Source organism: Bicyclus anynana, chromosome 6 (assembly GCF_947172395.1).
Source record: "Bicyclus anynana chromosome 6, ilBicAnyn1.1, whole genome shotgun sequence".
Classification (NCBI taxonomy): domain Eukaryota; kingdom Metazoa; phylum Arthropoda; class Insecta; order Lepidoptera; family Nymphalidae; genus Bicyclus; species Bicyclus anynana.
The window spans coordinates 8565294-8685326 of record NC_069088.1 but is presented as its reverse complement, the minus strand read 5'-3'; the positions used below and the strand labels follow the sequence as shown (position 1 = coordinate 8685326).

The 120033-nt window shown below is 35.4% G+C and overlaps 6 protein-coding genes across 13 annotated transcripts in view; 1 reads left to right on the top strand and 5 right to left on the bottom strand.

Annotated features, from left to right (window-relative positions):
* Positions 1-23308: 23308 nt before the first annotated feature.
* LOC112056668 (nascent polypeptide-associated complex subunit alpha, muscle-specific form) lies at positions 23309-45114 on the bottom strand. 7 transcript variants are annotated; one of them, XM_024097123.2, is made up of 9 exons: positions 44909-45114; positions 35999-36188; positions 33591-33719; positions 30169-30348; positions 29151-29410; positions 26519-28457; positions 25761-25967; positions 24790-24914; positions 23309-24407 (listed from the first exon to the last, which is right to left on the bottom strand). In XM_024097123.2, exons 2-9 carry the CDS (start codon positions 36102-36104, stop codon positions 23655-23657), a joined length of 3699 nt encoding a protein of 1232 aa, XP_023952891.2. In that variant the 5' UTR covers positions 36105-36188; positions 44909-45114; the 3' UTR covers positions 23309-23654. The 7 variants fall into 7 exon arrangements, with proteins under 7 accessions (XP_023952891.2, XP_023952892.2, XP_023952894.2 ...); XM_024097124.2 differs by lacking the exon at positions 30169-30348 and having other exon boundaries at positions 44909-45112; XM_024097126.2 differs by lacking the exon at positions 35999-36188 and having other exon boundaries at positions 44909-45112.
* A 1843-nt stretch (positions 45115-46957) lies between these two features.
* LOC112056669 (uncharacterized) lies at positions 46958-56115 on the bottom strand. Its single transcript, XM_052882192.1, has 11 exons — positions 54327-56115; positions 53597-53701; positions 52411-52666; positions 51430-51557; positions 50734-50928; positions 50065-50351; positions 49931-50000; positions 49077-49276; positions 48934-49003; positions 47620-47787; positions 46958-47190 (listed from the first exon to the last, which is right to left on the bottom strand). Exons 1-11 carry the CDS (start codon positions 54501-54503, stop codon positions 47023-47025), a joined length of 1824 nt encoding a protein of 607 aa, XP_052738152.1. The 5' UTR covers positions 54504-56115; the 3' UTR covers positions 46958-47022.
* A 5467-nt stretch (positions 56116-61582) lies between these two features.
* LOC112056606 (uncharacterized) lies at positions 61583-67946 on the bottom strand. Its single transcript, XM_024097058.2, has 10 exons — positions 67923-67946; positions 66877-67065; positions 66016-66120; positions 65051-65306; positions 64462-64589; positions 63852-64046; positions 63323-63717; positions 63163-63241; positions 62522-62689; positions 61583-61927 (listed from the first exon to the last, which is right to left on the bottom strand). Exons 1-10 carry the CDS (start codon positions 67944-67946, stop codon positions 61760-61762), a joined length of 1707 nt encoding a protein of 568 aa, XP_023952826.2. The 3' UTR covers positions 61583-61759.
* Positions 67947-68811: 865 nt separating this feature from the next.
* On the top strand, positions 68812-71431 carry LOC112056605 (proteasome maturation protein). The gene is made up of 4 exons (XM_024097057.2): positions 68812-69009; positions 69575-69733; positions 70372-70473; positions 71172-71431. Exons 1-4 carry the CDS (start codon positions 69007-69009, stop codon positions 71331-71333), a joined length of 426 nt encoding a protein of 141 aa, XP_023952825.2. The 5' UTR covers positions 68812-69006; the 3' UTR covers positions 71334-71431.
* Positions 71432-72021: 590 nt separating this feature from the next.
* On the bottom strand, positions 72022-74550 carry LOC112056604 (2-oxo-4-hydroxy-4-carboxy-5-ureidoimidazoline decarboxylase). Its single transcript, XM_024097055.2, has 3 exons — positions 74309-74550; positions 72931-73084; positions 72022-72282 (listed from the first exon to the last, which is right to left on the bottom strand). Exons 1-3 carry the CDS (start codon positions 74490-74492, stop codon positions 72102-72104), a joined length of 519 nt encoding a protein of 172 aa, XP_023952823.2. The 5' UTR covers positions 74493-74550; the 3' UTR covers positions 72022-72101.
* Positions 74551-111585: 37035 nt separating this feature from the next.
* Positions 111586-120033, bottom strand: part of LOC112055412 (homeobox protein CDX-1) — a 29966-nt gene continuing 21518 nt past the window's right edge. The window contains exons 2-3 of one of the 2 annotated variants that reach the window (XM_052882110.1): positions 115659-115808; positions 111586-114062 (exon numbers count right to left, since the gene is read on the bottom strand). In XM_052882110.1, coding sequence (XP_052738070.1) covers positions 113817-114062; positions 115659-115808 — 396 coding nt within the window. In that variant the 3' untranslated portion in view covers positions 111586-113816. The remainder of the gene's footprint in view (positions 114063-115658; positions 115809-120033) is intronic. The other variant, XM_024095504.2, reaches the window with a different exon arrangement.

The window sequence follows — 120033 nt, the reverse complement described above, 5'->3', positions numbered from 1 at the left end:
CGCCATATGGAATATTTGTATAGGTATGCCTGATGATGTCATTCCTACATACAATTTAACCTAGCCATTATAGAATTACGAATGAGGTTATATCGCTTGTCATTGGTTCATTCCTAAAGAGGAAATAAATAATTTAAAAATAAACTCGGAAGCTTTAGACTGCAAAGGAGATTGGAATTATTAGAATATGGGATTTTTTTTGTTATGCGCAGTTAATATAAAGACGAAGGTTTTGTACCCTTTCAAGGTCTCGCCAAGGTTACTAACTCGCGGTATACATTAGCAAGGCCGGTAATAATTACAGACGAAATATAACAATACATAATCCTGTAAAAAACATTGTAAATTTTACAAGCAAACTCGACCGGATTTATACTACAAATTGAAAAAAAAATAAAATAAGATAGTACAGAGCCGTGATAGTCTAGTGGATATGATCTCTGCCTCTGATTCCGGAGGGTGTGGCTTTCAATCCGGTCCGGGGCATGCACCTCCAACTTTTTAGTTGTATGCATTTTAAGAAATTTAATATCACGTGTCTCAAACGGTGAAGGATAAACATCGTGAGGAAACCTGCATACCAGAGAATTTTCTTAATTCTCTGCGTGTGTGAAATCTGCCAATCCACATTGGGCCAGCGTGGTGGACTATTAACCTAACCCCTCTCATTCTGAGAGGAGACTTGAGCTTAGAAGTGAGCCGAATATGGTAATTAAGTAGAGAAACCCAGCAGTGGGTCATGTAAATATGATGATGACAAACATCTAACTCATTATAATTTATTCCATAAATAAACAAGATAGTTTATAGCTGCTGAAGTCTTGCTCGCATAAATATTAAAGGCCAGTGAAGACATAAATTACTTGCTTACAAATGTGCTTATTTTGTTAGGTTTTTTTTTAAATCTTTACAAGCAAACTCTTGACTACAATCTCACCTGATGGTAAGTGATGATGCAATCTATGATAGAAGCGGGCTAACTTTTTATGAGGAGGATGAAAATCGACACTTTGGCATGATTCAGTCTTACATATATGTACGAGGATGAGTATACTGTTTTGAATTATAAATAAATATTGGACTTTAATACTATTTCCCCAAAGGATTACCATACCTTAACCACTCGTGCCCATAGGCATAAAATGCAGCTAATACCTACACTTTTCTTGTCAGTTGTTCTTTTTAATTCTCTAAGTCCGTATAAAAATTTTGGTAATTTATTTTATGTTTTTTGTAAATGATTTTCAATTTCAATACCTAAACTTAAATACTCGTAGATTGTGCTAAACCGTAATATTTAATTCTGCTTTTTGATATGGTCTGAATTTAATTATTTTCGTCTTGTAAAAATGTATTGCTAAATTGATCATTCATCCATTAACTCATCATATAATAAATATTTATGTCATTTAAATAAATGTCATTTGGGAAAGATAATGATAAATTAATAAAGTTAGATACCGTTATGGTGGTAATGATAGTAATTTTTAAACGTGACTCTCACAATTTCGTAGACTAAGTAATTGAAATAAAGACTCCCAATACGAGTACAAATAAAGATAAATAAGATATTGTAAGCGTTTACAAATAAAGCAACACAGAATATGTTCAAAATATTTACTTGTAAGAGATCGTATGATATTGCGAAAATAACTGCTAGATAATATAAATATATAGATATGTAATCTACTATATAAAAATAAGTCGGGTTTTCCTTCCTGACGCTATAATTCCAGAACGCACGAACCGATTTCCACGGTTTTGTATTCGTTGGAAAGGTCTCGGGCTCCATGAGGTTTACAGCAAAGAAAATTCAGAAAAAATTTCAACAGAAAAGCGGGAAAATGTAGGGGTAGGGGTAGTTGAAAGTTTACATCGAGTTTCACGCGGACGAAGTCGCGGGCGTTCGCTAGTATAATATAGATATGTTAGTAAGAGGTCCGTGATATCCCAGTGGGTAACCTCTGCCTCCGATTCCGGAGGGTGTGGGTTCGAATCCGGTCTGGGGCATGCACCTACAACTTTTCAGTTGTGTGCATTTTAAGAAATTAAATATCACGTGTTTCAAAACAGTGAAGGATAAACATCGTGAGAAAACCTGCATACCAGAAAATTTTCTTATTCCTCTGAATGTGTGAAGTCTGCCAATCCGCATTGGGCCAGCGTGGGGTACTATTGCCCTAACCCCTCTCATTATGAGAGAGACTCGAACTCAGCAGTGAGCCGAATATGGTTTGATGATCTCATCATCATCATCATTATGAGATATGTAAAAGTATAAGTTAATGTACTTACTTGAGTATATTATTTTTTTCTTATTGGCTGAAAAAAGAGGGGTAATATCGTGTACTATTAGGTACTGGATACACGTTAGTAAGTATATGTCATTGTTTGTCTGTGTTATAGTAGTTTCCAAACATATAGACCGATTTGGACGCGGTTATTTAATCTAAAAATATATTGTTTTCAAAAATCTTCATTCTAACCAAATTGACTGCATCCCTCGAGGATTTATAGAAAAAATACAAGTTATTGTAATTTACCATGAATAATATTATCCTTTTCTTTCTCTTGATAACCTTTCTGGTGCTAATAGAATTTTTTTAGTTTATTTAGTTCTTGGTTCATTTCCCAGCTCAATATAAAAAATATTATCCTTGTTTTAAACAATTATAACGAATTTTAAATACATACCACAGCTAATAGTTTGTAGACTCTGACTACGCATACACAATTCCTAAAAATAGATACTAAATTATATCGAACGAGACAATCTCGAGAGGCGCTATAATTATATTGTTGTATATTTTATAGCCAAGTGTCTTGGCCTTGGATTTCATTGAATACAAAAATAACGTTAACTGCTGTACGATTCTAAGGGCTACTAAAAATACCCGTAAAGGAAACACTTAAGAATGCCCAGGATGAACAGATATAAAATTGAATGGAATAGACAGATAGGCCTATTAGTTTACGATATTAAGGGTCACATTTTCTAGTTGTTGGATTCGAACCCACGACTTTAAATGCAGAACCCTGTGTACCTTTTGGTCATCAAAATATATTTGCTTTAATGATTTAATTCAGAATAACTAAAGCTGACATGTTACGTTTTCTCACCATAGCATCTTTTGTATTTATAGTGGTTTTTACAAAAACCTACCAGGGGCGATGGTTCATAATAACCAGATTCCTACCGGGTTACCTTTTGAAATCCACTTACACATATGAATTCATGCACGCAGCCAAAAACACATTCAGACTAAAAAACTACATGAACGGATTACCTACGAGATAATTTCAGTCTTCGCTACTGAAAGCTAGACAAATTTACTCGTATCTTGAAAGTGGAACTTATCTTAATAATTTAAATTTAACTGTTCTAAATTAATTCATTGTTTTCTTTTTCTGTTGTCCCTGCGACTCGCTTGATGCCGTATCCACCTGGTGAGGGGTCGACCAACATTGCGAGTTCTAGTGCGTTGTTGCCATTCCAGCACCTTTGGACCGTCCATCCCATCGGCATTTGAACTATGTGCCCCACCCAACGCCACTGCAGCTTTGCGACTCGTTGAGCTACGTTGGTCACTTGGGTCACTATGGATCTCCTAATTTCTGATTCGATCACTCGGAGATACTCCGAACATAGCTCGCCCGTCTCGGAAGCAAAGGTCATGGGAACGGGCACTGTTCGAAAACTATTGTCTTTAGGCACTAAAAAATTTTGGACATTTCTGCTGCCCAGCCTAGAATTAGATTTGGCGGTTCACCCCTTTCTCGAAATTTGGACCTACGTAACTGGACCATATGTCCTAGGAATATGTATTCGTCTTCAATTTCGAGTTTACAGCTTATTATATCTTATTCCAAGATCTTTTTATTTTGCGTCATTGGCTTGGCTATACTTTTAGAGTGAAAATGAAAGCTTGAAAAGATTTTTTGTCTTTTTTTTTTTATTCTGTACAAGTTAGCCCTTGACTACAATCTCACGTGATGGTAAGTGATGATGCAGTCTAAGATGGAAGCGGGCTAACTTGTTAGGAGGAGGATGAAAATCCACACTCCTTTCGGTTTCTACACGACATCCTACCGGAACGCTAAATCGCTTGGCGGTACGTCTTTGTCGGTAGGGTGGTAACTAGCCACGGCCGAAGCCTCCCACCAGCCAGACCTGGACAAATTAAGAAAACCTCAATCAGCCCAGCCGGGGATCGAACCCAGGACCTCCGTCTTGTAAGTTCACTGCGCATACCACTGCACCACGGCGGCCGTCTTTGTAGGTAAGTAAATGCAGATAGAAGGGTAAAATATAATAAACTTGTATTTACGCCGCTCTGCTCATTACATTAACGAGCGAGAAAGCATTTTGCTGCGTAATTAAATTGCAAGAATAATAAATTTATGTTCCCCGAGCATAACTACTACCTTTACAAGTACATACATACTAGTAGATACACTTTATGGACGCGGTGTGTATACCGAGTGTAAATTAGGGCAATTGATTCAGTGAATTACGTTACAGTTTTACGAAGTTTCTAATAAATGTCGCTGTGTGGTGACTTGACCTAATAATATTGAAAACAATACTATTTTGGAGACCTGCGTGAATTTCCTGTTCCATTCGGTTTAATTTATTTTGCTGGCAAATTATTTTTTGGAACCTCTGTCTTTTTGGTCCAGAGGTTAGCCTCATATCATCATCACATCAGCCGATGGACGTCCACAGCAGCAGGACATAGTCCTTTTTAGTAGGGGAGCCGAAGAGGGGATTTTTGCAGTCACTTGAGCGCGGCAGATAAACATAAGGGACTATAACTTGCACGGTGTTGAGTACCTCCACCGAGTATGAGCCCATAATATTGGTGGGTACATTTAGGGCAACCAAAAAAAAAACTAACTTCGGAAATACTCAACCAGCACGTCAGATTAAGATAAGGTAGGTGAGTTGATAGCTAAAAGGTGTGCATTTCAAAGACCTGACGATTTGAGCGTAACGTAATGGAATGGGAGGGTTCCAAAGCTCCAAAATAAAACCCTTATATTTCTGTTATCGAACCACGAGCGCGGTTAATTTTTTACTTATTATGAGTGAAATAATCTCCTGAATAATCGCTCATGTTTTCTGACGATTTCATTAAGCCAAAGTAATAAAATTTGTTTTTAAAGTCTGTAGTTTTTTTTTCCACCGCTAAAATCGAAAAAAGTATATATCCATTTATTAATCCAATCATTTAATCTACCAAATGCAATCGGTCCCCATGACGCTTTAGTAACTGCAAATTTAGCATCTCGGGCTCCCTTACTATTTGTAGGGCTTAAATACATGACGTTCCTGAGCCGCGTGCATCCAGCGAATCCTTGCGACTCGCTTCATGTCGTCAGACCTCCAGGAGAGTACACTGCGCTTTCTAGTGCGGGGTCGCCATTCCAGCACCTTGGGACCCCAACGTCCATCGTCTCTTAGCTTAGCCTATACGGCTGAAAAATTATATAAGGTCCTCGATTCGTCCTGGATTAGGCTGGAACAACTTGCTAAACAAATAATTTGTAAAGCAAACAATCATTGACAATAATTTGTTGTTTTTAATTAAAATATTTGATAATTATTTCTATTAAAGATGTAGGACTATTTATGTGAAGATTTAAATTTATTTTCCTAATGAAATTTTGTTCTTCCCAATGCTAAATATATCTGATATTGTGAAGCTTCTTATCGTTAAATAGAATAATCAGTAACAAACACAATAATATGTAAAGTAGTAGACATCACATCTAATACAATCTCTACATACGACTGTTACTGTTTGATTTGCGATATGACACTGACACGTGGTGATAATAGGTTTGGGCTTACAGAGATACCGTTGTTTGTTATATTATTTGTGCGTGTCGTCCCACGCGCAGTTTAAGGTTCCGTAGTTTAAGTTAGTACTTTCATTCCATAAGTAATGCACAAAAAATCCGATAACAATACCCTACACCATGGGAGAGACGATACAAAATTCATCTTCCCTGAAAGAACCCCAAAGTTTTTTTTTTATTTTTTTTTATCACTTTGTACACGTAATTAATATACACACTCATACCAAATTTCAGCTTTGTAGTTTTAACAGACGCTGAGTTATCTTACTGACAACTTTATCTTTTTAATTAACAACGGAATTAGTATGCAATTTTCGATTTCCAATAAAATTTTTTAAGTTGTCGACTATTACTCTATAAATAGCAATTGCTACTTAGCTGTTTTTCTTGTAATCTCATTATATATCCTATTCTGATGAATTTTAGCCGTTGAATTTTTTACCGTTTATCCGGTAGAGGGTTGACTTGACTCTAACAAAAATTAACTTTTAAAAGCTTAATACTTTACAAATGTCTTCCTAACTCGAAAAGTTCGCAGAAGACCCCTCATATCTTTTAAAAACCTATCCAACGATATCCCACACTATGAAATAAACGAGTAAAAAGAATAATTCCCAGTTTACAAGATACCCTTACCCTACTTTTCATCCCAGAAAAATCCATAGATCCCGCGGGATTTGTGAAAAACTGTGTTCCACGCGGACGAAGTCGCGGGCGTCCGCTAACTTACAGTATAAATATCGTTGGGTAAACCAGAGAAACCCTTAGTTTACGCGGTATTTGTGACGAAATCGCGGGCGACCGCTAGCTTACAGTATAAATGTCGTTGGGTAAACCAGAGAAACCCTTAGTTTACGCGGGATTTGTGACGAAGTCGCGGGCGTCCGGTAGCTTACAGTATAAATATCGTTTGATAAACCAGAAAATCCCTTAGTTTACGCGGTATTTGTAAAGAGCCAAATTTCACACCGACAAAGTTAACAACGCTACTTAATAAATGTCGAAAATATATGCACATTAATTAACATCTGTTGATAGTTGTCTCTTAAACAGCTTATCCGTTTGACGTCAAACGTACTCTATAAAGTTTTAGCATTGCAAAACGTAATCTCTATCAGCGTGACGGTGATAGGATACTCGAGACTGATACACAATCATTTATTTTACACTACACCTGCCGTGAAGTGGCCGTAAAATCAAAACAACGTAATTATATTCCTAGTAAAATCATATTTTGATTGCCGCACCACGTCATCGGGGCTCCGCGTATCTATTTACAACATAACTCTTGCTGTGTGTGACGCAAAACATACATGTTCCTGCTCAATACTGAACTTATGGAATATTATGTATTGATATACAAGGTTTTCCGGAAATCTTCAGGTAGAAGGCTAACTTTTGTATTATTTTTTTTTTTTTCAAAATTGTAGATTTAATAATACTTTTGGAGTAGGCGGGGTGGAGTGGTCTTTTTAGGGTTCCGTAGTCCACAAGGAACTCTTATGGTTTCGTCATGTCCGTCCGTTCGCGGTTTAGTTTCGCGCAGAGACTATTACTACTAAAAGGCTGTAAATTGACATGAATAAGTACATTGAAAATGTGAACAAAGTCGTAATATAAAATCTTGATTTTTTTTGCGTTACCTTCCCAACATATAAAGTGGGGATAATTTTTTTTACTCGTTTATCTCATAGTGTGTATTCTCAAGTACAGAAGATTCACTCTGCAACGTCATTTAAATAACAAGCTACGACACAATACGGCGCAATTCAGTTCGAACAAAATTATTAGCGAGCAGTTTTATTTACCTACAACTGTTATTTATTATTACATCTATTCAAACAACGTTAGGGCAGAGTAAAGATACTGTGGTTAGGGTTTAAGTTTCGTTAAGCAGCGTAAAAGGTAAGAGACAAACAGACATCAAATGAAATTGATTACCATTAATTGAAATGAAATTTGAAATTAAAAGAAATATCGGTAGGTATAGACGAAATATCGGTAGATGTAGATATTTTAAATTAATATATTTGAATGGAATAGTTGACTCATATTGAAATTAATATAAAAAACAATATTCATTTCGTATAGTACTTGAAGTAAGGGTCCTAAATAAAAAAATGCACTGCAATATTTTTTTGCCATCGTTTTGGTTAACAATATTTGATTCAACGAACGTGGCGCGTGAGCAAAGCGAAGCAAGTGTGATGTGAGCGGCGCGCGACATTTGCCTGAATGGGGATGATGACTAGGTTTAAATATATTGATTTTTATGATACATTCGGGTGAATAAGGTCAATGTTAACTAATTTATACATAAAAAGCAAAGATTGTCTGGATATTTGCAAAATAAATAAGATTATAAAATTTCGAAATCTATTAATTTTTTTTTATCGTAATTAGATGAAAATTCATGCAGTTTTAGCTTCCTTACATTAAATGTGACATTTTTCAATTAATGAACTATAAACATAAACGCACAAATAACATAGATATTAGTAATTTTGTTTGAACGCCCATACAAACTTAACGATCAGCGAGCCAACGACGTCACTAAATCGTGTATGGAGCGTTTTTCAGGGATCCGCGGCAGCGCCGCAAATTCGACCCTTTAAATCCCTGTAGCTCCGAAAGTAATGATCGCAGATACCCTGTTACTTTTACAAAATTGCTTTGCTGTTAGTATACTCTTAATTTATATACAATTTAAAAAACTGTCATCATCCCTATTCGCGCAATCGATGCGACCATGTACTCGTACTTACACGTTTTTGCTATAACACGGAGTGCGCCAGGCCAGCTAATAGTATAAAATCTTTGCCGATACAGCGATGTAACAACACCCAGGTCTTGAACCCACGACCTCTTGAACCACCTAGGCGAACCACTGGACCAACGAGGTAAACTTGTTGTGTGTTAGAAAGAATATTACTTTTACGAGTACCTAGTCCATAGGTATGATTCTTACAAGACCAATACCTACCTTTAACGGTAATTTGTCAATGCCAGCCATAAACGTAACAATGTTTACTACCGATGCCGCAACAGATATTATCTACTGCTCATTACTTTGACCAAAATGCTTTTACTAATGACACTAAGCCCCTTTGTCAACTTTACAACATATAGTTGAAGTTGGTCGAGGTCTTGAGGTAAGTATTCATTAGTATACCTCAGAAGCTTTCTGATATTCAGTTGCTTTATAGCTCAGAAGTCGAAGACTTCCGTAACTCATTGGGATTTTCGATTTTCTGATTTTTTCACGTTTACTTACTACTAGTAAAACGTTTGATTATTATCAAAAAATATAAAGTATCTAATTATATTGCTTATCACAATTAAAAACTGGCAACAATTGTGGTAACAATGCTGAGAATTAGAGATATTTCAAAGATTCTGTTAAACTTTAATACAGCCATTAAACAGATCTGGGTACTTAAGTTTTTACCATGGTTATATTGTATCCTGTGCTTTTTATTGTGTATCTCTGTAATTATATCTTCGTGTTCCAATTTAAGAGGAAGATACAAGAGTATATTCTAAGTTATACCTATATCCGGAACTAGCCGACATTCACAAGTTTATATTTGGTTTAAATTTCGTAGTTTAATTAAAAGAATGAAATAAATAGATTCGAAAAATTAAGTTAAATAAATGTAGATTAGAAACAATAAGCGACTGCAGGGTTGCTAGCCTCCCTAATAATTACCTAAGTGTACAAAGAGTAGCTACAAGATGTAATATATTCAGGTCGAATTCTTAACAGGTACCTATGAAACATTTACCTAACAAAATTATTGTTTTGTAATAAAATTAAGTGGCGTATTGTTAAGTAATACTTTGAATAAAAATAAAGAGAAATACGTTCAAATCAGGATAAAAAAATTATAAAAATAATACGTTTGTAGCAGCAGAAAATTATTCTAAATACAAAGTATTCTTTTCTTTAGCACTCGCTGTGGCGTTAGCAATTTCTTCAATCAAAGATTGAAAATTGATGCTAAAAATCTCGCAATGTATTAGTGGTATTTATAATATTTAAAATGAAAAAGCGTCGCAAAGTACAAAAAACTATTCTAATCTAAATTTATTTATACTAACTGTATGAACAATCTAATAAATTATTAATTTTTATCTAGTACCTATACCTAAGTAATATTTCTAGCAACGACACCCCTAGTTATGCACTTCCATAAATAACACGACTCACTACTGTCTGGACTCTGGCCAGTGGTTATGTTTGTCTCCTAATGGGGATGATGACTAAGTTTGAAAATATTGATTTTTATACATTCGGGTAAATAAGGTAATAAAATTAGTCAACGCTGAGTTAACAAATATATAAAAACGCAAAGATTGTCTGGATGTTTGCAAAATAAATAAGATTTAAAAATTTCTAATCTATTAAAAATCTTATAGCGTAACTAGATGAAAATTTAGCTTCCTTACATTAAAGGTGACTTTTTCAAAATATGAACTTTAAGCATAAATTCAGAAATAGTAAAGATATTTGTAATTTTGTATGAACATATAAATCTAACGATCAACGAATCAACGACGTCATTAATTCGTACCATTTTGTATGGGGCGTTTTTCAGGGATCCGTGGCAGTGCCGCAAGTCTGACCCTTTAAATCCCTGTAGCTCTGTAGGTAATGATCTCAGGTATCCTGTTAGGTACGTTTAGAAAATTGCTTTACTATTAGCATACTCCTAATTTATATACAATTTTAAAAAAATCATCACTGGCATCACTGTCATCAACCCTATTGTACTCATAAGTTGTTATCAATTAGTAACACAGACGAAGTGAGTCACTGGCTTGCTTAGTCTTATAACCGTCGGTTCCAAAAACGTTGCAGTTTGTTTACTCGTAGATATTGACGAAATAGGTACAATAAATGAAGTGAGTGACCTACACGAACGCGTTTCAGCCACAATATTAGAGGCTGCATCATTATTTAGCATCGGGCGTAATTGCATGTTGCTTACATTAAAAACAAAACACGTAAAGTGCGAGTTGAACTAGTGCACGAAGGGTCCCGTGCCATTATCTATAAAAAACGGCAAAAAATTGTTGTGTGGGAGTGGGAGCCACTAACATATTTATCTTATTCTGTTTTTGAACCGACGGAAAAACGGAGGAAGGTTCTCACGCGCATTATTTTTTTATGTGTATCTTTTCGGTTTTTTCGTACATAATGTTACGAAGAAATTAAATATCACGCAAAAGGAAAAATATTGCGAGGAAACCTATAGGTATACCTGAGAATTGAATGGGTTTTTAATAATGATGATGATGGGAAACCGGAGATTGTATCACCCGGTATGAATTACTTTTTCTTTGGAACGGCTTATCTTCAACAAAATCCATCCTTCGCCACTTATGTCGATAGAAAATTAAGCACTTGTCGATAAATTAATAATGGGAGGCGATGATTCGCCGCATTTTATAATATACATTTACCATTGAGTGATTCTCTATGAAGTATGCCCATCAGTCGTGTGTATTTTTGTCTTAAAATTGGCGGACCTCACAAGATCACATTCAGATAGCTATAGCACATGTATCTACCTCTTGTCATGAATAGGTTACAAGGAGTTACCAACCTTTTCAAGATCAATTAGCTAAATAGTATAAATAAAATATCGTTGTAAGCACTACCTATTATATCGAAAATAATTATATTTAAATATTGGATAGAAGCAGGCGTTACTTTATATTTAGCTTATAAGTTTTATTAATTGATAGCTTAAATACGTCAGATTGTTAATATAATTTAGCATGATTTCTAAAGTGTGTGAAGTCTGCCAATTCACATTAGAACAGCGAGGTGGACCATTGGCCTAACCCCTCTCGTTCTGAGATGAGACTCATGCTCAGCGGTGAAACGAATGTGGGTTAATAATGATGATTTCTTCTGATGATTACCAAAACATAAACAATTTAGTTCTAAGTCTTTAGCAACTTATCAACAATATAGTCAGACAGGACGCTATGCGTTCGATTACCGCCCCGGGCTTATTTCGTGCCTACCCTTTACATATTCGTAGTATGCTTAGCTAAATGGAAAGGGGAATATTGGTAACGTTTACCTAAATGGCACGACTAGTATTCTCATTTTAAATCAATAACTTCAATTATTAATCAATTTGACGTCACAAAATACGTGTCGACCGTTGTTATACCTATGTTCGAAAAGAATCAGGGCCGAGATACATTGGAGACTAATTACGCAAAATGGTCAAACGGAGTATTGCTACACCCAGGGTATTAAAATTCCACAACCTTGACTTGTCGCGTGCCGGTGTTTAAATGTCACAAGTTCTCTGTTTACACTAATGAACTTCAGTCGATACAAAAAGTAGTAGTTTTAAATAGTCATTTTTTTTTAAGTAAGGAATAAATGTACATAGGTTTTGCACAATGGATCGAAATCATAATCAGTTTTGATAATCAACAAAGTATGATCATTGATTATTATGGATTTCAGTTTTTCACAAATCCCGCGGAAACCATGGATTTCTCCGGGATGAAAAGTAGCCTATGTGTTAATCCAGAGTAAAATCTATTTCCATTCCAAATTTCAGGCAAATCACTTCAGTAGCCTCAGCGTAAAAGAGGAATAAACCTACTTACACACAAACTTTCACCTTTATAATATTAGTGTGATATAGACTTCTGACTTCTGTATTATTTGGCTATATTCTTTATTTAAATTCTAAAATGATAATAAAAATTTAAAAAAGACCTCATCCTCCTGAGATTCCAGCCGATTCACTAAAACAAACTTATATAACTTTCAAACCGATGATAAAGTGAATAAAATTAAAGATACTTAATTTATTAACGTATTTAGGAGTATCATGTAATACAATTGGTATTTTTATCAATACACATATAATTACTTTGTAATTTGTAACAGTATTTTCTTGTACATGAATAATCATTTCGTAAAAAGGTTCCACGAATCTGTTCATTTCAAATTCTCGCCTCTGTTTTCAAAATTCATATTATAATATATTTATGTCAAATACGCGATATTGTAATGAATAAATCAGGTAAATATGTTGGTAGATGTACGCTACATAGTACATTAGCCGTTAATTCTACGAATTAGGAGTCTAGACAATTCGCATACTCGCTGTGGCAAACGAGCCTTGACCGTTCGCATGTCACAGTTTAAAATTTACTATAGGTATCTAAAAGTTCTCGTTTTATTATCTAGGTTCCTGCCCTGCCATGTCTATCAAATTTTATTATAAGGTAGATATCATTGAAGAGATGAAATTGTGTAACGATCCCTATCATTATGTTGATAATACCGGGAAGTTCACCATATCACACCATACACATACTAAATCCTAACAAACACGTCAAAATTTGGACCTAACTTACTTCATTCGTTGTCGGTCTAGGCCTCCTCAACAACGTTTCTCCATTAGTTTCTTTTCTTCACGTATATTTCCCACACAGCTAATTCTTCCTTTTTTTGCATATCTTATTTCACACAATGTATCTTTTTAAAAAAATCTTATTTCTAAATCTAAATCTTGTTAAACTGTGGTTTCCATTTTGTCAACATTTTAGATTCTCTCTGCGTGCCGTTTGACCAGCAATTCAATTTTCAAGATTTGCTTGTACCTAATTAGTAATTACAGAGTTAAATAAAAGCTTGTGAAATGACTTCAATGGACGTGGCATAAAACAGCAATTACCTAGTATGGATGTAGACAGAAAGCCTGCGGTAGTCAGACATACTTTACTTTAGGAAGGTTGAAAATGGGTCAAGCCACGCTCCTACCATAGGTACCTACTTACGGTAGCCTATTATTATAGAGTTTGAACCGTGGCAGACAAAAGTCGTCGTCGTGAAGACAAAACTCTTCGAACAGTGTGTATTGCCAGTGATGCGCTATGGTTCTGAGACTTAGTCTCTATCTATGGGTCTGATAGCATCTATAAAGCCGATAGATGTTGAGGTCCCACGGTGCTGGAATGGTGACCCTGCATTAGAAAACGAAATGTTGGTCGACCAGGTGAACTGATGACATCAAGCGAGTAACAGGGATTCGCTGGATGCAGGCGGCTCAGACCCTGTAGCAAAGTAGCATGTCGATTCTCTTTCCACGATCGCTTCAAAAACTCGAAAAATGTATGGGAATGACAGATCTTGATCACGTGACCTGTCGATAACAAATGTCATACTTGGCTACAGGGGCAGGTTCGTGATGTTTGGAAATCCCTACAAAAGGCCTATGTCCTGCAGTGGATGTTCATCGGCTGATATGATGATGAAGATGACTGAACCGTAGTGGATTTGAAAGGTAGCAGGTTTCAAGGCTCTAGAACCTCAATTGTCCAAGTATAAAATATATTTTTTTGATATTTTCTACACCCACAGTTGACGGTCCGGACCCTTGAAACGTGCTAACTTCAAAAGGCACCACGGTCCAAATTCAACAATAATTGATGACCTTTGGTAGGAGGGTAGACTGACAAACGTTCAGCTTTCTCAAAATGAGGTATTTCTGGCTGTCGCAGACCTATAATACATTAATTCATTTGCACTCACGACACGAGGCCAGCCAGCTATACAATGTATTCCTGCGGGGAAAGTAAATTTCATTCCTCTTACAATTTAATTAATTCGCCGTACATGTAACTTTTTGTCACAGTAAATAGAAGTTGAACGATTGCCTGAAAACTGGAACTATGCCGTCTGATTAAGTGTTATTTTGTAATCTTTTATAATTGCTATTTTGACAAACCTGTTTTTTCATATCTTCCAATAATCTGCGATATTTAACATAAATGGAGAGAAAAATTACGCCTTATCAACTGCTGTTATAATTTTTCTGTGGGGAAGATCCTGCAAAGCTTTTAATTCTGGAAATGAACCAGCATTGATAAGCTAGAGAGCCGTGATAGCGCATTGTATATGACCTCACCATTGATTCGGAGGGAGTAAGTTCGAATCTTTTCACTTGTGTGTACTTAAAAAATAAAAAAATAAATATCACGTGTCTCAAACAGTGAACGAACTTCGTGTGGAAACGGCATACCTGAAAATTTTCTTATAAATTCTCTACGTGTGTGATGTCATTCCGCATTGGGCCAGTGGTGTACTATTAGCCTAACCCCTCTCATTCAAGAGGAGACTGGTGCTCAACATTGAGTCGAATATGGGTTGTTACTTGTTAATGATGAGGTAAATTCATAATTTAGATTTATTATAAAAATTAAGCCTTTGAAAATCTAAACATAAGGAAATGTAAAATGAATATAAACATGAATAGGTGGAATCTATATCTATACTAGTCTACTAATATATAAAGCTGAAGAGTTTGTTTGTTTTTTTGATTGAACGCGCTAATCTCAGGAACTACTAGTCTGATTTGAAAAATTCTTTCAGTGTTAGATAGCCCATTTATCGAGGAAAGCTATAGGGTATATATTATCCCCATACTTTTACGAGAACGAGAACCACGCGGGTGAAACCGCGGGGCGTCAGCTAGTAGTAGATAATAACCCATTAAAGCAACGACTAGATCAATACAGTTAACGTTACGATTATAGTAATTTAATGGCCTCGCTCTGACTTTCAGCAGGCGGTTTATGGCTGACATAAACTAAACGCAACATACACTCAGATACATAAATATTTACTGTTCTCTCAATTTGTACTGGCGTTTATAACCGAGATAATGGAGAAAAACAGCGTGATAACTACTCGCAGACATTACAGTAGGGTGTACTTTTAATTTTTATTATTTGTTCCTATTTTCAAGACTGTGAAAGAAATAAGAAGAAGAAGTGTTATCGCCGCGTTGCAACGACTTGCGGTACGAACGGCTTCAGTGTGCTCGTGGCGTTCGAGCCGTCCAGATCCCTTGTTGTGTAATTCTTTATGGGTTACTTGGGATAGGCAGGGAGTGTGACTTAAGTGGAGTGTTTGTTAACAGTCAAAGGATCCTTGAACCCTACACTCATCGTTCACAAGTTCGTGACTTCACTCAAGGTCATTCCCTGTCATTCTAGGGTCTTATTTTGGTTACAGTTTGATTTGTTAGTCCTGACAAATGTTGTGACAAATGTTGTGAACCTTTGTTCGACATTAGTTTTCTTATTTTTGTAATCACTTTTGAGTCTGCTAAAAGAAGGTAAAATCCAAAGAGAAATAAGTTATAAATATAATAAGTATGTATTAATTAACGATTTATACAATTTCTGTAGGTCTAGGATAAATACATACCTCATTAGAAGAAGTCAAGAACTTTTGTCAGCCCATAGGCAATGCTCATACAATTGCATGCTCACATTTTATTGTGACATTATATATTAGACATTACGAGTAGCTTTGCGGCAACGTTTACAAATATACCGTCAAATATCTAACTATGAGCCATGATAGCCCAGTGGATATGACCTATGCCTCCGATTCCGGAGTGCGTAGGCTCGAATACGGTGCGGGACATGCACCTCCAACTTTTCAGTTATGTGCCTTTTAAGAAATTAAGTATCACATGTCTCAAACGTTGAAGAAAAAAGATCGTGAGGAAACCTACCTTTCCTAATTATCTGCGTGTATGAAATCCGCCAATCCGCATTGGGCCAGCGTAGTGGACTATTGGCCTAACCCTTCGTATACTGAGAGGAGAAAAATACAGTAAGCCGAATATGAGTTGCTACAAAAAAGTATTTTTTATACTTGGAGAATTGACCTGATCTGCACCACAGTTTAAACTCCATTTATTGTTCTATCTGTTTCTTCGGGCTAATCTTTGGAATGGCTGGACCTATTTTGGTAGGACTTTCACTGGAAGATAGAGGAGGTTACTGAGCAACACCAAAGCAACTTTTCATCCCAAAAATTGAAAAACTGAATTTCACGCATACGAATTAGCGGGCGCTGGTATTAAAATGAATCTTTATATAAATAATGATAGATAAAATAATAACGTAACCATATCATAGCCTTTTAACCCTTTGATTGTACAACCAAGTTAATATCCAATAATTTCTGCGTAACGTCGACAGCATACTTACTTAGGACGAATGTCCATTTTGTTTATGGGGTGACACGCGGAGTAGGGGGTACGTATTACGTCACTCGGCCAACCAGGGTGACGCCGTCTTTACACTTTGACCTTTTCGGTATTTAATGAAAATGGTGGTGATGGAGAACTGATCACATGAAGTAATGGTTCAATACCAAGTCAATAACTTTGTAGTTTTATAATAGTCAGATCAATTTACTTCAATTTTACGGCGATATAGTACCTTTGGAAATTAGCTCGTCCAAATATATTATACCGCCATGTGTATTTCAGCCACCAAAGACTATGTTATTACAACAAATATTATTCAAGCCAGGAGCCTCACCCCTTCTCACAAAAGTTCAAAGCCTTGCTCATCGCAGGAAGGTTGGTATTTTACAAAATATATTTCGGAAAGTGTGCACAGTTGTTTGAGCTTGTCGGAAACGGGTGACATCAGAAGCGGATTTAAAGAGCATAACACGATTATTGAATGGGAACCTATTAGGTTTAACAATTCTCACTAAGAATAATATAACCAACCAACCCTTGAGTGGTAAAGAATAACCCTGAGCGACCAAACTTGTGACCAATAGACGTAGGGCTAAAGACGTCTATTAAAACTAGTTTACACTCCCATTCTCCACTCAAATCATTCTACCCGCCTATCCCAAAATATCCCATGAAGGATTATCCAACAAAAGGTATGGACGGATCGAACGCCACTACAAGAATGAACTAGTCGCCCATATAACCAGCACTCGGCCTCCTACTACTGCTCATCTAACTCACGGAACACTTCATACTATCTCGGCTCGTGACGACACAAACCGTCCGATCTAATGACTCACTTGCGCCGACAAGCTCGTACGACCGTTACCTTTTACCATCGCACTGCAAGACACCGGGTAGGTTTCCATCCCTATGTCATTGACATCCCTCGAACTCGTACGAAGCTATTTGCTTCTTCGTTTCTTATACACATGGCTAGGGAATGGAACTCTCTCCCGAAGTCAGTGTTTACTAATTCTTACAATCTGGGCATCTTTAAGATGATAGTGAATAGGCATCTTCGGGGCAAGTGCGTTCCATTTTAGGCCACACTTACCATCAGGTAAGATCGGGGTCAAGCGAGAGCTTATTCCATTTAAAAAGGTACTATGTTTCTGATTTTTATCTAAATTCAATCGACTTTTAAAAATATCTTTTCTTTTTCTAAACGCTACTTGCACGTAAACTACTACAAATTCAGTACCTATTTTTTATTTTGATTTTGAGATATGTTCGTGGAAAAACCTCATGTAAAATACATTGTACCAGCTGTTTTACTTTTTATTTGCTCATAAACTTCATGCTGCCGTTATAGTGCCGTAGTGTGTGATAGATACTAAAGTAATTAATTCTCCTAAGTTCTGACGTCGTCGTGTTTTAGGTATTAATTAATCACAATCTTTCTATCGAAGCTTTGTGACGTCAGAACTGAGGGATGTTTTTACTAAATGTTGTTCTTATATTTTGTTATATGTCCACTCCACTCCACTTGTATTCATTGTCCAAGTCCCTACTTGGACAATGAATACAAGTTTTGTATATAACATTATATTGTATAAAAGGGTTTGTATATAAAATTTTTAGAAAACCAGCGCTGCGCTGATGGATCCATCACCAACGTAGCACATGCTGAGTGGTGACCATTTTGGTTACCCATACACACACCCAAGTTGCAGCCAAGGCTTGTATAGTAATGCGCGGAAATTAAAGAAAGTAGTACATTTGAGAACTTTTATTTGAAAATTCAATTACAGAATGTACAATTCTTAAAATTTAATGTGGATTTTCCGGGAATTATGTTGGTTTCAGATAATTCTAACGAGGTTGACGTTTGTCTTCGACGTGATTCTGAATTTCAAAGTGGAAGTTGATGGTCCGGATAAAGTGCTTTCGTCAATATTACGTGTAATACTATTTTTAAACCAATGGCGAAGTTGACTAACAACTAATAACAATAGATTTTTACGCGCCAAGTATTTTTATTTCACTAAACAGCTTTCTTTCAGCCAATTCGAAAATTAAATTAAACATTTCATAAGTTACCTCTTTGGTCGCCATGTTGCGGAGTAGAAGATCGTTCCATTTTTAAATTACACGACAAATATGATTGTACATAGTAATTTATTTAGCCTCTAAACCCGACAGATATGGATTTCCATACAACTATTCCCAGCCGCCGCTCGACCAGTACAGCTAGTTCGATTTATCTCAAAGAAGGTTGTCAAAATAATGCTCAAATTTCCAAGCATGATTGAGAAAATATCTCTCAATAATATTTTCAAGCTCAGCAATACATCATCATCATCATATCAGCCGATGGACGTCCACTGCAGGACATAGGCCTTTTGTAGGGACTTCCAAACATCACGATACTGAGCCACCTGCATCCAGCGAATCCCTGCGACTCGCTTGATGTCGTCAGTCCACCTGGTGGGGGGTCGGCCAACACTGCGCTTACTAGTGCGGGGTCGCCATTCCAGCACTTTGGGACCCCAACGTCCATCGACTCTTCGAACTATATGCCCCGCCCGTTGCCACTTCAGCTTCGCAACTCGTTAATACATACAAATAATATCAACGCTTCTCATATCCGTAAGGTAGGCAGAGATTACGTCTTTATACACCTGTTACGATCCTTGCAGCAATGTACTCAGCAATATACATATTTTTTTTTTATTCTTCACAAGTTAGCCCTTGACTACAATGTCACCTGATGAAGCGGGCTAACTTGCTAGGAGGAGAATGAAAATCCACACTCCTTTCGGTTTCTACACGACATCATACCGGAACGCTAGATCGCTTGGCAGTACGTCTTTATCGGTAGGGTGGTAACTAGCCACGGCCGAAGCCTCCCACCAGCTGAACATTATTATTTACATACGGGTATAACATTATTATTATTTTCCTACATTTTTGATAACCGTTAAAAAACAATGTTAATTGTTACAAAACAAAGTGGTTCGAACGAGTTGTAAAGTTTCAAGTAATCAAGGAGCCGGATGTTTTTGTTTGATAAATTGAGTACAGTTTTGTTCAACGGAAGCGCGGCGGCGTGGTCGGTGGATAAGTGGGCAGTGAACCAACTACATTGTCAGTCGGTCTGTTCTCCCGCCCACGCTGTTGCAGGCCATTGTTATTTGTAACAAGAAGAATATCAGTCCCCTGATAAGCGAAGTTGATACTACTAGTATGTTTACGCCGTTCAAACACTATTTAAAAAAAAATACAACCGATTTCAAAACCTAAAAACGTACCCATTAAACTAACGAGTGAAAAATAACATCATAATGATATGTTCTACGTGCTGATCAGTTCGAAGACTGCGCTAATCTAATGATGTATTAATCTTTAGGTTGTTTTCTTTTTTCCATTTTTAGTGTAAAATAATAGAATCAAACCCAGGATCTCGTAATCAACAAGATAATAGGATAGGAACCGTTTTTCCTATTGTCTATTATAACTCGAACTACGATTCTGAAAATACTAGCGGACCCGGTCAAGCTTCGCTTTGACTTATGTGCACTTCTTCCCTACTCCTACCCTAACCCTACCCTACCCCTACCCTACCCTTTTTAGTCACAAATAGTCTGCATACCAATTTTAAGCTTTCTACCTTGAAAATTGCGGAATGCTCCATGCAAACTTCCACCGATCACTCCTTCCCCCATTTTAGGGAGTGGGGAGTTAGAAAGTGGTCTATGTCACACTCCATCCTTTCAACTATCTCCATTTTAAAAATCACGTCAATTCGTCGCTCCGTTTTGCCGTTAAAAACGGACAAACACACAGACAGACACACACACTTTCACATTTATAATATTACTAAGTATGGATACCATAATTTTACAATGTTCAACGCAAATTTTCAACGTATCTACGTTGTTACGACAAATACCAGGATGCTGATAAATGAACAATGAAGTTTTTTTATAATAAAACCCTATTCAATGTCAGTGATAAGCCCTGTGTAGTTAGTCACTGAACAAAAAACAGGGTTGTTTTTGAGACGGATTCGTCAAACTGCCTTTAAACTTGGAATGAGTAGGTACCTACGTGTTGAAATAAGCGAATTCGGTTCGATTTAAGCATATCTATTTTACTAATGACAGTAGAACCCGCTTAAAACGACCACGCTTAAAACGATTTCTCATACTACGTCATTTTACGCCAGTCCCTACATCTTGAGACATGTTTTTCTAATTTTTCCTAACGCTTAGTACGATTCGTCATCCCATTTAATACGCCTACATGTCACACGCATGTAATTCCAAATGCGACAAATAAATTACAACCGATAGATCCAGACATCATAAAGGTCCTTAAACAAGGTTGCAGGACAAGACCAATACATGATATCTTGTCGCGTTTTTAGTTGGGTCCCTGCGTAATCGTATTAAACGGGTTCTACTATATTATGCTTTTAACAGTGGTTCGAACTTACTAACGTGAAAAAAATAATCCAAAAAAAAAATTGTTTTCTAAAATGCGTACCACTATGGATGCTTTAAAAAAAAATACTAATTCACGCCTTTAAAATTGTGAACAGCAATGTGTCCCTTTGCCGAGAGAATACACTGTTCTGAAAGCATTTTAAATTAAAAAAAAAATATTCAGTAAGTCACTTTTGTTCATTATAAATCGGTATGATTTATGTTCTTTCTAGATTTTTTATTTTTTATTTCTAACAATGCACATAACACTATTCAAAATTTATAAAAAAATCCAGTACTTCCGCTGCGGGACTTGATAGTCCAAGCAACCAATGGTCAGGGTCTGCAGAGATAACCTCCGCACAATACGCGCCGTCTCAAGGTTACCCATCATCTGCTGGCCTATTCTGTAACGATATGTTTATAACTCCTCTATCTCTCTCTGTTTAACACGGTACTATAAAATGAGAAAGATAGCGGTGAGTTCGAAACTCACACTTGCGAGTTATACAAAACATCGTTAGAGAATAGCCGTACTATACTCGATCCTAGATAACCAGTCAAGCGAAAGCTTCCGAAGGTGTAGGTCGAAGCTTTCCTACTTCCCTTTCTATACTAATTTCCGTGAATTCCAATTAGAATGATCATGTGCCTTTATGCTACACACTCCTCAATTAATTAAGTGGTTCTTCAATTATCGCCTCGCTCATTACTTACCCGTGTACTATACACGCTATGGTGTGCATTTGCACCATGATCAATTACCTTGTACTATTATGTATTCTATGCTATCACTATATTACCTAAAGAGATATCCGTGATAGCCCAGTGGATATGACCTCTGCCTCCGATTCCGGAGGGCGTAGGACCGTAGGTTCAAACCCGGTCCGGGTCATGCACCTCCAACTTTTTAGTTAAGTGCATTTTATGAAATTAAATATCAATAGTGTCTCCAACGGTGCAAGAAAAACGTCCTGAGGAAACCTGTATACCTGGGAATTTCTTAATTCTCTACGTATGTGAAGTCCAATCCGCATTGGGTCAGCGTGGTGGACTATTGGCCTAACCCCTCTCATTCTGAGTGGAGACTGGTGCTCAGCATTGAGCCGAATATGGGTTGATAATGATGCTGTTACTGTATTATTATTTATGAATGGTCAATAACAATTACTATGTATACTAAACTATTGTAATTATGTATACAGTACAATAATTTAATGTCTCAACTAATATTATTAACGCGATCGATATGAGTTTGTTTATTTATTTGTTATGCATTTTCACCTAAATCACTAAACCGAAATTAAAAATTATTTCGCCGATGGGAAGTTATATATGTACATACAATATCCCTGTATTCTCACATGAACGGGATTTCCACCCTTTCCTATACCGATTTCACTTTCTTGATCACACGATCACAGTCCTCATTCAAAACTTTGTAATATTTAAATATTAATTTATCATTATTTGCTTAATGATTAAGAGATAAATTAAAGGAATTTTCCGTTTTATGACCCTTTACTAATTCATAAATTTGTATCAAATCCGTACCTAACCTACTTTGTACCAACAAAATTTTTACAAGTTCCATAAAAAACCTGTCATTTAGGTGTGAGACTGTATTATTAGTAATCAATCATTCATGGATTTTTCGGAGAATAACTTGACCAGTGAAGGTGAGTGTTTGATGTAAGTCATCAAGGGATCCCTTTAAACCTGGAGTCACAAACCTCCGGTTATTCTCTGCTATTCAAGGGTTATTCGTTACATTCATAGTGATAAATGTGAGACCTATAATATATAGAACGGCTATTCATTTAACGATAGTGTTTCGCCACTATTGATGTCAGCCCATCTCTGACATATTGATGACTTAAAATTCCACTAACTGCCACGGCATTGACCAAAATAAAACAATCCATGTCAAAAATAGAGAGTTTAATGTATCATTAAATTAATTATTTATTGTACATTAATACAGTTAATAACAATTAAATTTAGAGCGTAAAAAATTAAATATTTAAAATAATAAATAGAATCATTAAAAATGTACAATTACAATTATTCTTATTTGAATATTCATTAAAAATACAAACTGAAGAGTTGGTGATAGGCACCCATGTTACAAATCAAGCATATTTAATTGAGTTATTGAAAAAATCATTCAAATTTTATGAATTTAATAGTCTTTATCAAGTTCAGTAAAATTAATCAGGCTAGTTAAACTTATTGAATTGGTTAATTCATATAATGTAAAATGCAGTTCGAATTATTGTACGCAAATATCACGTGAGTTTATAGCAGTGTTAGTGCGAGTTACTGTTGTGGAGACATTTGCAGTTTTAGCAGCAGTTCCAACTTTTTTAATTGTTGTTGTCGTAGTTGTTTTAGCAATTCCACCGTTCGGTAAATGCTGAACATCGGTCCCGACACGGACTTCTTCAGTTGTTTTTTGTTTGGTGTCGTGTGCCTTAGCATTGTTTACTCTTCTATCAATATTTTGAACATATCCATCCTTCCGAATAACTTCACCACTTCGTTGTTCAGTATAAGACGCACCTCTCTCCCCGCTACCAGAGACTCTAATAACCCCATTATCGACCGGAACTACTTCATTGTGTTCATACCTTTCGACAAATGCATTACCCTCAGGTTTTTCAATCGTATAGGAACCGCGACGTTCTGAATTTTCCGGCACCCATACTATTTCTTGAGCCAGCGTCTCTTGTATAGGTTCTGGTGTAACCGTATTGCTCCTTACTTCATTCTGCGATCTTATTTGAGTTATACGCATATTTTGGATGTCAACATTTGAGTCGACCGACTCGGCTCGTCGTGAATCACCTACATTTATGTCTGTATCATGGTTTGTAGCGACAATTTCATTTCGCCGAGTATAATCGTCGACTTTCTCTGGTATTTCTCGATCAACAGGACGAAGAGGCGAAATAGGTTTGAGTTGACCCAATAATGGAGAATGTTTAATTCCAAATGTTATCTGTGGAGTTCTATTAATCTGCACCTAGAAAGAAAACAGAAAATAAAAATTAGTAACATTTTTATATTAATAAAAAATTTAATCGCATATAATGTACCAAAACCTAGTAAAAATACGTAACCTAATAGGACTGTCAAGTATACGGTAAATTATAACAGTAATTAATAAACGATAAGTTTATCATTAAATTTTGCCTTAAACCAACAATTTATTTTTATTAATGGTTTCATAAGCCAGCTATTGTTATATAAACTAATATTATAAAGAGGATATATTTGAAAGTTTGCATTGCATAAGTTATGAAACTACTGAACCGATTTGAAAATTCTTTCACTGTTGAGAAGCTACACTGCAAGTGCTATATTTTATCCCCGTCTCAAATAAACATGGGGCATACAGTATTTACCTTTTCCGGTGAATAGGTGCCAGGCGCGGGTACCTTTACTCGATCGTCCAGTGGTACCTTGTGTCGTCCCGACATAGTGTACACGGGGGCGTCCAAGACGGAAGGGACACGATAGCTGTTTGGTGCTGTAAGTATTAACAATAACCGACATTTTATAACAGACTAGACACACTATAATTTTAGTAAGGAGTAAGGTTTTACCAAAATGTTGCAAGCTTAGCTTATTATCTCAGAGATAGCTATCTATCTCTGAACCAAACGCTTCTCCTCTATCTATATAGAGGAGAAGCGTTTGATTGGATTAAGGTGGCTTGACACATTTCCTGCTATTATCGTCATATTTAAAATTTTTCCGGCAATTATTGTGATATTTCAAGCAACTTTTACAAATCCTTGACAATATATATGCCTGTTATCGCCACGTTGGCCGCTTTTAAGTCTACATGTTTTTAATAAATAGTGTAGAAAATAGTAGTCTGTGACGGATATGACGTCGCTCGATCTCGTGTTGGTTTTAGTGTGCTCGTGGCCGTCCACTTGTTGTGTAATTCTTTATGGATTACTTGGGATAGGCGGGGAGAGTGACTTGAGTGGAAAAGGGGAGTGTTAGATATCTGTCAAAGGCGCTTTTAACCCTACACACAACGTTCACAAGTGCGTGACTTGACTCAAGGTCATTCTCTGCCATTCTAGGGTCTTATGTTGGTTACAGTTTGATTTGTTAACTAAGTTGTCCTGACAAATGTTGGGAATCATAACCTTTGTTCGACATTAGTTTTCTTATTTTTGTAATCACTTAAATGCTCTGCTTAAATGCCTAAACTTTACTCACCTTGAAATTATTGGGGAATATCGAATGAAATTCTATCACGAATAGATAGACAAACGCAGCACATGATAGGACAGCAAGATATAATATTTATAGATCTTTCATGATCAAATAAATGAGAAATAAGAATAGTTTATCTTACCTGGAGTATCTGCGTACTTGTCAGTATGAATTTTAACTCCAAAAGTATATTGAGGGGAGTATGTTAAAACAAATTTATATCCCTTCTCCGGACTATAAGCACCAGGGGCTGGAACTTTCAGACGTTCATCGATTGGTTCTTTATGTCTTCCCGAAATTGTGTACAGTGGTGTTTTGTGTAGATTTGGTATATTGTAGGTATTTGGACCTAAAAATAATTACGAATCATTGATTAATTCAAATATACAACGCCCGTTGAGCTTCCGCTTTCCCTACCTACAACATGAGTATCTTCAAGCCACGAGTAAATAGGCACCTTCAAGGCAAGCGCGTTCCACCATAGTAGGCTGAATTATCAAATACTAAAGCTAGACATGATTACAGCCAAGCGTTGGCCTATACAACGTAAAAAAAATATTTACCTATAATTTATAACTATTATTTTTTAGTGTCGGTAAAAGTGAGACATAAGTGTTAAGTATTCCTGTAATTACACTGGCAACCGTATTAATGTAGCTGTTGTGTTGATATGATAATTCACAAAATCAATCACTGCCTGAAGTGGTAATAGACTTGGCAACTGAGTTAAAATATTTAGAAAATAAATACGATTAGGTACTTTAAAATTATGGTAATACTCAGACAACTGATTTTTAATTGATATTAACTTAAATCAACCACGAAGGTTTAAGTCAGTTACTCAGTAAGTAAATGATTCCTTACTTTAGGTACTTTGTACATAATAGAAATATATATTACCAGGGGTAACCACAGCATTTGTTGTTTCCGGCTTAATTCTAAAAGTATATTGTGGTGCGCTTTTTAACAGCACTTTGTCTGCTTTATCTGGGTTGTAATTGTTCGGTGCTGGTACATTGTCGGGCTTAAATGGATTTGTTTTTATCCTAAAAGAATATCGAGGAGCACTATCTAATAGTACGTTATCAGCTTTTTCAGGATTATACAAGTTAGGTGCTGGGTTTGTGTTTATTTTAGCATCCTTTCCTTTGGCTGATAAAGTATAGGCAGGCCTTTTTTCAAAAATGGCTTCATTTGCTTTTTCTGGGTTGTAAACATTAGGGCCTGGTGTGTCAGGGAGTTTTCCATTTTCTATTTTAGGCCTAAAAGTATATGCTGGTGAATTTTCATGTAAAACTTTATCTGCCTTTTCAGGGGTATAGGCATTAGGTGCAGGGTTGTTATAAGGCTTTTCTATGTGTCCCTTTAAACCAAAACTATATTTGGGTACTCCATTCAAAACATATTTGCTTGGATCATATGAATTTGGTGCCGGCGCATCATTTAATTTGTCGGGTTTGCCTTTACCTGCGAGTGTAAATTTTGGGGAACCCTTTAAAATTTGAGGATCATATGCAGATGGTCCGGGCGTCTCTTGTAATTTTGGTGAATATCCTTTCCCTGACATTGTATATTTAGGACCATAACTAGGCAAATTTGGATCGTATGCGTTTGGTCCAGGGATATCCGAAATTTTTCCATCTTGACCTTTACCAGACAAAGTGAATTTCGGTGAATTAGATGGTAAATGTGGATCGTAACTGTTCGGACCTGGCGTATCCAGAGGTTTCTCATTCCGGCCTTTACCAGTTAATGAAAATTTTAGAGTGTTATCAGGTAGATGAGGATCATATGCATTAGGAGCAGGTAAATCAAATGGTTTTGGTGTTTGCCCCTTGCCCGAAATAGAAAATTTCGGAGTGCCATTTAATAAGCGTGGATCATAACAATTTGGAGCTGGTGTCTCATTTGGTTTATCAACACCTACTTTTGGTCGGAATGTATAAGCTGGTGAAGATTCATGAAGGAGTTTGTCTGACTTGTCGAGAGAATAAACATTTGGTGCAGGTGTATCATTTGGTTTTTCAACACCAACTTTAGGTCTAAATGTAAAAGCTGGTGAAGATTCATGAAGGAGTTTGTCTGCTTTGTCGAGAGAATAAACATTTGGGGCAGGTGTATCATTTGGTTTTTCAACACCAACTTTAGGTCTAAATGTATAAGCTGGTGAAGAATCATGAAGAAGTTTATCAGCTTTGTCAAGAGAATAAACATTTGGCGCAGGTGTATCGTTGGGTATTTCAAAACCAACTTTAGGTCTAAAAGTGTAAGCTGGAGATGAATCGTGAAGAAGCTTGTCAGCCTTATCGAGAGTATAGGCATTAGGCGCAGGTAAATTTTCAATTTTCGGTGTTGGGCCTTTCCCAGCAATTGTAATTTTGGGAGCGCTATCTAACATATGCATTGATTTTTCAGGAGCATAAACATTAGGAGCTGGTGTTGTATCAACTTTTTCTGTCTTCTCTTTTGATCTCAATGTATAGGCAGGAGAGCTTTCATGAAGCAATTTATCAGCTTTTTCTGGATTGTATGAGTTGGGCCCTGGTGTTACTTCAAGTTTTTCAGCCAAACCTTTACCAGCAAGTGTATATTTTGGCCCATTTTTAAGAGCATGTATTGATTTTTCTGGAGTATATACATTAGGTGCTGGTGCATCGTGTACCTTCACAATTTCTGTTTTAGTTCGAAATGAAAAAGCTGGTGATTTTTCTCTTAGTAATTTGTCTGCTTTCTGTGGGTTATAAGCATTAGGAGCAGGAACTTGCTCAATTTTTTGTGTTTTCTTAAATTTGCTTGAAAGACTGAATTTTGGTGATTTTTCACGAAGCACTGCGTCGGCCTGAAACGTGCAATGAAAACGATTATAATAAAATATATTTACAATATGTACTCATCGCTATTTTTTTTTTAATAATCTGAAACTACCCAAATCACACATCATGATATTTTTTAAACAAAATTAAACAAAGTTATTACTTAATCTAAAAAAACGAGATTCAACCCTAACCAACAAAAGTTATTACTGAAATTAATGAACTTAATATATGGATGATTTAGAAAATAAATGTTAAAGATTAGTAGGTACAGACAGATGAGGTTAAACTGCAGTGATTCCTTCCGGCGCAGGGTAGTTAACAGCCTCTCCCATAAAACGTGAATGTCGGATGCCGAAGGTATGCGCTGGGGCCCATGGTAGATTCACGCAAACCTGTATAATACCCACCCACCCTTTATGTTAGTGAGGTTATATAAAAAATATGGTTTATGTAATATTAATTCGTAAACGTATACATTCACAAGTTCCCTCGATATTTAAGTTGTTATCATAAGGCATTAAAGAAGTTAAAATGAAGAAAGTAAATGTAAAAATGTCTTTACAGTGTATAAGTTAAGTTATAAGGAGAAAGATTAGTAGTTAAATGATGCATTGCTTTATTAATGATATAGCCCAAATGGCCAAAAATAAAACATTTTCATTAAAACTGTTCAAATGGGCATGCAATTTTCTTGAAAAATATCTAAAGCATCTTACTTTTTCCGGACAATAGACACCCGGTCCGGGCACAGTTGCTGTTGGAGGCTTTAATTCTCTCCTCGGAGCCATCGTGTACGCCGGAGGTCGTTTGATGATCGCAGAAGCAGCTTTATCCGTGGTGTAGGTCCCTGGGCCAGGCATTGGCGTCTTTATTTCCACCGCTTTGCCTCGACCAGTGATGCTGAAGGCTGGGGCCGCTCGCTTGTTGCCCTCACGTGCTTCTCCGAGAACCGGTGGCATGGAGTAAACGTTCGGCGCTGAAATTATGAAAGTAAAAATATTTTTACAATTTGTGGCTAGGTTGAAAACAAAAGTAAGAAAATGTGCAGCGTGAGATTGAATGTATCATCAACATCATCAGCTATATTGATGGCCTACTCTATAGGGAGGTTCAAAGAAGAGAGATTTGGAGCATATACCCACCAGGCTGCTCCAATGTGGCTTTTGGACTTGGGGTTAAAGCAAGGCTAGTAATTTTCGGTTCCGTATCAATAATCAGAAAGTTGTAGGCTTAACGTGCTCTTGGAGGTACGGGAATGTAACACCAATCACTTCGCTACTATGGGCTACTACTGAAAACTTAAAAAAATACAATACCTGATATTTACATAGCCCGACCACATCAAACTAAGACCATGATGTTTTGAAATCTTAATGTCCAGCAGTAAACGTCCATCGACTGATAATGATGATGACACAAAAAAGTGAATTTAAATAACAAGCAAATAAAGGAAAAATAAAAATTCGTCAAGTGTGTTAAAGCTAAAGCCGACTATCATGGACAGTTACAAAAAGAAACATTTAAATGAAAATACCAAAACGGCGATGAAAGGAGACTTATGAGACTAAGCTTACGACGACTAGAGTACAAAAACCATGAAAAAGAAAAAACATACAAAAATAATAAACGATGATTTCTAAGTACAAAACAAGAAATGGAGAGCTACAGCCAAAAAGAAAGACATAACATGACAAACTGATGAATAAAATAATATGCTCTTATTCAGTAATCGACCTGGCGTTTTGCTGCCGGCTTGAGGAATGCTAACACGAAGGCCCATAGAGAAAGCCGGGGCGTGGTCTAAAACAGCTCGAACAGATTTTCCGGGTTCGTAGTCACATGGTGCAGGAGTGGGAATGAGCTTAGGGGGCGGCCATCGACCATGTAATGACGCCGCTGGACCGATCGCTCGACCTGCCATCTTTATTATGTCAGTAAATAATATATTCAATAAGTAATACAACTAGACCAGTAATCATTTAATTTTATGAGCAAGGCTTCAAGGCACCAGCACTACAAGGCCATGGGCTTGATGTCCGCCCATTGGATTGTATAAATGAGTTTAGAAATATAGTGTCGTCATTAAAGTATGAAGCGTTTTTGAGCGATCCACGGTAACACCTCTCCTCTCCTAAAGTGTCTCCTTACCTCCGAAAATAATAACCACAGATACACACTTACTTCTACAAAGTAGCTCTACTATTAGCATAATTTTAATAAGAATAGGTTAAATAATAAAAAATGTCATATACCCTATTATTTGTATATTGCACAAAATTGCCCAAGGTCGCACACAATTATTTTTATTTTATTTACGGACTATTTTAACTTCGTACGTGTTGCTAAATTATTTGTAGCCAATTACTGATTCGTAAGTTTCATATGTAATTTATATGCATAATTTAAGTCAAGATACCACGCTTTTCTATACCTACTTCTATGTTGTTGTGTATTATTTTCTGTCTTCTTTAGGTATTGTCATACAAGGGTTAAGATCCGTAGCAAGGACGAAAGCAATAAACATGCAGTCTGGCACGTTTGTTCACGTGCTATGACTACCGATATTATAACCAAGTTTATACGACGGTTTAATAATGGCGGCTTTAATTAATAACATAGTTTAGAATCACTTAGAGGACTTTAAATTTGTAATAGTTTCCGCTTCAAAAGCGCATTTGTATAATTTACCATTATATGAATTAAAAACGCAAATTTTAATTAAAGGCAACGCATACTATAAATCAAAATCACCAATAAAGCTATTTCGCTAATACACTTCTTCACAACATTCGAAAGTTCATCTTATGTAAACAATAAGTTATTATTCATTATTAAGAAAAATATAAATTCACAACAATTTACAACTAAGATTAAATTAGCAATCATTCATGTAAAGGATAGTAGTATTTGAATATAATTCTAAATTAATATATTTTGATATTTCAGTTTGAAACAAACTTTCCTATCTAAGACACATTATTTAAAAAGTTATATTTTTATTCTAAGCTGCAGCTTTTATCTCAAATTAAAACTTCATTTAAATAACCTGATAAAGTAAACTGTTATTATAATATTTTAAAAGGTTTCTCTACGTAAGAATTCACTGTTATATAACTATTAATATACATTGTTTTTAATAATGATAGTATGTATTATGTATCGTAATTCGTAATATAACATTACCTTTACTACAAAATGTTAATAACTTCAGCTTAAATTGTCACTAAGCACACAAAAACAACTTAATAAATCTATTATACAATAGAAGTTTAAAAGCAATAATGCATAACGCGAAGTTAAACGCAGTGGATAAACGACTGGATTGCATTCGACTGAACCAGATCAAAAACAATCCATTCATGGTCCCCAGGCACCTACTCGTTGACTCACAGTCTCGATCACCTTCGGTATTGCGGACTTATTTGGCTACATCGAACAAATGCGAGAGACACATCCAATGTCAGCCTACATAAATTCACGGAAAAGGAAAACAGTTTGTTTATTAAGAAATTGTATAGGTCAGCCGTTAATTCATAAATGCTTATTAATGAAACCGAAACCGGTCCTCATTTTATGTACAGTAATTGTTGTGCACATTGGAGTACAATTACTCAGTACAATTACATTATCTGTACTATTAATATGATTTCAATGTTGGACAGTGATGTATCCAAGAGAAATGACAGTACGTGAGTATTAAGTATCCACACAGAAACTATTGCTTTTATGTTATTGAACATAGATAATTACATCCTTGACTGCTACAATAACCTTATTGTAACAAAATTATTTCTCGTACTATTTATATTAATTGAGAATTTAACCTACAAGCAAAATTCTGGAAAATAGGTCAAACAGTAATTTGAATAATTGACGCCAATAAAAGAAGCTGCCATAACTACAGTTTAAATACTTCAAAACACTCCCCTAGTAAATGAACGTACCATGTGCTATAAAAACGACATTGTTTATGTAAATAAGCTGCAACCGTGGAGTCGTGACCCAGTTTAAAACTGCCTAATGGTGTCATACTAAACTAATACAAATGTTTTTGTTTCCATGCCTAAACAGTTTATTCGGTAGATGTTAGTATTATGCAGGCAATGTTCCAAAGTAACTTTAAATTATGTCAGTTACTTGAAGTTTACATTTAAAGAGAATTTATGAACTTTTAGAGTCAGTATCAGACATGTTTACTAATTTCAATAATAAGAACCGATTATGATCGTAACATATAAAGTCTTAAATGCTTGCCTTTATACAACATACAACAACATCTACACACGCAGTAATGCATATAAATTACATTTGAAACTACGATAATGAAATCAGTAGCCAACTGTTCCTTTCATTGTTTGTCACTGACATGATGCCATCATTGTGGGCGGTCATAGGTACCAAAGACCTGCTTCTTGTGATCGCAAACATAGCAGATTGTATTTAAGTGACGAACGAATCCGTATGTATCGATTACTCAATATGTTCCCAGGTGTTCCTTTAGTTGCAATTTAGCAAATTGATGCAACGTGGGTGGGGACCCACGGTACGACAAATTGGCTATTAGACCAAATGAAGATTGATTGACTATCAAAATGGGCAATTTCTGTATCGTAATCGCTTTTTATTTAGATTGTGTGCATCCAATTGTTTTTAGTTAATCTTCATGTGGCTTAGCCACCTACCTGGATGTAACTATAAATAGAATCAAATAAAGTAAGATACATCGGCATGTGTTTTTATGAATAATGGCGAAGTTAAATACACAAGGAGAGTTTCTCGAATACAAGTAACAATTTAAATTTCTAAGGTAGCAATCATAAGATTTATGGCTAGAAAGTAACAGTCACCCGCATCTGAGAAATTCTCCTTCTATATCTTAACATTTACGAACATCGTAGATATAAATCAGTAATTTAATTCCACTGATTTATACCAACAAATTTTCATCAAATCACCTTTATAAATAATAATTATAACTATTCGAGATGAGATAAATATACAATAATAAGAATAATATAATGTATTATTGATTAGGTTAGGTAAAAATAATATTAATAATCTACTTGGGCTTATTTATCACTGACTGACAAATGATACTTTGGTAACTACATATTCGAGTACGTGTTTAAAGACACTGGATAAATATCTGTCTCTACCTTTAGCTGTCATGCCTTCAGTGTTATACGTAGCCGGACCTGGGCCAGCCTTATCCTTTCCAGAATCCAATTTATGTCCAAACGTAAACGCCGGGGCACGGGGCTTTCTAGACTCTGGCGGAGGTTTGCCTAGTCACAAAGATAGGAAATAGCCTTAATAAAGTAGAATATTATTATAATGTGGCTTCTAGGGCAGTACTTGTTTGGAAATCAAGAATGGCTGATCGAGTATCTTAAGTGTATTTATAAACACTTCCGCCTGTCGATCTGCTTGCTCATTGATCTGTGCTAGTACCTTTTATATTTGGGAACATACTTATCACTTTTTATTAACAATTACTTAATACTGAAAATCATATTTTTATTACAGTTGACCTTGAAACAGTAAGACTTAGTTTTAGAAGTGCTCTTTGCTTTATGTCACTTTAAGAAATATGAAAAAAATAATCTACTTTGGAAAACCTGTATTTTAATCCTCTTAATCTATCTATTTATCTATAATACTAGTATCTGTTTTTAGGTAATGTTATTTTAAATTTAAAAATAATATAAGTCGGTCAATCATAAACAAATTAGTTTTGTAAATAAACAGTGCCTTGTATTCTATGGCAATGTTCAAAAGCAAATTAGTATTAAGTGGACATTAGGAGGTGTTATGTATAATTTTATATAATCTTATTATTGTCTCTATAATTCGCCGCAAAACCACTTACCTTGATCACGGTCAATGATTTGACGCCCACAATTAGGCACCATATAATATACAATATATTATAATTAGCCGTTTTTATAACACAAATCACATAACAAACGAGTCTAAAATACTAAGCAAAGTAATCGGTCTCGAAGAAAAGGGACATCAATACAATTCTGATTTGGAACTGTCGCAGATGAGGGATATCAATACAGTATTGATTTACAAGTCAAATAAAAAGAAACTTGTTCTTGTTATTGACGCGCATCAACTAAATGATGTCACGTAGGGTATGAAGTATGAACACGGGCAAGGACGTTGTTTGCAAGCGATAATCTCGCGCAACCTCCGAATGATGTCAGCGTACTCTCGAACAATACCGCCGAAACTGATAGACATATGCACAAAAGAAACCATCCACCGTGACCAATGTGCATGATGTAAACTGTAAATAAACGTGTCACACCTATCTGCATTTAACTATTTAATACATTCCCAACATGGGAAGTTCTCACGAGTTTCAAAAAACAATTGAGAATAGGTGAACCATATAAAAAATTATATGTATTATTTATTATTACAGGTATAACCCAATAAGCAAGAATCTGCTGTATTTACTATAAACATATTTAATCTATTATTGATTTTTTTTATTAAAATGACGAGTAAAACTTTCAATTCAAACTGAATATAAAAAAAAAAATATTTCATCTGTACAAAAAAAATAACTTTACCTTTATATTATTTTGATATGTATATAGGGGAACAAGAAAGTACAAGAAATCTAATATTGTTCGCGTGTATAATGACGGGACTCTTCATAAATAAGAGTGTATTTCCTGAATCTTGTGTTAGACCGACTGATTATTATGATTCTAATAAAACTACTTATAAAAACACATTGTAACAGCCAAACCATAGAAATAACAACATAATTGTTTTAAAAGAAATACGGCATTACTAACGTTTATGCATTAGTTGCAACCCAAATATCTAAAATCACGAAAGCATAACATATTTTCATGCAAATAGTATGGAGATTTAAAACACTATTACATCATAGGAAAAGTAGTCGTGGGCATACAATTTGGCGAAGCGAATAAAAGCGATGACGGCATTCGAGTTACTTTACCGAGGGTCATTGTCTGTATTTCTTAGGATTAATAATTGCCAGCTGTTACAAAAACACCACTTTTTCAGTATCTTCTATTTAAACGAGTAGATATGTATAATTTTATTTTTATTGTGAGGGTTAAATCTCATCATATAACATTTTAATATATTTTAAATTACGATCTAATAAAGATAAACAATCAGAATACTAATTGCAGCTGAATAATTATACCTATTGTACAAAATACAATATCAAAGCTAGAGACATAATGTAAATCAATCTCAATTCATTTACATGCCGGCATCGTTTTCAGCTTCGATTTTTATATCTGATACAACAACAAAATGAAAAAAATGTAACGCATCTAACGCTATTAATAAATCAAAATAAAAATGTTGTCTAGTAACTAACTGCTAACGCTCTTAGTATATCTTGAAACTCTATTAACTATTTCTCAAAGTACAAATTACTTGTTACCGATATTAACTTTTATCTTTTAGTCAAGAACAAAATTTAAAAAAATTCTAGGAACGTACCAAACGCTTTTAGTAGAACTACAAGCACTATTAACTATTTATCGTAGTACAAATTACTTATTACCTATTAAGGAGGGAAGTGAAACCACAGCAGGACCTGGGCTAGCAGCTTCTGCGGCTATCGGTCCTCGTCTCTTGGTGGGCGTCCAAGGATTCTGACGAACGCCCATCAGGCCTTCACAAATATCAAAACCCTTCGTCGATATAGATGGAGTATGGAATTGGATCAAGTTACTCCTATGATGTGATAAAATCTAAAAAGTACAGTATTAATAATACTATGATTTTATTCATCTTAAGAAAGCTCCGTCACTCAATGAATACTATGTCTCAGGTGTTCTAATAGGCAGATTAACTTAAGTTGATGATGTTATGTTTACAATAAACAAGGGAATTTCAGTGATCGATTGGAAGCTAATCCAGTGCACAGCCATTCCACGAACTGAAGATATTAATCTGATAAAGAGTCTGAATCTGATAATTCAAATCTTAGGAGGATGGAGCTTTAGAAACCTGTTCAAATAATAATTAACCTACAAGTATGGCTAACAGCAGGCGTCCAGGTATTGATGATGGTGATGAATAATGAGGACACCTAATTACCTACAGTAATAAGAACTAAAAAAAATATACCGATTTTGCTGTGCTGGTTGTGGATTTCATAGACTTCGTTGGTTTCTGCATGATTATGATTTGCTTTCTTTCATAGATATTATACAAAATATACGATAATAGATCTATCTAACCAATTAATGAATTAGTTTTAAAGTAAAATCCAACTGAGTTGAAGTAAAAATACTATAGAAAACCAAAAATTCACCAAACCGAAAAAATAGTAAATTGATATGTTTAAAAACTTAAAATGCTAAAATTGATTGATTAGTGACAAATAACAAATCTTATGTCAAAGCCGGCTATTGACATGCGTTTTTTAAAGCTCATTTAAGGTTTAATATGTGAATTTACTGCTTCGCGAAGCAGATGAGAGCGAGGCATGAGTGAGGCATTAACAAATATTAAATAATTAAATAAATAAAACACTAATTACAATGAAGCTAAAAGATCCTCTAATTTTAATAACGATATTAACATAACTAACTTGTATCATTACTATCAATTAGTAAAAACAGTATCTTAACCAGTGACAGAGCATATAATAACACAAGCAAATATTGTTTTTACTTAAAACATTTGCAAAGATTTGCAATAAATTTTAATGTTACCACTGTGCTAGATGAAGATGGCCAGTCTACGATGTAATTGTGGCATGGTTGCAAGAAAGTAGTTTCACAGTCATTCAAGACATATATCATAACTAGCCGCCGCCTCGCGGTTTCACCTGCGTAGTTCCCGTTGCCGTGAGAATACAGGGATACCTATGATACTCAAAAAATATAACGTGGCTTTCTAGTGGTAAAATAATTTATTCTAGATCTATGAAATTTCAATATCGATACCACAAACTTTATAGAATATTTGTGTAACCTATACAGGTTTATAGATAAATTAAACAAGCCATTTTGAAAATGTTCAAGTCTATAAATTCCACACAATTTTATTAATTGTTTTATACGATGAATACCCTTAACTTGTGATAAAGTAGACAATTTCTGAGAAAAATACTCTAAGCGTAAATTAATAATACAATAAAATATTATGCAGCACAGTATAATTATTTGCATATATATACATGATCGCTTTAACATTTAATTACAAAATGAATTAAAATCTGAAGGTGCTTTTTATAAAAAAAAATAACACTTTCAATGAGTTTCCTTCATTCCTCAATAGTTTTTGCTTAGCAAATAAACCCATAAATACGTCTTAGGAAAATAGGCAAATCTTTATATAGTATCGCAGAATGTTCATGAAGACTTATATAGCTTTTAGAATGTTCTTCTCTAATAGCTGTTCCAAATACGGACGTAGAATCCGCAATACGTAGGTACCTAGGCAAAGAACTAAAACAGGCTCCTCTGATCCTCACATTTAGGTAGCTAACTATTATCATAACGTCATTTCTATTTTCGTCATGTAGCGACTACATTATTTGCAATGAGACATTGTTACCAGTATTACCTACCGTTCAAGAGACTTGTGTTATATCCATGGTTAAAATTTGTTAAGCACCTTTGTAAACACTGTGTCAGCAAATAAATAATTTATCTAAACTAAAGGCGGAATTATATTTGTCTGACGTGTCGTGTCGTGACGCATCAGAACAGAATCGGTATCACACATTTTGTATGGCAACGTTTACACTTATGTGTTGCGACATGTCGTGATGGCTTCTGATGTTTCGCATACAAACGTATGACAACGATTCTGTTCTGATGCGTCACGACACGACACGTCAGACAAATATAATCCGCCTACCGCCTTCTATAACAATATTGATGTTTTTCTTTATTTACTTTTTTTTAAAGACGTGGGGTCTGGGATACTAAGATTAATACCAACTTATTCCTTAATATTTGGTAACATAGCTACGTTTAGGTTTTTAATACAATTGTCTTGTATAATCCTAATAATTACCTTGAAAAAATTGATCTTCATCTGATATCCAGTTAGTATTGACATTTATTTAGATAAACATTTATTTTTATATACAAGCGAGTTAAAACTCTGTTTGTCCCCGATAACTTTCTAGCGATTGGCTGCTAGCGTAGCTGTCAACTAGCCAATGGGGTAAGTCAAAATGAAGCTTGAAGCCTCTAGAGTTATAATTAATTAAATTAGTTATTATAATATATTCCCCGTCATCTCAACGATCTGCACTACGTTTAAGAAATTCAAAATTATTCGAATTCCGTATTTGCTATGCATACGATCAAACAGTTGAGATAACACCGCAATGAATATTTATTTGAATATTTTATGTACCTAGTCAATTTCATTTACGTAAAATGAATATGGGCACATGGAGAATCTCTTCTAGAGAGAATGAATGAAAGGAGACTAACAAAAGAGATTTATTAGACGAGTGTGAATAGAAATGTTGAAAATGAAGGCTCAAATGGCCGAATCCAGGACATTCTCAATAAAGGCAAGGTCAAGAGTACCCTAAACCGAGGAACTTGTATGAAAGGACTGATTAGAATGGAAGAAGCAAGGAGGAGCAAGAATCGTAGAAAGTGGAAGGACGACATCTGTGCCTTCCCCTACGGGAATGAGGTATTACGTAGGTATGTAAAATGCATGTCGAGCTTTTATTATTGAATCCATTACCTAGTGCCTAGTTAAACACATACCTACTTAATCAAATGACTAAGATTTGAAAATCAAAACCAACACCTTTGAAACCTTTTACGGATTTCATTAATCCAGCAAATAACCTACGCGTTATTGGAAATAGAAAGTTGTTATATCCTTATGAAGTAATCAGTTCATAAGACACGAAACAATTATACCCGTTTAAAACAAACTTTTTAAATTAAGTAGAGCTTAAGGGCTTAACCTATGATCGTATCAATTCGAGTCCTTTTAGCTATCTCTGCTTAGAAGAAATTAATTATTTTTTTCTCAGCAATATGATGACTTTTTTATTTACTTGGTCCGATATACACAGAATATCTCCAAACTATATTTATAGACTTTTTGTACACCATTTTTTAAGATTATCTGCTGAACTTAATTGCGCTATTTTTTTATGATCTATTATTTTTGGTTCAGTATCAACTGCGTCTCCATTTCTTGTAGCAATCATAAAAAATAATGTGTTGGAAATTGCACGTGCAAATAAATCAATCAATACTATCCTTAAATGACAAACAGCAAACCGGTTTCGTCTACCCACACTGTATAATAGGATCGCCTTCATGTATCGCCCACAATTCATATGACGGAAAAGAATTTATTGATTCCATTCCTGGTTTAAATCTATGGTTTAAACACACGGCCATAGCCTGTTGCAAAAAAATATCTTAGGATCATCATTATTCATCATCAATATCAACCCATATTCGGCTTTTGATATTTAATTTCTTAAAATGCACACAACTGAAAAGTTAGAGGTGCACGCCCTGGACTGCATTCGAACCCACAGCCTCTGGAATCGGAGGCAGAGGTCATATCAACTAGACTATCATTATTTCTGATTCCACATTCCACATTATCTTAGGATAACAATAGATAATAATTATTCAATTATATTCCATAAAAGAATCCTATAATTAGAACCCGTTAGTGGAAAGAATATATCGAAAATATCTAGTTTGCTTTGGTACATAAAGGTAGACTTCAAATAACTGTGCTCTGATTTAGCGTTATGATGATACTAACGGACGCCCGCGACTCTGTTCGCACTAAATTCTGTTTTTTTGAAATCCCGCGCTAACTATGAATTTTCTGGGATTAAATTTATTGTACCTATGTTCTGTTCCAAGGTTCAGTTTATCTGTTTACCAAGTTTCATCTAAATCGGTTCAGTGGTTTAGTTGTGAAAAGGAAACAGACAGACAGACTTACTTTCGCATTTATAATAATAGTATGGATTGTGATTTTGAAAAAATCTTAGTATCACCGCACACGGGCCACACGCGACAGCCACAAACGGCGCTACAAGAAGCAAGAAGTAGCCACAAAAGTAGCTGAAGCGCGCGACAGCCACTTGTGGCCGGTGGTCGACACTTGTAGTCAATAGCTGCTACTTTTTTAACCCATACATGCAGTATCATAATCGCGCGAGTGGCGTGTGGCGGCGTTTAGTGGCCGGTGCGGGCCACAAGAAGCGAGCAGCGATGATTGTAGCGTGTCGCGGCCACCGGCGTCAACCGTGTGCGGCGAGTCTATATTAAATGTATGAAAACTACAGCAAATATGCCGGTAGCGGCGTTTTGTGGTTGTGGCCGGTGGCCCATGTGTGGGAGCCTTTAGGTCTGGTATTCAAAGGTTCTCGATCTATTATTATATTGACTGTGTGCTTAAAATCAATTGGCTAGACCGATATTGATGAATTGGCAATGAGTTGTGAAGCAATATTGGGCTAATTTATAAGACAATGTTTGTAGATTGTGCATAGACGTTTAAAACCAAAAATTTCTTCACAATATAAATTAAAAAAATTAGTAACTAATGTGTCACTGTACTTTATTTGCAACTTAACGTCTTAATTTGCCATTAGGTAATACAAAAAGAATATAGTTTGCAATAATATTTGTATTAACAGAAAAAATGTCCTACTGTTTTCGCCATAAAGGAAAGCGAATTCAGTACCAGTTCGTACGAGCCACTGTCATCGTGAAAAATGAATAAAATCGTATTTGGGGCATTGGTTTCTCCATTCCCTCATGTTCGTGAAAACTTGCCGACGCTACCACACTATTACCTACATACGAGTACATGTCCTATCATGTAACCTACATAATACTCTGCAGTACCTAGTATTCTTCTCTTTTTTTTCTATGATAGGAAAGAAGAAAAGAAGTTTTTTGTCGCTCTAATAAGAGTGATTTAAAAGAAAATTTGTAAATAACTCCAAAGAAACCACGGATATATCGTAAACCTAAGAAGAAAGTGTATGGGAAACGCAAATTTGACAAGTATCGAGTACAAATACAAGCGGATCAGTTATTACCTAATCGTAACTAGAATATAACTGCTTAATTGATTCGTAATCCAAGGCTAGAGTCCTCTATGGGTAACTAAAAAAGATCTTTGGGTTTTTCTTCAAGAAAATATTAGTAACGTCAATCTTTTTTTTTTATTCTTTACAAGTTAGCCTTAACAATCTCACCTGATGGTAAGTGATGATGCAGTCTAAGATGGAAGCGGACTAACTTGCGCCCGATCTCTCACTAATGATAATAAAGATAGTTCACTTGTACTACAGTATACTTACTTGTACCTACATACCTACATATTACCTACATAGATCTATGAATAGAAAGAGAATAGCCTTATTGCAAAATGAGATCGTCCGCTACCAAAATTCATTAATACCAATAATACGATCAGATTAGATATCCCATAAAACATTTGGCTAATGAACCGTTGAATGACGGCATCAAAATTTCCCATCCAATTAAAAAATGAAAATTTGTTTTTCCCAAACATGCACGAAAATATTCAAATTACATTCGACAAAACCAGCTAAGCGCGAATCGAACTTGCACACGAAAGGACACGTACCTTTTTTAACACTGTAACTGTACTTTTTATTAATGCCAAAGACTTCCAAAAAACTGAGACGATTTCATTCAGCTCACTGTAAACTGATTGAAGTCATCGGTCCAGCTAGGGGATCACCATTCCGTATTAAAATTTGGTCGATTATTTTGGAAGAAAGAGAAAAATTTTTAAATTTTTATAGCTCAACTCAAGGCGGGCCCGGTCCTCATCTATCTATACTTATAATAAATCTGTAGAGAGGTCAATTCTGTACATGAAATATATTTCCAAAATAACTATCAGTGGGTGACTAGTGATCGATACTGATGCCAAAAATACAATCAGTAAAATTTTTGTCTGTCTGTTTGTATGTTCGAAACAAAAACTACTCGACGGATTTTAACGAAACTTGGTACAATTAGTTTTCATACTCCGGGGCAGGTTATAGTATACTTTTCATCACGATCAACAGGAGCACAGCAGTGAAGGGAAATGTTGGGAAAACGGGAGAAGTTACTCTATTTTTACAGCGATACTACTGTAAGGGCTGGATTAAAGCGTCTAAGGGCGGACGAAGTCGCGAGTGTCCGCTAGGGGATAATGATCTAAAGCCGGAAGCCTAAACTTAATCATTGGATCAACGAGCCCTTACTATACGGAACTCTGAAAAATAACACGCGAAATATTTTTACAGACTTCGAATAACCAAAAATCAAATTTGCATAAAAAAGAAACGTTTCAGCGCATCCTTATATAAATCGTGTTTTTTTTTTTGTAAGTTTTATTGCTCCTTTCAAATTGATGATGTAAGCATTTAAGATATCTAACCACTTATTATATTACACTTTTAATGCTGTTAATGAATTGACCTCGCTAACAATGATTTGATCTTCCTCATAACATTTTAGTAGACCGTGTTTGAATAAGTGTTCAAGAACATTGTATCTAGCGATAAATCTAAATATTAGGTAATTCAGAGACTCACCACAACAATTATGTCTAAACAACTAAATGACCATTTGTTTGAAATTCCGGTGTTGACGTTATGACCTCGCAAAGTCAATTTCATTGAACAATATTGGTATTAAACTCTTAAAAGCAAACGTTTTTTTCTCAATTTACCTAAACTATACAACTATATAAATGTTATAAAGAGGAAAGATTTGTTTGTTTGCATTGAATAGGCTCAGAAACGACTGGACCCGTTTGAAAAATCATATTACCATTAAAAGTCTTCATTATCCATGATGGACATAGGCTTTACGCACAACGGCCAACCCTAGTGGCCAAGTGCGGAAAAGGCCCAGGAAAAAGAAGAGGAAGAGGTAGGCTATATACTATCCCCACAGGTGCGGGAATTGCGCAGGTAAAACCGCGTGGTGTCTGCTAGTAAATTATATCTATATCCACATAATCTCCAACGTACGATTACAAAACAACGTCTGTTGAAAAAATAGCCATCCATCGAAAATCCTACTTATGAAAACGTATTGAGCAAAATATCATTGTGGCAGAACTCAAAACGCTTGTAGGTATACGATGCTATTCTGCTATTTAACCGTGCTCGTCAGCTTTAGCAGAGTTGTAAACACATGTTAATGGGCAAATTACCTAGCCCCGTGCTAATTTGCAAATGTATGCAAAATAAGAATGCCACAGCCTCCGTGTGCTGTTATAGCCGTGATGTTATACGGGAACACGAGCATAAATCATAGTTGCGCACTCAAGTGGATTGTTATTCGCTCGTAATCTAACCCTGACTTTGCGGTGCAATTGGTTGCAGTGATACATAATAGGAACAGACCACAGTGCTGTAACACACTCATAATAGAAGTATTATAGTTGAACTATCTAGTCGACAAATTAGCGATCGACTGCGACCTCACCTTATGTTAACAGACGATGCAATCTAGGATACTTATACGCGCCAACTATAGGGCAAAGATTTTAAACTACTAGATATGTTACTAACGCGTCGAAACTGAGGCGGACAAAATTGGCTAATTGTCTAAAGTTAATTAAGTTGCACAGTAAACAATGAAAGTTACTTAAGAAAATAATACTTTAATATTGTCTATACAATGTCGAGTTGTATGTTCAGGAACACTGAGGAAAACTGAAAGCACTATATATACATAAATATATAATGTAAATAAACATAAAATTGTGCATGCGTGCGCTGTGTAGAATGGCTAAATTCAGATCACTTTGTATATCAAAGAAAGCTGTTTTTATTTTCCTTATGGCAATTTTATGAAAAAAAATATAAGTATAGCTTATTTTGTAAAAACAGCTTAGTTACTTTTGATAAAGTAGTCGATATATCTAGTCTATACTTCTAATAAATCTGTAGAGAGGTCAATTTTGTACATGAAATATATTTCCAAAATAACTATCAGGGGGTGATTAGTGATGGATACCGATGCCAAAAATGCATGAAGGTAGTAGTAGGGTTTCACGCGGACGAAGTTGCGAGCGTCCGCTAGTATAAAATAAATACCATAATAAAAATAGGAAACACGAACTTAAGTACTTATTAGTGCTAACTCTAAATACGACAGTAGATATTTTTTCCTAAACTAGTAAATAATAAACAAACAAACTAATAAAACGTAAAAACAATACGAATCCTGCTAATAATGTAATCGATTGGAAACTACCTGCAAAGGCAGCAGAAGAATTTCTTCAGATAAGTTTAAAAGTTCTACGAAACTACGCTAAAAGAAAACAAGATTAAGCAATTAGTATCAACAAATTAAACATATAATAGTTTTATAGTATTAATATCTACAAATTTTAAAAGTTATTCTACCTATTAAAACGTTATAATTAGTTAAAAGATGAGTAATGTGACAATAAAACTTACCAATTAGCAAATGTGAAAAACGACCAAAGCCGTATAATCTGGGCACTGTTAAAATATAACTATATAGTAAGTTATGTTAGAGGATCTATATATTAAGATATTCGATCAGCAAAGGCTGTCGTCGGTATACGTATCGCGCTCGGTTCGTCGCGGTGCACTGCGGTCGAATGCTGTATCGTTCGCAGGTACGCAGTCCGCACTTTGCCTGAGCGGACCGGTGACGACTGTCGCGTGGGCGCCTCCCGCCAAAACCGGTCACCTTGGTTACGCGATGATATGTCGTCATCGCGTGTTTCTGATTTTCAATCATCTTCCTATGTTTTGCAAACTTTCTTTGTTTTGTTATTCAAACGTATGCTTTGGAATGGAAGGTCATTTATCCTTTAGTAGCGTTTTTTTTTTATTATTTACAACTTAACGGGCTAACTTGTTAGGAGGAGGATGAAAATCCACACGCCTTTCGATTTCTACATGACATCGTACCGGAACGCTAAATCGTTTGGCGGTACGTCTTTGTCGGTAGGGTGGTAACTAGCCACGGCCGAAGCCTCCCACCAGCCAGACCTGGACCAATAATAATTAAGAAAACCTGTAATAATAGAGGAGGGCAATTTGGAAAGAGGTACAATTTTATTACACCCATATGTCGGACCGTTTCTACGCCGCGCGCGAAGCCTACCACCAGACCAAACCAGAACTAAATGTAGAAAATATAGTATCCCCAATTGACCCAAACTGGAATCGAACCCAAGATATTTGCTGAAACTAGAGCATTTCTAACTACACAGAACGGTCTTCAATGATTACAATTTGAATTAATATATTAAATTAAAACACAAGAATTTCATAAATTCCAAAAATAGGTGGAATTATTTCTTATATTTGCACAGTTTGCAGGCTATTTATTGAGTTTGAAGAAAAGTTCTGGCCTATTATTTCCGAATAGGTACACGTAATTTTTTGTACAAATTCGTAAACAAAATTAAGTGTATTCATATTATTATGTATCTCGGATACACTAATTAGGCGATTTGAATCAAATGTGTATATTGCCAATGGTTTACTTGGATACTTTTCAAGAGAAAGTAAAGTATGTATGAATAAAAAAAAATGGCCGAGTGATGTTCGGTCTGCTAAGGGATAATTGAGACGATTTGTCCCATCTATCCCATAACTGAATGTCTCTTCACAATCAGTTGTATCACCATAGAAAAGTAATGTAAAGGCGACCATCTATTTCATATTATATCATGTCTTTGAATAGGTGGTTTTTCTCTTATAAATAAAAACAACATAGGCAGGTGTTAACCACAATTTCAATAAATAATGTATTGTAGGAAGGCCAACAAGTTATAAATATAACACCAAGCAATATCCAAGAGTAAATAATTAAATAAAGATTTATGAAATTAAAATTTTTCATTTAACCTTGATTGCATTATTTGCGAGCTGGCGACTTGGCCTCGTCTACGCCTCCGCCCAGTTCTTATGCGACTATAGGAAGACAATAATCCACTTAAGCCTCGTATGAATCACAATGCCTTAAATGGAAGCTGGTTAAAATGTAGATTCAATCACAGAGCAACGATAAACGATGCTGTTACTCGGTGGTTCCTACATCCTACAATAACATCTGCTATCATTTAACTACCAAATTATGCAGGAAAAAGCATTTTATTCAGAAATGGAGGCGAATGTTAATTTAGTGCGATACTTAGGAAAGTTCTTTAAACTTAAAAGGACAATAAAATATCATAAAAAATATAATTTTTTTATACTACAATTAATTATTATAGAGCGAGAGTATAAAAGTCTGGTTACCAGACTTATGTCATTTTACAAGTATAAAAGCTTTACACTTTTTTTTACAATATATAGGCCCTCCAGACTAGACGTGAGCCAATTTAAGAATAAAATTGTTATTTGGCCTATGGAACTAGGATCTCTCTGTTAAAAACCAAAGCTTTACCATATTTGGTCAGAGAGGTAGACAAAATCTTCATGTTTACAGAAATAAAACTTCTTTGGTAATTCATTAAATAACGGAGGTATATTATAGATATAATTATTAAGAATTAACATTAGTATGAAGGTTAAAGTGTAATAATTATTAACTAAATGTCCAACATCTCCTCCATTCTAATGGAATATGGCACATCGTGGGCGGATGTCCAATTAACACCGTTGGTGCGGGACATCACGTCTTCTACCAAGTTGTCTCTAAACTCCTCCCATCGTCTTGCCGATACAAACTGTTTAAATAATTGCTTTTTTTTTGGAATCTAGGACAAAGTGATAAAATTCAACTTATTATTTTGTTTTTTTTTCATTTTGAATGGGTCGATAAAATTAATTTTTAAGTAGCGCGATTTCTTTCACGTGAAATCTTTTTTTAATCCTGGGAGAACCATGGATTTTTCCATTGCAGGACATAGGCCTTTTGTAGGGACTTCCAAACATCACGATACTGAGCCACCTGCATCCAGCGAATCCCTGCGTCTCGCTTGATGTCGTCAGTCCACCTGGTGGGGGGTCGACCAACGCTGCACTTACTAGTGCGGGGTCGCCATTCTAGCACTTTGGGACCCCAACGTACATGGGCTCTTCGAACTTCATCCTCACCGCTTCAATAGATTAGACAGACCGACTTACTTTCGTATTTATAATGTTTAATTCTTTCATGGAAATTTAGTTATGAATAAAATACTTACCTTCTTTTCCAAATAATGTTGTATTCTTGTCCAAATGTTGGCAGTGTTACGTTGAAGGAGCCATATTTTTGGAAGAAGCATACAGCTAACAGGAGTTAGAGCGACGATGCGACGGTCACGCAGGTTTTCTCCAAAACCAAAAGTTGATCCAGGGTTAAACTGACAAACCTAACAAAAATAATAAGAAAACAATGTTTAACAAATAAGGAATATTTGTATTTAATAATTAAAATTAATTAACATATATCAAGTCAAAGTGGACCTTCATCATCATCATCCTTGCGTAAATCCCAAGAAACAAAATAAAAAACATAAATGATCATGACACCATTATATTGAAATAGTGGTAAGTCCCTATCTATGATATACCCATGTATACAAACAATTTAAAATAAAACCAGCCAAGTTCGTGTAGGATTCCGTAGATTAAGTTGGCACTTTAGTGAATTATGTAATGCATAAAAACACCGATAACGATACCCCACACAATGGAATAGACGATAAAAAATTCATCCTCACTTTGCATGTAGCTTGCTTTTTTTTTAATTTTCTTTTTACCGCTCCATAGACGTAATTAATACACATACCCAAAAAATTTCGGCTTTCTAGTTTTAACAGACTCTCCTCAGAGTCTGTAAGCAGTATGATACCTATATCATACTGACAACTTTATCTTTTTAATTAACAACTGAATTAGTATGCAATTTTCGAGTTCCAATTATGTTTTTAAGTAGGTCGACTATTAGTTACTCTTTAAATAACAATTGCTAAACCTGTTATAGTTTTCCTTGTAATTTCATTATCGTCATATACCTATCCTACTCTCGTGATTTTTTTTACGTATCCATAAGCAGCAGTTTAGCCGGCTGACACTTGACTCAACTCATAAATTTTCTCTCAAAAGCTTAATATTTTACAAACGGATCCATAGAAAAATATTAGAAGAGAACCCCTTGGACTATGGACAACTCAATGGACACATAACGGTCTGCTGTAAGGCCGACCAATCAGGGGCAAGTTCGGACAGTTGACGTTTTAAGATTGCAATTTAACGGTGCCACTTCCGATAGATTATAATATTATACTTAACGAAAAATAACACGTTAAATTGTAATCAGTATTTTCAGTTCACAATACGACGGCAAATTATAATATCACGAGTGAGATTATAAACTAACGTATTTTACAATCTAACGGTGACATACATACTCCTTAATTAGTTTTATAGTAGTAATAGCCTCTGCGTTAAACCATGTACATACGGACGGACGCACAGAACGACGGTCTACTAACTAAATGACAATTATTTCAAACCTGCATAAAATACGTTTTGAGGTTTTCTTTTGGCTTTACATCCCCACCCACTTCAGGAATATTACTTATTCTGAAAAACAATATCAAATATTAGAAAACAAAATGAAAGGTCTCATTGAAATATCTCCTTTAAAATAACTAACCTAATAGAAGCTCTAAATTGTTTAGAGGTTTCTTCTGATTTAAGTTGCGCAATACTTTGCAAATCAGCACTTTCCTTACGAGGTTTTTCAGTTTCACTCGCATTCTCACTTCTCTGTACATCTTTCAAAGAATTATCTGGTTTAGTTAAACTTGGGGATTGTACTTTACGAGTACTTCCAACTGTCACGGCAGAATCATACTGACAACTTTATCTTTTTAATTAACAACTGAATTAGTATGCAATTTTCGAGTTCCAATTATGTTTTTAAGTAGGTCGACTATTAGTTACTCTTTAAATAACAATTGCTAAACCTGTTATAGTTTTCCTTGTAATTTCATTATCGTCATATACCTATCCTACTCTCGTGATTTTTTTTACGTATCCATAAGCAGCAGTTTAGCCGGCTGACACTTGACTCAACTCATAAATTTTCTCTCAAAAGCTTAATATTTTACAAACGGATCCATAGAAAAATATTAGAAGAGAACCCCTTGGACTATGGACAACTCAATGGACACATAACGGTCTGCTGTAAGGCCGACCAATCAGGGGCAAGTTCGGACAGTTGACGTTTTAAGATTGCAATTTAACGGTGCCACTTCCGATAGATTATAATATTATACTTAACGAAAAATAACACGTTAAATTGTAATCAGTATTTTCAGTTCACAATACGACGGCAAATTATAATATCACGAGTGAGATTATAAACTAACGTATTTTACAATCTAACGGTGACATACATACTCCTTAATTAGTTTTATAGTAGTAATAGCCTCTGCGTTAAACCATGTACATACGGACGGACGCACAGAACGACGGTCTACTAACTAAATGACAATTATTTCAAACCTGCATAAAATACGTTTTGAGGTTTTCTTTTGGCTTTACATCCCCACCCACTTCAGGAATATTACTTATTCTGAAAAACAATATCAAATATTAGAAAACAAAATGAAAGGTCTCATTGAAATATCTCCTTTAAAATAACTAACCTAATAGAAGCTCTAAATTGTTTAGAGGTTTCTTCTGATTTAAGTTGCGCAATACTTTGCAAATCAGCACTTTCCTTACGAGGTTTTTCAGTTTCACTCGCATTCTCACTTCTCTGTACATCTTTCAAAGAATTATCTGGTTTAGTTAAACTTGGGGATTGTACTTTACGAGTACTTCCAACTGTCACGGCAGAATCGCGTTCGTCTTTACTTATTTTTGTATAAGCTCTAAAGTATTTAGTATCCAAATCTTGTTCACTTTCCTCTTCATTTGCTACCTAAAAAATAAATTAGTATTGGAAATACACGTCAGGTCTGACAAAGCTCAGTAAGTCGCTAAGCTGAAGTGGCAATGGGGCAGGGCACATAGTTCGAAGAGTCGATGGACGTTGGGGTCCCAAAGTGTTGGAATGTCGATCCCGCACCAGAAAGCGCAATGTTGGTAGACCCCCTACCAGGTTGATCGAAGACATCAAGCGGATCGCTGGATGCTTAAGGCTCGAAACCGTGGTGTTTGAAAGCCTATGCAAGTGACTTATGTCTAGCAGTGCATCAGCTGTTAATGATGATAATGATAAAAACTCCACATGCAAACTAGTCAGTAAGTAATAGTATAGTAGTAAACGAGACAATGAATTCAAATAAAACAGTGTTACTTACATAAGGATCGTACAGACTGTAGTGTGTTTTTCTTAAGCGCTTAGTTGCTATTACTTGAATCGACTCTATCATTTGACATCGCCCTGAGAGAATAAAATATACAAAATTCTGAACTCCAACTCCGTCACCGAGCACCGTTTCGTTTATCGCGTAAGTTTTCATCTTTGCTACTATGCAACCTTCACGCAGTGCTACCTATAAAATATTGACAGCATACAATATCATGCATATTCTATACAATCATCATTTTCAACCCATATTCGGCTCACTGCTGAGCTCGAGTTTCCTCTCAGAATGAGAGAGATTAGGCCAATAGTCCACCACGCGGACTCAATGCGGATTGGCAGACTTCACACATACAAAGAATTTAAAAAAATCTCTGGTATGCAGGTTTCCTCACGATGTTTTTCCTTCACCGTTTGAGACACGTGATATTTAATTTCTTAAAATGCACACAACTGAAAAGTTGGAGGTGCATGCCCAAGACCGGATTCGAACCCATACCCTCTGGAATCGGAGGCAGAGGTATCCACTGGGCTATCACGGCTCCTGTTTCTATACAATATATTATTTAATCTTTACTTGTGTAATTGTTTTTTTTAAATAACAAAACATAAAAATTGGCAGGCTAAAAACGGATTCTGAGACAGGGCTGTATTAAGGAGGAGGAGGGCGTCCGCAAGATTAAAATAATACCTCGTCAAGCGCGTCGAAGTATGTGAAGGCTGACATCGCAAAACGAACTTCGTCCCACTGTTTCTGAATGGATGCTTGAAGTACATTCTTGAAGTCCTCCTTCATAAGTACCAAAAGTTCACAGTGACCTGTAGGACAGTATTCAATATGGACAATATCGTAAACGAGGAAGGCCTGTATATTTCAAACGTAAACAGTATACTAAATGTTTTACGATCAACGAACGGTTACTATGATACGACATTATGTTTGGTCGAATTGAAGTGATTATTCTTGTTAACTTAATTTGTTACAGTAATACAAAATATTCTTCCATTCAGTTCCGTTCTGTTCTGTTCTATTCTATTCTAAATTTTCCATACAAACTTTCAACCTAGGGATAAAAGTAGTCTGCTCCGAGGTCCCATTTATCATAATACCAAAATTCATTTTGATCGGTTCAGCCGTTTTACCTTGAAAAGGTAACAGACAGACAGACTTACCTTCGCATTTATAATATTAGTATCTAGGCACTAAAGTTAGTCACGCTTAATGTTACAAAGCTTTATCTTATCGACTTATGTATAGGATGTCTGACTGTCTTTATCTACAGGATGACCAATACTAAATACTATATTAGTATAAAATACTAAGTACATATCAATTGTATTTTTAATTTAGTACTAGCTGACGCCGCGAGGTTTCACCCTCGTGGTTCCCGTTCTATCTAACACTGAAAAATTTTTTCAAACAGAAAAACATATAAACTCTTCAGCTTTATAATATTAGTATATAATATTATAAAGCTGAAGTATAGCTGCTTTATAATAGTAGGTATGCGATCCCTGAGAAAGTTTTCTTGACTGACTATCAGTTTTATTGAATTCTACTTACTATGCCTACATTATAGCTAAGCAGTGCTTATCTTACAAAATTGTTGAATAGGTACATGAGCTATAACATATTATATCTGTGGGGTATAAATTAAATACAACGTCTAACCAGTTGTAGTTACAGTAGCGGTCCTCGGTATGTTATGCAACAAGGAAACTTCTCCGAACATATCGCCAGAATGTATGACCCCAATCTCCACAGAAACAAACTGTTGGATGAGTTCATCAAACACAAGCTGGCTGACCACGACGTCACCGCTTATGACGAAATACAGGGCATGGGCCTCATGGTGTTGACGAACGATAACACGTCCTGGACCGTAGTACTTGTAATACGTTACCGCTGCTAATTTCCTCTTAACGTGCTGTTAGAAATTAAGTAAAAATATTTAATACAGCTACTTTGAACCGTTGAGGAGTTCCCTTATTTGGATTTCAGCTCCACCATCAAAGCCACTCCAGACCTTGATTACATTGTAGTGCTTTAAAACGGTATATCAATTTAAAAAAATATATATGAAAAAATTAACAAACGCACTAAGTCATCACTTGGATTTTTAAAAGTTCCACTTAATTTTTCCAGGCGAAAGGTCATTACAAAACCTCAAAAAACCGCTTGACGTTGAAAAAATAAATTTAGCAGGAAATTTATAGTTAGTAGAACTGTCGCAAAGAACGAATTTTGCGATAGAGCCGGATTGAGAAGGTCTAAAGGCGGACCAAATCGCGAGCGTGAGCTAGTATTTAACCAAGGCGTAATTGCCTCAAGGGACAAAAGCCAATGTCCCCTCTCCTATAAGGAGGGAGGCCTGGCACTGTAGTAATCCGTTAAAATAGACTGATAATGATAAATCAAGGTTTTGGAATAGTATAAGTAGTCTATACAAACAGTGTTTTGGAATTGCGACCCCGCAGCAGAAATCGCAGCGACGATCGACTCTCCGCTTGGAGGACTGGCCAACAAGCCAGATCAGCTTTCGTCTAATATAACGCAGAGAGTAGCTGGATTCTATAGAAACCCCTGCATACTATAAAGTTACAGCGCTGTGATATCGTTCGTTTCCATGGCAACTTCATTGTTTGTGATATTTTGATTTTGGCATCTTAAACACCAATTTCAAATTCCAAGAAGAAGAGTTATGTGCGAAAAGTTAGTCGATAAGACAAGAACAAGACAAGACACGACAAGACGGTTGTGTTTTGGAGTCCTTACAAAAGGTACATTTCCTCTGGATGATGCAGTAACAACAGTGGAAAGGAACTCGCGAAGTAAATAAGATGTAGATGATACTTACATTTGGATATCGTTTGAAACATTTGAGTCCTCCAATAATTCGGTATATGTAAGATTTTTCTTTATCTGTACGCTCTTCAGCATTCTTATTCAAAAGGGCTTTATCCTGAAATTATTTTAACAAAAAACCTTAACTCTCAGAAATGGATTATTTTAAGTACATTTTTAATAAAACTTATCAAATCCTGCAAACTATCTATTTCGTTATATATTTATCATTTGGTGGAAGTCAACACGAGCCTCGGTTCAGCTGGCCTATTCACTATTTTGGTCTTTATATATCAACCTAATAAAATAAACATCAAATCAGTTGACAAAATGTAATTTACCTACTGTGTGATATCCACAAGTAACCAAGGGATGACATTTTTAGATACAATCTCAATTTCGTATATGTCAACTACTACTACGTCAAAAATAGTGAATAATCCTGTAGACGTCTGTGGGTGAGAATCATTTGATACACACCTACGTCTCTCGAATTTATTTTCGTCATTTTATTAAAAAGAACAATATGTTGTATTATTTTGTTAAAAATAAACCAACAAAATTTCAATCTATTACATTTTTTTTAAATATTTTTTCTCAACGGATTAAGCAACTGGGCTCAAATTCGACATTTTCTGAGTTTCAACCTAGCCCTGTGACTCTACGCTTAGTTGAAGCGTTAAGGGGAATATCGGTGACGTTTAAAAAAGACCTTAAAGTTTTCTAAAAAAAACATAACTTACTTTTATAGTGAGCAACTGTTTTTTCTTAGCCTTCCCCCTCACTGCTTGTTCCACCCGCCGCTTCACGTCGTCGAAGCCTTCATAATGGTCTACCCCCTCAATTAGCCAATACGCATTAGCCATTACCATACGACCTAAAGCCCGAAACAAACATTTCGCTCGGAATTTGATCTTCATAAGTAGCTCAGGATCCTGTTATCACGCTTTAAATTAATATACAGGTATAATTATATACATAGCATTTGTGTGTGTGTGCGACTAGTCTAACATGATATCATGATAACTTGGAAATAATAACAGTTATGCTTATGCTTATCTTCTATACTTATAATAAATCTGTAGAGAGGTCAATTCTGTACATGAAATATATTTCCAAAATAACTATCAGGGGGTGATTAGTGATCGATACTGATGCCAAAAATGCAATCAGTAAAATTTTTGTCTGTCTGTCTGTCTTTCTGTCTGTATGTCTGTCTGTCTGTCTGTCTGTATGTTCTTTATAGAAACAAAAACTACTCGACGGATTTTAACGAAACTTGGTACAATTATTCTTCATACTCCTGGGCAGGTTATAGTATACTTTACATCACGCTACGATTAATAGGAGCAGAGCAGTGAAGGGAAATGTTGGGAAAACGTTCTACCGTTTTCCCAACATTTATAGTTACTCCATTTTTTAAGCTTCCGTCGCGTGCTAGAATAGCCGTATGGTAGGAGTAGGGCAGGGTAGGGTAGGGTAGGGGTTTGGTAGAGGTAGGGTAGGAGTAAAATTAGGGGTAAGGTAGGGGTAGTTTTGAGTCCCTACTTATCCCCTGTATGGTAGGGTAGCTGTAGAGTGGGAGTAAGGTAGGGTAGTAGTAGGTAGGGTTTCACGCACACGAAGTCACGGGCGTCCGCTAGTCTATACTAATATTACAAAGAGGACAGATTCGATTGTTTGTTTGCATTGAATAGGCTCTGAAACTACTGAACCGATTTGAAAAATATTTTACTGTTGGGAAGCTATACTATCCCCACTAACGGAAACTGTGCGGCGTCTACCAGTTTTCTGTAAATTGGTAAAGAACCGGAGTGATCGCCAATAAATTATCTAAACTTATCAATACATATAAAAAAAAATTAAGTGTATGTCTGTGATTTCAAAGTAAGTGTTTAATATCAAGTGCTGCATTTATAAATAGTTATTTACACGATACCAAAACACAATCAAGCTTTTTAATATTTTTTTTGTCTTTCTGTCTGTATGCCTTTAGCGTTTTGATTGTAATGGAATTTTCACTGGAAGACAGAGGAGGTTATTGATCAACATAAGTACTATGATTCCCGCGGGATTTCTGAAAAACTGAATTTCAGGAGGACGAAGTTTCATGCGTCCGCTAGTACCTAATAATAGTGTTTTGTATTACATTTTGTATTTTATTTAACATTGGTAAAACTTAAAAAAGTACAAATAAGTAAATGAGAGATAAATAATCATGAAGAGGTACCTAAAGTTTATGAGTTAGTATGGTTTTGGTGGGGGGATCTGGATCTATTAAACTGATCTGCAAATTCTTTACCAATAGAAAACCATGTTATTAATGAGTGTCATTTTAGACTAGGCGAACAACGCGTGTTGCTATCAATCGGGAGATAGGTAACTATATTTTGGATTTGTGAAACCTGCTTACCATTTCCTTTTTGGCTGTAGGTGGTTTTACCATTTTTACTGTTGTTAATAATAACTGGGTCAGATGAAACTAAATAATAATATATTCAAAATGTATGTACTTAATATCAACAATTAAACAAAAACTGCACACATTATCAAACAATACTCGTAAACAAAATCTGTATCTTTAAATAAAAATATAACAGTATTTTTATTTTCAAAAAATAAATTAGTATGAAATTGTCAAACAAATTGTTATAATTGCTTTCCTTTCAATCTTATCTATGGTTTGTGAAAATACACTCCAAAAAGATCCTTCATAATATGAATACAATAATAAATAACTAGCAAAAGTATTTATCATCAATTAACTAAGTATGCTTTTGTATGTAACTTTATCTGACGTGCTGGCTATTTGGAAGTTCGTTTTTCGCTAGCCCTATATATATATTAAGGGGCTCAAAATGGTGGAGTTATTCAACATAATGCAAGGTCCCTTATGTTTATCTGCTGCACTCGAGTAAGTCCAAAAATCCCTCTTCTGCAAACACACTGATTAGCAACTTTGATCAGTTAGCAATAAATTAATAGTGAATAAAAAATCTCGTTAGTTGAGAATCACTAGCTAGTTGGCAAAGGATACCTAGTCTCCATACAAACTCGGGCCCAAATTATACAATTGATACAGAGCTGAAACTTGGCTATAAATTATAAGTAGAACTTATTAGGTAAATTTTCAAAGAAAGGAGATCATTCACGCTCCATACATTTTTGGGCTCTTTTTGAAAGTGCCGGCCAACAAAAAAAAATGACACGACTCGTTAGAATTAGCTATTTGGAGCAATAGTTAATATGGCATAAAAGTTGTCAGGTGGCTTTGAACCAAGTTATACAGGTTCGACGATTCGTTATTTCCATACATTTTGTCAATTTTCAAAAGTGCCCGCTAAGAGAAAAAACTGATACGTATCGTTAGAACTGCCCATTTGGAATAATAGTTAGTATGGCACAAATGTTGTAAGATTGCTCTGAATCAAGTTATACAGGTTCAATGACTTGTCACTTCTATACATATTTTTTGAGTTTTGTAAGTGACCACCTACAATATAAATAATACGTATCGTTGTAACTAGCATTTGCAGCAATAGTTACTATGGCATAAACATTTTAGTATAGCTCTGTGTCCAGTTATGCAGTTTCGATGATTCGTCAAATCCATATGTTTTATTGATTTTCAAAGTGCCGTTTTACAAAAATATGCACTTATCACTGCACTTATCGTCAAAACTGCCCATTTGGAGTAATATTTAGTATGTCACGAATGCTGTAGGTTTGGTCTGAACCAAGTTATAAAGGTTCGATATCTCGTCACTTATATGCATTTTATTGATTTTGTAAATGCCCACCGACAACATTAATGATACGTATCGTTTTAACTGGTCATTTGTGACAATAGTTAGTATAACACGAATGTTGTAGGGTTGCTCTAAACCAAGTTATACAGGTTAAATGGCATGTCATCTCCATACGTATTATTAATTTTAAAAGGTGCCTGCCTATAAAATTCTTACAGGTATCATTTTAACTGATCATTTATTCATTAGATCATTTATTTTAACTTTGTCAGTTAGTATGGCAGATACGTTGTATAAATGCTCTGATCTAAGTTATACAGGTGTGACTATTTGTAATATCCATACATTTTCTTGATTTTTAAGTGCCAACCATTAAAATTGTACGTATCATTAGAACTGGCTGTAATAGGAACGGGCAGTAATAGTTAGTATAGTACAACAACCGTTGTAGGCCTGCTCTGAGCCATGTTATACAAGTTCAATGATTCTTAATTTCTATGGATTTTATCGATTTAAGCAATACAATTAGTTGGTAGGTATGACAGAAACATTGTATGATTGCTCTGATCCAAGTTATTTGCGTTCGATGATTCGTTACTTAAGATTTTGTTGATATCTGAATGTAATGGGGAACAATAAACAGGTATTAATGATGAATACTTAACTAATAATATGAAATAAATGTCATCATGGTGTAAGAGCTGTGTCATCATTATTTGTTATGTTCTTCCTTCTGGACCGTTTCTACACTTGGTCATGTGATTCGCCGTTGTGCGTGTATTTGTTATGTTATTCAAGCTTGTAAACCGAAATTACCATTACTTGAAGAACTTAATAAAACGTTTTTATTTCTCTCAATGCACAATAACACAGTTTTTAGTTACATTTGCACCAAAATGTTGAATTTGTGCAAATGCTTAGAATCATTATTTCAATATTTTATATTATTGCTTTTATGTTTTCCAACTTTTATGGAAATCAATGAATGAAAGTTATATAACTTGTTTCAGTACTAGATTTTTTTTTGAAGCATGTGCAACGTGTTACTAACTATTGCTCCTAATGACTAGTTTTAACGTTAGGTCCTTTACCTAACGTTTTAGGTGAACGGTACTTTAAAAAATCATTAAAATATATGAATGTGACAAATCATCTAAACAATATAACTTGATTCGGATCTATACTACAACGTTTATGCCATAGTAACTATTACTGAAAATGGCTAGTTATAACGATAAATAGCATTTACTTTGTAACTTACAAAACTCCATCAAATACATTAAAGTGACGAGACATCGAACCTGTATAACTTGGTTCAGAACAATCTTGCAATATTTGTGCCATCCTAACTATTACTCCAAATGGGCAGTTTTAACCATAAGTAACATATTTTTGTTAAACGGTACTTTAAAAAATCAATAAAATAAATGGATTGGACGAATCATCGAAACTGTATAACTCGACACAAAGCTATACTACAATGTTTATGCCATAGTAACTATTGCTGCAAATGGCTAGTTATAACGATACGTATGGTTTATTTTGTTTGCGGGCACTTACAAAACTTAGTAAAATGTATAGAAGTGACGAGTTATCGAACCTGTATAACTTGGTTCAGTGCAGTCCTACAACATTTGAGCGGTAGTAACTATTGCTCCAAATGGACAGTTCTAACGATACGTACCAGTTTTTTTTCTTGGCGGGCACTTTTGAAAATTGACTAAATGTATGAAAATAACGAATCGTCGAACCTGTATAACTTGGTTCAGAGCCCTCCTACAACTTTCATGCCATATTAACTATTACTCCAAATGACTAGTTCTAACGATTCGTGCTATTTTTTTTCTTTGGCCGGCACTTTCAAAAAGGGCCCAAAATGAATGATCTCCTTTATATTTGCTTAGTCAGTTGAATTACTTGTTATAGGTGGGCAATCATTCGTAGGGATACGAATGATGAATATTGACATAAAATTCATTGTAGCTATTAGTTGACAATAACTTCACACGGTCATCAACCCATATTCGGCTCACTGCTCCCCACTTAGCCATTATTTTTAATGAATGTGTGGACTTAGGTATTTTTCCGAACCTAATGAAGCATGGCAAATTGATACCACTTTTTAAATCAGGAGACAAATCAGATCTTAATAATTATAGACCGATTACAATATTGCCAACACTTAGCAAGGTCTTTGAAAAAATCATATTAAATCAACTTTTATGTCATTTTAATTTAAATAACTTGTTTCATCCTGAACAGTATGGTTTTACAAAAGGTCGCAATACAACTGATGCAGGGGCTAAACTTTTAAAACATATTTATGAAGCATGGGAAGGTTCTAAGAATGCTATTGGTGTGTTCTGTGATCTGTCCAAGGCGTTCGATTGTGTTGACCATAACACCCTTCTACTCAAGTTAAGCCACTATGGCATCAAAAGTGTTGCACTCGATCTCATTGCCTCTTATCTCAGTGATAGAACGCAGAAGGTATGCATAAATGATATAAAGTCGCACGGTTCCACTACCATAATGGGCGTCCCACAGGGTTCAATTCTGGGTCCTTTTCTATTTTTAGTGTACATAAACGATTTACCATACCATATCAGTGGCATATGTGAGATTGTACTGTTTGCTGATGACACATCCTTAATTTTTAAGTCCGACAGAAATAAAGATAACTCTGACGACGTAAACCGTGCCATATCGCATGTGTCGCATTGGTTCACTGCAAATAATCTACTTTTGAATGCCAAGAAATCTAAATGTATTGAGTTTTCATTGCCAAATGTTAAAAAATTAGATAAGTCTATAATGATCGATGGTGAAACACTGGAAATGGAGAGTTCCACAGTTTTCCTGGGAGTGACCTTGGATTGTAAACTTCAGTGGGGTGCTCATATAGAAAAACTGTCTGGTAAACTTAGCTCAGCGGCATTTGCCGTGAGAAAAATAAGACAGTTTACTGATGTTGATACAGCTAGGCTTGTTTATTTTGCGTACTTTCACAGCGTAATGTCTTACGGTATTTTATTGTGGGGCAAGGCTGCCGATATACAATCTATATTTGTTCTTCAAAAAAGAGCAATTCGAGCAATATATCAATTAAAATCACGCGAGTCCCTTCGTCAAAAGTTTAAAGAAATAGGTATACTAACAGTAGCCTGTCAATATATATATAACAGTATAGTATATGTAAGACAAAATATTAATTTGTACAAACGAAAAGGAGATTTAAACCCACGTCTTACTAGACACGGGCATAAGTTAGTTATTTCTGCATATCGTCTCCAAAGAGTAAAAAAATCTTTTGTAGGTTTGGGTGTACTCTTCTATAATAAGATCCCCAAGACTGTGATGGACCTGCCAATGCATAGCTTTAAGCAATGTGTTAAAAAACATCTACTCAGTCGAGGGTACTACAACATTGATGAGTTCCTTAATGATAAAGATGCTTGGAGGTCGTTGGATCAGCTTCCACCTTCACACAGAAAGTAAAACTATAAAAAATGTAAACAGTAATTGTTATTAATTGTAAATTATAATACTGTATGACTTTTTCAAAAGAGCAACTGTTGAGTTTCTTGCCGGTATCTTCTCAGCAGAACCTGCCTTCCGAACCGGTGGTAGAATCTTTACAAATAGTCAACTGACGTGTCAAAAGTGCTTGTAAACTGAGCCTACTTGAAATAAATGATTTTTGATTGATTGATTGATTGACTGCTGAGCTGGAGTCTCCTCTCAGAATGAGAGGGGTTAGGCCAATAGTCCACCACGCTGGCCCAATGCGGATTTGCAGACTTCACACACGCAGAGAATTAAGATAATTCTCTGGTATGCAGGTTTCCTCACGATGTTTGTCCTTCACCGTTTGAGACATGTGATATTTAATTTCTTAAAATGCACACAACTGAAAAGTTGGAGGTGCATGCCCCGGACCGGATTCGAACTCGCAGTCTCCGGAATTGGAGGCAGAGGTCATATCCACTGGGCTATCACGGCTCTTCTTCACACATCTCATCAAATTATAATAATATGAATATTTGACAGTGATATCTCTTTCACTAATTGACTTGGATATTAAAAGCCCGCGTTTTCAAAGCCAACTGTCAATGAGTGAAATACGCATCAAAGAGGATATATAAATCATGTGTGAAAATAATGAAATCAGCTAATTTTCCCTGTTGGCGAATATTATTTCGGCTAAGATTCTAATGGAGTAATGTAGGAATATATACAATATTTTTAGTGTATTTTTTATTTCTGTATCGTTCCAAAAGTGGGCCCAATTTTGGGCATCTTCTTTTGTGTTTATCCACTAAAGTTAATCAAAGTTAGTGAATAGGCCAACATAACACGCAAAAAAGACCAATAGGGAAAAATTTATTATGATATCAAAATGAATTAATAATAAAATGAGGTTATTGCTAAATATCTTGCGTTTCTTCCAAACGTATGGAATACGGCACATCATGTATGGTTGTCCAATTCACAGTATTGGAGCGAGCGAGTACATTTTCTACCAAGTCTTCTCGGAATTCTTGCCATCGTCTTGCTGATACAAATTCTTTAAACAATTGTTTTTTAGTTGGTATCTAAAACAATATTTTACATATTTCTACCATAAAAGTTTATTGCTTGATGCTTAAAATCAAAAGTAAGCCCTCATTCGCACAAGAGCTTTTTTAACGGACGTTAAATACAACAAACGTTCAAATACAACAATTGCATTCCCAAGTTCAGAATACGGCGTTTTTAAAACACGACGCTTTTATTCGAGCAGTTTTGCATTTTCAATTTTGGACGTTGGAAATAGACCTTCATTTCACTTCATACTATATTTGAAAGTTTTTTTATCGTCTGTTAAAATACTCTCGTGCGTATGGAGGCTTAGATTATTATATTAGTATAAGAATTCCACTTCCGGTCAGGCTCATTAATATGTCAATTATACGTCTATCTGTGATTTCAAAATAACTGTATTTTGTTATATTTTTGTCTATCTGTCCGTTTGTCTGTTAATCTCTAGATCGACTGAACCAAATTTAATAGAATTTCCACTAGAAAATTGACGAGGTTATCGAACATCAGCTGCTTTTTATAAAATCTATGATTCCCGCGGGATTTGTGAGAATAATATATAAGTTATCGAGGCCTCACCTCATGCAACATTATTAAAATAAACTTACTTTTTTTTTCAAATAATGTTGAATCCGAGACCAAATATTAGCTGTGTTTCGTTGAAAAAGCCACACCTTTGGGAGTAGCATGCAGCTTACAGGAGTCAGGGCAATAATGCGACGGTCACGCATGCTCTCTCCGATACCAAAACACGCACCCGCATTGAATAGACAAACCTAAAAATCAGATCCTTAGACAGTACCTATTCCATCGCCATTTGTGCTACCATGCTGCAAAAACTACTTTTTAGCACAGAATACATAAAATACATTGTACAGTCGCATTTGAATCTAATCAACTATGCCTAAGATTAAAGGACACAGAAGAAGAAGAAGAAGAAGAAATACTAATTGCACATAAAAAAACAACAATGAATAAAAAAAATTAAAAACTTAAACTTGGCATGCAAAGGCGGGCTTATTACTATAAGCAATCTCTACCAGACAACCCCTGATCTCACATCAGAGGGACTCGCGAAGAAAGAGCTGACACAGGAATGTATCGTGGCTCAAATACAGCTAATTTGTTTCGTTCGTTTCGCTACTACTCGTATCTATGAAAATTTCTATCATTATCAATACACGCTTGGCTTTTATATTCTAACAGAACATTAATATACCATGTTAGAGGAAAAAGTAAATTCATAAACCTGCATAAAATAAGTTCGGAAATTTTGTTTTGGTGTGGTTGAACCACCTCCATACATTACGTCAGGCATAACACTGATTCTGAAAAAAAATAACAAACAGTAAGCATATTTTGATCTAGATAAATTTATTTTTGCAGATTTTTATAAAATTTAAGCTAACCGAATGGATTCTCGGCGATCTTTTTGTGGTATTGGCTTTAAAAAATCTTCCGATTTTGCTTCTTCTTCAAATTCAGCACTTCCCTTACTGATACTTTCGTTTTTACTTCCATTTCTTGATCCCTTAATTGTTTTAGTTTCTTGTTTACCTAAGCCTTCAAAATCAACAGTTCCCTTACTATTTTTTACTTCATCTATTCTCTCCGCTGACTGACTTTTTTGTTTATTTGATCGGTTTAATAATATACTCTTTGATAAAGCCGCACCTTTTTTCGAATATTCAGCTTGTTCTTGTTCATCATCTACTGTTGCATCAGATCCACGTTCGGCTTTAGTCAAATTATAGGCTTTAAAATATTTTTTATCTAAGTCTGATTCACTTTCCTCGCTTGGAACCTATATATAATAATTAGAACAAATGACAATTGTACACATATTAACATTTACGACGAAAAATATGCATGACTTTTTTCAAAACAAATTAGGAAATGAAGCAATAAATTTAACAGAAATGGCAAAATGTTACTCACATACGGGTCATACAACGTATAATAGTTTTTCCCCAAGCGCGTAGTTACGAATACTTGTATGGATTCTATCATCTGACATTGGCCTGATAATATGAAATAGACGAAATTATGAATTCCCACACCGTCACCGAGTATCGTCTCATTCACCTCGTAAGATTTCATCTTCGCAACTATGCAACCCTCGCGGCACGCCACCTTATAAGGAAAAAATGTTTGACTATTGTGAAGATGATAAAGATAAATGTAAATGTTGTGGATTGTTGAGTCAACTATTATTGTTCCGATAGTTGTTTCAGTCAATGGTCTTATAGCGAAAAACTTCGACCAACACCTTAAGAAGCTTTCGCTTAACTGTTGGATCAAGAGTCGGATACAAGAGGCAGTGATTCTTGAGACGGCGCGTATTGTGAGGAGGTTCCTCACTTTGGAGCCCTGACCACCGGTTGCTTGGGCACTCAAATGTCCCGCAGGGCAGAATGTTGATTTTTTTTATAAAATTTTAATAGTGTTTTGTATTTTATATTTATATTGACATTGTTAAAAATTTAAAAAAAAATAAATGAGAGATAATGTAAATAAGTTAAACAATATTTAGTAATATCATTATTACCTCATCGAGTGCGTCAAAGTACGTGAAAGCGGACATAGCACGACGGACTTCATCCCACTGCCTCTGAATGGTAGCATGTAGTATATGCTTGAAGTCATCCTTCATGAGTGCTAACACTTCACAGTGATCTATCGACAAAGGTGATACAAATGAAACAGAATTGACTGTAAAAGTGTAAAAGCCTATCAACTTTTTATTATAGAAATATATCTATTTTGCCTACCGGTGCATAGAAGTGCGTTTGAAAAGAACCAGCCCCTGTAGCCAAGTGGGACGACGATTTTCTTTCTACGATCACAAACGCTTCGAAAACTAGATAAATGTGTGGAAATGACATTCGCTATCGACAGGTCACGTGATTAAGATCTGTCATTCTCATACATTTCTAGCTCTTGACTAACTACAATACTGATGGTAAGTGATGATGCAATCTTAGTTAGAAGCGGGCTAACTTGAAATTAAAATCTTAATAGCAGCCTGATTTTTGTTGTAAGAGAAATCCCTTTAACGTATTTTTTTTTTGTTCGCCTGACCTGGGCTTCGAACCCCAGCTCCCCCAACCAATAATACTAGTACAATTATATCTAACCAACAGTGGTTACTGTGGCAGTCCTCGGTATGCTGTGCAGCAATGAAACTTCTCCAAACATGTCGCCGGTATGCATAGCACCAACATCCACAGAAACATATTTATGGATAAGTTCATCGTATACAAGCTGACTGACTTTAACATCTCCGCTGACGATGAAGTACATGGCGTGGGCCTCTTGGTGTTGACGAACTATGACACGCCCTGGACCGAAGTATTTGAAGTATGTTGCAGCGGCAAGTCTCTTTTTGACATTCTGAAGAAACAACTTAAAAAGAACGTTTGTCTCGACGATATTGCATTGCAACGTTTTGATATAATCATATAAACACTGTACCATTACTAACTAACTAACTAACTATAACAGATTAGAGACGTGATAGCCCATTCGAATCCTGTCCGGAGCATGCACCTCCAACTTTCAGTTGTGTGCATATTTTTAAGAAATTAAATATCAAGTGTCTCAAACGGTGAAGGAAAAACACCGTGAGGAAACCTGCATCCTGCATACTTCTGCATCTTAATTCTCTACGTGTGTGAACTCTGCTCCGCATTTGGCCAGCGAGGTGGACTAAGGGCTAACCTCTCTGATTCATAGAAGAGACTCGTGCTCAACAGTCAGCCGAATATGGGTTGTTAATGATGTGTTGATACTGTTACGATTAAGATAAAATATGACCAAGCAGTGTGTGAGTAGATATAAAATAAACTGAAAGTATGTTTTGTTAATAGTGGGATATCCCATCCCATGTGAAACGTGAACTAATTCTATAAGATTACATTACATAGATTAGATGATATAATAAATAATAAATGGTTATGTTAGTATTACTTACTATTTCTGTCTGGGGAAAAAACTATAGACTTTAAAAACAATTGTTGCCTATGTTATGAACTTCCTCAAATTATCTGATTAACGGTTGCTTCTTTTATACGAAACTATCTCCACATAGAGAAAAACTTACATTTGGGTATCTTTTGAAACATTTGAGACCTCCTATAATGCGATAAATATATTTCTTCTGTTGATCGGTTCGTTCTTCAGCGGGTTTGTTTAAAAGAGCTTTATCCTGAAACGGGTTAATAAATTGCTGTATATTGAAGAACTTAGATCTTATGTCCGACACACGTTAAGTGTGTCCCATGTTAAGTGTGGGCTCAATATTATACAAATCATCTAAGTATCTCTGAACTCAGATTAGCGAACTTATGTGAACTTGTGTTCATTTAATTCTTGCAGTTTTCTGGTGACGTTATGAGCATAATATAATAACCCTTGGTCCCAAGAAAACAATACTTATTCATGACCATACTGCTCAAACTTTGTAAGGGATATTCATACCGAGTCGCACAAAACTTTTCACGAGATGAGCCATGCTTCCATCTTCCAGCCTTTGTGTGTGTCCGTTAACAAATATGCCCCTGTATTGTCTGACAAAGTTACCACTTCATCTATACTAATATTATGAAGAGGTAAATTTTGTAGTATTGTAGGGATCCCTGGATCTACTGAACCGATTTTGAAAATTCTCTAACTACAAGCAAACCATGTTATTTGTGAGTCCCATAAGATATATTTTATCCCCGTATTCTCCTAGAATACGGGGATACTTCTACGCGGATCTACGCGAGTGCAACCACGGGGCGTCGGCTAGTTTTAATACGAGTACCTATAATGTGCAAAAATCGGCATTGTTACAGCAGCGTGGTGGGTCTAAGTTCCATAACTCTTCTCCAACCTGGCACTGTAGTGGGCCATTTCCAAAAGCTGGTAATGAAAAAATAAATTAAATAAAAAATTAGAATGAATGCTGTTGATGACTCACATTTATATTGAGCAACTGCTTCTTTTTAACTTTAGTTCTTACTGCTTGTTCCACCCTCCGTTTCACGTCATCGCCTACGTATTGGTCTATTCCTTCAATCAGCCAATGTGCGTTGGCCATTACCAACCGTATCAAAGCACGAAATAAACATTTAGCGCGAAACTTTTTCCTCATCAGCTCCTCAGGATCCTGCCAATTCAGACATCAATTTGCTTATGTCTTTCCGCTTTCCTTCCTTTCTTTCGTGTTCCTCATAACTGAGGATGTATTGTCCAAATGTAAGTATCTATATTTATTTATTTTATAAATTTTATGGCAATAACAAAAACTTGTAAAGTGCGCGCAAGGTAAGTCTACACGCGACTGGTGGCGCTCTTTACCGCGATCTCTTTTATCCGTCTAGAGATAGATAGAGAAAGACGATAAAATTGCGGCATTTGATTAGTTCTTGATTTTGGCCACGAGCAAACTTATCGTGTTGTCAACATTAGCCACTTTTGTGCGCCTCAGTTTCGAGACGCTAGTGACACGTCTAATAGTAAAAAATCTTTGCCAATCAGCCTATACGCTCCTACATAACGATAAGTTCTGTAGCGATTATGAAGTTTATACTGTGTCGGCTTTAGAAGATGTCATGTTTCAAGGGTCCAGATTCTCAATTGTCCAAGCTATAACTAGCGTATTTTATTTTTTCATATTTTCCGCATAATTTTCAATATGAGAAATAATTTCCTCAGTCTTTCGCGGAACCCTTTAAAAACACCGTTCAAGATTTATTCAAGAGAACTTTTAAGGGTCTCTAGGGTTGCCACAAAGTTTTCAGGTGACTGGAGATATGATTGATCGTTATCTAAGAAAAATACATTTTATACCTGGACAATTATTGTGGATCTGGAGCCATGAAACCTTGCAAAGCCAGCACGACCCAAAATCCATTCATAAAATGAAATGAATCAAAAAACATTCAGCCTTCATAAAATGTGGTATCGCAGGTTCTCAGTATAATAGGAATGGAATATCTGTGTTACAAAATAAAATATCTTTACCACATCCTTTTTAGGTCCTGCCATATTAGTAATAAATTTAGAAGAAAATATCAAATAACAAAATAAAATTCATAAAAACACAATATTAAATATTCAAAAATGTAAACCGTTAACAAAGAGTAAATGTAATGAGTGTGTCTATGGAGTATAAATTGTCTATAGCAAGGGGCCGAAGCTTCAGTACAAAGGCTTTTGGTTAAAGGGCGAATATGCAGGTGGAATATGCGAAAATAAATTAGTAGGTACAGAAATCAGACAAAGATTAATTTTCATAAAATGGTTTAATACCAAAGTATAATAATTTAACAATGAGTTCAACCCGGGTAACCATAAAAAAAATATTTTGATATTTTTTATTTTCCCAATTGATTTCATAAACTATTTTAAAAGTAAGTAAGTGTACCTCGATGAAAAAAAAATTAAAAGCAAAAATCTCCATTTCAAATTGCCGCGTTTTTAGTTCTAAAATATTCCGTTAGCGAAAATAGTAGCTAAATTCACCAATAAAATTGTCTGTCGTTTTTTGAGGGGTCGAGGTAAACTCACAAATCTAAAATATATTCTGCATCCTTACATTAGTCACTTGCAAATGAAACGTAACTCCATCTTTTTTTAAACTTGAAGTTATTGCCGTTTTTATGCCATGGAACTACACAAAGCAGCATTTTTAGGGAGCATTACATAACGAGAACTATTACTACAGTACATCGATTCTATAGAAACAGCTCTTATAAACGGGTTAGATCGTGATCATATACTTTTGACAGAGGGGTAACGTCAAGCGAGGCAGGTTCTAAGGTAATTGATCTGAGGTAGAATGACTGGTTTTGGCCACAGACAAAGACGTCCAAATGAAAATATGTGTCATTTGTTGACAACTGATTGAATTGACATTAGAAATTCGCAGACAAAATTTTACTCTGTACTCAAAAATCGAAAATTGTAAAATCACGAAGCTTTTGCATTATTTTTTGTGTTTGCATTAGTTTTCCGATTAATCTGTATTCGCACAGCAAGTTAAGAGGCGCTTCAATTTCTAAATCTGATAATATTCCTTTCATTTAACAAGTAAACATCATACAAAATGGTAAGAACTTAGCACTTCAGAAACGATCCCGAGCATAGTTCACACTATTTATTCATATTGTATATATTTATTTAAAGACCAATGTCTTAACATCAAGTATATGGATTCACGGCCTGTGCCGAGTCCATCGTGTGACAGAGAGAATAACGCTGAGCAGAGCCCCAACTTGACCCGGGTGCATACTTAGTAAAGGAGTTCCTGTTGATCATGATATGTCAACACTTTTCTTCTATGCTTTTGTTATTTGCCCTGCCCTTTCTTTGGTCGAATTCTACAGGAACAAGTTTGAATTGTCATTTACAACCCATATTCGGCTCACTGTTGAGCACTCTTCTCAGTGAGAGAGGTCAGACTAATAGTCCACCATGTTAGACCAATGCATACTGGCAGACTTTACACACAGAGAATTAAGAAAATTCTCAAGTAAGCAGGTTTTCTCATAATGTTTGTCAGATGCCCTGGACTGGATTTGATAATGTAATTCAGTTATATGTACTACCTTTTTTAATGAAGAAATGTAATATTTTACCATCTTAACTCAATACTTTTAACATCTGAATTTCAGAGCTTTGGTCTACCGTCACTTAAGGTTAAGCCTGAACATGCTGGCAACATTCCAATCCAAGAAGGCCCTTATGGAGTTTCCAGTCCTCTGGTTGCAGGTTTTGAAGGGGCAAAAAGTAAATTGGGCATGTCCCATCCTTTGCAAGCATCAGAAAGGAATGTAAGTTATTCTATTTATATAGCTATCAACTTTTCATTTATTATTTACACAAGACTTAATTATTTAAAGGGCTCAGGACTGTTCCAAACAGATATGACTAAGGCCAATAAAAATACTAAAGAAATTGCAGCCTTGCTTAATGTATTTGAAGTCAAAAATAAAAGGATAAAAAAGTAACTGAGTTCAAAAAAAGGAGGATGTTCTCAATTTGATTATGTTTTTTTATGATTTAATTACAATAAATTATATTTCTATCAACATCTTAGAGTAGTAATGGCTTACTTAACTTGCATCATCACTTACCATCAGGTGAGATAGTAGTCAAGGGCTAACTTATAAAGAATAAAAAAACAAATTGTTAGATTTTCGAAATGTACACCATTTAGCTATTAACTAACCTACCTTATCCTTATCTTGTGCTGGTTGAGTATTTATGAAGTTAGTTTTTGTTTTGGTTGCCCTAAATATACCCAGCAATATTGAGAACTTGTATTCAGTGGAGGTACTTAACAACATGCAAGGTATAGTCTTGTATGGTAATCTGCCATTCTTATGACACTCTAAAAATCCCCTATTTGGCTCCCCTTCTACAATAGAACATTTTAATTCTATACCAAATGCAAAATTTACCTTTTCAGTATCACCTAAATGAAGAAAAAATGAACATGGCCATGCTACGCAACATCCAGGGCTGCCATGCACCTATGAGACTTTCCATGGAGAGGAAGTTTGCCAGCAAGGTAAAAGAATTGTTTTCTTTATCTCAACCAATAGACATCCAATCTCACGCAGAATTAAGCTACCCAAATTTGGCAAGGCAGGGAAAACAACACAAGCAAAAAAGGGGAGTGTTAAGCGATTGTTAAGGAATTCCTTGAAACTTCATCCATTTGTCACTAGTCCTGGACTTTGCGCAGAGTTTTTCTCTGCCACGAGATGGACCCAGCACCTGCATGTTGAATCTATGGATTGCTAAGATATTTGTCATTAATTCTTTGTATTCCTGGTTCATATTCATTATCATATCTATCTCAACAATCATCAGTTGATTGCATAAAATCAGTGAGCATAAATTATGTTGTGGAGAAAATATTTTTCTCATATTTTTTGTTTTTGTTTCTTCGTAGTGCATAGTGACCAATATTTGCCCCTATCAGAGTATTTTAATGGCCCTCTCATTATTCAACAAAATACATTCCAAGATCAATCTGTCATTATAGAGCTTTTATGTGAATATATACATTTTTTGTTCAAACGTAAGGCAATTGGAACAAAGTTCTTTATCGCTCGTTGCTCGTGACTAAGCCTTTTTATGAGGGCCACAGTTAGCGACCAGGTCTCGGATCAATTTTATTTATATTATATTATATATTGTTTGAATAATACTATATTTGTGAATGTCATCTATAATCAACATGTAATTCTGTTTTATGAACAGGTTGGTCGACTTCCTTTCCTGCCAAGCTCAAATCTCCAGCATGATGTATTCACGGGCAGATATCTGGATATTGGTTTTGAAGATATACTAAATACTCCAGAGTTTTGTGAAATCAGTGGACAACCTCATGCCGTGGTTGAAAGATCTTTGGGAGTTCTATAAATAATAAAATGCTTTGAATAAAATTTTATAAACATGTGAACTTTTAATTATATAATTTCTATAAATACATATTTCAATAGAATAATGCTTATTGCTGTTTTCTACATTTTGTTTTAACTATTCTTAGGAACCTATCTTTACAAACTAGTTAAATAAAGTATATAAGAAGTCCTAGATACATTTTTATAAATAAAATTTAGGTATCTGTCTATGATTTCAAACTGACTGTGTTTTCTACTCGATACCAAAAAAATGAGCTTTTAAAAAAAATTGTCTTTTTGTCCAGGCTAATCTTTGAAACTGTTGAACCGATTTTAATGGGCTTTGTCTTAAAGGTAGAAGAGGTTTTTGAATCACATAATAGGCTACTCTTATCCCGGATAAAATTATGGTCCCCACGAAACTCTAAAAATTCAGATTTCGAAAATCTGAATTTCTTCAGCACGAAATAGCAGGCGTCCGTTAATAATTGTTATGATTTTAAAAGCAAATAAGAAATACTGAACTTCTCTAATTCTACTACAACAACAACTCAAATTAATTGTAAGTAGTTCTAAGTTGGTACTTAATCAAAGATGAAATTAAGTTTTTGTTGTATTATTAGATAGACGGTCAAGCAAAATATTTCATAGTGAAAAATAGAACCAATCTGAAGATTCTTCAAATAATAGGTATTTATAAATATAAATAAAACATTTATTATATATTTTGTATTTATAATATTGATAATAAAAACGTATTAATAATTATGTAATTTTAATCAGAAATTCATGAACTCTGTACAATATCAAGTATTCTAAGTTTACATATTTTTTTCACTTCATTAATTCCAATAACAATTTCCTGTACTTTTGTATTGTTATATCGATTCTTTAAACCTTCAATAATGGATTGAATTTTGTTTTCTCTTGCACAAATAATAAACGGGAATCCGAATTTATTTTTGTACCTGCAAAAAATTACAGTTATGACAAATAATGTTTAAAATTAAAATAAATTCTCAAAATTATAGTGCAAGTCATGGAATAACTGATTGTAATACCTATATAGTAATGTATTCACAATCAAAATAATATGAACAAATTCTTAAAACACGTGTTTTTTTAATTTGTTTAAATTTGGCGGGCAATTTCAATCCATTTTCATTAGCCAATTACATGTGTTTTCTGTGGTCAAACTATAGTATATTTTTGATTATTAATAACAGCGCCATCTAGTTATTCACCCTCGAACTAATTGAACATTAGTGCAGTTCATTCTTTTTTACTTTTTGATACTAGCAATGTCGCCATCTAGATGCGTTTTGTTTAACTAAAATGTTTTTCATAATACACAAAAGATGTCGCTAAAAGTAAAAATTTCCATTAAATATTCTAACTTCGAATTCGAAGGTGTCCTTTCATAATATAAAACCGTATCACCATGGCGATAGCGCGAGCTATGCATTTTGTAGTGCAAGGCAGATCTTCATATTTACCCTAATATACAACACGATCTTTTTTGGTTAGAGTTTTATTGGTTATGTCCCTAGTAAATGTAGTTCTGATTGAAGTTATACCTAATACTAGTAAATAGATAAAAAAACCGTGTTTCTTACCTTTCATTATTGAAATCCATAATAGCTTTCTGTTCAACAGTTAGTTCGTTTAACCCAGCACTGCGTTGTTCATCTGTGGATTCTTGGGTAAGTTCTCCTTTCGCTGCTAGGCGACCGGCCAAGTCGGGATGCGATTTTAAAACTTCCAACTTGCCTGCAAATAAATCAGCAAATGAATCTGAACCTTCAACCTATTTGTAATCTAACATAGGTAGCTATCTACTTAGTAGGTAACCTTTTAGTCGGTTAATCCATAACCGACTAAACGATTTCTAATTAGGATAGGTAAACTCGCAAAAAGGTAGCATTGTTGACGGAGCCTATACTTACAGGGTTACATGTCAGTGGCCGCTGACTGGCAATATTTCCAGAAATGGGTTCAGAATAGTTTTAGGTGGAAGGAAGGTGGCTGGCATCGATTGGATGCATAAAGCCAAAGATAAATTGGACTGCCGCTGCTTATAAAATTATTAATAAAAGAGGCCTATGTCCAGCAGAGGATGCATTCTAGCTGATGATAATGAGGTAGGTACCTATCTATTAACTACCTATTAATCTATGATTTAAAATCTCCTTAATTTAGACGTTTTTGGTACTTACATCTAGCTAAGTAGTAACCAAAAAATAAAATTTTGTTAGGTAGGTACCTACGTCATAAACACCACCACCTTGACCGCTCTGTCAATAGGTAGTGTGATGACGATCACTGGGATTTTATAGGGCAATAGGGAAAGTAAGTCAAAACAAGCATGAACATAAGGTATCATCGATAACATCCGATGGGGATCCACTGCTGAACATGACCTCTTGCATGGACTGCCTAACAAAACGGTCTCGGTTTTTTCTGACTTAACCGGTATAATACTATGTAGATGCCAACGTTGGGCTAACTTCCCCTATGGTAGGTAGGAACCCCTATCTGCCTTTCTTCTTGTAGATACAATATCTACTCATGCAGAATTATGTTGATTTCATAAAAAACAATTACAAAAGTTATCGCCGCGTTGCAACGACTTGCGGTACGGACGGCTTCAGTGTGCTCGTAGCGTTCGAGCCGTTACTCTTATTGTACCTACTTATTGTACTCTTGTTGTGTAATTCTCTAAGGGTCACTTGGGATAGGCGGGGAGAGTGACTTGAGTGGAAAAGGGGAGTGTTTGTTAACAGTCAAAATCGCTTTAAACCCTACACACATCGTTCACAAGTGCGTGACATCACTCAAGGTCATTCTCTGCTCTTATTTTGGTTACAGTTTGATTTGTTAATTAAGTTGTCCTAACAAATGTTGTGAATCATAATCTTTGTTCGACATTAGTTTTTCTTATTTTTGTAATCACTTTTGAGTCTGCTAAAAAAAAGGTGGCAAATATTGACCCACCTTCAACGCTGAGTTGGTCCAAATATTTGTCAAACGCGGCACAGAGGTCGGGGGCGTCTGTGAACGGACGCAAGTCCAGCACACTCGCCGCCGCCTCCGAGCGCAGCTCGATCACATTCCTGAACACCCACTCGAACTGATCATCACTCAGTCCATTCACTTCGGATACACTTAATTTGGTCATCTTGAACTGGAGTTTCGAACTAAAGTGAATTTGTTTGGTGTTATCATTGAGTTGTATTATCGGTAAGGTCATTAGTTCAAATGAGATCGACACACTCGTTACAAAAGTTACAAATTATCTAGGTGTATAGCTCAGACTAATTAAATAAAGACCTGCCTCGCAAGACATTATTTTTCTGTCAAAGTATATGATCAACGATCTTATGCGATTATAAACACTGTCTCTATATTATCGATGTTTCATAGTTAACAATCTTGTCCGTCGGTTAAAAACCTCCGTAAAAATACCTTTTTGTGTAGTTAAATGGTGTAAAAAACGAACAAAAACTGCTAGTTTAGTATAAGATATGTATGAAATCTAAGCTCGTTTTCCTTAGAAAATTGCAGAAAATTTTGTTCGTGAATTTGGGTGCGATACTAGTCCTTATGTATTTAGTCTGAGGTATATAGGTACTTACTTAATTAGTTACTTCTGACAATGGTATAAGTACCTAATGGTAATTGATCGCTAATTTTACATAGGTATAAATTATTTCCATCATGTCAATCAATCAATCCGCATATCATCCAAGTAGTATTTCTCTGGGACCTTTTTACTGTGGGAATAAAAAGTTACAAATCAATGAAAAATCTGTTTTTAAAACCTACTCGTACCTACCTGAATCTATCTCGTGTCGTAGATATAGGCCTGTGTACCTACCAACCTATAGTTTCAAATTCGTTGTCCTTTTAATGGTTGTTTGTATTCATTAATTCCATATTCAATAAATCCCAGCGAGTCGCTGGGATTCGCTGGATGCAGGTGGCTCAGTATCGTGATGTTTGAAGTCCCTACAAAAGGCCTATGTCCTGCAGTGGACGTCCATCGGCTGATATGATGATGATGATGATGATGATGATGATTCATTAATACCTAACAATCAAAAACAAGTCCTTAGGTATTTTTGTGTTCAGAGTCTTGATGAGCTCAGAGAACTGCATCATCAATTTGATCATTTTTTATGTTTTGGTGTAGGTTTGGTACTCAATCAACTCCTGCGTGTAAATAAGAAAAACTTGGGTTTTTACCTTCCTATACCTATCTACTTTATTATGCGCATTAACAAAGTTTGTCTTAGGTATAAGGTACCTACAATATCAACAGTTGGAACAAAAGCCATAAATAATATCTCGATAATCGTTATGATAATCGTGTGGATAAGTACGATTAATCTGTAAATGGAAATTTGGATAGATAATCATTGATTATCTAAGGATGACTCAGAAGGCTATAAGTATAGGTACCTGTATGTACCTCCGTGGCGCATTGGTATGCGCGGGGGTCCCCGGCTGGGCTGATTGAGGTTTTCTTAATTGGTCCAGGTCTGGCTGGTGGGAGGTAACTCTAAAAATGAAGACTTGCCATACAAACTTTCATTTGAATTCATTCAGTAGTTTCAGCGTGATGCCCGAATAACAAAAAACACGGACAGACAGACAGACATACAAAAAATCGAAAAAAAATATTTTTAGCTTCAGTATCGATTATATAATGCCCCCCCCCCCTACAAAAAATTTCAAAATATCTTTAATGTAGTACAGAATGTACAAAATGTACAGAATTCGTATGATAAGTAGGTATAGATTCTAGATGGCGCTAGCAGAACTCTATGCCACGCTGACGATGTTACAAATGGTATAAGTAAAATCTCAAATTGCTTATAAATGTATAGAATTCGACCAGTTTTATTATAAGTATAGAAAGAATATAGAATAGATAGATAGATAAATAGGACACAATATACCTATCTACTCATGATACCTACCTCCTTAATATTTAGTAAGGTAGGTAGGTATCTACTTAGTGTTTCTGAATATTGTTACAATGAACCCCTCTCTCCTCTGCTTACCTTCTACACTCCGATAGATTTCAGAATGGACTACTTACAAGTAGCTACCTTTACACATGTAGGTATAAGTGCTAAATCTACTATATTATTTTTCAGATAGCATGGGTACGGTGACAGTTGCCTTATGACGTTCATAATACGTACTATTATCGTGAATCGCGGCAAACTTTCAATAGTATAACGAACTGTCACCGTACCCATCCTATCCGAAGATCACTATATATAGGTACCTAAGCCAAAAATTATAGTAAGGTAGCTTAGGTATTTCCTTTTAACAATGAAGCAATTTCCGCTAGCAGAAAATATTATTCCCTCCGATCCCCTTTAGCCTATTCCAAATCAAGTGGGTAAAGAGAGGCAAAAGCGACATTTATGTGTCAGTTGTGTCGCGGTGATAAATCACGCGCGCGCGAGATGTCGCTAACGGCCCCCAGGGGATGTCGCAAACGGCCGCGACGGGGGCGACGCGACCGCGGTGTGAATGCAAAACCGATTTAATTGCGGTTGGAATTTGATACACTTGTTTTCCCTATGAGTTTGCTATATTCAGATAACAGTGGCGAAGGATGGAATTTAAAGGAGGATGGCGAAAGTGGGAGTCACACTCAGAAGTGTCGTAAACTCATACATTTGTGTGTATTAAAACTATTATTTTATAAGATGCTTGTAAAAAAAATATTAAGATTTTACAGAACGGGAATCAAGATTACTTCTATAAAATTGTTCTACTTGTTGCCTGAGACCGAAACGCCTTGTCGTTTTTAAACAACAATTACGCAGTTGTATGTCAGCGGTGGTGTTTTTCAGTATAAAATTCACATTTGTTCGTATGCATAGATAGGGTAGGTACCTTCTAATTTAAAGGTATATCTTTTTTCTCCCTGCTTTTCAAGATTGGTTACCATTTGTTATTAATGGATTTCCATTATGTGCTACTTCCATCTGCTAGTCCCAAAATACATGCAACCTCGCCATTCTCCTTTAGATGGATGACGTAGGTGAGCCGTCCCAAAGAAAAGGAAATTCATAGCGCTTGATACAAACTCTGGTTTCTTATACATCATTATCGTCATCATCAGCCGATAGACAGCTGGACATAAGCCTCTTGCATGGACTTCCAACCACAACGGTCCAAAGAGTAAAAAATCTAGCAGGTTTGAGTGTACCTACTCTTCTATAACAAGATCCCCAAGACCTACCAGCCAGGACCTGCCAACGCATAGGTATATAATATAAGCATAACTTTAAGCAATGTGTATTATGTGTTTAGTCGAGGTTACTACACCATTGATGAGTTCCTTAATGATAAAGGTGCTTGGAGGCCTTTGGATCAACTTCCACCTTCACACATGTTTTGTTTTTAAAAGAGCAACTGTGGAGTGTCTTGCCGGTTCTTCTCAGCAGAGCCTGCCTACCGAACTAGTGGAAGAATCTTTATAAATAGTAAACTGACATTTCAAAAGTGCTTGTAAAGTGAGCCTACTTGTAATAAATGAATTTTGAATATTTTGGTTTTTTTTTTGAAGATCTATTTACAAAAGAAATATTATTTACCCTGAAAATATTAATTTTACGACACAGGGTATTTTTAATTAACCTTGAACATTTTTAAATAATTTTCGGTAAAAAATATAACCCCACAGTTATGGGAAATATTCCATGGCACACGTATAATACGGTATTAATACATCCATACATATATACTTAGAACAATAAAAAATATGTATGGATTTTTAAAAGGTAACCCGGCGGGAATCGGTCTCTTTGCCGCTGCTAGGTATGTAGAAACGCGACAGAAAATACTTGTAACTGTCAACACTGCTTATGTAATCGAAATTGAAAAAAAAAAATAAAAGAAATCTGACATAAAATAAAAAAAACATTCGAGCTTTAAACAGACACGTAACTTTAGTTTGGTCTTTTACTTAGGTAGGAAGTAGGTAGTGTATTTGTTTAGGATTTTTCAATTTATTTTTAACATACCTATCCTATTCAGGGCCCACATTACTGCGCAAGTGACACAAGCTTATCTGGAATTTGTAATACCTACCTAACTATGGTTAGTTAGGTTATTAGGTTGCTATTTTTACCTACTTACGTAGAAACTAGAAGCGCTTAAGCTTCATCATTAGAAACCCATTTTCAGCTCACTGTTGAGCAGGAGTATCCTTTCAGAATGAGAGGGCTCAGGCCCCCACGCTGGTCCATTGCAGATTGACAGACTTCACACAAATTCTCATCAGGTAGGTATGCAGGTTTCCTCACAACGTTTTTCCTTCACCGTTCGAGATACGTGATATTTAATTTTTTAAAATGCACATACCTAACTCAAAATTTGGAGGTACATGACCCAGAGACCGGATTCGAATCTACATTCTCCGAATCGAAGGCAGGTCATATCCACTGGGCTATCACGGCTCAAGCTTAAGAAACGCGCTTAAGCTTGGGAAACACCTTATTTTACCTACTTGTTTACTTAATTAGTTTAGGTTCATCTATCATCATCATCACCATCACCATCACCATCTGAGTGAAATTTAAGAGTTAAGACCTGCGCCACTCTGCTCCAGTTTAGGTTGGCGGGCTTAAGATTATTTCCTAGATGTTTGGACTCTGTAGGTACCGCTCGCCAAGTGTCAGGTGTTATTGAAAAATACCGACGACTTACTTAATCTTCGCCGCAAAAAGGTGTTACAGCACCAAATTTCTAACTGTTGCTATTTAATTTATTATATTGTATGCAATATATTGTAATATAATTTATTAAATATACCTAAGCTTAGCTATACCTAAGTAGTACAGAATGCAATAATTTATTTATTTATTTATTAAGTTTGCTAGCGATTTTTACATAGTTTTACACGTACAAAAAAAAACAATTTATTAACTAACATGCTTAGCTTATGCAAAATCGTATTAAAACAAACATTGAATAATTATGTAGCTATAGTTAGATGAAAAGTTATGTTTTGCGGATGGCAGGAAAAACATCTCCAACATTTTGTTTATACTTCAATAGGTATAAATAGTTTCCTTTAATGATAAAAGACAGAACATTCTCAAAGGGTCGCAGGGTCGATAGATTACTTTAACACCAATTTTGAGACATTCATGTTTAAAATTCCATTAAAATAATAATTAATCATACATGCTGGCCATGCTCTGTAGGCAGGCCATCTAATAACAATAAACTTTATTAACACCTGCAATCACATTAAGGAAAAATATCTACCAACGTAACGGCGCATTAATGACAAAAATTACACGCTGTTTATAAACCTAACAACTATAACAAAAGGTAGGTATAATACTTACCTATTGTTATAAATAACACGCCAGCGAGCGGTGACACTCTAGAGAAATCAAATGTGTAGTTTTAAAATTATGTGGAAACAATAAACATAAAAGCGACGGCGCGCACGACGCATGTGATTGCTGTGAATTAATTAAGAGTGCTTTCATTAGGTCTATTATAATACGCTACGTAGGTTGCCGTCGGCGCCTCGCCGCCATGTTGCACGAGCGAGCGCTGCCAGGGCGGGGCCTTTATCGGATAACAAAGCCTTGTATCACTCCACCGGCCTCCGCCTTCTACCTGCCTCTTATCCACCGATATTTTTTACCTAATATCCTCTTTAGAGATATCGAGACGCTGTTTCGACGGCTCTTTGATGCATGACCTTTCTGAGATTTTACACATTAATAATTCATTCCTTTCTTTATATCTTTTTTTAATGAGGTGCTAAAATTCCGATGATAAATTGTTTATTAGTTAAAATTGAAACGTCCTACCTGAGTCTACACACACGTGAAGAGTTTGGCCCATAAATGTTTTGATTAGGTTTAATTTCATAACATACCGGTGCAACCTAAGCTGTGAGTATCTATCTACCTGTAGACATTAGTAGGTAATAGGTATGTACCTACCTACTTAGGTCAAATATCTAGAAGGTAAGTGCAATGTTTAATTCGTTTTGTCCGATAAAATAAATATAAAAAATTTCATTTCATATTTTTGGGCCACTTAGGTAAGTAAGATACCTATGATGTAAAATTACATTAGGTATCTTTGCGAATCTAAAACGTTTTATTTCATAGTTTTATGTGCGTAGATTACCTATCTAGGGATTTCCAATCTTAGTCAAAAGTCCTTTAGTAGATAATCATTTTTGAAACTTCCTTCTATACAATCAGGATTAAACAAAGATTAAATTATGATTGACGTTTCAAAAGTGCTTGTAAACTTAATTGAAATAAATGAATTTTTCACTACTCTTGCTCAAAAACACTGTCATACTACCACTCCACAGCGGGGCTAAACAAGCATTTCAGCCTCTAGGGGCTAAAGTAATTTTGTTTTTTAATTCTTGTCTGTTACGAGTACTAGCCAAGTACTAGCCCACTATAAAATGGAGGAGGTTTTATTCGAAAATAGAATCATTATAGGTATGGCCCTGATTGTTTTGAAAAGTAAATAAAAAGCTTTAAATTGGAATGAAATGCAGAGTTCTTGTCTGTGGAATGCGTTTATTTTTTTATTTAATTTTTATTGAGTTGCGAATAGAGCGAGATTTGAAGACATGGGACATCCTTTACGGTGTAATACCTTTGACTTTTTCTCTTGTGAAAAAAATAAAATTAAAAAGCGAGAATTTAAAAAACAATTGGCGTGAATAAATACACACTTATTTTTTAAAGAAATTAATTGTAAATTTGTGACCGTAACTTACATATTTTTCAACAATAATTGTTATTGTTGTCTTCATATAGTGAGAATGGTGATCCTAATTTGGAGATGGATGAAATTTTCAATCTGTTACCATCAAAGTCGAGACGCATTTACTTAAATACTTACCTACGATACCTACGAAAAATTTAATACGTGGAGAAAACAACAACGAATGGATTCACTTACGAAAGGAGTATTTTAAACTATTATCTCTCACGTTTACCTCACATAATCATTATTCATCTTCACAGTAGTCGGAAATTATGTTACCGGATAAAAGCATCTCCCTTAATATCCAAAATTGTAGACTTTGTACATTTAATTTTCAATTAAAATAAATCATTGAATATTGTACTAAACTATTTTATTTTCTCGCAATCGTAATGAAAAGCAGAGTGTAACACGTGGGGCTAAACCCATTATAAACTCGGTTTCTATTTAGGCCTAAAAATACCTCATATATAATGGGTCTTTTTAGCCTCTTGTATAACAATCTACTATTGAATTGAATTTGGATACCTCTGATATGCATTGCTTTATAAAATTTTACTTCCAATCTAACAATAATAGGTATCTTCCTATCAAATTAACTGTAAATAGATTTTAGAGGCGCCGTACCTACAAACATATCTTTAACTTAATGGGCAAGAAAATTCATTTACTCCTCCCAAACGTTGGCACGCAAACACATAAACACGAAGCTAACCCCACGACAGAAATGTAAGGCGACCATTCCATTTTACGATTTCGCCCATAAAGAAAACACATTATCCATTTTATCTGACCTAAAACCCAACAAAGAGATAAAGGGTTGCTATGGTGTGTAAATAAATTATTCAAAGTATGCACCGGTCACCGGGATTGTCTAATGTAAACTCGGGGCATATTGTGTGTTGGACGCGTAGTAAATCAGTCACACCACGTGTTAGAGGAATTTTATAACTCAACATCTATATAGAGATAACTGATTCCAAATGTCACTCAGCCTGGTTTTATAGCTCGAAATGTTTGGGACATTTTTTATGTGGACAAGAAGTGATACGTATCGAAATACGTATCTACTCGTAGATAGGTCTATAAGTACCTTACCTCCCATTTTTACCCGACTACGGCGAAGCTAAAAAAAAGGAAACCAAAGGGAATTAAATTTGTGTGGATTGAGCAAACCGTCCTGATATTTTATTACAAAACGAAATGATGACTTTTACACCACACCAAATACTAAATAGGTTGGTAGGTAACACCTATTTGCTTTTCCAATTATGGGAAATACAAACCTATCTACTTAATCAGTAACTACCTAATAGAAGTGGAATTAAATCTAGGTACTCATGGAGATAAATACAAATTCAAATACGTTTATTTGAAATAGGTAAGTTTAAAAACACTTTTGAAATGTCAACTGAACATGAAGTGAACCCTCAACTAATGTATAAAATAAAATACAGGAAAGTTAAAAACAAGAATTTTTATTAAATGTAGATATCTCATATCGCTCTTAAACTACCTACCTACTGGATGAATTGAACTGAAAAAAGCATGATTCAGGCAGATCCTACTGCTTTTGCTCTTTTAAAATCATTAGGTTAACTTTTAATTTGCGGTATAATTTGATTATACTTGACTGAATTGAACGCAAATTATTCTTAGTTAGGTAGGTACCTACTCCTATTTCTTGTGTGAAATACATAGCTGTACCTACTATTCCTACGAATTTCTTTTCCCAAGTAGATAATAATTGGCATTGCTGCAATGTGAAGCAACCTCCTGAGTCGACTTTTCGATTGCTATTGTCGACTTGCTTTGCAATAAAAATCGCCGTAGAGGTAGGTAAGTAGGTAAGTACACCTAGTGCTACAATTGTTAAAAGCTAAGTATATCAACCGATATTTTTCTCTTGCTCTTGGCTCATATACCTACCTACAATTATTATTATATGTTTGACATTCTCCCTCCATAACATCATCAACTTTTCCCATGAAGGCTGCCCGCGCCGCCCCCTAGGTATGTCAGTATAAATAGGTAGATATTAAATATTTATTAAACTGAATACCTACTTTGTCCAGAACCCAGGCAATATCAAATTATAGGATAAGCATGTCAAAATACTGATAGGTGCCTATATAATAATACCTAGGTATAGTGGAGGACTAAATGACCTAGTCGATATTATGTACATTTAATGATTGCGAGTGATCCACTCATTCCAGTTTGAGCTATAGCGGAATAGACGGAAAGCGAAAGCATGAAAATCGTAGATCTCACTGATTTTATAGCGGTGGAATATGATTCAAACGAGGAGCGCTAAAAATCTTGATCAGAATGTCGATATTAATTACTAATAACCTGTATGAAGTTATACCTACCTACCTATATGTTGTATTGAAAAGATTGGTAGATATTTCTAGTACCTATAGTTTCTACCTAACGCTAGCCACAAACGGTCAATTATTCTCACGTTTCTGTAGCACCCACAATTATAATTGATCGTATGTTAGTCACTGCGTACAAGACTTGTACCTATATGCTGCGTGGGTACCTACTGCCGTTTGCTTTTCAGAAACGTGAGAATAATTGACCGTCAATGGCGACCTTTAGTTACTTTTAGTTTCTGCGATGTTATGAATTTCTTGTCAACGTTGATAGTATTCGATCTTCTTAAGATCGTATATTACGAGTAGGTATTATCTTCTTTTATATCAGACCCGAAGCAACAGTTAAGCAAAAGCTGTAGCTTCTTGAAGTTTTTCGCGTATTTTTTACCATTGACTGAAACGACAAAAAAACTTATTTTTAATCGGCTTCAGAAAAAGGAGGAGATTTTCAATTCGATGCATATGTTTTTTTAATGTTTGGTGTTGTTCGGTTTAGTAATTTTGTGTTTAAATCAAAATAACTGAAATACGTCTTTGAAATCGGTTCCATTTCTATGTAAAAAAACCAGACAACCGATCTTTTTATTAGAATTTTGATTGAAGAATTTTGATTTAGATTGAAGGTTGAAACCGAAGTCGGTTTACTGACGATAGTTGAACGTGACAACGTCGTAAGAAAATACTGATGGAATGGTTGCATTTTTCAAAAGAAAATGTTATTGCTTTTTCTAAAAGCTTTTTCTTCGAGTGTGCAGCCGGCTCCATCGAATCATAAGACGTAGTCACGTCAAAAAAATATTGTAGGTACCTACTCTCATTTATTTATTTATCCTATTTTAATAATAACAATCTAATAGGGATGATGACAGTTTTTTAAATTGTATATAAATTAAGAGTAGGTATACTAATAGCAAAGCAATTTTGTAAAAGTAACAGGGTATCTGCGATCATTACTTTCGGAGCTACAGGGATTTAAAGGGTCAGATTTGCGTCGCTGCCGCGGATCCCTGAAAAACACTCCATACAAAATGGCACGATTTAGTGACGTCGTTGGCTCGCTGATCGTTAGGTTTGTATGGGCGTTCAAACAAAATTACCAATATCTTTGTTATTTGTGCGTTTATGTTTATAGTTCATTTATTGAACTAAAACTCTATGAATTTTCATCTAATTGCGATAAAAAAAAATTAATAGATTTTGAAATTTTATAATCTTATTTATTTTGCAAATATCCAGACAATCTTTGCTTTTTATATATAAATTAGTTAACATTGACCTTATTAAACCCGAATGTATCATAAAAATCAATATATTCAAACCCAGTCATCATCCCCATTGTTGCCTACTATTAAATACATAGGTATTACCCAGTACCTACTCAGTAAGTTTGTCGGCCGGTAGAGCTGGGTGCTGGCAGCCGGCAGTTGATTTACAGACGACGTCGGCTCGGCGGCGACGCGGCGCGGGCGCGGCAGGTACGGCATTTATAGCGGAACTTTAATATACGACCGCTCTAAATTACGTGGATTTACTGCGCTCTTTTATTGGCTCGCCGTACTCCGCCGCTCGCCGCCCTTCGCCCCCACTTCCAGCCTTTCCCTCCTTTTCGTTCGGAAAATAAATCAAAAATGCATCGCTATTAAAACAGCATTAAAGTTCTGCGCAAGATAGTGAGCGGTTGTAAATTCAATGAATTCAGCACGCAAGCAATAAAACGTCAGCATGCTATCGGCTTGGTTTTTTAATTTTCTTTTATTCAATATCTGATGGTCGTGACATGCGAAACAATGCATTTGGATATTTTGAAAGCTTAATTTAAATAGGGACATTGTAGGTAGGTACCAACTTTATTACCTAAGCATTTCTATAATTTGTCTTACCTATTTAACTGAATAAGTCCTCACATAGGTGTTCTCTTGCAATAAATTGAAATTAGTATTTAGGTAAAGGTAGTTACCTATGTACAAGAAGATTCAACCACCTCTATCTGACTTTTCTGGAGGGGATAAAACCGAAATCATACCTATAGGAAAATTAATCGTAAATTAAATAAAAACTGTCATATGTATTAAAAAAGCTTCGGGACAGAAAAATATAAAAATGCGTAATAAAATTTTTGAAAATTCGTTAGACGTATCATAGCATTTTTGAACTTACCTGCTTATCTGCTTACCGGTGGAGGTAATTTCTCCACCGGTGGGTAGGTAAGCATGTATAAAAAAAAACTTAATATTCTTCATTATAGGTACTTACCTACCTGATGTGTATTATTAGTACATACCCACATAGCTAGCCGGAATACACCAGCCATTGTAGAGATGTCGCTATATATTACGATTTAGAGACAGTTATGTACTGTACCTACATAATACTATAGTAGGTAGGTACCTACTGATAACTATACCTAATAAGCACTATTTGATTAATAGATATAGGTACATAGTATTGCGAATGAAGTAAAATAACATAGGTCAGAACTTACTTACCCGTCCGCTGAAGTAAATATTTAGATGTTTAATTTTGATACTCAAAATAAATGTTTCTAAACACTACTTAATTTTGAAGGTGGATTTAGGTACATGCTCAATATTGACAAGAGACAATCATTGTCAAACCTCATTAAACGTCTGAATCACATGCGGGTCGGTACGCAAACATGGGAACCTTTTTTATCAAAAAAGCTGGAATTTATCGTGTAATCGTCAAAAGCTCTCTCGGCAAGGCCACGTCATATCCGGTAATAGGTAGAGACGTAGAGACGTGGAGAAAGCGGATGCTGTCACCGGCAAGCTCAAAGCGTTGGTGCCCTTTGTCGGTAAACAACTTAATTGCACTTGCAAAACTAATTGTTTATTACGGCCATTATAACTGCTATACTACCTATGTGCAAAAAGGTTCAATCACTTATTTTGAGCTTTCGAAACGCACCTTTTGCATTTTGAAGTTCACGTTAGGGCAATTAAAATACGGTATTTTTATATGTTTTAAAATACCGTAGTTAAAGTTTAATAATAATCAATTAAATATTATTTATTTTTGATAAATTTATTATTTCTTATACTATTTATTATATAGATACTTTTATTATTTCCACAAAGAGCAAAATACAAACTCTCTTGAACATGTTCGGATAACGTAAGTAGGTATAGGAATGTATCACCTAATCTAAGTAATAGAAATGCAGGACCGGTCCGTCTATACGGCGAACAGAGCAGTCGCTCCAGGGGGCAAATCCTAGAGAGCGCCTAAATGATAATCCTAGTCAACCGTAGAGGGTACTGACTACTGCGCCGGATTTTCAATTGGTCACCCCATAGTATGGTCAACATATTCGCGTTCCATTCTAACTTTACACCCATGATTTGGTATAGGTATCTCCATATTATTAGGAGCAAACAGGAGAGGCGCCATAACTGGATCTCGCTCCATTTTAAAATTTACTTCGGGCCGGTGCTGTAGAAATGATTTGGTATTGGTCAAAAATATACAACCAAGTATTCTTATACAATAATATTTACTCACCATATGCCTACATTGGCACAACTTTTCTTCCGCTCATTACGTCTCGTCTCAAGACTAGGTCTGTGCCGATTACGTAGATCCATATAAATCCTACTAATATTATACCTTAAGTTGAAGAGTTTGTTTGTTTGAACGCACTAATCTCAGGAACTACTGGTCAGATTTGAAAAATTCTTTCAGTGTTAGATAGCCGATTTATTGGGAAATGCTATAGGCTATATATTATTCCCGTATTCCTACGGTACCGGGATATACGCGGGTGAAACCGCGTGGCCTCAGCTAGTACGTACTTATATACGTACCTACTAGCTGAGGCCGCATGGTTTTATTTATCATTATTATGTATATATTTATTTTTAATTAATATTTTAGCAGATATTTCTTCTCATGAACATAATTTTGATTGGTTTTTACTTTAAAGCTTTTCAATTCTAATTCTAAAACTTATCTCGTGTCATGTGATGTGAAAATGTAAATTCAAAGCGCCTCATACCGACCTGTGTCATGTGAAAATTTAAATTGGTCTTATTGGCAGGTCTGACTTTAACTTCTAATCTGAGCCTATTAAACATCACCGAACCGTCTCAGATTTCTTTGAATGCATTTCCAAGTAACCGGACCGATATAATTGTAAAAAATAAAACTCACGACTGACAATAAACACGTCTTACCTAAGAATAATTTGCATTTGGAATGGGGTTCTGACGTATCGTGAAAAAACGCGGTGTTGATATTCGAACCTTTTTGAGGTTTAATTAAGGTTGATTATTGTTTGTGTGTGGTGGAATTTATAGCGCTTTGCGATTGGAAGGTATTTTATAGCGTTGGCGGCTGGATTGTAATTGGAAGTGAGGATGCGCGGGCGCAGTAAAGCGGCAATTGACCAGAAAATAACGAGCCCTTGCTCGCAGCCCGATATATACTATGCATATGCCTTCTATTTACAGCTGCCGGGTGTTGAGAGGTTTTATTATTCTAAAATATTTACTTTTTAATTACTACTCAAACATGTTTAAGTGGTGTGAATTTTTCTAGCCCAGTTGTAATTCATTTTGGGTTTTCTTGTTGAAAGTTTTTTAAAAATGTTAATAAAGTTTTTCCGAGTATGAAGTGAGAATGGATAAACGCATTATGTAACTACAATTTATACAAAACTTGTTTAATAAATTTGATACAAGTACCTACCTAGGCAGATAGGATAATTATCTATTATTATTCGTTTTGTTCATAGATGCCTGTATGCAAATCCCAGAGCGTTAAGTTAAGTTTTCATAGTTGTAATTATATGTATTATTTTTTTTTTTTCTTGATTACATATTTATTTTAAACTAGCGGACGCCCGTGACTTCGTCCGCGTGGAATTCAGTTTTTCACAAATCCCGCGGGGCCGTGGATTTTTCCGGGATGAAGAGTAGGCTATGTGTTAATCCAGAGTAAAATCTATTTCCATTCCAAATTTCAGCCAAATCGCTTCACCACAGCGTAACAAACATTCACACTTACCAAAGCACAAACTTTGGCCTTATATTAGTGTGATTTGAATTCTAGTAATTGTAAATCCCTAAGCCTAGTAATTCTAAGTAGTAAGTAGGTACTTAGATCAGTATCATTATCATCATTATCAACCCATATTCGGCTCACTACTGAGCTCTTGTCTCCTCTCAGAATGCCACTTAGGTAAGGCCAAGTCCACCACGTTGGCCCAAAGCGGATTGGCAGACTTTACACACACAGAGAATTGAGAAAATTCTCTGGTATGCAGGTTTCCTCACGATGTTTTTCCTTTACTGTTGGATACACGTGATATTTAATTTCATAAAATGCACACAACTGAAAAGTTGGAGGTGCATGCCCTGGACCGGATTCGAACCCACACCCTCCGGAATCGGATGCAGAGGTCATATCCACTATGCTATCACTGCTTTTTATCAGTAAGTAGATAATCCACTAGTAAAATCTTCTCTTGGAATTACCTACGTACATCCTACACCTACTTAAGTTGGTAAAGGTATCGTTATATTTATATGAAATTTTAATAATTGCGTTTTCCACCTTTCATCAGAAAACCATTTACTAGCGAATAGCTAAATATATCAATAAATATCTACCTAAAGATTTTCCCATTCTTAAAAAAATATACTTATAAGTACCTAAATAGGTAATAAAGAATGATTGACGAAATAAAAAAAATACATCCGTGCAAACGAGGTTTTATAAACATTTATCTAAATACAATCCGTAATGGTTATGGACCCGCTGCGAACGAATAGAGGAGTCCATACAACTCGATGATGATTCCATAAATTTATATAGTGCACAATAAAAATGGTGCTTGGAACAAAACGGCGTCACCTCGGTTTATGAACTTCCTTACGTACTAACACGTTCCCGGACATTGTTCTTCGGAAACATAATAATCGGCAAGCGTTCGGCAGATGATAGCCGTGAAATCGGTGAACAACATTCAAAGGATAGTAATTAACAACTAGTTATTGTTTTCTATTTGGTTAACAAGGATTAACTTTGGCATTTCAGGATCACTTTCGAGGATTTTATGGCCGGGAAATCTATCAAATTAGTTAAAACTTTGTATTTTTTAAATTTCTAACACAGATATAGCTTCGTGGCAAGCACTTTGCTAGAGACTCTTGAAATTTGATTTTCCATCGTGTTTTTCGAAGGATTGACATTGCTCAGCCATTGCCGAGTAAAATTTTAAAACCTGAAAATAGGTAGGTATGTATGTACATACCTACCTATTTTCATAGCTGGGCACCGTTAATCAAATAGTTAACTTCGTTAATCGTTAATCCGCTACAAAAAAGTTAGCTTCGTTAAACGTTAAAGCGTTACATTCCGGAAGAATTAACGCAAGTTAACGTTAATCGTTAATCCGTTAATATGACTGGTAAATATTGCATTTTTATATCATTATGAGAGATTCCCATTGGAAAAATAAGGGTGAGCACTGGGGAAAAGTGCCATAATTTGTTTTTTAGTTGATTTTATCTATAATTTTGACATAAATATAGTAATTTGTTGATTTCTTTGAAAAAAAAATCTTTCATCATTTCTTACTTGTCTAAACCTGTTAATCGCGTCGCGCGGTAAATAGTAGGCATTGGATTAACGATTAACGGACTTCTGCATATTAACGGAAGTTAAAGGGTTCGTTAACATTTTTAAAAGTTAACTTAAAAGTTAATCCGTTAATCAAAATGTTAACTTCGTTAATTAACGATTAACGGATTAATGAGTTAATGCCCAGCTATGCCTATTTTATACTTCGTAGGATTCTCAAAACTATCACGGTCCTAATACCAAAGTTGTAGATATAAGTGCCTTCGATTCAGAGGGCGTAGATTCGAATTTGGGACATTACCTCTAATTTTTCAGTTGTGTGCATTTTAAGAAATTAAATATCACGTGTCTCAAACGGCGAAGGAAAAACATCGAGAGGAAATCCGCATACCTGGGAATTTTCTTAATTATCTAGGTAGGTGTGTAAAGTCTGCCAATCCGCATTGGGCCAGCGTGGTGGAATACCTATTAGCCTAACCCCTCTCATTCTGAGAGACGACTCGTGCTCAATAGTGACCCGAATATGGGTTGTCAATGATGATAGGTACTCGTACCTACACCTATGGTATGAACATAGCTTTTAATAAATTCAAAAGGTCTGACTTTCAAAGGTTCTCAATCTTAGGTTACTACGTTGGGCTTGCGATTTTATTTGGGTCTAAAAGGCAGATAGGTGAACTTACTTTTAGATACTATACTTTGGTAATAAGTAAGATCTTACTAAATGAAAGATAGGTCCCGTCGTTTTCTATAGGTAATCCAGACAACGTGTGAAGGTATACCTACGAAATAATAAATGATCATCAGATCAGTACAAATAGTTACCAATAAGTATCATCTAGTTCTATCTATATCTATCTACACTTATAATAAAACTGGTCGAATTCTATACATTTATTCGCAATTTGAGATTACCATTTGTAATCTATCTATATCTATACTTATAATAAAACTGGTAGAATTCTTTAAATTTTTTCGCAATTTGAGATTTTACTTACCTATACCATTTGTAACACCAAACGTTACTGTGGCATAACGGACGCCAGCACCATCTAGAATCTATACTTATGTACAATACGAATTCTGTACATTTTTAACCGACTTCAAAAAGGAGGAGGTTCTCAATTCGGTCGGTATTTTTTTTTTTTTTTTTTTTTTTTTTTTATGTATGTACACCGATTACTCAAAGACGCGTAGACCGATTTCAAAAATTCTTTTTTTGTTTAAAACGGTATAGTCCCCATTTGGTCCCATTGCCATCATGACAAGATCTGATGATGGAATCCTGGAGAAATTGAGGGGAACTTTCGAAAATTATATGGGCGTCTAGTGTGTTCGTGAACTTTTCCATTTAGTGCCTTTAAGAAATACAAAATTATGAAGGTTTAAAATCGATCTGATGATGGAGTCATAAATAGACGAGGGAACTCCTTGGCGATTTACAGCAGTTACCTTGTGTTTGGGTTTGATTAATTTGTCTTAATGAGAACTTTCCACATAAATAGGTTGTGACTGTCATTTAGGGGTTTGGTGATGAAGACCAAGGACAATTAAGGGAACTCCTTAACAGTTAACAGTAACTACCTTGTGTTTGGCCTTGATTAATTCGTATTGCTGAGAACTTTCTCCCTAGATGAGTTGTGTCTGTTATTAGGGGTCTGATGATGAAGACCAAGGTCAATGAAGGGAACCCCTTGACGGTTTACGGTAGCTACCTTGTGCTTGGGCTTGATTAATTTGTATTGCTGAGAATTTTGTACCAAGATGGGTTGTGACTGTCATTAGGGGTCTGATGTATTCGTTTGAGATGAAATTTTACACTAAAAATTAAAAAATAATAAAAATTTTAATAAAAAAAATACAACCGACTTCAAAACCTAAAAACGTACCCACTAAACTAAAAAGCGAAAAATAACATCATAATATGTTCTACCTGCTGATCAGTATGAAATCGGTGCTTAGCCGGTGTTGTCTTAATTTAAGCCATTTCTGACAGGACCACATGAAACAACATTGTCTGCAAAATCTCAATCTATAAGATATGCTCACATGGCTTGAATTAATACATCACCGGCTAAGCACCGACTTCATACTGATCAGCAGGTAGAACATATTATGATGTTATTTTTCGCTTTTTAGTTTAGTGGGTACGTTTTTAGGTTTTGAAGTCGGTTGTATTTTTTTTATTAAAATTTTTATTATGTAGATTGAAGATATTTAAAATTTTTTGTTGGGGGGCATTATATAATCGATACTCGATTTTTTATCTGTCTGTCTGTCTGTCTGTCCGTGTTTTTTGTTATTTCAGCATCACGCTGAAACTACTTAATGAATTCAAATGAAACTTGGCACGGTTTAAGACCATAATACGGAGAAGGTTATAGGATACTTTTTATTGCTAAAATAAAATAAGAACACGAAATAGGGGTTGAAAGTTTGTATGGAAATTCCTTCATTTTTAGAGTTACGGTTTTTAAAATTTGTTCATAAATCATAAAAAAAAATACGAAATATAATGTAATTCAAAAAATTTTAAAATGTAACCCCTAAAGTGGTGGAATAGGCTTTGAAAATTTACATTGTTTCTCACGCGGACGAAGTCGCGGGTGTCCGCTAGTAACTAACTATACTGATTCATATTAGATATTAACTACTATACTATCGTTCTTACCTATGTTTACATAAACCACATTAGTCAAACATATACCTATAATATTAAAACAATAGGTAATATGTATTAACATGAAAACGCGCATGCTACTTCATCCAATATCAAAGCTCTAATCGCCGCGATACTTCGGCACCGACAAAAGAAAAATCTCGTACCTATATTTTAAAGACGTCAATACATACGAGCTATCTACTCAAACACATAAACATTAAGACTTTAATCCCAAAAGTATATAATAATGGAGTTATATAAAGATTCTTTTAATGGCAGATAGCGTAGGCGGAGTCGCGGCGAAGGCAGGCGGCGGATTACAATGGACAAAGGGGCACATGAAAGTGCCGCCAAATCCGTTATCACATCGTTTGATTGTGCCCGAGCCTTTAATAATGCCCTCTATATATCAAACCACGTGGACATGTGATAGTAACTGGAACGGGTGGTTAAATTAATGTGCGAGGAATTGTTCTAATGAATTTTATGTGTATACGAAGGAAATAAAGCTCGATTATGGGTGGTTTAAAGCTTTTAGTACAGCTACGTTGTTAACGTAAAATTTGAAAGTTTACCTACATGTAGGTACTTTGTCGTTAAGTTATTAATAAATATAGATTTGTCTTTAGAGTGAGATCATGCTATGAAAGTTTGCCTACTCATGCTTCTACAAGTATATTACTTATATCATAGGTACCTATGTAGGCACATCTATCAAATAGTCCTTGGGCCCACGCTTAAAATATTGCTCAAAGTTTGTGTATTGTATATTCTGCAAAACTCAGCTGTTAGGTTGTAATTGTTTTAATTTGTTATGGTATGTAGGTGGTTGGTTTATTTTATAAAGTAAAAAAAAAATACAATTTAAGTGCCAATATTTTGCAGAATCCTATAAGAATGCAGAATAAGCTATGGGATTTCTCAAATGACTATGACACGTCCATGTGTTCTAAGAACCTTTGATTGATCATCATTTGACGGCCTCCGTGGCGCAGTGGTATTCGCGGTGGATTTACAAGACAGAAGTCCTGGGTCCGATCCCCGGCTGGGCCGATTGAGGTTTTTTTAATTGGTCCAGGTCAGGCTGGTGGGAGGCTTCGGTCGTGGCTAGTTACCACCCCACCGACAAAGACGTACCGCCAAGCGATTTAGCATTCCGGTACGATGTCGTGTAGAAACCGATAGGGGTGTGGATTTTCATCCTCCTCCTAACAAGTTAGCCCGCTTCCATCTTAGATTGCACCATCACTTACCATCAGGTGAGATTGTAATCAAGGGCTAACTTGTAAAGAATAAAAAAAAAACGATGGTCTTACAATTATTTATAGATTACCTATAGATTACATCAACTCTGCCTTCAGAGATCAAGGCCAACGCAAGCCATTCGTTTCTTTTCCGGAGTCAAATCGCAAGATGTTACGTTTGAGAATATCTTTGAAGCACAAGTATCGACCACTCAATTTTCGTTTTATAGTGCTCAATAAAAGTCTGCTTTCTGTTGCCTTGTATCATCTATGCGCACCAAGTGTCATAAGAATCTAAGTTGACCTTTCAATAATAATAATGCCTCCACGCCAATCATGTGTGATCTAAAATTTCAACTATCTATCGTCGTTATCAACGCATATTCGGCTCACTGCTGAGCTCGAGTCTCCGCTCAGAATGACAGGGGCTATTCCAATAGTCCACCACGCTGGCCCAATGCGGATTGGCAGATTACACACACGCAGAAAATTAAGTAACTTCTCTGGTATGCAGGTTTCTTCACCATGGTTTCAAACAATTGAAAAGTAGGAGGTGCATGCTCCGGACAAGATTCGAACCTACACCCTCCGGAATCGGAGGCAGAGGTTATGTCCACTGTGCTATCACGGCTCAAATATCTATTCTGATATTATAAAGCGGAAAGATTTGATTGTTTGTTTGCATTTAATAGGCTCTGAAACTACTCCACCGATTTGAAAAATTCTTTCACCAATGGAGCAATGGCTACACTATCGGGGATTAACAAAGGCCATATTTTATTCCCATATTCCAACGAAAACGGGAATTACTCTGATTAAACCGCTGTGTTATGTGAGTAGGCTAAGATAGATACCTAGGTATCCTATACCTATACCTAGGTATCTAAGTAAATTAATGATACCTACACACGCCAAGATATTTAGTGCCAGTCGTATATTATGTAATTACCTATAGATATGGTATGTATACCGGCAGAAGCTTCTGCATGGAAGTATATAATTACGTAACTTTAGTACGGTAAAGTGTAAACGTCTGCAAGGATTCGTTATAGGGAACGTAAGAAAAGGAAACAGTTTAAATTTTAATAAGAACAGCGATTATGTGCCATAAAAAGTTATAAATGCGTAGTTAGTCGGGCTCCCTTACGGTAGGCAATTTGCGAGGATAAAACTTTTGAGAAGCTCATAATGTGCTTTGGTTGAAATATTTTGATATTCAAGTTGAATACTTGCTCAAATATAAAATACCTAATTAAACTAAAATAAAATAATTGCGGTTTGCGCTGACCTGATGTGCGCTACCTTCCTTCTTCTGTTTCTATTGTAATTTTAGCATTATTTCTTTCAAGTATCAAGGAGAAATGTATACACAATAAGTACACTTTTTTTCTAAATTTACCTATAGTGATAGTGTGATAGCTTTAATATACTAATCTTAAATTTAGTGATAGCCTTTATATAGTATTCTTCTTTTGAATTTATCCTAGAAACAGTGTCGGTAGGTAGGCACTACAAAGTTCTTTAATAAGATTATTAAGTTGTTTAACGTTTCTTTATTATTTACTCCTCTAATACAATTACTGTTGCTTAGCATTCAAACAACTTTCCAAAGGATTATGTCGGTGTTCTGTGAGCTTACAGTCCATTGAAAATGCAGTTTTGCGCACCATTGTTCTTATTATAACAAAGGTAATACAGCCAGCGGGGAATACCTTCTGGAATTTAGGGTAATTCCATTATACTTGCTCCAATAGGTACGAATACCTAGTGCGATTTTAATTATGTAATTCAAAGAGGTAAAATTTGTGGTATTGTAGGGGGTAATCTCTGGATCTACTAAACCGATTATGCCACTCAAAAGCCACGTTATTTGTGAGTATCATAGTCTATATTATATCCAAGTATTTTCATGTGGACGTAGGCCTTGCATAGACTTCCAAACACCACGGTCTTGAGCCGCCAAGTGGCTAAGCATAATTGGTAAAACCGCAGCAACCTCGACAGAAACATATGTGTTATGAGAAGAAGAAGAAAGTTTAGTAATATTACAAATATTACAGTCCGGGGTAGTCATGCTATAATAGGTATATGTCAATAACAAATTTCAGCTTATTCGATTAAGTAGTCGAGATGTGAAAAAGTAACAAACATTCATAACATCAAAATGATCAGTTTTCGCAAATCTGCAAAAAAAAAAAAACGGTGATTTTTTTTCGGGATAAAAAGTGGCCTTTGTTCTAATATAGAGTCAAATCAAGTTCCATTCCAAATTTCAGCCAAGTCGCTACAGTAGTAGCGGCGCTAAAGAGTAACAAACATCCATACAAACATTCGCGTTTATAATATTAGTAGGATATTTCCCAAAATTGCGTCAACAATTTTTTTTAGAGATTTATTCGCGGCCAAGCCTAAGTGACAATTAAAATCTTAAATATTAATATACCTAAGCGGTTAAAAACTGTAAAGCGGTTTAAACAATAGCTTTCTTGCGATTGATTGCTTGCGTAACTATCAAAGCGAAGCTCGACTGAGTCCGTTAGTTAGATATAAATTTGGACCCTATTTAATAATTACACACTTTCCTTGATTTTCAATTATAATTTATTTCTATTTTTTTAACAACAAAATAAGGACACTCTAAAGAAAACTTTTAATATGTACCTACTTAAAGAAGTATTTTTATAGTCAGCAATATTATGTAAAAAATTACATAATTTATTAACTAATTAAATTTACCTACCTATCTGCCTACATAATCTATCTGCCTAATATACAGAATATCATGTAAGAAACTTTGAAAGAAAATATTCGCCGTAGTGAATGGGTGTACATACGAGGAAGTATTAGACTGAAAAGCTCCGTGGAAATTCCCAGCAAAACTTCGCACCAAAACTGGGTTACAAGAATATATCTACGTACAATACTCAGCGGAATATATTTCAGGAGTTTAGTTGGCATCTCTGTGAGAGGATAACTTCCAACTTTATGGAGATGTGGACAAAGACGCTGCCTTTATGGCGTCATAAAAGTTACTATTGTACGCGGCAACCCCGCACGAAATGCAGCCGCCCATTGTTAGAGGCCTAAATAAGATATCCATTTTTTATTGTTTAGCCCATTACGGTCTGCGTTTGTACATATTTTGACTCGAACGTCTATTGAGATCAGACCCTTTGAGTTGTGCCGACTTTTTGTTCTTTTTTCGCAAAATGATCACGTGCTAAACGTTGCGCCTATCTCAACCGTTCCGCCGGTGCCCGTCTCTAGGCATGCATTGTTCCTTCGACACCAACCAGCAAAACAAAGGGACGGACAATGTACAAGGAATTAACGTTTAAAACGAGTTCGGTTTGTATTAATTATTATGTAAATTTTTCTAGGCTGTGTCGGCCTAACATCAAAGGCGGTGCATATTTTTTTTTTGGTTTTCTAAAACCTAGACATTCTACTTTTAGAAAGCGTATCTGCTGTAGTGAAGGTAGAAACTGGCATTTAGGTAAATGTGTTTTAAGATAATAACACGCTGTTATTTACTTCGCCAGTACCTAGTATTGGAGCCAAAGAGGGATTTACTCGAGCGCGGCAGATGCAAGCTTGAAGGAGGATCTTCTTATTTAAGTCCTTTCACTAGGGGAGTACAGGGCCGAAATATTTTTCCAACCAGCTCTATGCCAGGCTGCATTTTTAGCACACTCCAGAATAGATTAGCAGCCTTCAACTCCTCTTCAATCGACCGCTTCCAAGTAGCCTTTGGCCTGCCATGTCTTCGCTTGCCTCCTATAAGATATATACCACCTGAACTCCTGTGTAACACCCGATGTTCGGCGCAAGGGGTGACATTTTATTGTACCTAGCATAAGGGACCTTGCTTATTATTGAATCACATCCAGGTCCTTCAGAATCGATTCATACGTCAGACCATCGGTGGTTCGTGGTTTGTACGCAATAATCCTATATTAACGCGATAATAAATATACTTATTGTTAAACGCGATAATTTGTATGTTTGGATGTTTGTTACTCTTTAACGCCGCAACTTCTGAACCGATTTGACTGAAATTTGGAATGTAAATATATTTTACTCTCGATTAACACATAGGCTACACTTTGTCCCGAAAAATCCATTCCATCCATCCATTTCCCGAGATTTGCAAAAAGCTGATTTTGATGGTGTGAAGTTTGTTAAGGTCTTTCACGCCGCAACTACTGAACCAAATTAACTCAAATTTGAAATAGATATCGATTATAGCCAGATTTACACACAGACTACTGTTTATCCCAAAAAAATCATAGTTCCTGCGAGATTTGTAAAAACTGAATTCCACGCGAATGATGCCGCGGGCGTCCGATAGTGAGATATAGTATAGTGACATTGATCTCCCTACAATAAGCCCAATACTAGAAACAGCTCTCGAAACTTCTTTTGAGAGAGCCAGTCGCCACTCACCAACAACAACAACAACAACCACCAACACCCGATACCAACGCCAAAAAGATAGTTAACTCATACCAAATTTAGTATAAATTCTCGTAATATTAATTTCGTGTAGTCCGTACATAGAATAAGGGTTCGGAATTCAATTAAATTAAATTAATTGATGTTGATATCAATTAACAAAAGTTAAGGGTTTCACAAAAAACCCAATTTAAGTATTTATTAAATTTTTTCCAAATAAAAAAATCTTAATAATTAAGTACCTACATAACTAACTTAAATAAGTAACTAACTAATGTAAATAACTAATTTGAATAAATACTTGCGTACCTACTTATTTTGTTTTATATATTCATATCATAAAAAATATAAAAATCGTTTTTTTCAATCTAGTAGACCGCTAATGAACAACTTAAGACTCTTTCAAAAAAAGTGACAACTAGCCTATTATATTATATTATTAGATCTGGACGCTCGAAAAGCATCGACCGAAATAAAATTGGCCTAAAAATGAAGTACATTTAAGAAGGTACATGCGAATGTAAAATTACCATACAAAAACCCATTTGAAACAATAAAACTTTAATTCGAAGTTTAATTGAATTTAAGTATTGCATTAGCGTTTGATACAATATTAGTAGAGGTTTATGAGATAGATATTTAAATACCTACGTATCTGTTAAAGGTAACTTACTATTACTACTTGTATATTGACGACTTTGATCGTAGTTTACAGCACGCTATAAATTAGAAGCTCTATAAACATAAATCTTGACTCACGTCAAATCGCATCACAAAACATGCCTTGGCTTTATATATTTAAAAACCAACCTGCCACATCGGTGCCACTTCAAAACGATACCGTTCTTTGTAAAAAAATAATAAATTTATTAATATATGTGTATCTACGTAGAGGTGGGTATTAGGTAACATTTGTATAATTTATTAATTTAGTCAGTGTTAAAAGTAGCCGTGGGACAGGTAAGATATAGCCTGATAGATACCATGACGGTGGTAGAAGCATCGTTTTATATACCACCAGCGGACGCCCGCGACTTCGTCCGCGTGGATTTTCGTTTTTCACAAATCCCGCGAGGACTTTTAAAGGGGAACAATTCTGACGTACCTACATGATTTATGCGAAACTTTAACCATTTACACAGCACACGCAGCGTAAGTTTTAGAAACATTCTTCATTGGTGCTTCGCTCCTATTGGTCTCACTGTGATAATATATAGCATATATAGCCTTTCTCGATAAATGGGCTATCTAACAAAAAAAAACTGTTCAGCTTTATAATATTAGTATAGATACATGAAATTATTTTATGTAATCATAGGTAGTAAACATTGTAAAGAATGATACCTATATTTGTTAAAAAGATCAATTGTTGATTTTATTGCCTACTCTTTTCAGCAGAAACCTTTGAACCGATGATAGAGTCTCTACAAACAGTCAAACTAGACGTTTTAAAAATGCTTGTAAAATAAGCCTACTTGAAATAAAAGAACAATTTTGATTTTAACCTTACAGCATTAAGTTCTGAAAGCGTTTTTTCATACGTACAGATTAAATAAGTTTACTCCCCAGACGGCGAACAAAATATAAATTTCACAAATAAATTATTAAAGTCAAAAGTTGGAAAATTCGTTATCACCATCACAAGTTGAAAAAGTAATCACTACCATGTTTACGGATCCTCTTAAAGCCTTGAGGGTATTTCTTCGTTGTTTAAAAATTGTAGATAGCTGGTGTGTATATTAGGTATACTTAGCTATCTAAATTAGGAATTCCCCATTAACAGGTAGGTACTATCTTATCAATAACTCTATTAACAATGCTTTTAAGATAACATTTTAAGTACCAAATTATAAATATTAAAATTTTTAGGCGTAGTTATGTCAAGAAGGTAGGTAATGTGACGTACCTACACGTAAGTTAAACATATCAACCTATACATATACTGGTCCAGGGTTAGTGGGAGGCTTCGGACGTGACTAGTTACCTCCCTACACGCAAAGACGTATCGCCAAGCGATTTAGCGTTCCGGTACGAGTTACCCCGCTTCCATCTTAGATTGCATCATCACTTACCATCAGGTGAGATTGTAGTCAAGGACTAACTTGCAAAGAATAAAAAAAACGAAGGACCGCTAAAACGCTTGGTGGTGAGGTTTTTTCGGCGCTTCAATTACGAGTGCAAATAGGGGACTTAGCAGTTTATCTTACATACCACACTGATACTTTTGATGTCCAGTCGACTCGCACAAAACGTAACACATCGACGTTTCTAATCAGAACAGCAAAGATGTGGAATATCCTTCCGGCTTCTGTATTTCCTAACACTTATGATTTTTGTGCACCTTCAAGATAGGCAGTTTCTAGGCAAGCGCTCTCCAAAGTAGACCTCATCATTGCTTTCCATCACAGGCATGATTGTAGTCAAGCGCAAGTCTATTGAGAATTAAAAAAAAAAGTGTATGTCAGCTCCGACGCACGAATGGAGTTTACTCTTTCTGATCGACTATCTAAATAGGTGTTTGTTGCCCCGCAGCACACATACTATGTACGTCTCAATACTCATGCCATTCACTTTTCAGGCGTTTCACACAACGTTTCACGTAACACTGTCATTCGTTCATCAAATTTTACTGCCTATATTTTTTTTTCATACCGAGGTCTATATATGAAAAATGGATTCTTAAGCAACCTTAGGAAGACGGCAGCATGACGTAGCTGTTAGGTTGATATTATCTTTCCCTAGGATAAGCTGAGAAGGCGTAGATCAACGTAAGGTGTGTTCTTTGGAGAGCCCGAAGACTACAAATAGTGTTTCGTGGTGAAGTCCCACATCACTCAATTTCTTCCCTATAAAGTAGATTATCATCAAAACCTCCTCTTGTTACCTAATAGTAATAATGAAACAAACATACACGGTACCAAAATAGAGCAATTTCAAATTCTAGCTTATTTAATCTACATCCTACTAATATTATAAACGCGAAAGTTTGTATGGATGTTTGTCTCTTTAACGATTTAGCTGAAATGGAATGGAAATAGATTTTACTCTGAATTGACACATAGGCTACTTTTTATCCCGAAAAAATCCATGGTTTTCCGAGATTTGCGAAAACTGATGATTTTGATGATATGAATGTTTGTTACTCTTTCTCGCCTCGACTACTAAACCGAATTAGCTGAAATTTGGTATTAGTATATATTATAGCCTGGATTAACACATAAGCTACTTTTTATCGCGGAAAAATCCATGGTTCCCGAGGGATTTGTGAAAAACTAAATTCCACGCGGACGAAGTCACGGGCGTCCGCTAGTTTAAAATAAAGTAACTAGTATTATAACCTGTTATGTATAGGCACAAGTAAATAATACTACATCATTAAATTTTAATTTGTTTTCAACATGACCAGGAGCAGTGAAATTGAGTCCATGATCGGTTTGCATCATTTGCTACGACAACGCTACGAAATTTTTTGCTACGAATGAATTTGAGATTTTCACGAACAACATTAGGTATTTGTGTATATTTGTAATCGCTGGCGCAATAAGCATAAAACATGTATATACTTGCCTTATAATAAATTGATAATACATATTTAAGAGTGTCGAATTTTGAAAGTCATAATTATTATTAATCATACAATTATCAGATACACATTTTGATGCTAATATAATTTTTTAAAACGTTGGACCGACTACATAAATATAATAACATAAAACGAGTACATAATGTACAACTACCTACTAATAACATAATACTATTAGCCACTAGCTACATTAAAAAACAAAAACTAACACCTATATATGCTATCTAGTGATCGTTTTTAAGGTGGTGCCAAGGTAAATAATTATGTAGTGTTAAATAAATATTAGCGTTTCTCAAAGAGCTGTTGTTTTTTTTGACCAAATTCATAGAGAAATAAGATAAAGCTGTAGGTAATTGAAGATTTTAAACTTATTTCGTGGTTGTTCATTGTGAATATTATTTAAACGAGTACATACCACGATAGAACGAGATTTTTTTATGTCGATATTTCGACCCAGTTGCATGGATCGTGGTATGTACCCGTTAAAATAATATTCATAAGCTGTAATTGGGTAACTAATTATTATAGTAAACAAATCTAAAAGATTGAGCTCATGCTTATGGGACTTTTATTTTATTATATAAGCATGATGAACTATATTATAATAACCAGTAACATCAGGTAGTAGGTATAAGATATAACTAAGACGCCATAGTCTAACTAACTCATCATCAGGTTTAAGGACTATTAGAGCATCTCAGTTTTATATAAACATGGCAATTATTAAAGTAAATAAATCTAAAAGATTGAAGTCATGCTTATTGGACATGGGACTGATATTTTATTCTGTAAGCATGATGAACTATAATATAGTAATCATTAACAGTAGGTAGTTAGAAGATATAACTAAGACGTCATAGTCTAACTCATCATCAGTGTTAAGGACTGATAGAGCATCTGAGTTTAATGTAATCAAGGCAATTTTTAAAGTAAATAAATCTACAAGATTGAACTCATGCTTATGGGACTTTTATTTTCTTCTGTAAGTATTCTGAACGAGTATCTTACTACTTAGTAGAAGTAGGTATACGACGATTTTACTGAGTCATACTTAGTACCCATGCATATACAGCATGGAGAGGTACTTAAACACAAATAATAACTGAGCATGGAGTATTTAATACAAAACTTCTTTAAAATAAAAAACTTTTTAAAATTAAAAAAATTAAAACAGAAACCTAAAAACCGGCTTAGAAGGAAAACGCCCTACCACTATGTTTCGCTACGTTCATAATTTTGTTGCCATCAATGTCATGAATAAACACATCTTTTTCTTGTCAACTTTGGAGTCGTCCCCTGACATAGTTTCATGAGCTTGCTGGTGGCTGATGAGCATATTAGGTTGGAGCTTCCACATTGGTCTATTATATGTGTTGATGACTTGATGAGCTTAGAGTAATAATGTTTGACACTAAATATGACTATCACTATTGATAATGCACAGCATCAACAGGAAACCTGGAGGTTTTTTAAAACATAGCTAATCTGATTTTTCTGTTAACTGTTACTATTATAAAACTTTTCAAATTAAGAACAAGTTTTTTTATGCCTAACATAACATATTTAACATAAGAAGACAAGCCCAGAATAAGTTACTTATTAAAGAGATTGAAGAATCTTAAAAAAAAATACGTAATTACGTACGAATTAGGTATATATTATTATTCGTGTCTGACAAATATTTTTCATTATTTTTTAAACAAATTCGTACAGCTTACGTGTAGGTACTCACTTCCATGAGAGATATTAACACGTGAAACAGCAATTCATGAAATCAGAACATTTGTGTCACAGGTCACAGGCGATTTCGTGACAACTACCTATTAGTTGCTGTTAATTTTATTCACGTTATTACCTACCCATCAACATAAATGAAACAAGTACAAAATCACAACAACTACCTACGATCATTATAATTTTATGGATGGGTAGATCTAATATGATAGGTATTATAAAACATACTCACCTAGGTATGATATAATATAATTTACAAGTTTGCAAATGGAATTTGTAAAGGAACCTGTAGTAGATACTTTTCAGTTTTTTTTTTCATTATCATTATAATAACTATACAAATCATGCCCACGTAGAATGGTAGCAAGAATACTGAATTTCCGCGCTGGATAGCCAGGCTGATCCTTTGCGCAAAAAATGAGCCAGCCCTTCTGTCACCAGTCGAGGCAACTAGCCGCGGTGAAATTTCTTGGCAGTGCGACTCCATGGCCCAAGCGTCTCCAAAACTAAAGGAACAAATATGTAACTCTCTTTCTGATCTTGATTCTGTCTTTTGAGTTGTAAAAATATGTAGGTACAGAAGTATAGATACTCCTGTATTAGTAAGTATGTGAAGGTACCCTTTATTAATGGACATCCGCTACTCCGATTGAAATTGAGTTTTTTACGAATCTCGCGTAAATCATGGAGATTTTCAGGATAAAAAGTCATCATCATCATCTCATCAGCCGATGGACGTCCACGGCAGGACATAGGCCTTTTGTTGGGACTTCCAAACATCACGATACTGAGCCACCTGCATCCAGCGATTCCCTGCGACTCGCTTGATGTCATCAGTCTACCTAGTGGTCCAGCACTTTAGGACCCCAACGTTCATTGAGTTTGGTTCTTCTGCGGATCTTCTCATTTCCGATTCAATGACGCATAGATACTCCTACCATAGCTCGTTCCTTCGTTTCCGTTCGAGGGATAAAAAGTAAAATGGTTTTATAATAATGGGTACCAAACACACACACATTCAATATATAATAACACAATTATTATTGTTTGTGTGGGACAAGTGTGAGTCAGACAGATGGACAACAAAGTGATCCTATAGCTTGGCAATTTCGTAACGCTCTTCATAGGCCGCGCGGGCGGGGGGGGGGGGGGGGGGGGGGCGTGTAGCGATGATAAAAAAAATTGACTTAAATGGCACATGTGAACAAGACCGTCAACTGATGCACCTCACTTCCCTGCACCCACGTTTTCACACTCGCGCAGTCTTTCCCCTCGTCGCCCGCATATCATGAGAGTGTCGTCAACGAACTTGCCAGGCTATAGGGGGTACTTTTTCTTATTTGTTTTTGAGGTAGGTACGGAATCCTAAAAACAAGCTAATTAAGCAATCCGGAAGATTTCAATATTCATCAAACTTACTCAACAAAACAGACAGAATTACATAAGTTTCAGCCATTCATTTATTTCCGCATTACATCATCATACTTTAAAAAAAAAAACTTAAACATAAATCTTGCGTCACGGTGTTTATGTTTATGTAGGTACTCCTCCGCATGGCTTGACTGATTTTAATGTGTTTTTGTATATTTCGTAGCCTTAGGAATAAGTAGTTTTTCACACTCCCCCACCCACTTTTAATCGCAATTTAGATGGCAGAAAAACCTTTACCGGGTCAGCTAATTTTATATTTTCTTAAGTTTATTAGAGCTTGTTTAAAACGGGCCGTATCAACACCTCAACTGCGCAGTCAGTGGTGATACGGCTCCGACGAAGGGAAAGAGGGATTAAAAATTCATTTACCCTCTTTCATGTCCGCCGATAATCCTGACATTATCAAGATATCACTTCGGGAGGATTAAACCAGCCTAGTTAATAGAATCCAAGCGATAACAACTAATTATCAGGTGTTTATATGTAAAAAATACCTGTTTAAACTGGTAGTATATAGGTAAGTACTTACGAATTTCGGTAGTTAAATGTAGGTATTTAATACTTAATAGGTAGGTATGGTACCTGATAGTCGATCTGCACTCTTTTCAAGGTATCGGTGAGCAGCCTAACTACAATGTGGGATATGCAATGTTTGTTGCTAAGATTCAAAACTTAAAGTAGGGACCATTAGTTTGGCGGTATCCTTAAGAGTGCACCTCGAAAGGTTCTGTTAGGGCTTAGGCGATGCTTTTTTTTGTCTTCTAGAACGGCCCTCTAAGCCAAGGTCCGAATCTCAGAGGAGACGCCCTTAGAGAGTCGTTCCGCCCATCTTTTGCTTCTGCCCTCGCCTAAGCCCCAGGTGATGCCACTGAGATCCCATTATACTATAGGTACCTACGCTACTACGTGGACGTTGATTGCCACCTTAGATAAAGGTATCTACTACAAGCGGATGCCCGCAACTTCGTTCGCGTAAAATCTGTTTTTAGAATCCGTGGATTATTCGGGGGAAATGTAGCCTATCTTCTGCTTTATCTCTAGGTATACCAAATTTCGTTCAAATCGGTTCAGCACTTTAAAAGGTAACAGACAGACTTACTTTCGCATTTATAATATAAAATTATCGTTGTGTAAACACAAATGCAATACGTAAATACTTGGGCTGAAAAAGCTGTTTTAAAACTACGCGACTAACTTAACATGCGTCACAATTAAGGACATAATATCACAGATTTAAAATATCTCCAGAACAAAATAATGATTAAACACGCGCATTTATGATGGGACTACACTGGACGGCTACCAGTAACTCTACGAAGTATTCGTAGAATGCTTCGTCTTATATTTCGTTGCAGGCGTCAGCTACTAACATGAACCCATCGTCGTCATCAACCCATATTCGGCTCACTGCTGAGCTCGAGTCTCCTCTCAGAATGAGAGGGGTAAGGCCAATAGTCCACCACGCTGGCCCAATGCGGATTGGCAGACTTCACACACGCAGAGAATAAAGATAATTCTCTGGTATGCAGGTTTCCTCACGATGTTTTAATTCACGGATTGAGACACGTGATATTTAATTTCTTAAAATGCACACAACTGAAAAGTTGGAGGTGCATGCCCCGGACTGGATTCGAACCCACACCCTCCGGAATCGGAGAGTGTGGGTTCGAATTATTAAAAAACTTAATGCTATTACTAACATGAATTATAAATGATACGAATTGTGCAGGTATGAACTCGATACTAATTAAAGAATATTAAAATGCATCGTTGTGTTACTCATATTATAAATATCCGGTGTACCTATAGGAAAAGTTTAATGTTGCTCATATCTAGCTACTAGTAGCTACCATTGTTTGTAGACCTCAGTCATTCCAACGTCGATTTAGTGTGACTATATGTTTTCATAATGTGGAACCGGAAGCAGTCTCCAGCGGCGGCAAAGTGACTCATCAATTTGGACATAGGACACCTATAAGTTTACCCAATTTGCTCAAACCACAATTACTTACACTTTAAAACCAAGTTCTTTACAAAGGAGGAGGTTCTCAATTCAATCGAATTGATTCGATTGTTTTTTTTTTTTTTTTTAATGTATGTTACCTCATAACTGCGTAATTTATTAACCAACTAGCGGACACCCGCGACTTCGTTTTTAAACGAAATTATTTTTCCGTTTGAAAGAGTAATTAATACTTTTAGATTGGTTCCATTTCATTTTCATGAAAATCTGTTTAGCAATATTGTGTTAAAATCAAAATAACTGAAATACGTCTTTGAAGTCGTATTCGTAGTCGTTCCATTTTTATTGAAAAAAAGATTATCCTTTATGAGGTTAGTTAAAAAGGGCATTCACAAAAGATTTTTGGATGTTAATATTGTCCTCCAGTTAGGCGTGACATGTTAACGACCTGTAAGACTGCTGTCAAAGAGCAAACAAAGCGAACACAGTCGGGTAAACACGTGGTCGTATTTGTCGTAGCCGCGCCGCCGTGTGATCACCAGGGAACGCGGAGGTGGTCGTCTGTTTAAGATTCTCGGTTATCCTACCCACGCGTTCTTTAGATTATCATACCTAAACTCGTTGCAACGTTTGAATACTTTACTTAATTGACAAAAAAAGCTTTGTTCCTTTTTTATTAGGAAAGAATAAGAAACTTAATCTAAGTTACTAAACAAATAATGCCCACGTTGAATGGTGACAAGAATCATCATCATCATCATCATCATCATATCAGTCGATGGACATCCACTGCAGGACATAGGCCTTTTGTAAGGACTTCCAAACATAACGATACTGAGCCACCTGCATCCAGCGACAAGAGGTGACAAGAATACTGGCTGCATTTCCAAATTGTACAGCCAGGCTGACCCTTTGCGCAATACATTACTTCTGTCACAAGTCGAAGCAACTGTAGCCGCGTTGAAATAATCCGGAGAAATTTTCTTGACATCCAGGCAGGGGCGTAGCTAACGCCGTATCAGCCGTATCAATAATACGGGCCCCCAGGACTACAGAGTGCGAAAGCAAAAATTTGTAAAATTTTATCCACAATCTCACTTAATCTAGGGCTTCCCGGAGAAGAAAAAAAAACCTATAAAAAACTGCTAAAGAGATTTTCGGGATTTGCCGCTCGTCTCTAGGGCCGCTAAACTAATTTTGATACAGGGCAAGCTACGCCACTGTATCCAGGCCTAAATCAATGATAACTACGTTGAAGCGCGCTGACAATATCTATTCACTTTTACCTTGATGGCGTTATTATTGGTGGCAGAAAACAAAACACAGTCGCCATTACTATACGGCACTGCAAACCTTAGCTGCGTTTGGTGTAGGGCGCCTGGGAGTTAACCAAGTAGGGTTTATCGTACAGACTAGGTACAGTTATGTAACCACAGTTTATCGTAAGCCCCAAACGAATAGATCTATTTTAAGATTTTGATCTTCAATATTGTTAATCGAAGAGTTGTCACAAAGCTAAGAAAGGACTGGAGACACTGATCTCTTTTGTTATGTCGAGGAAAATATATAAAAATAATCAGAAATTTCATTGGCAGAGGATCTGGAACCTTGAAACTACTGTCTCCAAAAGCCATTGATTCAAACATCATAGTTGCCTACCGTACTATTTATGAAGAAGCATGAGCTGACCAACTATCAGCTTCTATAAAACGGTCAAGCCATCGCACATTCTCTCGTTCTATAGTAAAAGACCAAAATCTTTTTCGCTATTTACAAAAAACATTATTACTATTTCCATACAATTTAATGCTATTACCTACTATAATACTAACTACTACATAACAACATATGAAAAAAATACGAAAATAGGTACTGTAGTACCTTCTGTATTTACGCGAATTAAAATTACGAAAATTTTAGTTATTAGTTGCCTATAAGTAGGTAAAATTTTCCAGATTGATATAGGTACTTGAAAATAAATAACGCTGTCCATATCTTGGGAATTTCTCTTCGAAGACAACATAGAACTACTTATACGGAAACGAAAGAAATTAAACTATTAACATGTTTTAATTCCCAAGACAAGTTACGATCATTCCGTCGGCGTGGCGAGGCGGCACCTTTGAGTCGGCCCTCCAAATGCCCTCAATAAGCATCGGTTTACATTGCACTTAGCAACATTCCTTAGCGCCTTACTTCCTATTACTTAAAGGCAGATACATACAAGTATCACGTAAACTGTGATCATCTAGAAAATCCATCTATACGTATTTATAATAAATCTGTAGAGAGGTCAATTCTGTACATGGAATATATTTCCAAAATCAGGGGGTGATTAGTGATCGATACTAATGCGGTAATGCCAAAAGTGCAATCAGTAAAACTTTTGTCTGTCTGTATGTTCGTTATAGGAACAATAACTACTCGACGGGTTTTAACGAAACTTGGTAATTATTCTTCGAGATAAAAAAGCTTGGTGTTAAACTGTATTATACGAATGTGTGCTTAGTTTTAAATAAGTTTGTAAAATGGTGATAAATAAAAAAAAATAAACCTTGGCTGAGTTTGTTGTGGGCTCTTCTCGGACCAAGGCGCGTTTGGAACCCTCGTAACTTTAATTTTAAGTTTTCGAATGATTATTATCATCATTATCTTAAGTTTAATATTATTAGGTACCTGACGTTTCGAAAGAGCTTGTAAACTAAGCCTATTTGAAATAAATGAATTTTGACTTTGACTTTGACTTCATACTCATGGGTAGATTATAGTACCTATACTTTTCATTACGCTACGATCAATAGGACCAGAGCAGTGAAGAGAAATGTTGGGAAAACGGGAGAATTACTCCATTTTTACAGCGATACTACTGCAAGGGCTGGATTTAGACTTTTGAATGACACGGGTGAAACCGCGGAGCGACGGCTAATGTTTATTATTTTTGTCCAGGGAAGACATTTTCTCAGGTAAAGCGATTAGGTGATATTTACACAAATGCATACCTTTATTAACGACTGATACTTACCTAAATTAGTCCTTGGGCCCAGGAACAGAATATTTATTGAAGATCATACTGCTGAAACTTTATTTAGGTATGTATGTGATATTCATGGCGAGTTTAAAATTATAAACGTATGGTGGTGGGGAATTTTCCTTCCTAGCTATTTTCCAGACTTCGGTGTATCCGGTAACAAAACTTGTCTATATTCTCCGAAAACTGTTCGACAAAGCTACTGTTTGATTCTAAATATATTTCTTATAATTTTATTATTCTATTGGTATCTACTATGAAGAGCTGTGATAGCCCAGTGGATATCACCCCTGCCTTCGATTCAGAAGGCGTAAGTTTGAATCCGGTCAGAGTCATGCACCTTCAACTTTTCAGTTAAATATGTTCATATGAAATTAAATATCACGTATCTCAAACGGTGAAGGAAAAACGTCGTGAGGAAACCTGCATACCTGAAAATTTTCTTAATTCTGTACGTGTGTGAAGTTTGGCAATCCGCATTTGTACAGGTGGTGGACTATTGAGTCTATAGTCCAAGTCTAACACTCGAACTCAGCAGTGAGCGGAATATGGGTTGATAATGATGAGCCCTGTTTTTTTTTCAGACGGTTAAACCGTCCAGTCTGTACCCACCCTTGTCTGTACTTACTCCTGTATACCTTTACCCTTCCTGTTTTCCCTTGTCTTTAATTACGCGTGTATTTGTTACTTATTCCGACGCATAAAGATTCAAAAGCCGTTGATCCTCCTATAAGCCGTAATTCTGTAAGATGTTGTTTAACTCGACAGTAGAATCTCGAATTTGTCTTTATATCTCTGTCTAACACAGTTCACCGCTGAATATCAAGTAATCTCACATGCCTACATCGCTAACGGCTAACGGCGACCAATACACGATGACTTTTATTAGCTGTCAAGCCGTGAGACGTGTGTGCCGTCACAAGCCGTGAGACCGTGTGCCGTCACAGGCATAATTATATTACTTGATCGTCAGCGGCTGACAGTACACAAACTGCTTCATTGGTACCGTTTTAAGCTGGTATCCTGGAGTTCACAAGTCGGCACCACCTTGCCTTGGAGAGCTCGTGAAGCTATTGTCATTATTGTTGATTTCTATCCAGTCAAGTCTCAAAATAAGATTTTGCCGCTTTAGCAGACATAGTCGAAAGAATATCATTATTACTTACCTATAATTTGCAATTGATCAATTAATCGTGATCCCAATCGGAATAAAATGTAGATTATAAAACTCATTGTCTACTTTATCAATTATACTTCAAAGTTAGTCGGACATACACCGACAATTAATGAAGTGCCGTTTACCCGTTTTTATATTTCATTATTATGGATAACACTTCACGATAGTTTGTTCTACAATTCTTTACGGAATATTTAAAGGGAAATAAAAATACACTAATGTATCAGATTAACATGGATTTATTTAGTTCATCAAATGTGTTTCGTGAAGGTGCTGCGTACAAATCTACTAATACCTAACTCTGTGTTTACAAACATTATTTAATATTATTAACATAACATAGGTACCTATATCAGGTAGGTAGGTATAACACAGTGTATTTTATTTAATTTGAACATGAAGTGAAAATTGGGAACTATGGAAATACACTCAAAACTGTCTCGGATTACGAAAAGAAAGGTTTTCTACTCTACTTAAATCAACTGATTGTTCCATCAGCGATAACTGTATACAAACTCATCATCTGTAAGCCCACATGCTTGCAGCGCTAACGGCTTGTCGTCCGATTTGAACTGATCGTGTGTTGGTAGCGACGTGAATGACATCATGCCGATTGCGACCAACACACAATAAGGCAACGTTAACGCTGCAAGCATGTCAGCTTACTTGATCGTCAGTGGCTGACATTATACTTACTGTATACTAATATTTACTTTAACAATTATAGAAACTCAAATTTTCTAAGACAGTTTCCAATTTCCATGTATCCCATTTTCCAACCTTACTGCCATAATTAATTAAAACACACTTTTTCAATAAGCAAAAAGTTACATTAGCCTTTGACTATTGTAATATTATTACATGTTTTCTAGATACAATTTCAGAACGATAGTCAGCAAAAAACGGCAAAAAATAGAACCTACAATTAGCACCATAATACAATCGTACGAATGCATCACAAAACAAAACGACAAACAATAATTCTTTCATGAATACCTAATATCCATCAATAAATAATAAATCGTTACATCAATACAAAGAATCATAGAAAAAGTCAAAAATAAATCGATATTCATTTATTTTATTAAACAAAACCGCAGTCAGAAAATTTAAAAAACGTGTAAGACTTCATAACATTATTATTTTGTAGGGACTTAGTGAATAATTTTCAATGTTAAAGTCATCGTAACTGAGATAAAATTATGACTATTTTAAGCATTCTTTACACTACAATTTTATTTACAGAACCGTTAAAACTAGTAATAATCTCATTTATAGTATAAAATATTTACTTACTTATTTCTCAACGCTACCGAAGCTATAAATGCGCCATAAAGCTATATGGACACGGTTTATGATTTTATTAAGTTAAATGAGATTCTTATACAAATCATTATATAATTTTATGCAGCCTACATTTTACTACGTCTATTTGCCGATCATTGCTATAGACCCATATTAAGCAAATAACTAGTAACAGGTAAATCGTAATATATTGTAATGGACAGATATTTCAGGTCCTTTTTTACATTGAAAGAATATATTACGATCACGGAGTAAAAAATCTCATCAACATCAAGACAAGGGCAACATCGAGAAATATAAGTAAACAAACGCGTTAAAAACAATCAAATTTTAATAATACTTATGTACTATAATAATATAAAAATATAGTAATCTATATATACAGTGACAAAAATCCTTTTAAATTAAAAATAGTCTTATTCTATTTAGTAGCCAGCAGGCCAAAGCCTAAGAGACCACTGCGAGACCACTAGGCACCTACCAAGTTAAGTATTAGCACTAAAAAGGCAATAAAGGGCGTTTTCGAGTCTAGGGTGTAAAGACTTTTTCCATTAAGATCCAATACAAAGGTGGTATATCGTCAAGTCTTGCATTTGTCTTTCGGTAAGATAAAGATTAAAATTACATACCGTAAGAATTCATTTCGCGAATTGTAAAAGTGATAAATGCCGTTAATACTCGGAACCAATTGATCTACAATCCACACTAGATATAGAAAACTCGGCATGTTGCGAGATTCTTGACAAATTTATGCGGATAAATGTTAAAATCACACTGTGATTAAGTTAATAAAGCTCGCTCACAGGCGAAATATCAAAATCCACAATTATACGACAGTCATTAATGAAAAAAGCCGAGACCCCAAGGCGTTATCTCCTCTGGGGAGATTTACAGATGTTACTACTACTATAGATACATACGTTGTAAAGGTACCATACAATTTACATACCAGAATTATCCGCACGAAAAAGTCTCGTGTAAGGATATTGCACTAATTATCACAAGTTCGTTATTCAAGTGTAGAAAATTCAATGCAAAAGCATGATAATATACTTTGCCCCGAGGCAAATGTCCGCGTTAAATCACTGGGTTGGGGTCACTATCACTATCCATATGTGTCACTATGGGCACAGAAGTCTGACTGTGGTCACAGAAGAGGTACTGGGGGCACACCGGGCACTAGCGGCTCGGGCACACCCTGTAGAACACCTTGGTGATAGTGATGATGATGCATCATGCCGTTCATCATCTGTTGGTGATGTAACATGGTCGCGTGGTGCAGTTGCGCGTGCTGAAGCGACGCGTGGTCTCCCTTGTCTTTCATGACGACTTCCTCGCGTTTCTTCACTTGTTTCCGCTCCTTTGCGCGTCGGTTTTGGAACCATATTTTGACCTACGACAAAACAAAATGACATAAATCTAAATTAAACATTACAAACGACGCTTAAGTCTGTAGATATAATTTTATATTTCCTTTTATTTTATTATTATAATAAGTTTAGGTTAGGTTAGTTACTAGTCATTTAAATATAATTGTATTTAGTTAGTGTAAATAATTGTAAAATTTATCATTGCCAAGTGAATTAAATGATATACTTTTATTAAATCTGTAACATTACAAACTACTTAGCTGTCTAAATAGTTTCAGGGCTTTTTCTACTTAGACTTATGATTTACTTTAATTATAATTATTGATCCCATAAAATCATCAAATCGATCATCGAATCAGAGAGATCTTAATTTTAAGCACAGTCCTATGGAATATTGTCATACCAATCAATATTATTAATTAATTTAAGTCGAGATTTTCGCTAAGTTGGAGTGAAAAGGGAATGAACATTGATTATGTTTATAACAGGTGGAGAAGATTATACAAAACTCTAAGAAAACATTTTATTTCATTTTGCAATTTGACGTTTTTGAGATACTTATGACACATATGGATAAACACATGTTGTGATTAGTTATATACCTATACAAAAAATGTGCAATTCTGGCAATATTACATCATGGGTAACGTTATTTTTTTCAAGTCGTTTAAAATGCCGATCGTGTTGAAATTGTTGCAATTTCCACACATTTTCACACCGCGCTGCCGGTAATATAATTTACCTACGAATGCATTTATATCCTAATTCCTAAACGTCGTATTTTACAACAATGTTGTACTCGTAGTTGCAAAATACTTTGCAACAATGTTAAAGTTCAATGACTAGATGGGTAGATTTCACCTGCTACCTCTTTATATTACTTATCTACTTATTGTAGGTATATTAAATAGAAATTTCAATCCATACTTAATTATTTCAATTCTTAATACTAGGTATTATTATTACGAAATCACGAGTAATAATGTCTGTCACATGGTATCTAAACCACTGAACAGATTTTTAACCTCCGACGCAAAAAGAGAGGTTTCATAAGTTTGACGTGTCTGTCTGTCTGTCAGTCTGTCTGTGGCATCATGGCTTTTTTCATCAAAACATCAAAAGTTGTGGGGGGTGAAAGTGGGAAGAAAAACCGAAATTTTTGCAAATAATACTTGAGTGCGACCTCATATGAAAACGCACTGATAGAGAATATTGATGACTTAATCGAGAGTGGGAAATGGAAATCCGATTGTTCATGACCTCTGGGGGACCTCTTATTATAAAAATAAAATTTTAATTTTTTTACAATGAACTTTGCTTTTAGGAAGATAAAAATTCAAGGGAAAGAAATAGGGGTTAAAATATGTAAGTAGGTTATTTTTCAAGTTACCCTACCTATGCTTTTTTATGTAATTGGTAGGTACATAATAAACTATCTGATAAATACAAGTTATAAGTTGATTCAAGATTTTTTGAAAAGGGAGTGGATTTGTCTAAAAATATTAATTTAATAAGGGTTAGCCTTTTCATATTTACATTTATGGACACTGATTTCCTCAAAATAAATAATTTAAAAATTAATTTCAAAAAAAAATTCAGAGTTAGATTTATTTGCTCACCTGTCGTTCTGATAGTCCCAAGCTGACAGCCAGCTCTGCTTTTCGCCGGATGGTGATGTATCTGCTGTAGTGGAACTCCTTCTCCAGCTCTAGTCGCTGGTGGTCGCTGTAGACCACTCTGTATTTGTCTTTCGTGCGGGTTTTCCCTACAGTAATAGACAAATTTCGATAAGTATAAAGTTTTATAACACTATATATGTAATTTTGAGAGCTGTGATATGACTGGATATGACTCTGCCGCCGATTCCGGAGGTGTGTGGGTTCGAATCCGGCTCGGGGCTAGCACCTCCAACTTTTCAATTTAAGAATGTTTTTTCTTAAATTGCATTCAAATATGTTGCAATTGTGTGCATTTTAAGAAATTAAATATCACGTGTTTCAAATGGTGAAGGATAAACATCGTGAGGAAACCGGCATACCAGAGAATTTTCTTGATTCTCTCTGTGTGTTTGAAAGTCCGCCAATCCGCATTAGGCCAGTGTAGGTCGCGCCAAACTTCAAGTCCACTCTGAATAAAAGGCTAGGCAGTAAACGAAAATAATATATCCCACGGGGTCACACATTTATTAATATGTTTTCACTTATAGACGGGAAGATAGGAGTGTTATCAAAAGTTAAAATATTGTATAGGTCACGCCAAAGTTCAAAGCAAAGTCGCGTGTAGCCGTGCATTCGCGTGTTGCAATATTAGAACGGACTTGAAAATTGGCGAAACTTATAAATGTTTTATGATAAAAAGACGTATCTACGTTCAATTATTTGGGTAAGTTACGTATTATTAAGAGCGCGCAGATCGTCGGTACGAAATGGATAAAATTCGAAGCGCAAGCGAGACACCGAATTATGACTTTCACGTGAGTGAAAAGCACGGAGCGATTGACGCGCGACGCAAATTTTATGACGTGAGCGCCAAAACCATTTTTACCTAATTGGAATTAAATTAAACAACATAACGAAAAACAAAATGGCCATGTTCAAGATATATACCTAATTTTCTATACAAAACAAAAATTTAAGGAAATAAGTTTGCTTTTCCTGAGATTGAAAGCAAAATGTGAGCAAAACATGTATTTTTCAAAAAAATATACTATCGAGAAAAGTTTCACAAATTGTGTATTTTGTATAGTCATAACGAAGCTTACACTTTGAAATATCATGTACCCAAATATCAGGCTCGTAACTTTTCCAGAATCTGAGATCCAGAACCATTTGTAACCACCAAATTACATATTGCACACTCTTAAATATAACGAATATTTTTTTCAGTTGAAAAAATATATATTAGATATTATGCTCTTTTTACGAAGAGCGGTGGTCCAGGCGTGTGGTCCCCCACTGATCCCTCGGCTAAGCCCGAGTGCTCGGTCCCTCTAAACGTCGCCGCCCGGATTAGCGTTATCGAGCCGCGGTCTTCCCCTCTTATATAAACGTATTTACCGTCTTAAAGGAATACACAATACCTATACATACGTATTATGGACACAGATAGATGTTGTGTTGTGTATTCAAATGTTCCTGATTAAAACGTAGATACGTCTGATCTTTTTAGTACAAAAGATATTTACCATGTGTTTAAACATGACTATACAAATTTTTTTCACCTGCCAAAATATGTAAAGAAATCCAGGTTAATAAAATAATAATCTTTTTAACATAAAAATGGAACCGACTTCAAAGACTTATTTCAATTATTTTGATTTTAATACAAAATTATTTAACCATTTTCATAAAAATCTAATGGGACCAATCTGAAAGTATACTCTTTCAAACAAAAAAAGATTTGTTTTTAAATTGGTTAGTAAATTATACGCGTTGAATTGCTAACCTCATGCTTTTTTTGAAGTCCGTTTAAAATTTGTTAAAAAAAAAGAAAATTCCTTTTTAAAAATATAAGTAATAGCTTATTCTGACCTATTTTAGAAAATGGGAAGGGTATCCCAAAGAAAATATAAAATAACAAACACTTTATATTTTTAAGATTGAGTATCTAGGCCCTTAGAAACCTGATACCTCCCAAAGCCTCCAAACACTATGGCATATATGCATAGGTTTACAAATTTTCGTTTTACATTAACATTAATAAAATCAAGAATGTCTGACTACCACACGCTCATACTCTAAAATGGTGGTAACTACTAATGAACACTTTTTAAAAAAATATAGAAACTAAAATCTTGTAAAATGATGTCATTGGTGAGACTAGATTAATCAAATCTCCAAACAATGCTTAACATTTCCTTACAACGCTAACATTTTACTAATCCTAAGAATACGAATTCACTAAGTCACTCCTACGTAGTTATTTGAACTGATAAAATTAAGCAGGATGGTAGAATAAAAATTCACCATTATGTCAAAATGGTAATTTGTTATTTACACTTTTTATCTGTACCGTAGATTTCTCAACAGTAAAATTACTAAGATACCTACGTTATACGTAGATCTGTTGACATAACACTAAGACAGAGCTGAGGTGTCTGCATGTATACTCAGAGTGTGTAAATATTCCTTATCTTGGCATTAGGGACTTCATAAATTATGTTTGTCACTTGCGAGAGAATGAAACTAACATACTCGTACCTACATATAGACGAGTAGACACAATTAACGTATCTACTTTGATATTACAAGTAGATACGTTAAATTAATTAATATAGCCTCATTATAATTACTATAGGGTATTTAATTATAGCCACTTATAAGGCTCATTGACATAGACCTTTTGTAGATAGGTACCTACGTAAAAAAAAATTATCTATGTTTAGGTAACGTCATTTTATAACATTATATAAAATTATATTACTTTAAATAAACAGTCACGATTACTATCAAACCGTATCATTTCTACGTTTAGTTTTTACGATGAGTATTTCTATCTCCATACTGTAACAATACCTACGTAGATCGTAAGTACATATAATGAATTAGTTAGCACTTATAACATGAATTTTTCTATGCGAATAAAACGAGACTTAATAGCTCAACGGTAAGACGGTCGGACTCATCACCGAGGCGTTGTGGTTCGATCCCCGCCCCGTTGGTGTATTGTCGTACCCACTCCTAATACAGTCTTTCCCGACTATTTGGAGGGGAATGGGAATGTTGGTCAATAAATAAAATCCTATAGGCCTAAACCCTCCCCCCCCCCCCCTCTCATTCTGAGAGGAGACTCGAACTAAGCAGTGAGCCAAAAGTGGGTTGTGAATGATGATGATGATGATATAAAATTCGCCTATCTATCAAGTTCAATTTCAATAACACGTTATATTGTCTACCCCAGGCTGAGACACCAAGGTTAAAAGTCAACAACACCACGTTCCCTTAGTCTACATCGAAAAAACTGTAACAATATCGTGCATATAGATGCGAGGAGATAAACTCTTTAGAACGCACGAATGACAGAAAATTATAACTAAAATAAATTTCCTGTTAGAGATGCAAACAATGGAGAACTAGTAAGGCAAACAAATATGCTCTATCTATACGCGATGCAGTGTTTGATAGCAGTCGTTAATTTTCATAGCAAACAGTGGCCGGCAGTGCTAGTGCCGCCTGCCCTCACGCGTCGGCGCGCTTTTGTTATATATGCAGAGCTTACGATCATGTTATTAACGATATTATGATTTTTATATAGAGTTGTAAGAATTTCAAACTGGTATTTTAGCTTACCTTGAAATTTAAAATAATAGGTACAAGTCGTTGACTATTTAATTTAGACTATGGACCTGTTTCGCACCCAAATTCACCAACAAAAAAGTCTGTCGTTTTTGGAGAAGGACAAGGTAAACTCACTCATCGAAAATAAGATATTCTGTGTCCATACACTACACACAACATTAAATTTGACTCGCAATACGCACACGCGCAATTTTTACACAAACTAACAAACTCATCGCTTAGACTATCCACAGATAGACATAGAATATTCGATTACTTGATCGATTTTTTGCTCTTCCGTCAAAAGAATCGATTCTTTATAAAAATTGTTTTTATTACAAATTTAATAAAAATAAGGTAGAAAATAATTACAAATTAAACGTTACTCCATCTTTTACTAAACTACAAGTTTTTAGCCGTATTTATGCCATTCAAATACACAAACCGGCATTTTTGGGGACCTCTTTACAGGACGAAAACGATTACAATAATGTAACATCGATTCAATAGCAACAGTTTTTATAAACGCGTTAGATCATTGATTTTTGATCTTTGATTCAATAGCAACAGTTTTTATAAACGCGTTAGATCATTGATTTTTGATCTTTGCCAGAGGGGTAACGGTTATCGAGGCAGGTCCTGTTATTAATGGTCGAAGGTACAAGTAGTACCTACATATTGTTATTTTTATTGCAAACAGTGGCCGGCAGTGCTGCCT

Excerpts from the sequence above, each read along its gene's own strand:
- LOC112056668 (XM_024097123.2), bottom strand. The coding sequence starts at position 36,104 with ATGGGCGTTCGTCAGAATCCTTGGACGCCCACCAAGAGACGAGGACCG. Across the intron at positions 25,968-26,518 it reads AAATGCTGTGGTTACCCCTG|GTCCAAATACCTACAATATA; the intron begins GTAATATATATT and ends AATTATTTTTAG. Across the intron at positions 24,408-24,789 it reads GCACCTATTCACCGGAAAAG|GTGCAGATTAATAGAACTCC; the intron begins GTAAATACTGTA and ends TTTTCTTTCTAG.
- LOC112056669 (XM_052882192.1), bottom strand. The coding sequence starts at position 54,503 with ATGAAGATCAAATTCCGAGCGAAATGTTTGTTTCGGGCTTTAGGTCGT. Across the intron at positions 49,004-49,076 it reads CAATTTAGAGCTTCTATTAG|AATAAGTAATATTCCTGAAG; the intron begins GTTAGTTATTTT and ends ATTGTTTTTCAG. Across the intron at positions 47,788-48,933 it reads TCAAAACGTATTTTATGCAG|GTTTGTCAGTTTAACCCTGG; the intron begins GTTTGAAATAAT and ends TATTTTTGTTAG.
- LOC112056606 (XM_024097058.2), bottom strand. The coding sequence starts at position 67,946 with ATGGCAGGACCTAAAAAGGATGTG. Across the intron at positions 63,242-63,322 it reads GATCGCCGAGAATCCATTCG|AATCAGTGTTATGCCTGACG; the intron begins GTTAGCTTAAAT and ends ATTTTTTTTCAG. Across the intron at positions 61,928-62,521 it reads AACATTATTTGAAAAAAAAA|ATACCAACTAAAAAACAATT; the intron begins GTAAGTTTATTT and ends ATATTGTTTTAG.
- LOC112056605 (XM_024097057.2), top strand. Across the intron at positions 69,734-70,371 it reads TGCAAGCATCAGAAAGGAAT|TATCACCTAAATGAAGAAAA; the intron begins GTAAGTTATTCT and ends TTACCTTTTCAG. Across the intron at positions 70,474-71,171 it reads AGAGGAAGTTTGCCAGCAAG|GTTGGTCGACTTCCTTTCCT; the intron begins GTAAAAGAATTG and ends TTTTATGAACAG.
- LOC112056604 (XM_024097055.2), bottom strand. The coding sequence starts at position 74,492 with ATGACCAAATTAAGTGTATCCGAAGTGAATGGACTGAGTGATGATCAG. Across the intron at positions 73,085-74,308 it reads GGACCAACTCAGCGTTGAAG|GCAAGTTGGAAGTTTTAAAA; the intron begins GTGGGTCAATAT and ends ATTTATTTGCAG. Across the intron at positions 72,283-72,930 it reads ATGGATTTCAATAATGAAAG|GTACAAAAATAAATTCGGAT; the intron begins GTAAGAAACACG and ends AATTTTTTGCAG.